This window comes from Puma concolor, chromosome D1 (assembly GCF_028749965.1).
Source record: "Puma concolor isolate L17-30 chromosome D1, mPumCon1.1.hap2, whole genome shotgun sequence".
Lineage (NCBI taxonomy): Eukaryota > Metazoa > Chordata > Mammalia > Carnivora > Felidae > Puma > Puma concolor.
The window spans coordinates 90,444,973-90,580,439 of record NC_141676.1 but is presented as its reverse complement, the minus strand read 5'-3'; the positions used below and the strand labels follow the sequence as shown (position 1 = coordinate 90,580,439).

Sequence of the window (135,467 nt, the reverse complement as noted above, 5' to 3'; positions counted from 1 at the left end):
CATATTTCATGAATCTACTGTGTCCAGCTTCTAGCCCTCAACGTTTTTGTCTATGGAATTCATGCACGCTGTGTGTCTAGTGGTTGTAATTTATCTGTAATTGCTGTGGTAGCATTTCATTGTATGGGTGTAACACCATTTATCCCCTCTCTGGCTGGTGAACATTTGGGCTGTTACCGTTATGAAGAATGCTGCTATGAACATTTGTACATACGATTTGGTATGATTGAGTATTTTCAATTCTCTTAGGTATATACTCTGTTTAAACCCCTGTTTTGAATTATTTATGGTATATATCTAGGATCTGAACTGCTGGGCCATATGGGAATGCTATGTTTAGCTCTCTGAGGAGCTGTTTTCCACAGCAGCTGTACTATTGTATATTTGCACCAGCAATGTACAAGGGTCTAATTTCTCCACCTCCCTGCCAACACTTGTTATTTTCCATTTTCTTTGATTATTGCCATCCTAGTAGGTGTGAAGTGATAACTCATGGTGGTTTTGATTTGCATTTTTCTAGTGACTGATGTTGAACATTTTCTCGTGCGCTTCTTAGCCACTTGTACATTGTCTTTAGAGAAATATCTATTAATGTCCCTTCCCTACTCTTTAACCGGGTCATTTATGTTTTTGTTGTTGTAGGAGTTCTTTTTATTCTGGATATTAAATGGATCTCACTCTTTACTTTGACTTCCTTATTTTCCCCCATCTAAATAATCCTTGAGTCTCATAGAGTGTATTTTCTGAAAACCACTTCAATCTGTCCTTGTTTCTCTCATCCCCATTACTTTGGAAGTCCACTAGCTCTCACTTGGGTTAATATAGTAACTTCTGACCTGATTTCCCTGCCTCCGGTTGAATGTTCCTGCTCTGCTGTGGTCTACACTCTGCAAACGTTGTGGGCAGGGCTATCAGAAGCACTAATGTGGTTATGTCATTCTCCTGCCATAAACCCTTCCATGCCTCATTGTTTTCAGAATAAAATGTAAATCAATAACATAGCTTAAGAGATGCTTTATGATCTGGCCCTACTTTTCTTCTCTCACTTCCTCTTAACAGTCTCCCCTCTCAACCTATGCTTCAACCACACTCAGTGCTGCAAATCCCAACAAGACACTTTGTCTTGTCCCTTGGTCTTAGATGTTTTTCCCCACGTGCCTTGCATGCTCTCCCCAATTCCTTTCTTCCCAGCTAAGTCATACTCTACCTTCAAGTCTTAGCTAAGATGACAGTTCCTCTTGAAATCCTTCCCTGATCCCTCTGGACACTGAGCTAGGTAACTCTCTCTCTCTCTTTTTTAATTTTTTAAAAATGTTTTATTTATTTTTTTAAGACAGAGAGAGAGCATGAGTGCGGATGGGACAGAGAGAGAGGGAGACACAGAATCTGAAGCAGGCTCCAGGCTCAGAGCTGTCAGCACAGAGCCTGACACAGGGCTCGAACCCACGAACTGTGAGATCACGACCCGAGCCGAAGTCGGATGCTCAACCGACTGAGCCACCCAGGCGTCCCTACGTACCTCTCTTTTGTGCTCCCATAGTTCCCAGTACATAATCTTGGGTATCAATCTGTCTCTGTTATGGGTATATTATTCTGAGGACCAGGAACGTGTACTTCTTCCAATTTTAGTATGTGTGCTGCTGAAGCGAGCACAGGAAATGTGTATTTCTTTGAACAAACATGGTGCCTGGGGCAAAGTGGGTGCTTAATGAATATCCATAGGATAGATGATCTCTATGTTCAATTTGCACACATTAGATATATCACAAAACCACAGTGCACTGCCACAATTAAGACAATGCAGCGCAATGCAAAGAAGGAAATGCTGCCATTTAAGAATGTGTTATTAAATATATTGAAATATAACAATATCCTGTCCTTAACTCAGTTATCTGATTGGCTGAACAGTCATTAGGAGCACAGCACCTCAGCCAGCTTCTTAATCACTCTCCATGGTGTCATGGTAATTTAAGCAAGTCACATGAATTGACGTTTTGTTTTGAAAATTTTGTTGAGGACAGGGGGAGTTGCTGTAGGTATGTACAAACTCGTTTTTCATGCGAGGCAACATTGATTTGCTCAGGAAGATCCATTCCAAGAAGAGAGAGGATAAGGAAATACGGGTGTTTGTTAATGAGAACATAGCAAAGTCAGCTTTGAATTTCCGGTGTATGGGGTCAGGGCTTTCCCTCCTGGCAGGAAATGTTGAGTTCTTTCTATGTCCCTTCTTTCATATTCATCTTGTTATTAATATTTTACTTTTGACATTTTTCCTCCACCAGACCTTCAACTCTCTTTCTTCAAAGAGGGTCTATAACCTGAGTTAAGGGAGACCAGGTGTCATCTATGAACTCTGAGTCCTGTCGGTGCACCCGACCCATAATTAAAATGTAAAAGTAGGTACACATTGCTGAATACACGAGAGATCTACCAACATCAGCTAATTACATCTTGAGACTAACTTGAGAGAGTGAGCCTTTCCTTATGGTTGAGGCCTCCAAACCTATGCCAGAGGAGAGCCGCATCTCCCTTACACGGTGGTATTGCGGGCACAGTCCGGGATCTTGTAACTGCATGCTCCAGCCTTTCTACTTGTACTACGTGCTTTTGTCGTATCCTCCCTTGTTAAATGCCCTTATTAAATAGAAGTAGAATTAAGTTGTATAAGACTATTTAAATTTTTTTTAACGTTTATTCATTTTTTGAGAGACAGACGGAGCGTGAGTGGGGGAGGGGCAAAGAGAGCGAGAGGAAGACACAGAATCCGAAGCAGGCTCCAGGCTCTTGAACTGACAGCACAGAGCCCGACGTGGGGCTCGAACCCACGGACTGTGAGATCACGACTTGAGCCGAAGTCGCATGCCCAACCGACTGAGCCACCCAGGCGCCCCGACAATTTAAATCTTTGATAGTGAGACTATCAGGACTAAGACTAGGGTTTAGGGCCAGCAAAGATAAAGAGTGTCTCTTGATCCGCTTCACTATTTTAGGAAAGAATAGCAACTTCTGACACTTCTGTCACAGAACTGGGGTTGAGGAGCCCCCGGAGCAGAGAACCGAACTCTGTGCGGCCGCAGAGTTACTTAAATGTCTGCACTGAACACCCATCGAATGATAGCTGCTAAATTCCACCCGAGCTTGTCCGCGCCGAGATAATGTTCGGAAACCGTGGGACCGCGATGGGCGCTGATTCATCACCTCCCTAGCGCGGGTCTTCGGTGTAGTAATTTTCTCTGCCGGTAGGGGGAGACGGGATTCCACAGCACAGACGCTGCGCTTCCTCTTCATCCAGGAGAGGGCAGTGTCAGCCACTCCGCGGCCCTTGATGGAGGCTGCTCCTTTAGAATAGTCCCCTGATTTCAGGCGCGGTGGAAAGCCAAACTTGCTTGGCCCTAAAGCTCCCTCGGATGCCTCTGGCCGGATAACTAGGAGCTGAAAAACCAGTGAGAACTCAGAGAAACCCCAACAGCGGTCTCCATTCTATGTAACTGCCAACTTAACTTTCTTGGCTCATGAAATTTCTGTTAACTTGTAACAGGTGACTGGGACTGTCTCTAGAGGATTTCTCGTGTCCTCCGAAACCCGCAGGGCACATGGAAGGGTGAAGGTTTGTATTAAACACCTGCCTTTGGGGCGCCTGGGTGGCGCAGTCGGTTAAGCGTCCGACTTCAGCCAGGTCACGATCTCGCGGTCCGTGAGTTCGAGCGTCGCATCGGGCTCTGGGCTGATGGCTTAGAGCCTGGAGCCTGTTTCCGATTCTGTGTCTCCCTCTCTCTCTGCCCCTCACCTGTTCATGCTCTGTCTCTCTCTGTCCCAAAAAATAAATAAATGTTGAAAAAAATTAAAAAAAAAATAAACACCTGACTTTGATATTTTTTGACTTTACTGTTGCCATATCAGGCATATTGGTATTCAACTTTTCTAAGTTTTATCAAGTGCTTAGTATTCTTCTTAATGCAGAGGATAAGAAAAAATACATATTCATAAAACAGAAATCCATTAAAAATGTTTTATTATTATCATTTTAAATTAATTTATTTTTGAAAGAGAGTGCGAGCCAGGGAGGGGCAGAGAGAGAAGGCAATGGAAGATCTGAAGCGGGCTGTGTGCTGAGAGCAAAGAGCCCCATGCAGGGCTCCAACCCACTAACGGGGAGACCACGACCTGAGCTGAAGTCCACGACCTGAGCCGAAATTGGATGCTCAATGAGTGAGCCGCCTAGGTGCCCCCTCTTTTTAAATATTAACTGGGATCAGTGAGGGAGTATTGTCCCATAGAAAGTATGCTGTTGGGCTCAAAAGACCTGGGTTTGAGGTCCGCCCGGGTGGGTCAGTTGGTTGAGTGTGGGATTCTTGGTTTTGGTTCAGGTCATGAACCCAGGGTCCTGAGATTAAACCCCATTGGGCTCCGCGCTGGGCATAGAGCTTGCTTAAGATTCTCTCTCTCTCTTTCTCTATCTCTAAAAAAAACAAAAACAAAAACAAAAAACACCTGGGTTTGACACTAGGATTTGCAAAGATAGCAGTGTGGGTGTAAGTAAACCACTTACCTTTGGTTTCCTTATCTGTAAAAAGGAAATGAGACATGTCCTTTTTCATTCACAGGACTGTGTGAGGTTCACGCAAAGTAACACAACTGGAAAATTTCTGTAAATGGAAGTGTTATACAAATGTAAGATGTTATTGAAGTACAGTTTATTTTTTTGAACTTAATGTAATGTTTTGGGGGGAAGATGATAAGTGTTAATTGTAAAATCGAGCAGTACTCAAAACTACAGAAAGGAAAGTAACTCCCTTGAAATTCCACTATCAAGGAATCATTGTTAATGTTTGAACAGGCCTTCAGGCACCTTTAGAGACAGAGAGAGAGTACACGCACAGGGGAGGGGCGGAGAGAGGGAGACAGAGAAACCCAAAGAACCTCACAGTGTCAGCACAGATCCTGATGTGAGGCTGGAGCGCACCAACTGGGAGATCAAGACCTGAGCCAAAATTCAGTCATTCTCTTAACCGACTGAGCCACCCAAGCGCCCTAGAATTTATTGATCCTTAACAATGTGTCAACCATTGTCTGGGGCTTTTATGTGGAATCTTTATTTAATCTCACAGGAATGGCATTGAGTGTTTTTACTGCAAAGACAGAGAACTGAGGTTCAGAGATGTGAAAGAGATTTTCCCATTCTTGCAATTTTAAGATTTTTACAATTAACACATTTGCTTCTGCTTATAGCTTTTCCCGCCTTTATTATTATCTCTTTCACATCTGTTTGTTAGACGGTAACAAAATTAAGAAGGCTGCTTGTTTAAAAATATCAGTTCTCACACCTCCAGATTCCTGTCTGGGGAAAGAGACATAGCACTCCAACCAGGTTGTTGTGTGCAGTCATGTCTGAGAACCACAACCTTGGTTTACATTCCTAGGTTGGGCTTTACTGGATTGATTCTGAATTTGAGACATAATGCCAAACTGCCTTCCAGAAATGTCATACCAGTTTATGTTCCCACAAACAGCGTGTGACTAATTTGGCCGCTTTTGTTTGGATCTCTCTGTATTCCACAATATTACCTTGTAGATTACTTCTTAGTTTGTCATCAGGACAGTAACCTACTTGTAGGCTACTGTGTGTGTGTGTGTGTGTGTGTGTGTGTGTGTGTCCATGCACGTGCGCACGCACGTGTCTATTCTAAAGTTTGAATTCAAGGTCCAGCCCTACTCTTCAAGCACGTTAATCATTTTGTGGTCCTCAGGAACGTATCTGCACATTCTGTGTTCACGATACCCAGTCTGCGCGTCTCCTCTCTTCAGCACCCTCCCTTCTGTCCCTTCCCTTTTCTGGTCTCCAAGGCAGTAAAACCTACTTTTCCAAAATTATACTAGATAGATGGAGGCAGAAACTCTGCATAATTAGTCCTTACAGATGGAAAACAAATTCTGGTTCTTTCCATAAGAAGTCAACTATAATCTACCCTCCTTTCCCTGTTTGGACTTCCTCGTTCATCCCATTCTTAGTTCCAGAGTCTTTCTGCCTAATTCTCCAAAAAGTTTTGATCCTACCAACCTCAGCCTTGGCCACATGAACATCATTCCTTCACTGGACCCCAGATTTTATTAAGCAAGATTCAGGTTGAACTTCTAAATACAACTTCAGATTAAAGTTCTAAATTCAAGTCTTTTTCTCTCTTTCAAAAATTATCTTCCTCCTACCTGGGAAATTGGATTTCTTTTAATTTCTTTGTCCTTGAAGTAAAGATTATTTTCTCTCCTAAAGGAGATAGAAAGCCTTTTGTTTGTTTATTTGTTTGTTTTTGTTTTTATTAATTCATTGACAATTAACCCTTAACAATTAAGCTATGGACATTTAACAAATTATACACAGACATCAGCCTAAGAGATCATGCACTCTGGAATATTCAGGGGGAGGGTGAGTCATCTCAGACAATATAAAGTTTACATTATTCAATTATAACAATAATTATTTCTAATTGTGGCTTTAAAAAGACTTCAAATAGATACACAGAAAACAAAGCCATATAAAACCGGACATGGGTAGGTTATCTGTACTTAATGTTGCCTGAAATGAACATAAAAGATGTTCTTCCAATGCATTTATTCAAGCAGGACCTTGCATTCTAATACAGATTTCTGAACTAAATCATTCCATAAAACGTTTCAGATCAGAGAACTTTTAGTCCGTAAGTGAGAACCGTAATGTGAAAGGAAAATGGAGTAATATGGGCAGAATGTTGGGCTGGGATCCCGAAGTGAGGTCACATGCTCATAGAAACGCTAGTAAGTTCCAGGGGGAATACACACTATTCTGTGATTTCTAGTATTGCCGCTTTTATTTTTCAACATTTAGGAAGCACCAGTCTGGCCTAGTTCTGGCATAGTCCCAACCTTGAGAACATAGAATTCAAATGAGCACAGAACTGTCTCAGAAATGTGACTAAGTCATCTTCATACCCATGACATTTTGGACAGAAATTCTGTCAGAATACCTCCCAAACATTTACTTGATAAAAATCACAACCTCCTTCAGGAACTCTGGACTGTATTCTGGTTTCAGAAGCGAAAACCAAAACCTTTTGAGCTGTATCCATTTACTGACTTCCCTGAGAAAATAATCCATTGTTCTGCCTATACAAAGGACTAATTTGACTAATTTTTTCCCCTGGCTTGGCAGAACCTTTTATCGAACTGATGGAAATGACCAGATGTTTTGGCAGCTTATGTAGACATAATCTAAGAGACTCAATAATTGACTTAAGTAAACGTATCAGGATGTAGATTGGCAATAATATCGGGGATTCTCTGTTCTGTGATGACTTCAAATCCCTTTTAAAAGGGCAGGCTGCTTGTGTAATGGCAATGCACAGAGATTGGCATCACCCCATTCATTTACTTTGGTAATTTATAGCTGATTTAGATCTGAGCACCCCTGTAACTTTTGAAAGTAAGCAAGGACCATTTTGCTTGAGCGTATCTGCCGCATTGTAATCTCTCCTGATAATAAAAACATTCACTCTAAATAGCTCACAGAGGTCAATTTTCTCTTACGAGGCTGTCTTCGTAAGAAATATTTCAAATTGGGGTTTATTTCTTCAAAAAGGAAATGGTCTACATGCTGTTCCATGCATGAAGGCCTGCATTGTAACCTAGGCCGAACCCAGGACAGAAGGGTACTAAAAATGTGAAGTTTTGGCTGGGCAACTCGGCTCCTTTTTCTTTTTTCTCCGCAGATTATGGATTTGTCTTGAATTTGTTTAGCCAACAAGATTTTCAAATGTCTCTCCTTTCCCCCTTAAAAACATTTTTTTTGATGTTTATTTATTTTTGAGAGAAAGAGAGAGAGAGAGAGAGCAGGGGAGGGGCAGAGACAGAGGGAGACACAGAACCTGAAGCAGACTCTGGGCTTTGAGCTGTCAGCACAGAGCCAGACAGAGGGGCTTGGACTCACCCAACCGTGAGATCATGACCTGAGCCAAAGTCGGACACTTAACCGACTGAGCCACCCAGGTGCCACACCTCCTTCCCCCTTTTTAAAAGTTCCTCTTTCTTACCCAGTTTTTCATCCCTCTTAAAAAAAAAAAAAAAAGGGGCGCCTGGGTGGCGCAGTCGGTTAAGCGTCCAACTTCAGCCAGGTCACGATCTCGCGGTCCGTGAGTTCCAGCCCCGCGTCAGGCTCTGGGCTGATGGCTCAGAGCCTGGAGCCTGTTTCCGATTCTGTGTCTCCCTCTCTCTCTGCCCCTTCCCCGTTCATGCTCTGTCTCTCTCTATCCCAAAAATAAATAAAAACGTTGAAAAAAAAATTTAAAAAAAAAAAAAAAAGTCTACAGACCATGAGCCTAGGCAGGCATGCACACAAAGGCACACCCTCTCTGCGTAGACCTAAGTGGGTGATTAGCACCTATGTCCATGAGTTTGTACAAGCTCCTTCTTTCTGCGGAACCTAGAACGCAGAAACCATTACATTCTCTGACTGGCACACTGCACCCGGTGTCCTTGGTAAATGTTCTTCTGTATTCGCAAACGACAATCATACCAGCAAATTTCTTTAATCATTCAAAGCTCTCATGAGTGTTGTTTTACCTTCATGCGTTCAGAAGGCCGACTGGCCCCACGAGTCTTTCCCTGCGCTGGCTGACACAAGAGCCTGCTTGTCCTCGATTACGGGCCATGTGAATGTCCCACTGCTAAGTGCCTGTTCTCTGAGATCCTGCCTTGCTGGGTTGCTGACTAGCCCTGTGTTAGGGAACATGACAAAGAGTTCATGAGAAACCCAACCTGGCCTGCTTGAGGCAAAGGAGAGAATAAAAATATTTTATGAGATGATTTGAATGGGATGTCACCCAGTGGGTGCAGGATCAGGTTTGCTTTGTTTGTTTGTTTGTTTGTTGTTTTTTGGTTTGGTTTTGTTTTCGTGTGTGTGTGTTTTTTTTTTTTTTTTTTTTTTTTTTGCAGACAAGAAAATGTAACAACTATAAATGAGTCAGTCTCTTGTGAAGTGCTCGTTAGAATGATTGACGCCTGCAGATGTGCTGAGTCTGTGACTGTAGGTGCCAGATGTTAAGTAGCACTTGGGGACTCTTGGTGGCCAGGCCATTTCCTTTTAGTGAACAACAGTCACATACTCCTCTGCTTCCTCCTTCCCCCACTTTTTATTTCTCGGTGGATCCTGGGTTTTGAACATGGAGCAAAACCCAAACCCAAACACAGCAAAATAGCAAAGGCTCTGATGCTTTTTAAAAAGCAGGTTTTTGGGGTGATGGTTTTTGGTCGCCAGTTGAACTCAGGGCAAAGGTGGTGGGAGTGCCGTGCACACGATCTTGCATGGACTCTTTCAGCAAACCTCCAGTTGGCTGCCATCGCCCACATGTTACGGTTGGAGACCAGAGGTCAGGGGAGTTACTAAGTGATTGGCCAGGATGGAACCCAGATTTGCCTGGCTCAAAGGTTTTTTCCACTTACCCCAGGGCTCTGCCCCACTGCACATTGAGATGTACCTTTTCTGTTTGTAGTTCTCTCCTTGGTGAAGGGTTATCCTGTGGAGAAAAATGATGTCGAGGCCAGGGATGCTCTAAACACTCATATTTATTTTCACCACATTATGACAAAGATAGGAGAGATCAAATTTTATTTGCCTGGCTACGTCAGTTGAGATAATCAAAGCACACAGGCCATTGGCAGCAATAGGGCTGTCTCAGGTCACGATAACACCAGTAAGAAAGGGAAAGGATTCGCAAAACTAATGATATTATTTGATTTAAAAAATGTTTTTAAAGTTTATTTATCTTGAGAGAGACAGAAATAGTACAAATGGGGGAGGTACAGAGAGAGAGAGAGAGAGAGAGGAGAGAGAGAGCCCCAAACAGGCTCTGAGCTGCCAGCACAGAGCCCTACTAGGGGCTCATACCCACAAAGCCATAAGATCATGACCTGAGCCGAAACCAAGAGTCAGACGCTCAACCGACTGAGCCATCCAGGCACCCCACAAAACAAATTATTTTAACCTGTATACCAAACTATTAAAAATTTGGAAACATTTGTACGATTAACTGCATTTCCAGTCTTCATAACATTTTAGAGCTCTGCAGATATAGTTAATTGTCTTAGGTTTTTGTGGGTTATTTTTTCAGTTTAAACTTTTCCTCCAGAAAACTGTTTTGAGAAAAGACAGAAAGACTTACTCAGACCTTCCCAAGCTCATTTGTGGATTACATTTGTGCCCTCTCTTGAAACGATGCTTTACCGTGTATGAGAGCAGTTCTTGTAAATTAATATCATCATTACAAATAAGCTAGCTTCCTTGTATACCACCTTTAACTTTTTGTTGTGCAAGGCTGCCGTGCTGGGCTCCACAGACGGCAGTGTGGGCATGGCCCTGGGGCCCAGGGGAATATTAACTTACAAGGCTTTCCCTATTTTGCTTTTACGTGTCTGAAACGATTTCAAAACTCAGCAACTGAAATACAAGTTATTAAATACACTTTACTAGAATATAAAAAGTTCTTTTGTCCCCCTTCCCTTCTTTGGAGAAAAGAGATTGGAAATGTATTTATAAGACCTTTGGTGTGGCTGCTTCTGAAGATCTACATTGACACATAGCCCAAGGTTATAAAAGGATAAACTAAAAATCAAGCTGAGTTCATCTAGGGTGAAAGCCTGCATGCAATTTCAATGCTGCCCTAGAATTTTTAAAAACCACTTTGTTTTATTAAATTTTATGAGTTCTAGTTGAGTGGAGATACCAGGTGTGAACTGAAGTAGGAAAGAGGGATTTCTTGGTGTTTGACTGTCTGAGCCTCCTAACGTTGCAAAGATGTCCTTGTCCCCTTCTTTCTGGCTGGGCTCTGTCCCCAGGAATCAGGTGCCAGATGGAACGAGGGGCTGATTTCCTGAATTTTTATCCCTTTCCATGCCTGCCCAAGCGTGGCTCACTGCAGACGGTTCTGTTCCTCTCTGTGTGTGTTCCCCTCCCTGGGCACCAGGGCAGACACTGCCTGGGTAGAGTCACAGGAGGCTGGGAAGTGTCTGTGCGTCTCCAGCAGCTGGAAAAGGTTTGAGTCTCTTTGGCAGATGTTTGCTGTTCCAGCCACTTCATTAATGTTGGAAACTAAACCCCTGACTATTCCTGACCAAAGCCCCACTTCATGATTGACAGCTGGGGTGTGCTTCCTCCCACAGAAGCCCTTTACAGTCTGAGAGAAGGAGAGAGGGAGGGAAAAGAGAAAGATGGGAGCAAAATGGGAATTGGGCTAGATGCCATTGCTAAAAAACCAAAAATATCAAGAAAAGAGAGAGGCAAAGACTCATTTGAGGAGAAAGACCAATTCAGTACAAGTTAAGATTTCAAGTCCCATTATATGCTTGGGTCTTTCACACACACGCTATGGAATCATCTCAGCTTTCGTGCATTCATTTATTCATGACACGCTTACTGAGAACCTACTATGTGCCAGGTGCCATGCTAGTATTGGTTATACAAGATGAGTAAAACACCAGGAGCTCATTGTCCAGTGAGTGAAACAAACATGTAAAAGATAATGCAGCAAAGGAACCACTACCACCTAGGTAGGAATCAACAGCCTTGGGGAGTGGGGAACCGTTTCACAGAGGAGGTGACATTTGAGATGGGTCTTGAACTAGTTTTTCAGGCAGGGATGGAGGGAGGGGGTAGGCTGTGGAGGGCGTTCCCATAAAGGGAAAAGCTTGTGTAAAGGCATGGATTATGAAAGGCCAACCTTGTGAAGTAGGTAGGTATTACGATTACCATTTATAATGAAAAAATGGAGGCTCAGCTTTGATTATAAGCGACAGACAGCTCGAGGCTCCAGACTCCCGGGATCTGGAATCTCTCTCTCCCCCCTACATCTGAGTCTTGTGCCCTCAGACCCCCTCTGCGAGGTGGAAAAAGTGGAAAATCCAAGGAGTTGAATAGAAATTCTTTAGCTATTTAAAACGCGTTAGATTTCAAATCGAAGGGCAGTGTGCGGGAAAGTGTGAGCAAATTTTGAGCCCGTGGTCCAGAGGCCAAGCGGGGAGCGGAGGTCCGGGGGTGGGGCGAGGCCAAGAGAGGCGAGGGCGATTGCCTCCCGCCAGGCGGTGAGGACTTTCTCGCTGTTCCCTCCACGCGCTGCCTGCAGCCCCCCGTGTGGCAGCGCCGCTACGCAGGGACACAGGAGCGCGGCTGCAGATCCGGGTTTGAAGAGAGGGAAGGAAGAGAGGAAGAGGAGAAGGAGCAAGGGAAGGAAGAGAAGGGGAGAAAGAAAGAGAGAAACCAGGATGGAAGATGGGGTGAAGAAGAGGAGGGTCGAAGAGAAAAGAGAAGGGAGACGTTACACAGGCGAGGAGAGGCCGAAGTGCTGGGAAGGGGGTGGGGGGGCAAAGGGATGAATGGGAAGGAAGAAGAGGAGAGGAGTTAAGGCGGTTAAAGGGGCGGAGAGAGCCAGACGGGGAGGAGGAGGGGGAATAAGTCTGGAAAAGGAGACAAGAGGTGCAAGGGAAAAAGAGCCATGCAAAGACTGGCCCGGGAAGAGTAACTCGGAATAAGCGCGTCCCCAAAGCGCCCGGCAGGACCGGACAGTCCACACGGGTAACGCTGAGTCCCTCTCCTGGGTCGCCCGGTAAAAGGAGAGGCTGTCACTCAGGTGCGGCGCCCCAGGCGCTGGAGCACTCCTGGAGGTGTGCGCTGCCGGTGGGGTCCTCCCCACGCCGCGCGCTCTCGAATCCCACCAAACACTCGGTTTCTCGGCGCCTGCCAACAGCTCCGCGCTCGCCAGGGAGAAAATATAACCCCCTACCCCAAATTGTCCTCGGCGCGAGCGCCGCGCCCCTGGGACCCGTCCATAGCTCGTGGAGCAGCTGGTCCCCGCTCCGCCCAAGCCCTGGAGAACCCCTCTGGGCTGGCATCGTGCGACGGGGCCCGAGCCGAGCCGGGAGCGGTCCTCTGCCAGGCGCCGGACAGAGGACAGGCGGCGGGGACTATTGGCCACCGGGGCCCGGGGCGCTCCTGGGCCCAGCGCGACGACCTACAGTCCCTGTGGCGGGAGGCGCGCCGCCGCCGGGACACCTAGCCGCAGTCTTCGCGGGCCCTCGAGCCGCCTGTGCGTGGAGAAGGAGAACGAACGAAAACCATTCTAAATGGAGAGGAGGGGACGAGTGGGGACGCTGGCACACGTGAACACTTCGGGAATGAAGCTCCCCAAAGTCTCCCTGCCGGCCCTGTCTGATACTAGGCTCTGATCCGGTTTATTGCTATGTTCTCTAAGTGCCTACTTATTAGTCCTCCAGGTGTGTCCCTTCCTTTCGACCTGAACCACCCGCCCAGGGGCTCGCGTCCGCTTGCTTCCGCGGCGACTCGGACTCCTAGGCGAGCAGCTCCGCAGCGAGCCCGCCGCGACTCCGGGCCGCTTGCAGGTTCCGAGCGGGATGTCCCCAGCCCCAAACTCGGTCTGGGAGAAGGCCGTCCGCGTCCGTCATTCGACATCTCCCTCTCGTGCATTTTCCTTCTGGCCCCACGCACACCAGTTCGGAGACAAAATCGTGGGAAACCGGTGCCAGCGGGCGGTTTCGGCCGGCCGCCGGGCGGGGTGCTAGGACGCAGGCAGCGGGAGCCATCCGGGGCGCGGAGACCGGGCGGGGCCCCCCTCGCCCACCAATTCCAATAGAACGCATAAGTTCCTACAGATATTGATTGGTTGGAACAGACTCGGAGGTTAGGAGCCCAGCAGGAAGAAGGCAAGCCCCCCCCAGTAAGCACGTGTCCTCGCGGCTCTCCGAACGCTCAGCGTCTCGAGGGAACAGGGAACCGAAGCCGCGCGGCTGGGAGCGGCCGGCGATGAGCCGCGGCGAGTGGGGCTGACGGCACGAGGGCCCGCAGGCACCGCGGGATCGTGCTGCGCTGGCTCTTCGGGCGGCGAAAACGGTTTAAAACCTTTTGCTAAAACTTAAAAAAAAAAAAAAAAAAAAAAAAGAACGCACGCCTTTGGGGGATTACTTTTTATTTTTACAATTCATTATTGGGATAACGGTCAGGGCAAGGGTCATTTACGGTTTGGGATCTCGTGGGGGACGGTCAGGTTTGCGGCTCCGCTTGGGGCAAGCGCGTGGAGGGAACTCGAGGGAGCGCCGAGGGTCCTTGGGAATCGGGGTAGAAGGACCCGCGGGTCGTCGGGGCGCCGGCCCTGGGGCCCGCAGCCTCGGGAGCCTCAGCAAGGACTCGACTTCTTCCTAGCGGGGGAACTAGGCGCGCCTGCCCGCCCCCCGACCCGGGTGGCCGGTGGAGAGTACCGGACCTCCAAGGAGGCGCGCGGGGTCTGGTCCCGGAGGAGCGGCCGAGGCCCGGCCCGCGGGCGGGGGCGGCGCGCGCTCCCCGCACGGCGCGCACACCCGCGCGCGCACCCTCGGCACACACACCTGGAGCTCGTCCCAGGAGGGGGGCGGGGTGGAGAGCCAAAGCGAGTGTCTTAAAATAGAGAGGCTGGCAGAGGAGCGCGAGACGCCGCGAGGCGGGAGGAGGCGAGCGAGAGAGGCGGGCTCGAGGCGTGCAGGTCCGCGGCCGGCTCGCACGGGCGGACTGGGTGGGGTGGGCGCCGACGCCCCACGGCGGCCGGCCCTCGGCGCGGCTCCGCACCAGGCCCTGCAGGAAGCGCGCGCTGATTGACAGCTGCGCTGTCCCAAAAAGGCTCGGCGAAGATGCTGATCTAGACGCGCGGCCGGCGCGCCCGGTGCCCGCTCCCCTCCGCGCGCCTCCCGAGCCCGCCGCCTCCCGGCGGCCGAGGAGCCGGGCTGAGGTCCCCGCCGGCGCGCCAGCCCCCGCGGCCCCGGCCGGCCGGCGCTCTCCCCGGCTCACCATGCACTGCCACGCGGAGCTGAGGCTGAGCTCGCCCGGCCAACTCAAAGCAGCCAGGCGGCGCTACAAGACTTTCATGATCGACGAGATCCTTTCCAAGGAGACCTGCGACTACTTTGAGAAACTTTCCCTCTACTCCGTGTGCCCGTCGCTGGTCGTGCGACCCAAGCCCCTGCATTCCTGTACCGGTAAGACGCGCCGCCGCAGAGCGGGGGTGGTGGTGGTTAGTGGGGTGCGGTAGCTTTCGCGCAGTTGTCGGGAGCTTTCCCGCCTTCGACCTCCCGCGGGAGGGCGAAAGGAAGGGTCGCGGGGATTCTTGTGTTGTGCGCCGGCCCGGGGTGGGGGGCTAAACTAGGCAGCGGCGGGCATCGCACAGGCGTCCGCGACCTGGGAAGGGCCGGGCAAGGTGTCGATCGCGAGCTTGGAAGTGGAGTGGAGGTAGCGGCCCCCTAGGAGCGGCCGCTACTGCAGCGCGGGCGATCCTGCTCGCGGGAGAAGAGCTACCCCCTTCCCAGCGCCGCTGTGGTTTTCGGCCGGAAAGTTCAAACACTTGACCCGGTTCAACGCCTGAATCGTTGTTTCAGGACGTGGTGTTGCGGCTCCCCTCGAGTTAACTTGTCCAAGCTCCTCTTGTCTCCCCTGGGAGTTTTACAAGTTAATCAGTATCCTGAGGTTCTCCACAAGATCCAGAAATCCTTGAACTTCACTTAAAAGGATCTCCCTCTGTGGCGGTAGTTCTGGAAGACGTCGCGTTGTGGTGCATGCAAGCTGAGGAGGTCACCTCTTTTTGTTTTAAGTGACTAAGAAAACAGGCATAACAATAAAAACATTCTTCACGTCTGGTTTCCTCTATCCACAAGACCTAACTCAGGCCAATAGGAAAGATAACATTTAATAAATACATTGAAAAAGTCGTAGGTTTGTGTGGAAAGTAAGTCCAGAGGCATTTTTAAAGCTTTGAGTGCATTAAGAGAAGCTCCAAGTTTCAAAGTGCACCCTGGCATTCGAAGGATTTAGGCTATCGAAAAGCAGGCATAGAAAAAAAAAAGTTGAAGCAACTTTTACAAAAAAAATAAGTTATCAGCTGTGGTTTCAACTGAAGGTAAACATTTAGTATTTCCCAACGAAAAGGAACGTTGAGTTTATGTTTGTGGCATGGGTGCCATGAGATAATTTAGTTATATTGAAAATGTAAAGCAAAGAGCTAGCAGTGTTTTTATTTAATTATTATTATTATTATTATTATTGCTGGCAGTGTTTTTAAAAGACTTTTTTTTTTTTTTTTCAACTTTCAGGCCTGAAGCTTCTAGTACGTAGTTCTTGGAATCCTTGGTTTCTTGGATTGTCCCAAATACATACAGCAAAGTTATTTCAAAACCAAGTTTTGTATTCCTACATGTATTTGGTTCTAAGATGAATACTATATTCAGTTATACCTTCGTAAAATAAATTTTATCTGTAAGGTGGGATTAGGCCTGATAGGCCATCACAAGACTTGCAATCCCGAATTTTAAGAACCAAGAAGTATATGAGACAAGAAACAACTAAGACACTTTAGGAACGAGGTAGATATCCTTGATGTGTATATTTTTACATTTATGTGTCTGCCATGTGCAAACCCTCGAATGAATAGACTACATATATATTGGGTAGGGGAGGTAGGCTGAATCTTGTAATGAGCATAAATTGTCATGTGCTATAATAACTCAGACACCTTTGAGGAAAAATAAGATTTAATCACAAATTTCAATGCACCCTGCTAAGACATTGCCCTCCTGCAGGACCCTAGGACAAAACAGAACAAATCTGAACACCTAGGTGTGACGCAGGCCCGGCACAATTTTTAGCGACTTTCTGCTGTGTGTTGTCCTGAAGGCAGTTTTCCTGGCTTTTAGCAGTCACAGAATTGGATCATAGTAATAACATGCTAAAAAAAAAAAAAAAAAAAGAATAAATTGCTCAGAAAACAGAGGTCCAGTCATTAATACGGGCTGAGTAAGTTCTGTATTTCACTAAACCTTGTATGAGAAATCAGTCGGAAGGAAGTAAGTTGATTCATATGTAGTTTTGAGACTGTTAAGGGTGAATTGTACATATATCACGAGCTGAAAGTTTTGCTTAGCCTTGTGCTTTTGAAGTTCATTGATGGTTCGTATGAAAGGGTGGTTGTTGGTAATGGTTTTCTTGCCCTGTCATTTCAGTGTTTACTTTCTTTAGATTGTTCTTTTGAAAAGGTCATGATTTTGCTCTCGTTGAGATTTAAAATATAGAAACTGGGATTTGCCAGTGGAATTAAGCCCATAAAAACTGGCTACAATAGTCCATACTTTCGGATCATAAGCCTTTAGTGGGTTTACAATTACAGTTAAAGCCTTACGTGTATTAGATCATGGGAATCCCATTAGTGACTTCTCAAGGGTTTTGCAAATACCACACTTTCAAAGCATTTTTGTTGTTTTTAACAGTTATGTTCAAGATCAAAAATCTTAGACTGGATAAACTTAATCTTTTTTTATTAATTAAAAAACTGGCAATAAGTTGCTGGCATTCATCATACAACTATATATGTAAATATACATTTGCTGGATAAAGATAATTATTTAGTACTTTTCATAGAACTGATGTATAAAAAGTTCAAATCAAGTGAAAGGCACAAATTGGAATTAAAATTACTGAACTTTCTCATCGTTTGGTTTGCTGTTCTTAAGATTTAAATAACTACCAGAAGTGAACCTTGCCTGGTAAAATAATGAAGTAAGAATAAAAAAAGTTACCACCCTGCACAATAAGTATATAAAATTGGGGTGGAACAAAAGCCACAGCATTTAAAAAGCCTCTACATAATTAAGTAGTCCTTGTTGTTTAGATTTAGTAATCCAGATGCCAATTTATGGTACTGAATCTCCTCAGGCAGAGGAACATGTATTCAAGTAAACTGAGAAATGGAAACATTTTTCATCAGGCAGATCATCACCTGACAGTCATTTATTATTAGACACTCTAACCTTGATGGAATACTCACCTCCAAAAAAATTGTTGTTTGTTTTAACAGGCCCTTTCTTATTACAAATGCAGTAATTTTAGGCTTAGGAGGCTGTCTCTAAATTTACTGAAGTTTCCCAAGAGATGTTCTACATCACAAAATAGGCAGGGAGGACTGGAATCCTATCCTTTGAGGCCAAGCTAAAGGAACATTTGTCATTAAATTTAAAATAAAATTAAAAAAAAAGAAAAAACCAACTAAGCCCAAAGAGAGCCTCCATTTGAAAAAAAAAAAAAAAGTTTGTTATTCAGACCATCTATGAGGGGTGAAATATGTTTGGAATTTATTTAGTGTGTAACGTGTTTTGTTTGTTTTGTTTTGTTTTGTTTAAATCTGGTAACAGCAATCCCCAATTAGAATGGGAATATACTGCCGTTTAGAAATCCGTTAACATTCTCTCATACGTGTTAGAACATTGACAGATTAAAAACCAAAACTGAGGTGCAGTTGAGGATGTCATAAATACTATTAACTCTTGAGTACATTATTTCACCTTTTTGGTTGTGATTAACGTTTCTTGGGGGGAAGAGTAGCTTGGAGAAATCTGGTTCCTCAGGCTGGAATCCATTGCAAAGATACTGGCAGAGTCGTTTTTGAAGGCTCTCTCTTTCAGTTTGACCTTTAGAAACAGGCGGTTTCTAAATTTGAGGATTGTTTGGAAACGATGAATAGCCTGCTTCACAAAAACAAGGATACAATTTATCCTACCGGGTTTTCATGGGGATGCCGAGAAACCAACCTACTGTGCTAATTACTTAGAGTTTTATTATAATTACTTATACTTATAACCTAGAATTGCCCTAGACTTGCACATGCACATTTTGGGGGAAAGGTGAATTGTAGATATTTGGGACATTTTCAGCCTGTGACCAGCACAGGGCTTTTTAAAATAATCCACCAAAACCTATAGGCTAATTCCTTTCTCCTTCTCCGGTGGAATGGTTCTGTTGGATTTCCCGGTGACCTTCGGTGGCCAGTCGTGTCGAGCTGACTGTTGCGGTTACAGAGCTGGAAGGGATCGCAGAGGTCACAGTTAGAATCTAATCTCCCCAGTTAGAATATAGTTTTTTTTTGTGAAGTGCTGGGGTCACATCAGTGCTTAGACACTTTCAGTCCACACTGGGCACTGCTGCCCTTCTCGTTAGGGGACTCAGAAATCGAGAAGACTTTTCCAATTTGGTTACACACCCGGGATAAATCCGTGTACTCACACCCAAGGGACAGTCAACCAGCCAATTAAAAGGGGCATTTGGGGAAGGGTGTTTATCTTAAGAGATGAGATGGCATTGAGAACATTTTATCCTTTGGTGGGTCCAAGAGAAACAAGTTCTTTCGGGTGGTGTCCTTGGGTTCATTTTGATCACAAAGATTGGGTGTCATCCCAGTGAAAAATGAAATGAGGTGGGGACATGTGTAATGACTTCTTTGGGAGTTGGACAGCCAGCTATTGCTTTGTGGAGTTGGCTCCCGTGATTCCCCAAATCTCAGCTTGGTCTGTTAGTCTAAGACCAAAACCCACAGGATCTTGGGAACCTGAGCATTGAGGACTGAAATGTTAATGGAAAAATGTAAACTGGGGTTTGGGAGAATGATCATTATCACCAAGTATTTGCATTTCTGCCAGAGGCAAATAGGCTTTTATTAGCAATTACTTATAACTGCTTCTCCTGTTCCCATTCTAAGGGTAAATAAAATGAGGGGTGCACAGGATATAGGACTCATCCAGGGTCAGAATATATTTGGAGCTGCGCTCTTCTGGGATCCTCAGCTGTTGTCTCATTTACTCCTTAAATTTTGTAACTCCTTTGTTAAACAGGGAGGCTCAGGGGACCCTTCGGAGTCAGTTTGAACTAGTGAATAGAGTTTATTAGCAGCTTCTTCTCCGGTTCTGATTTTCCTAATAACCCATGGGAGAATGTATAGTTCACATGTTAAAATGCCTCTCCAAATGTCTACAGTCTTTTGTATCATTTAATTTAATAATTTCATTCTACAGCTATTTATACTTGCTTGGTGATGGCACTGTTATTGAGTCCTTGTGTTTAAGTTTATTGTAAACCTTGACTCACAGTTGGGATACTTTAAACATTCCTCTAAACTACCTGTAGACCCACTACTGAGCCCTTCTTTGTTCTTCTCTAGAACATATGATGGGCAGTTTGGAATTGGGATAGGGGAACATTATGACAATTTAATATTTTTGCTTACCATGTAGAATTTTGTCTTTGAACTCCACCTAAAGGGTGTTATCAGCAACCGAACTATCATATTAATCCCGTGAAATACAACCAAAATGAAATGGTGTAGACGGTAACTCCTTAATGAAGCCAGTCTGCTCAAGTTCTTGTTGGTTGTACCTCTCTCGATTAAAACTGCATTGGGTACCGTGGACTGCATAAAGTTGCTAGTTTTATTTAACCTACCTAGGGAATCTAAGTGAAAAGATTGTTAGCTTGAATGTATCTATCCCAAGAATCTATAGGAAAGCAGTAAGGATTATAAAAGCTTGTTTAAATTGTAAGGAGAGATTAAAATGAAAAAAAAAAAAAAAGAAAAGGGAAGGAGTAGGGAAAAAGTAAAAGAGCGGGTTTCCCTAGAACTCCTGACGCTTCTCCATTCAGCATTGCACGAAGCCCCTGTCCTTCAGCATGACCTCCCCCCCACCCCCCAGCAGAACTCATGGGGCTTCTGAGATACCTGTCGGTGCATGGATAGTAAATGGCTAAAGTTGATTTTGCTTCCATACGTGCCGGACCCCTTAAAACGAGCCACCCGGAGTCTGGGCCCTGCCCAGCATTCAGCATTCACTGAGGGGAGACTGAAAAAATGTTAAGCCAAAAGCATTTTTAGGTGTCATTTGCATGTTGTTTTGCAGTCTGGGAGGAACAGAGATGAAAAGCTTAGGTAGGCCATGCGATCTGAGTCTCCCTCATCTGTACTAATCCTGTGAACTTTGGTGGGTGTCCCAGAACCTGCCCCGCCAGCGTGCGGGCTGCGTGAATCCAGCTCCAAATTGAAGTTAACCCAGGGCCTGTGGCCGAACCCGCTGATGAACTTTTCAGTGGAATGTGGGACCAGAGGATTGGAACAGAGGGGCTGTAGGGATTGGGTTGAGATGTACAGATTTAAACCTCCTTTGACATCGTTCTTTGGGGAATGCTGGTTTACACCACGGCTCATGGAGCTGGTGCTTTTCAGTGTGACACCAGAGATGAACCCCACGTTCACAACTGGATCAGCCTCTTCACCGAGGGCTGCCCAGAGCCTACGGGTGTTCCGAACTGTCAGGAACCACGCCTGTAAGTGGCCCACTTCCCTCGGAAGCAGCATGACAAAGTGGGAAAAAGAGAGGGACTGTGGCTATTCGGGTGAAGGCCCTTGATGCATGTGACAAGCCCTTCTCGGCTGCCTCTCTGGTGCCTGTCTCTGCGTTAGCTGCCTGTGAGATTGGAGTGGTTATTTCTTCCTCTACAGCACGGTTGACGGGATTAAAATTGACATCAGAATGTATTAATAATGGGGTTCAATTCAGAACCTTGTATAAACTTGGTGATATTAACAAAACAAACGGTTCCAGAATGAGAAGTGTTTGTTTGTTTGTTTGTTTTTAACCAGAAAACCTTTGCAAACTCTCAGGATTTAATTTATGTTTATTGCAGCTTAATAGCAGTTAGAAAAAAGTCTTGTGAAAATGAATGCTCTAAATAAAAACACAGTTAATTTTCCATTACAGTGTCTAATTACTCATCATCACCAGGGCATTTTTATATGGCAATTTAACTTCTCGAAAGTGGAAACTTGGCATACGTTTAAGGAAGAAAGCAGTGCTCCTAGATGGGTATCAGAAGATGGTCTAATTATGTTTGGGCTAGAGTTGACTCTTACACATGACTGCCCTGGAGGAGATGCGGGGGGGTGGGGGCGGGGGGCGGGTAGAGGGCCTCACTTTAGTCGCAAAAGAAAGTCTCTGGTTTCTTTAGTGCCAGTTGAAACTGAATACGGAGGGAGATAATTCTGAACGTTAGATGATGTGCAAGTACATCTGAAAAGGGACCCTGCCAGTCACCAGCTGAAGCTGATGTCAGGACTACTTGATAGGCCTGGAGAACAGCTATATATGCTTTCTGACTCCACTGGCAGAGTTCATAAAGATGAACATGGCCTTTCTCCAAGGAAAGGTCAAGATACGACTGAATAGAAGCCAATCTGGGAGGATCTTACCATGAAACTAAATACATTAAGAGTTCAAGCAGACAGGCTTACGTGATTCCTTTTTACTGCATCCTTCTAGCTTACCAACACGTCCTTAGCAGCATGTTCCTCTCGATATTGGGGATAGATAAACATTTTCACAATGTGCATTGAAAAGGATTGCCTGCTACCTCGGCGATGTCAGTGTCACTATTTAAAAAAAAAAACAACAAAACCCCTTAGGTGCGATCAGTGATATGATGATGGTCCTTTGGCTTTTCTTATTCAAGGATCGCTTATGAAGTGTGGGAAAATGGAATGGTCTTGGGCTTGGTGCAGTCTCATGAAGTCATGGCTGTATTTCCACCCCAGGAATACCTGGCGAGTTCCTGATACTGATGAACCTGCCAGCCTCCACCACCCACTTCCCTCTCCTCAGAGTTCTTTTCATTCTGTAACATAACCTTTGTTGAAATTCAGGATTATGGTCATTTCACAGACTGGAGCACAGCCGCTTGTAGACTGAAGGAAGTTCAAGGTAGATGTTTAGTTTAAGCAATATTTATAGGAAGCGACTTTGTACATTTAACTCATGGTAACTTACAAAGAACAGAGTCCTTGTTTTATCTCTTCTGTGGTGGGGAAATAGCTTGGGCACAGAGAGTTGCCCAGGCTTCTCTTCCTGAATCCTGCTTTATTTATCCCAAAGGCAACTATAAACTTGAGATATGTTAGAAATACACTGAACCTTCTTATTCACATTCATAACAGTCATAGAAAGAGTGACTGGTTTTTTTGAGTGCCTAACGTGTAATAAGCATGGGACTGAGTGCTCTATGATCAGCTTCAGATCATCTCTAAGAGGTAGGTGTTACTATTGCCACTTTACCAATGGAAAGCCGAGAAGTAATTTTCCCAAAGTCACAGGACACAGAAAGATCTCTTACAAAGCAATGAGAAAAAGGGCAGGTAGAAAAATTCGCCGTTCATAGAAATGAGTATCCAGATGGTGAAGATGAAAGGATGTTCTGCCTCACTGTTAATCAGGAGAACACACATTAAAATGAGATACCATTTCACACCCATCAGATAGGTGGAAATCAAAGAATCTGACTCTATTGATCGATGACAGCGATAGACATTCTCATACACTGGTGGTGGTGGGAATGTTTTTTCGGTACGATTCCTTCGGAGAGCAGTGTAGCAATACCCGTAAAGCTACAGATACACATGTACCTTCCAGCCCCCGCTCCCCCTCTGGGCTGATGCCTTGTATGTGTGCAGAGGGACACCTGTTTAAGACTGGTCATTTTTGTGTTGTTTGTGATAGTGACAAATCTAAAGCAAACTGCCCTTCAGAAGGAAAAAGGATAAAAGTACATGTGCTCCCTTTAAGCAGTGAAATTCTATACAACGAAAATGAATGGACCAGATCTATTTGTATGAATATGGATAAGTTTTAGAAATACAGTGTTGAGAAAAAAACAAATTGTAGATTGATACCTACAGCCTGATACCATTTATATGCTGCTTGAAAACATGCAGACTGATACATATTGTTGAGGGAGGCAAAGGTATGGGATTAGGAAGGCGACCCACAGGTTTTTATTGTCCTATGTCATAGTTTATTAAGGAAAAGAAAAGGCCTAATGTAAAATATGGCCAAACATCGAGATTTAACAAAGCTTGGTTGTGGGTATACAGATGTTCATTACATTATTCTTTTCTGTGTGTTTGAAATTTTTCGTAATATAAACATTGAAAAATGATAGTATGGGAGACCCTAGATGTCCATGAAACTCTTAATCTTGTGGACCTTTTGATGGCTTTCTTAATAGCTTTTCTGCCCTGAAACAGGGGAAGCTTTTAAATGCAGACCTTGTTGTACACAATCTCACAGTGGGGAAATAAAAACACTTTATAATTAGATACATGTGTACAACTCTCACTAAAACAACCACTGTAGCTTCTGTAATTGGCTTTTGGATCTCACTTAACCTCCCCTGGCTGGATGGGGGCACTATTATCACCAGGATAGCTGCCGTTTCCCCAAGTAATACTTTGGCATATGAGTAAGCGCTCTCTGAGCTGGGCACTCGGACTAGGAGGTGATTGCTCCAAGAAGTGTTTGTTTTAAATATACATCCATAATCGTGCAAGCAAGAGTCATTAGGTTTTTTTTTTTTCTCTTCTTAGTGATGTTTAAAATCACAATAACTTTTTTTTTTTTTTGCATCTTGCATTTGTATGTATTTGCTGATATGATATACCACCCTTGGCTTTTGAGCAAGGTTTGTCCATTGCTAGTGACAATTTAACTTTAAAAAAATTGTCTGGAGATAGCGGTGAATACCAAAGAATCTAAATTAAAATGTAGCTTATTAGAGGGAAGAATGATGTTGGTATTGCCATATGAAATGACCGAGTGCTCCTTATATTTTGGAGCTGTGATTTTATTTTTTATTTTTATTTTTTAAAGTTTATTTATTTATTTGGACAGAGAGAGAGAGAGAGCAAGTGAGCATGGGGAGGGGCAGATAAAGAGGGGAGACAGAGAATCCTAAGCAGACCCTGCACTGTCAGCACAGAGCCCAATGTGAGGCTCGAACCCATGCACCATGAGATCATGACCTGAGCCGAAATCAAAAGCTGGACGCCCAGCCAACTGAACCACCCAAGCACCCTGGACCCATGATTTGATTTTAAAACTTTGATATGTGGTATCAAGGCTTGTTAAGAAGGGATGAGAACTGTTACCATGGAAATCACATAGATAGCTGTGTGTTAGGAATAATAAATGGCCATCCTGTGGTTTGGAGAAGTTAACCTAGACCATATTACTCTACAGTGACAACTGTGGTGGCAGGTGCTTTGCTCAGCCTGTCTTAACATCCAAGACCTTTTTTCTTTTCTCTGCAAAATAGTTCCAATTTAGAAATACTGCTGTTAAGATATTTGACAAAAATGTGGCCTTTGGGGGCTTTATCTCTCTGCATCCCTCAAAGGGAAAATATTCTTCAGTGCGGCCCAAACAGGAGTTGGCCAATGCGTTTCCCCTTCTTAGACCACCCCTCTCTGCCTCAGTACAGCTGACTCTTGAACAACACGGGTTTGAACTGCACAGGTCCGCTTGCACATGGATTTTTTTTAATATATAAATACAGTACAGCCCTGTGGATGTATTTTTTCTTATGATCTTCTTAATAACATTTTCCTTCCCCCAGCTTCCTTGATTGTAGGAATACAGTACATAATACACATAACATGTAAGATATGTGTTAACTGCTTAGGTTGTGGGTAAGGCTATTAGTAATTAAGTTTTGGGGAGAATCAGAAGTTAGATGGTGATTTTCAGGCACACTGCAAACTCTTTCTTGTCCAAGAGTCAACTGTACATACAGAGAAGCAAAGAAATCTAAGTACTGTAGGGCCCACATCCCACCCGGACGATCTGTAGACAGTGCCACAGGGCTTTCTTTGGTGCTCAGCAGTGCAGCCACGGTCAGCAGCAGGAATTAATGACCACATCTAGAGGATTATGGCCAAATTGGACATGACTGAAGGGACGGTGGATCTGTCAGATTTGTTGTCCATGAACAGACTTCCACGAGTTGCAGGAACAAGTTCTGCAATTTATCTTAACCTATGTAGGCACTTGCAGTGGTCAGAGTAGATCAGACGGGCTGAAATTTTCACCGTGTCTTACTCAGTCAACCTTCTGGATCTTTTCAGTGAAATCTTACTCCTCGTAAAATGGACCAGCTGGGCTGGAGGCAGTGAATGGAGAAAACATTATCAAGAAAAAGTTCCAGAGAGCTGCCGCAGGATGCTCTAAGTAGGATAAAATGCAGAAGGACCTGTTCTTGCCACCCGTGGAAGTCTATTTGTTGGCAACAAATCCAACAGGTCCACCTTGGATCTTCTGTTTGGAACTCCTTGGGAAAAGACAGGCAAGGATTTAGAATATTTACGGTTACTTTTCAGCAAGTTTCACTGAGAGAGAGAGGTAGGAATCCTCCCAGTTCCAATCCAGCTTCCTTTTCTTCTCATGACTGAACATTTTACTGAAATAATTGGTAAGTCGCCCCAGAGGACATTGTTTTGGAGGACGTTGTTAATTGTGTTATCCCTGGATATCATGGCAACTCATTATTGCTCTTAGCACGTTAGACAGCTGTGTGTTCTGGAAGCATGTTTTCAATCCTCAGTTTAGAGTACAGTATAGAGGAGCATTCTGTGGGAGCTCCGGTTTTGTTTTTTTTCAAACTGGGACATTGAGCCTTGGAAGTTAGAACAATTAGCTGCATAAGCAGAGTGTTTCACTTGTCAGGTAACTGCAAAGTTGAAATAGAAATAATTATAAATGGTAACCGCGTGGCAGACACATTCCTGCATTGAGGCATTTACCTTAAAGGGAGACCCTCTCTGTAATAGTTGTGATCACTGCTTTTCCAGTGAGAAAGATGAGACACAGGGACACTAAGAAATAGATAGTAACAAGGTCACATGAGTAAGTGGCAGAGTTGAGATTGGAACTCAGGTCTGTTTCCTTCAGTACAAAGCTCCGTACTGTATATAATCATATGAAAATGTGTAAATTAGAAGTCACATTTGTCCCTTTCCATGGAGTCCATAGAAAGTCTGTACTTTATATAAAGCAAGGCCCAATGACTGTGAAGGAGTTTACTTTGAACGTGGTAACTCCTTTACACTTATTGCCAATCATTTAGTGTGTGTCCTCCAGTCTTTCCTTTCCTGTGATTATTTGGGTCTCTGAATGATTCTAGACAAATTCTAAGAAGCCATAAGGTCTTTGGAGTGAGATTGTGGACCTACTGCCTTCTGGCTGTGTGATTCTGAACACATCTCCTTGCCCCTGGATACTAGTGTCCTTCTCAGTATGACATTCCCAAGGCTTCTTTCCTTAAGGTGTTTCCATGAGCTATGATTCTTTGAATAAATCTTTTCTGTGGGGGTCAAAGGTGGAATTCCTATTCATTCATTCATTCATTCACTCATTCATTCATTCATTCTTGTGACCCAGAGAGAAAGAATATGTATGCTTAACCACTAAATGCCAGTCGACTGCCTTGTGAGTTAAGACTTGGAATATTTTTCATGAAATATTCACTATTAAGTTTAGTGGGGAAAAAAAATCTGGCTATTGGTTTGGCATCACTTTAAAAAGAATAAGAGACTAATTTTTTTCACATTATATCTAATTGGGCTGGGGTAGGTTCTGGGAAACTCTGTTTTCAAAAAGAGATTGTAATGATTTTAGTGAAAAGTCAAGTTTGGGAGCCATTGTAGTGTAGATACCAGCTTAAAGGTGAGATTGATAAAATTTGTACCCTATGACTCAAATATAGGAAGCCGGTTTAATGGAATGATCCTTGTGGATGGATTTTGAGTCAGATGGCACTGTTTGACCTTAGGCAAGTTATTTAAACTCTCTGACTCTCAATTTCTTCATCTATAATGGAAAGATAATATTAACTGCCTAATAGGGTTAGTCATGTAGGTTAAATGAGATAATGCATATAAAGCTTTTAGCATAGTTCCTGGAGCGTAAGTGCTCAGTAATTGATAGCTTCGATTAAAAACAATAATCTTATAATCATAACCATGTCTTGGTTGTCTGAAGCACAGTCCTTTAGAGACAGATCACTATCCTTGATGAATTAAACTCACGAAAAACGAAATATCCTTAAAAAAACCACTTCACTCTAGGGCATTCTTGTGAATTATGTCATTTCACTAACTGCCTTTTGAGGCCTCTTGCATCCTGGGTGGTCTGGGAGCCAAGTTCAGGTCTTTATGAATAGACATGTTTGATTCCCTCACCTTTCTGTTTTATGATATAAATTCAGAATTTTGTAAATTCCTAAATGAGTGGCACAAACAGGTCAACATGACATCGTCACAAACTGTGCTTTGTTATGTCATTTTTTACAAGAGTTGCTCAGGATTAATTACCTGTAGGAAACGTTTCATCATACAGCTGTGTATCTCAAGAACTGTTTTAGAAAAGTGGCAGAATTTCTCAAGTTTAAATGCTTTTGTTCTTTGAAGAGTACAGTTAGGGATAGTCTTGTACAAGAGAATATGAATATTCTTCTCTTATTTCAGAGTACTGAGAGAGAAAAATAATTCAGTTGTGACCTTTTTTGAGGTGATGTGGGAAAAGGTAGGTTGGGAGACAGTCATTGTCCTAGTATATTGGTCTGTGATTCACAGGGAGTTCCAAATAAAGCCCCTGTTCTACAGCTTTTAAATTCGTAGAGGGGCTAGTTAAAGATTGCTTTCTGAATGGTAATGGTGACTGTTGTGTGGATGGGATTGTGTGGACAAGGGTTTTACATGGACTTCTCCTGGAATTGTGTTTCTCAGCTAGCCACTGGTATCTTAGGAGATAAGTAACTGCTAATGAAATACTTTAATCAGTGAATCCCCTCCATAGTGTGAGAAAAATTCTCTTGATGAGGAGTTCTCGCCTTCCATGGTATGAAGGAAGCCCCAGTGAACAGGGTGGTACCTCTCTCCACCCATTTATCATGATGATTCCTACAAACAGTGTCTAATGACATCGTTCAGTTTCAGTGGTGGGTTGGGGGCCAAGTGGAAGCAGGTGAAATAGAATGAGTTGATACGTCATTAAGGCCACCATGGGGAGGTAGTGATTGGCATAGAGAAGACTCAGCTGGTTCCCTAAATTCCTCAGAACCAGTGTTGAAATAGGACTCAGTTGGAGATAGAGATTTTTGGCAGCTTGTTGAGAATTTTCTGGTAAAGCCATGAATTCAGAAAAGCAGTGTGTACATACGTCTATTACAGTAGTAGGGGCATAGGCAGAAATGGCTTGGGGATGAGAAGGAATGTTGGCAAGTGGAGAAAGGAAGAGTCGAGGGTCAGGAAACGGGTTATACTACTGAAGACTGAAGCATGGGTCCTTAGATGCCTGCTCAGCATGTATTATCCCCAGCAGGAAAACAGATTTAAAAATGAGAATGGAATATTTCATTTTGGAAATTGCCCTGTGAGTATGTGCTTATTACCAGAGGCGTTCCTCATCACTGACAGCTATTGATGGCTTCTGATCAGGCAGTGGCCCGCCCAGCCACTCATGTTGCCTAATTATCATATATAGTAAGGATGCATTAAAGAATTTCATCATCCTGGGTCACAAAACGATCATTATTATTACATGATAATACAGTATGCATGAAGTGCCAGGCAGGAAATTGCACGTACTTGATATAAAGAGGCCGTGTGGGAGCAGAGTTCAAAGTGGAAATCCTGTCAGAAAACCTTTCTTGGGCCCTTCACTGCCTCAGTTTCTGCTATTGATAAAGCAGACCTACTCCCCCATGTGTTGGGGAAGAGTGATAGATTAAGGAGTACTAATTTAATGCTTTGCAAAGATAAAGGTGTGGTGAACATGCACAGACTTCATGCAAGATTAGCCACGCAGTCTCAGGGTAGTAACGTACATGATTACTGTGTTTCTCTAGACCGCTAGGCCAAAGGCGAGCCAAATTTGGCTGGCCACCTGTTTTCCTACTGCTATGAGCTCAGCATGGTTTTTACAGTTGTAAATGGAAGAAGAGAAATCAAAAGAAGAAGACTTATTTTGTGACATGTGGAAATTACCTGAAGTCCCAATACCTCTGTCCATAAAGTTAGATTGGAGCAAAGCCATGCCCACTTGTTTCCATACTGTGTTGGGTGGGCTTTCATACTTCAACAGCAGAGGGAAGCAGTTTCAACAGAGACAGTATGGCCCACAAAACCCAAACTATTTACTGTCTGGCCCTTTACAGGAAAAGTTTGCAGACCCTTGAACTAGACTACTGGAAGTAGGGTTCCTCTGTTGTGTAATAACAGTTATTACTGATCCACAACATGTGATGTCATCTTAGTTATTCCAGGCCACAAAATACCTCCTTTGATTCATCACAGACCAGGGTTCTGTTGTCATCCTGTGATGTGTGAACGGCCTTGGAAGTGGGAGTTTACTGGGAAATTTTGCAGGGACGCTTTTAAATTGAGACAAGGCTCTTGGAACTAGGGTTGAGTTTCTGACCCTTTCTAGAAATAACGCAAGATTTTTCTGCACCAAGAGAGGGGTTAACAATATTTACAATAAAGTAGTCAGGATTCAGTTGAATTCTAGGGACTTTTCTTTGCTGTCCTAACCCTCAGTGGGTTTTCCCAAAGGAAATCTGAAGATGAAAACTTTTTAGAGTCTGGGAGTACCAAAATTACTGACATTTTTCAGCTTGAGGTTTGGGTGACATTTTCTTTATTTTCTTTATTTTTTAAAAATATTTTATTTTTGGGGCGCCTGGGTGGCGCAGTCGGTTAAGCGTCCGACTTCAGCCAGGTCACGATCTCGTGGTCCGTGAGTTCGAGCCCCGCGTCAGGCTCTGGGCTGATGGCTCAGAGCCTGGAGCCTGTTTCCGATTCTGTGTCTCCCTCTCTCTCTGCCCCTCCCCCGTTCATGCTCTGTCTCTCTCTGTCCCAAAAATAAATAAACGTTGAAAAAAAAAAATAAAAAAAAAAAAAATTTTATTTTTAAGTAATGTCTACACCCAAACATGGGACTCGAATGTACAAGTCCAAGAACAAGAGTCGCACAGCTCAGGGCACCTGGGTGGCTCAGTCTGTTAAGTGACCAACTCTTGGTTTCAGTGCAGGTCACGATCTCACAGTTTGTGAGTTTGAGCCCCTCATTGGTCTCTGTGCTAACAGTGCAGAGCCTGCTTGGGATCCTCTCTCTCCCTCTCTCTTTTCCCCTCCCCCACTCACATGCTCCCACCCGCTTACTCTGTCTCTCAAATAAATAAATAAACTTAAAAAAAAAAAAAAAAGTAGAAAGCTTTTCCAATAGAGCCAGCCAGGAACCCCTGGGTAAACTTTTACATACTTCTCACTTGACTTTAACTTCTTGTCTGTCCCTGGAAATAATAGCAATAATAATACAAGTTCTGCACTTACATGACCATAGCCCTCGATTGTGGTCACACATTCTGCCTTGGAAATTCACACCTTTCGGAACTTTCAATTATTCAGGGTCGGGGGCCACCAGACCTTTCAGGAAGAACAAACTATGATTCTCTTGTTGCCTCAGTGCACTCTTATTTGGTTTTAGGCACTTGGGTTAGGATGAGGCTTCTAGTGTCTGAGGCAGCCTTTGAGCTAATGGAGCCCTTTCGGAAGTGGGAGATATGAAATAAGTTTGATTCATGGTAACTTCCTACCCACTATATTTATCCAGTCACGGCGCTGAGAATCCTTCAGACATTGCCCTTACCACTAAAATGGACTTGGAAAGAGGTGTGTATACTGGAAGGTAGGTTAACTTAAGAAGAAGAAATCACCGACGTCAGTAGGCACCGTTTGACCTCAAAGAGAAGCATACACGCTACCTCTGATTTTTTTTTTAACTCCAAGTGGAGATGAACTTGATTAAGGGACAGTAATAACAATGATAAACAAAATAAATATAAACACAAAATTAAATATAACATCAAACACTTATTTAATACTATTATTTCTTGCACTCAAAAATGAGGAAACAGAGAAATAGACCTCTTCTTGGATGGGATAGTATGGCAGAGGAGAGGAAATCACATTTTAGGTGGTATAGAGATTAATTAAATTGGGAGATAATCTCTGATTTCTACACTGCTAATATAGGAAGTGGGGGGAAAAAGCCCTACTCAAAATATATGGGTGGAGAAGTAGAGGAGAAACCCCAACTTTGTCACAAATAGGGAACTCTGTTGCTTAATTTGGAGCTTCAACTCCTGAAGGATTTCTTATTTTTATTTATTTATTTATTTATTTAAATTAAACATTTTTTAAATGTCTATTTATTTTTGAGACAGAGACAGAGTGTGAGCGGGGGAGGGGCAGAGAGAGAGAGGGAGACACAGAATCCGAAACAGGCTCCAGGCTCTGAGCTGTCAGCACAGAGCTCGACACGGGGCTCAAACTCACGCACCGTGAGATCATGACCTGAGCCAAAGCTGGACGCCCAGCTGGCTGAGCCACCCAGGTGCACCCCCCGCCCCCAAATTTCTCTTTTTGAAAAGTAGTGCTGCCTGGGTACAGAGTAGATCTGCAGCAGTATTTTAAGAAAATTTCTGGGGCGCCTGGGTGGCGCAGTCGGTTAAGCGTCCGACTTCAGCCAGGTCACGATCTCGCGGACCGGGAGTTCGAGCCCCGCGTCAGGCTCTGGGCTGATGGCTCGGAGCCTGGAGCCTGTTTCCGATTCTGTGTCTCCCTCTCTCTCTGCCCCTCCCCCGTTCATGCTCTGTCTCTCTCTGTCCCAAAAATAAATAAAAAAAAAACGTTGAAAAAAAAAATTTATAAAAAAAAAAAAAAGAAAATTTCTGATTTTCTCTTATTATAACTCATTTGATTTTCCTTACCTAGTTCTTTATTTCTAGACTATAAAACTCCCCGGAATGATTAGGATATCTTTTTCCCCAAGGAATGGTGAAGTCCTGGCTGAAGTCCTAGGGAATCCATTAGTGTCCAAATTTGCCAAGTGAGTGAAGGGTGGGCGCTGTTCAGTATTTTACCCATCATGCTTTACTGCCTTAGGTACTGTTCCAGGATGGGTATAATTTAACTTACCTTATTGTTAAGGTTAAAAAAATTAAATGTGAATAGATAAAACTGTTTATACAGTATATATACGGTATAAAGAATAACAATATAGTGAACACCTGTGTGTGACTTCCACTCAGTTTAAAGAAAGGACATTTATTCTGAGGTTACCCTGTGCCTCTCCCCAACACTGCTCCATTCTTCTCCTCCATTAGAGGTAACCAGTATTTCCATTCTCTGTTCATATCCTGCTTTTCTCTGTAGTTTTACCATATGTTTGTATCTCTAAGTTACAGATTGCATGACTTTGCTCGTTTTTTAACTTCATATAAACGTAAGTATGCTGTGTGTATTTTTTGTGACTTGTGTTTGCATGTAGCACTGCATTCCCAAGATTCATCTATGTTCTGTGTGGCTGTAGCGTGTTTAGTTTTTTCCTGGCTGTATACTATCCAGCGTGTAAATACACATTTACCCATTATATTGGCGGACTTTGGGGTTGTGTCCAATTCTTATTAGCGATATCATTGTTTTGAACATTCTTGTTAAATTCCTTTTCTTAAACCAGTGATCAGGAGTATTCACTTAAATAGTGTTTCTATGAAAAGGATAGTCTTACAGTTTAATGAAAATTGTAATATGTATTTTTTAAACAAATAGGTGTTGTTTTTATTTGGATGCCTGCTGCATATTAAATGGATTTATTTTTGATTGCTTTTTTGGTTAACTTTTTTCCAGAATTGAAAATGATTTGTATGTTTTATTTTCTAATGAATTGAAGCATTTATTGGAAAAAAAAAATCCCTGGTAGAGGTTTTATATATTTTCAAAATAATTTTTAAATGTTTATTTTTCAGAGAGAGAGAGAGAGAGAGTGTGTGTGTGCAATCAAGCGGGGGAGGGGTAGAGAGAGAGAGGGAGACACAGAATCCCAAGCAGGCTCCAGGCTCTGAGATGTCAGCACAGAGCTTGATGTGGGGCTCGAACCCACGAACAGTGCAATCATCACCTGAGCTGAAGTTGGACACTTAACCGACTGAGCCACCCAGGTGGTTTTAAAATTTTTATTTTTTAATAAAACAAACAAGGTTGAAAACAAAGTAATCTTAACTAGAAGGTGAAGTACTTTCTTCTCTAAATGAAACATTAAGTAAGCTTTTTGTCATCCAGAGCAACAGAGAGCAAATACTGCATTATATAGGTAACATGGTCTTTGCTCCACCCGTTTCCTTATAGACTAGAAAAGAAATGTTTAATTTGGACATTTTTCAACCTAAAAAGATAGTCGTTAAAAACTTTCTGAAATAATCTATGGAGTTGTACAAAGGCACAGAGGTTTAAAGCAGGTAGGGATCTATACTCCACCCTGCTGTTTTTGACTGGAAAGAGACCCAAAGCCCAGAGTAATTACGTTACTTAACCAAGACCACAGAGGGGCCTGCCATGCCTTTTAAATGCAGCTTTTCTCAAAGAGCTACAGGAACCCACAGTTTCCTTTGTAAGTCATCAGCCGCTTTTCCCGGTCCTATTTTTTGCTTCAGTGCATCTTATTTATGATCATTTAAAAAATGAAATCATTAATCAAACCTATCATGACAATTTAAGGCTTGATTTTTAAAACTGCTTTTCCCCACCCTGTCAATTGTGCTGACCTTAGAGAGATTTTATTTACTTCCCGGAGCCTGGTTTCTGTCACTGACAATATTTCCATTGTCTTGCAACTCAGCGGCCGCCATCGGTGTTGGAAGACAAGCACTAAGCTTGAAGAATCCTGCTGTAGTGTCAACAAATATTGGCACAGGCATCTCTTCATCAGCTTGTCCACAAACTGTCCTGGGGCTTTCCCTCTTAAGGAAACAGCAGCTTTGCAAGAGAGAGCTTAATGAGGTCATTTGGATTAGAGGGGGGTTAGGGGGCAATGAGTTCCATGCATTTAGGGTTGGGTGTGAGGCTTTTAATGTTCTTGGAATCTCACCGGGCCCTCCCATCACACCCCCCCAGTGCCCTGTCCAGCCCTCTCCCTCTGCTCCCATCCTGAAATAGCCATGGTTCAGCGTGGAAGAAATTTGCTCCTCTAATCTTCCTGAGCTGGTGAGCTCTGCATTTGCCAGGGGAGGGGCGGGGGGGGGGGGGGTTTGACTTGGTTCCCCTTAAGAACAATCTCTGAAAGCTTAAAATCCGTTTTACGAACGGAACAGGAGCGCAAGAGAGGACTTGGAGGCACACTGTGCAGATGGAGTTGGTGACCGAATAAGCTGCTGTGTGTTTCTCCGCCTCTCCCTTATTGAGTGGGAAATAGATACATCAGTAATCAGATGTAATCAGATGTACCAGTGCGCCCGGGTTTTGCTGTAGAGATTGACTGAGCTGCGTCTCCTGAATCTTACGCGGACAAAGGAATTTACCTCTGAAATAAATATTTAAAAATAGATATATTCTCCATGTTTCCTTATTTTTTTGCATCAGAAAGTCAGAGAAGGCGTCTACAGAAAGTCGGAGGGAACGGTGATTGCGAGATGCGTGGCATGCCCCCGCACTGGGACACACCAGCTGGCCTCTTCTCCTGCCCTCCAGCAGCACCTGGCTCAGCTACTATACCGCACTGAAATTTTCTGTTTGTTTGACTGTCTCTGCTGTGGGCCTGTGAGTTTCCATCAGCCGAGCAAAGTGCCTTATTCATCTTTGTGCGGCTGGCACCTAGCATAGTTTGGCACTTAGTAGGTACTGAAAACAGTGTGGTTTTGCACCTTACCGAAACTTGCTAAACCTGCTGCGATTTGTCTCTGCCTGGTGTCGCCTTCCAGCACTTAACTTACTGTAGGCAGTGTAGTCTTTTTTCTGCTCAGCTTCTCCCTGCTTCCTCCCTACTAGGAACCTGTCTAGGAACCGGCATGCTCCTACACCTGCAGTTTTCAGATGTTGGTGCTCCTTCCTGGACCCACTTTTTTTTTTTTTTTTTGGTCTCAGAATTTATGATATATGCAGCTTGTCACACACGTGGCTAATAGACTTTATTATCTGGAATTGTCTGCTCTGGTGTGAGAATCCTTAAATTTAAGGCCTGTCATTCAATGAAAGTGTCTGGTGCTCTAAGTTCATATCGATTGTACTTCCCCATGAGGGATAATGGTTCATTTCCAGTTAATCTACAAGACTAAAGTGTAACTTACTGGGGTGGGGGAGATGGGAGCTAAATGGCAGCTGTTGAACAGTGCATAGCAACTCCTCACAACGGCTTAAACATGAAAAGGGAATTGGAGTAATAGAATATGCTGGAATTTGATGAGGACACCGTGTGCTACAGGACATGGGATTGGAACTTGCAGTTGTAGACAATGACTACGCCTCATGAGACCAGAGCCCCTGAGCCTTTAGCCCCGCAATGCCCCAGAAGAAAGCCTGGTGGAATCACCAGCAAGGTTTCAGTGTAGCTCCGGGGAGCTTTACCCTCCGTTGGCACGCAGCATCCATTCCTTGCTTCCTTACTTGAAACATCCATGTAATAGACATACAGTTCTTGCCACCTTGGTGTCATGTGAAGTTGATGATCAGAATAATTGCAAAACCTTTTAGAATTTTCAGAGATTGGTTGAAAAGCACTAAGAAACTGAAAGAATAAGTCACCTACTATATAAAACTGGTATGAAACATCTTTGCATGAAAGAACCTGGCCATTGCTGGCAGTTTTGGGAAGATGCCCTAAAATGTTCACAGCTTCACTTCCGAGTGTGACCCATTTGGAGATGAAATTATTAATGAACTCGCGTGCCTCTCTTTGTGCACAGGAAATTGTACAGACGGCTGTGATTTTATGCAAATCAGATTCTAAGCAAGTTTATCAAAACTTACAATGTCTACATTAAAAACTTTAGTGAGTTAACAATAAGATATCACCTCACACCTGTCAGAATGCCTAAATCAAAAACACAAGAAGTAGCAAGTGTTGGCGAGGATGTGGAAGAAAAGGACCCCTCATGCACTGTTGGTGGGAATGCCAAACTGACCCACCACCCACCCGCAGACTGGTGTGGCCACTGGAAAACAATATGGAGGCTCCTCAAAAAATTAAAACTAGAAGTACCCTATGATTCAGTAATTCCACGACTGGGTATTTACCCAAAGAGTATAAAAAAATACTAATTCAAAAAGATACATGCACCCCTATGTTTATTGAAGCATTATTTACAATAGCCAAATTATGGGAGCAGCCCAAGTGTCCATCAGTAGATCAGTGGATAAAGAAGATGTGGAGTGTGTGTGTGTGTGTGTGTGTGTAAAATGGAATATTACTCAGCCATAAAAAAAAACCGAAATCTTGCCATTTGCAAAAACATGGATAGAGCTAGAGCTTATAATGCCAAGCAAAATAAGTCAGCTAGAGAACGAAAAATACCATATTATTTCACTCATATGTGGAATTTAAGAAACAAAACAAATGAACAAATAAAAGAGACAAACAAACAAAAAGACTCTTAGAATACAGAGAACAAACTGGTAGTTGCCAGAGAGCAGGGGGCGGGGGGGTGGGTGAAGTAGGTGATGGGGATTAAGGGCACACGTATCATGAGGAGCACTGAGTAATGTATAGAATTGTTGAATCACTGTATTGTACCCCTGAAACTGATATGACACTGTACATTAATTATACTGGCATTAAAAAAACAGCCTTAGTGAATAAAATTTAACTCATATGATGGAGAGATCCACGTTAAACTTTCTGATTGAAACAAAGAAAAGGTAACAGCCCTTACTGTTTCAACTAGAGTTCATTAATAAAAAAACTATCAAGCACTTGTCCCCCAGGTGTTATGACAAGACTGGAGATAGGATGGTGACAAAGCATCCAGGTTTCTGCCCGCATTCTTGTGGGAGATGCACTGGAGTAAATACGAAGTCGCCAGTACAATATCAAATGGCAGATTCCATGATGGGGGTAGGTCAGTGTGCTGAGGGGCACCTAACCCAGACAAGGACATGGGGCAGCAGTTAGGGAAGGCCCAGGGAAGGCAGCCTCTAAGCTGAGGCCATCAGGATAAATAGGCAGGCTCAGAGGAATTCTAACTCATTTCTAAAATGAGTTCCTTTTCTGAATGCTATGGCAAACATGATTGAGCATGATTTTGATGGTTGAAGAACTTGTGACCTTCAGGGTCGTAATTTTTATCACCAGTCTTTATACAGTGTTGTAAATGTAGTTGTATAAAATATTAGTGGAATATTAAAGATACTACTGTCTGAAATACATCTTTGGAAGTTGTGTTTTAAACATAAACCCGTGTAAACTCAACCTAATATTTGTATAGGAGAAGGACAATGCAGAAGGAGGGTAAATTGTGTGTTGTTGAATCATGACCACTGTTGCCTCAAAAATCCCTCCTTTTTCTTTTTTTAAAATTTATTTATTTATTTTTGAGAGACAGGGAGAGAGAGCACAAGTGGGGGAGGGGTAGAGAGAGAGAGAATCCAAAGCAGGCTCTGCACTGCCAGTGTAGCGCTCAACATGGGGCTAGAACCCGTGAACCACAAGATCGTGACCTGAGTCAAAGTCGGACGCTTAACCAACTGAGCCACTCAGGTGCCCCCCAAAATCCTCCCTTTTTCATCATTACTGCCTTGTAGGGTCAGTATAGTATCCATGTCTCTTGATGAAATTAGGTCTTTGTTTTACCAGAATGGAGGCTGCTTTGATATACTGAGTTTACTTGTAATTGTGTAATGAGTTCCTAGAGTGACTTACACTCCTAGAGTAAGTTGTACTTCTTTCGAACTTTTCTTTTGAACACAGATAGCATGCTCATTGGTGGAGTACTTGGAGGTTCTTAAATACCAAATAGGAAACTTAGGAAAATGCAAACTGTAGTTATGTACATACACATTTGCCTGCTTCAAGCAGATGCTCAATAAATGTTTGCCAAAGTAAATTTAATTGAGATCTTAACCATTCCCGGTTCACTGCAAAGTGTTAGAATCCTAGTTGCAACAGGTGAATTTAAAAAAGTGTGTCCTTCCTGTTGGGATGAGCACTGGGTGTTGTATGGAAACCAATTTGACAATAAATTTCATAAAAAAAATAATAAAGTGTGTCCTCGCTGTTCCCATTGGAATTTCAGTGCTCCATGTGTATTTCAGATTCTGGTTTCTTCATCATTTGGTTGGCTGAGTTCATCCAAATCTGCATGGGAGGTCAGGAAACGTGTTGGTTCACTTCGTACAGAACACAGTTTGGCACTCTACTGGCAGAAGCTGTGTTTGATCTCAGTTCCAAATACTTGGCTTATAAAACCTTGACACAGCCAAGTGCCCATGATAGGGTTTGTGAGAGAAGGGGCCTGTGTAGTTCTGAGTCTCCTTGCCCTCAGAAGGGTTGGGATAACTGTGTCCCTTGGTGACAGGGGCTCAGCGAAAATCACGCCAGACTCCTGTACCTAGTGAAGCTACCATTTGGGGATTGTGGTTCCACTGTACGGATATTTTCAGAAAGAGAAAAAGCATAACAACTTTTGTCAGTAGCTGCTCAAGGAACATCGTGGCAGACTACCTATATGACAGTCCATGTAGTCCATGTACTTCTGTGGTCGTCCCTGGGAGCTCCTGTCTGCCCCCTAGATTAGCCCATCAGTATTGCATTTGTAACATGGTGTATCAGCATTGTAATCTCTCCAGGAGTGTAGTTAAATAATCAGTTTATCATTCAGATTACAGTGAAACCTTGGTTTGGGAGCATAATTTGTTCTGGAAACATGCTTGTAATCCAAAGCACTTGTATATCAAAGCGAATTTCAAAAACTCAGTTGTGATCATGTGATCATGTGATGTTCAGCGTCAGGTGCTACTTGTATTGCAAGACACTGCTTGTTTAGCACGGTAAAATTTATCAGAGATGTTGGCCTGTCTTGCGGAACACTCACAGAACAAGTTACTTGCAATCCAAGATTTTACTGCACTGTTCTCCTGGGAAGACCTTCAGATTGGGGCACAGTGGGAGGGCAAGTGGTCCTGGAGAGCCAAGAGAACAAATTTGACTTGAAGTCAGCTGCTGCTTCTCTTGAATCTAGGGAGATGGTCCTTTGATTAGAACCCTTGACCTTTAAAGCCAGAGGGTACTTGTGGCTGTTCATCAACTAAGCACCTTCATTTGGCACGGGAGAAACAGATTTAAGTCAGCTCAGAAAACATTCATTGAAGGCCTGCTCTTTGCCAGGTTGAGGGAACAGCTACAAAGATGAATTACCCCCTCAGAGCTTACTGAGTAGTGAAAGGATACAAATATAAGTCAATTTAAGTACTCTGGGGAGAGCACTGTGAAAGGTAAGCACAGAGGCACCGTGGGAGCACAGAGGAAGGGATTTAGCTCAGTCTGTGTAGGAGGCAGCAGGAAAAGGCTGGGGAAAGTTTTATGGATGAGAAAGCCCAAGCTGAATCTTAAAGGATGAATGAGAATTAGGCAGGGGAATGAGACTCCTGGGGGTGAAGCCGGGGGCATCCTGAGAAGAGGGAAAATGTGATCAAGGAAAATGTGGCTGAGACAACATGGTATGTGTCTGGGAACTGCAGGCAGGTCAGTATTAATAAAATGTGAAGTGGTGCTAGGAGGTGAGGTTGGAAAGGAAGGGCCCTAATGCCAATGGAGGTTTTATTCTGTAGGCCCTGGAGAATCACTGCATGGGTCCAAGCAAGGGACTAACGCTTGGGTTTGGTCTGGGGAAGAGTCATTTGGAGGATGGCTTTGCCAGGCACAAGATCAATGGCAGGAGAACCATTAGGAGGCTTTTGTCATCATGCGGGTGAAAGATGATGAACTAGGGAAGTGGTACGAATGGGCTGAGAAGGGAGCCTTGGGGAATCCCAATGGGCAGGAGAGAACTAGGAGCCTGAGCGAACCCCAGTCAGAGAGACGGAAGAAGAATCAGAAAAGAGTGTCAAGAAGAGAATTTCAAAAGGAATACGTGATCAGGGTATTAAGTGCAGCCAAGGGATCCATTTAACTCAAGACTGAGAAATGTCAGGAGCAGCACTCTCCAAATCGTGGTCCATGGGCCAGCAGCACCAGCGGTATCTGGGAGCTGGTTGGGAATGCAGACTCATGACCCACACTTCAGAGACAGGGTCTGGGTGTGGAAGTGGTTGTTGATGACCTTGACATACCATTTTCACTCAAATGGTGGGGACAGAATCAACACTGCGGTGAATCTGGGGGTGACTGTGAAATGAGAAGGTGAAGATTATATAGTCTTGCTAGAAACTTGGCGAAGATGGGAAAGGGAGAAATTGCCAGAGACGGGGATAAGTCAAGAAACCACGTTTTCAGCATGGCAGAGACCTGTGCGCCTGTGTTTTGGCTTCAAGGAAAGCAGAAAGATTGAGATTTGTGATTAGGAAGGTGGATAGAGTAAAAACAAATATGTAGGAGGCATAAATACCCTGACACAGAAGCAATCGAACAAATGCAAGGCATTGTCGTGTGTGGGATGGAGTGCTGTGACTGCTGTCCTGAATTCATGAGGCTTGCCTTTCAGTGCTGGTTCTGTGTTTCTGGGGATTCGCTGAGAGGCATCACTGTGTGTGAATAAGAACCCACAGCTTTTTAAGGAACAGACTTGGTTTGAATTCTCAGCCCAGCACCATTAAGTTTGGGCAAATTATTTTAGACACTCTGAGCATTTGTTTCCTCATCTTTAAAAAGGGCGTAATAGGGGCGCCTGGGTGGTTCAGTCAGTTGAGGGTCCGACTCTTGATTTCGTCTCAGGTCATGATCACAGGATCGTGGGATTGAGCCCCGCAAAGATTCTCTTTCTCCCTCTGCCCCTTTCCCCCGCCCATCTCAAATGATAATAATAATGATAAAAGAGTAAGGCCTTTGAGTGGAAGGAGGCCTATATTAAAAAAAAAAAAAAAGGCATAACATACCCACTAGACAGTATTGTTATGGTAATTACATGAGCAAGTGCATGTGTAAGCTCTCAGGGGTCACATACTAGGGTAGACCAGGTAAGCACCCAACAACTGTTTGAATGAATGATTGAGTTGAGTGCGTAGATGTGAAAATCAGTGCATGACTAGGCAAGCTTTTTCATGCTGGAATATTGCAATTTCCTTATCTGTGAAAAAGGGCCAATAATAGTGCCTTCTGTATACAATTTTATAACGAGAAAAATGAGCTATTTATGAAACACTGTCATGACATGTTAACACTTTTAGAAGCTAAAGGAAACGTTAAACTATGTTTGTAAATACTGAGACTGTAGTGATCTGAGCATTAGCTGGTTGGTTAACTCCTTTTGTGACAGGTTCCTAGGAGACCCTCTAACGGAGAAATTGGTCAGTTAATCAATCAGGCGACGACCTGCTAACTGAATGTCTGAAGTATGTAAGATAACATTCTAGACACCAAGGGAGATCCAAAACAGACAGACAAACAACAGTGAAAACCAGGAGGAGCGTGAAGTCTCAGAAGAGACTCAAAAGAGACTCAAAAGAGGGAAGTGGTTCAGGCCAAAGTGAGGCGCTCAAACAGTGCACGGTCAGAGGACAAAGAGAGCATTTGCAAATCACTGCTTCTTTTATTATCATTATTTTTTTAATGCTTATTTATTTAGAGAGAGAGAGAGAGAGAGCAAGAGAGGGAAGGAGAGAGAAAATCCCAAGCAGGCTCTGTGCTGACCGCGGGGCTCAAACTCACAAACCGGGAGATCGTGACCTGAGCCGAAATCAAGAGTCAGACATTCAACTGACTGAGCCCCCCGGGCGCCCTGCAAATCACTTCTTTATGCACATGTGCAGTACTTGGAGAAATTGGCACATAATAAGAGCAGCCGTGGAATGCCCACGGTGTCCCTGGAATAAAGTGTAGCAGTGCTTGAGGTGAAATGGTCTCCCCTGAAGCTCCACGGCTTTCTAGATAGAGCCCAGAGCCGCTGTGGTTCTCTGAGCCTCTTCAAGGTTTCTTAGTATTCCTGTTGGCTGTCTGGAGGGGAAGTCCCTGACGGCCGTGTACTTACAAATGGTTTCTTCCTTTCCATTTCTCCTTGCTTAGAAGCAGGGATAGCACAGCAGTGTCACAGATGTAATCTTTATCACGGAAATTGGGTGAATTTCGTGCTCCTTCGTGCTGCAAAGTGGAGTGAAATCTGGATCTGTCTCTGGGTGTTATTCCCGGTTCATCCATGAGGCTCCTGTTGGGTTTCTCCACCTTCAGCCTTCCCACGGGCAGCCTCCACTCTTGGGCCCCCATTTCCCCACGTGCCCTACTGCCTTTGGCCACAGTGCTCAGTCAGCATGAGCGTTTCCCCGGCCAGTGGTGATTGTGCAAGGCGTATCCCTCTACCTCACGTGACTGTCCACTTAACGTTTATCATACAACTGAGTGGCATTTTTTGCTGTAGATTTGGTGTCGAACTGAAGGCACCTGGACACGAAAGCAAGAACTTAAGTCCCTCCGCCTTGTTTCCAGCTGGGATGCTCCTTCATTGCTTCTGCCGCAAGTGGATTTTGGGTCAACTGGCAACTGGCACTTTCCTGAAGGCACAGAAATGTCAGCAGGGGTAAGGACAGCACCAGAACAAGGGTTAGGGTGCTGAACCAGGAACCCATCCTAAATAACGATTTGAGCACAGTTCTCTCTGAGAGCTAGTCTAGTGTCCACTTAACCCTGAAATCTCCCGGAAGGAGAAGTATTGAAACCATACGTGAAGTCGCGCATGCTGCCACACAGCCATTTTTGTTACAGTTTTGACTGGAATTGCCACATCCTGAAGTAAACCCCAGTCAGATTGGACAGGGCTTCACGGGAGGCCACAGGCTGACGTGCTGAACAATGCTCTATTCACAGGTTACAAGGGCAGGCCTGTCTCATGTGCCAACCAAAATGGTGCCGGGAATAGATGTCACTCTATAGTCTTGCTTCAGGTGATTAGACCCAATTAAGAGGGTGACACATCATGGAGACGGGGAAAGAAAACACAGAGGGTGTTGACTTTTCTCCCCCTCCCCCTCCCCCTCCCCCTCCATGGCCCAAGAGAGAAAGCAAGTGTTTGCCATCTGCTGCTTCCCGAGTCCATGTATAAACGCCGGATACCTTTCATTTGCCGGTTGGCCTTTCCTACCTCTTGTCCCCCTTGGTTCATAAAACAACAACGACACTACCTGCCCTGTGAGAGTCATGTTGTCTTAATAAACCTGATGGCAAGTGCTTTTCTCTTTGGAGAGCCTAGCTGTTATTTCACGTTGCATTCCCAGGAAAATCCAAAGCCTGTCCATTTGGTGTGAGCAGGGAAAGGAGGGTTCCAACAGGTGCCATGGCAAGCTTGCCGGTGGAGGAGCCATTCGGAGGGCAGCAGGCTTGTTTTGATCTCTGCTTAGATGGAAGGCTTTAGTGGAATACCCTCTCAGGCCGGGAAGGGGACTCTTTGATCTCCCTTTGTCTAATAGGCAGAGCCCTCTTCTCTGTTTCCTCTAAGGACAAAAATAAACAGAGAAGCTGAGTTTGTGAACAGCTGTATAAACAATGCAATTTGGAAGTATGCAAAAAATATGTGGGTTATATATACATTCATACATATATCCTCTTGATCCGTGTTTTGCTTCCTTGTGACCATCGCACGATCTGAGAGAGATTTCCATCGGATGCAGTGAAATCCAGTCCCTTAATGCTCTGAGGGGTTTGAGGCCTCAGAGCATTTGGGCAGAAGCATTTCTTTTCCCTGGACCTGAAGCAGTTCTGAGACATTCCAACAATAGTATGATAGAACAGCCCTCTTTCATATGCCAAGGCTGTTCACCCTCCAGAGGGCAGGTGACTTGAGTTAACTGTCTCGTGGAGGTGACGAATTTACGCTTGTGCTATAGAGTCTGTGAGTCTGAAACCAAATTCATCTTCCTTCCTGTGTCCCATCCTTACAGGGAGGTCTTCCTTTTGACATCTATCACGTATTTAATGGGATCACCATTTGGTCATAGGCAGCAAGCTCTGGCATGAGTCTCCCTGATTACTCCTTTACCTCCTACCTCAGACCCATGTCCATAAAGTGTGTAGGTTTTCTTATTTGCCTGTCTCTTCACTGATACTCTTAGTTCAGGCCATTATTACCCAGACCAATGTACCAGGCCCCTAACTGATAATATACATTTACATTTAAACATGATAAATAGAAAAAATAAAAATAAAAAAAAAATAAACATGGTAAATAGAAACCATTTTGGTAATGTTATAGGGTGGGCATACTTTGTTGGCTTCCAGGAGCACATCCAAAAAACACTGCCTTTCAAAAGACGACAGAGGTTAAGAGTACAGAAACTCTATTTCGCATTTGAATGCCAGTCTCTCATTCTCCTCCATGACTTTCCCCCCCACAACCTGTCCTGCATGTTTTTGTCTTTTTATCTCAGTCACGTTGTCCCTTCTGCCTAAATGCTTGCATTCCTTCCGTCTGCCGATCAAAATCCTGTTAACTCGGAGTGCACTGCCACTCCCTTCCGTGAACATTCCGGCAGAAGTTTTCACTCCCTCTACCAAGTTTCTAGAGGCCTTCTATTCTTTATTCCACATTTAATCAAATGCCTTGCTTTGTAGATATCTGTGTGTATTACTTACCTGTCTCCTTACTAGATTACAAATTCCTGACAAAAGGCTTCTTTTTTTCTTGACATGTATCTGTTGCTACAGAGCAAAGCATAGTACATTGCATAAGGTAACTCTTAAATACTTTAAAAAAATAAATGGAGCATAGTAAACCATGGCAACCACACATTCATCTAATATTCTTAGTGCCTGTTGCTTCCAGCTTTATTGAGGTATAATTGACGGATACAGGTTTCAGATTTTTCAAGTATACATGATGATTTGATATATGTATCCACAGTGAAAGGATTCCTCCCCTCCCCATGGAGTTAATTAACACATTCATCACCTCACATATTTTCCTTCCTTCCTCCCTCCCTCCATTCTGTCTCTCCCCTCCCTCCCTCTTTCCTCTCTCTCTCTCATCTCTGTTTGAGAGAACATGTAAGTTCTATTCCTTTAGCAATTTCAACTATATGATATGGCGTTATCAATTATAGTCATCATGTTCTCCATTAGATCTTCAAAACTTATTCATTTCATAATGATGGTAGCCTTTTACCAGCTTCTCTTATTTTCATCACTTTCCAGACCCTGGCAACCAACCATTTTTCTACTCTGTTTCTATGAGTTAGGCCTTTTTTTTTTTTTTTTTTAGATTTCATGTGTGAGATACCAGGCAATATTTGTCTTTCTCTTTGTGTCTGTTACTTAAAAAAAGTTGTTTAATATTTTTTATTTATTTTTGAGAGAGAGAGAGAGACAGACAGACAGAGCATGAGTGGGAGAGGGTCAGGGAGAGAGGGAGATACAGAATCTGAGGCAGGCTCCAGGCTCTGAGCCATTAGCACAGAGCCCAATGCAGGGCTCAAACCCACGAACCATGAGATCATGACCTGAGCCAAAGTTGAACACTTAACCAACTGAGCCACCCAGGCACCCCTTCTGTGTCTGTTGTTTTAAACAAATGTTTAAGGAGCCCTTCATTAATAAAACTCAGAAAAAAAATGTCATTGAACTCCCACAATAATCCTGTGGCATAATTATTACTTTTGTCCTCATTTCACAGTTTAGAAAAATGGGGCTCAAAGAGGTTAGTGAATTCCATTGGGACCACCCAACTTGGTAGTGGCAGGGTCTGAACTCAAATTTAGGTCTGACTCCAAAAACATACATTTATATTTGGGGCCATGTTGTCCATCAGGTGTCCCATGCAGATACAAGGCAAATAAAGCCCTGTTCCTGCCTCCTGGGGGCTGGCAGGCTGGTGGAGAGGTGAGTGTGCAAGCCACAGTCTCATTGCAGCAAGATGGCTGCTGGAGGAGAGGCGCCTGCCATCAGGCACTGTGGGGGGCACTGGTAAGGGCACTTCACAAGAATCAGTGGACTGTGTCAGAGGGGGGTTTGTGAAAAGGATGGACACGTGGTTTTTCTCTGGGCTGGGATAACCAGTCTCAACAGGGATTGAATGTATAACTCTTCTTTAAGGTTTTAGTTCTGGTTAGCATGCATTTTCCTGGTAAACAAAATTTACCCTCAGTTTTTGGATTTTTATGGCTTCTGAGGTAGTAGATAAGTCTATAAAATGCATAAAATAGATGAAGAGAAAGAGGTGCAGAGAGACCACTGGAGAGACTACAGGAATTTGTTTTAAAAATCAGGTAAATGGGCAAAAATAGGGGAAGGGGATTAAAAGGTACAGATTTGCAGTTATAAAATAAATAAGACATCGGTATACGATATACATATCATAGGGATTACAGTTAATAGCATGTAACTACTTTGTATGGTGATAGATGGTAGCTGGATTTATCACTTCATAATGTATATAAATGTTGAATCACTGTTGCACACCTGAAACTAATATAAAATTGTATACTAATTGCATTTCAAAAATAAATAAAACAAGTGTTTAAAGAATTTTTTTAAATCAGGTAAAAAAAAAAAAATAGAAAAAGCAACTGTGACTTTCTGTCTTTTTCATGCTGTGGAGAGAAGCCAAGGAAGCACTGCGTGGGTATCTCATGAGAAAAACCTACAGTGGTCTACCAAAGGGATATTCTAGGCAGAAGATACATCTTTCTCATGTTCAAGTGTAGACTCTCTGAGTCCTAGAGCCTGTTGAATGGGACCAGAGAGGCCACCTTGTTGACCCCCCCACGGGCTGTACGGCTTTCCTCCACAGACTGCACAGGTTGCCACAAACTCTGCTTGCACATCCAGTGGGGAGGAAGACACTTGCTGCTTCCTCGGCAGCTCCTTTCTTTGTTGGTGTTCATAAAGTTAAAGCCACCTACTCAGAATCTTCATTTAACACTCTGGAGCCATGCATTAGAAATCTCATTTTCCAGGTGAAGGCCCCACAAATATTTGTAGGCAGCTTCTTAGTCCTGCTAAGTCACATTTGCGTCAGTTTTCTACACCCTCATCTAATATATGCAGAGCATTTATTTTGTGTATTTATTGTGTATAAATATTCGTATAAATAACATGAAATACTTGCTAGGGATACAAAGATGATAAGACACAGCTTTTTGCCCCGTAGGAGCTCATAGTCTAGTTCAACTGGAAATTCCTGATGCGGTACTGTTTCCATCACACTATTCTAGAGAGGTAGGTTGCATTTAAAGGGTGGTTTCAACTATTGGACCCAACGCTCTATGCACAGTCTGTGTTTGTACTTCATTAGTGATGCCTTAGCTGGGCTCTCTTTGAACTGTGATCAACTCAAATCCCACTTTCCACCCATCTGCACTCCACAAACAACTGTTCAGTCGGATGGTTTCCAGGTTGTATTTATTTAATTCGTTTATTCATTCCGTAAACATTGAGTATCTACTGAATATTTGGGACTCTACTAGATCCTGTTTCTCAGATGCAGTTCTGGACCAAGATGTAGTTTCAGAATCAAGCTCAGTCTAGTAGGAAAGACACATAAATAAACGGATATTTACCAATATGGTGGGAAAGTGCTCTGATAGAAATGTAGGCAAGATGCTATGCAGTCACAAACGAGGGCCACTGAACCCTCTCTGGGAATGAAAGAGTGCGGGGAGAGGGCCAGAGAAGGACTCCTGGAGGATTTGGTACCTCTGTGAACTCTTGAAACACAAATAAAAGTAAACCAGGTGAAGGAGAACCAGGCAGACAGCACACACTTTGCAGGACTGTTGGGCATGAAAGAGGCCTGAGGGTATTTGGAGGTCTGGCTTGAACAATAGGCTCCCTGATGAGGGCGGAAACTGCAGAGGTGGGGAGGGCTTCTCCTGCCTTGCTAAAGAGATTGAATTTTGTCCTGAATGCCATTGAAGGATGTATTTAGTAGCTGTGATTTTAGCCCCCTCCAAGCTTCAAAAATCCTGGTTGTGTCACGCAACATTATTACTTTTCTGTGACATTAGAGGATTTGGTTAGAACCCCTTTTCTGTTTGTAGCCAAATTTTGGATAATAAAAAGGGATAATAAAATAAGGTCTGAGCACTTTAACCTGCCTTGGAAAGTAGCTGTTAAATAACACTGAACAGGATGGCCAGCAGGCAGTGCACAGGCCTTACAAAGCCCGCTGCACCCTGTCTGACCCGGCCCTTGCCTGTCCCCGTGAACTCCTATTGTGTTTCATCTACATACATCTTCTTTGCTGTTCCTGAAACACGCTAAGCTCTTCCCTGGTCCCCTGCATATGCTGTTCCACTACCTGGAAAATTTTCTGTGGCTGGTTCTGAAACCTTCAGATTTCTTCTAAAAGGTCTTAGCCTCCCCATTCCCCAAACCACGCCCATATATTCTCCATCTTTCAACCTGTTTATTTTTCTCATAGTACTTACCATGAGTTATGATTATATATTTGTTTCCTTGTTTATTATTTATTGACGTTCTGTCTCTGTCTACATTGTAAGCTCTTCGAGAGGAGGGAACACGTCTGTTTTGTCTACTATAGGAGCTCAGGTAGGCAATAGTAAATGTGAAGGTTTCTGTGTGATACCAGTTGAATATGGTTGAACATGAACCGTAAGAGAAGTGCAGTGACCTTTGCCTCCCTCAGCTAATCAAAGGGGAGTCTAATACACTATCCAGAATCCAGAGTAATGGTCACATTATATACAAGCTTGAATTGTAACAAGATTCCTTTCAAGTACATTCTTGGACAGGCTTGAAACAGGTCTCTAACACAGCAGATTTCACGGTCTTTCTGATTGTGCTCTGGTGACCCTCCCTCTGAAGCTGAGAGTCTATAAAGAAAGGCAGAGAGTAGATGTAAATGAGAATAATACAGTCACAATGCAGTTATGCTCAGTAAATAGCACTTAAATCTTTGGGGAGTTGGGCCCATATGGAAATTCTGTAACTAAATTTTGGGCTAACGGGCTAGGTGGAATCAGGAGAACCCAGTGAGAATTGGGATGAGGTTTATGTAGGGCAAAGATCACAGAGCATGGATTTATTAACCTAGGAACAGGAAGACTGGGAGGCCTCATTATAGTCCAGCAAATTTGTTGATGTCCATCAGCAAATCAACAAGAATTTGTTGAACTGTATTTTGTTATTTGGTTTTGAGTAACTCTCAACGTTGGCCACACAGTAGAATCCCCAGGCTCTACCATGGTCCAGTTAAATCAGAACCTCTGGGGGCACCTGGGTGGTTCAGTTGGTTGAGTGTCCGACTTCGGCTCAGGTCATGATCTCAGATTTCATGGGTTCAAGCCCCGCGGTGGGCTCTGTGCTGACAGCTCGGAGCCTGAAACCTGCTTCGGATTCTGTGGCTCCCTCTCTCTCTGCCTCTCCTGTTTGTGTTCTCTTTTTCTCAAAAATAAATAAATAAGCATTAAAAAAAAAAATCAGAACCTCTGGGGATGGGGCCTGGGAATTAATATTTTTTAAAAGCTCCCAGTGTCGTTTTAATTTGTAATGGGAATTGATGCTCATAGGAATGGGGTCTCTGTGGAAGACCACCAAGTACAAAATAGGACTCCTGTCGTTAAGGTGCTTGATTGGAGCCTGAAATTTAATGCTGAAATTAAAGTGATAATATAAGGTGTGCCAAATAAGTAGTTTATAAAATACAAGATAATATTCCAAGATGAGCTTGGAATAGGGAGATATTTCTGTGCTTGGGCTAGCTGGGGACTCTTAATTAAGTGCCAAGTATGTGCTCAGCCCTGAAAGAAGTTCTCAAGGAGACACAGGGGAGACTAACACACAAGAAACTTCTGTTTTAGGGGAAAACGAAAATAACAAAGACGAGATGGGAATGCAAACTGGTGCAGCCACTCTGGAAAACAGTATGGAGATTCCTCAAAAAACTAAAAATAGAACTACCCTACAACCCAGCAATTGCACTACTAGGCATTTATCCACGGGATACAGGTGTGCTGTTTTGAAGGGGCACATGCACCCCAATGTTTACAGCAGCACTATCAACAATAGCCTAAGTATGGAAAGAGCCCAAATGTCCATCGATGGATGAATGGATAAAGGTGTGATGTATATATATAATGGAGTATTAGTCGGCAATCAAAAAGAATGAAATCTTGCCATTTGCAACTACGTGGATGGAACTGGAGGGTATTACTCTAAGTGAAATTAGTCAGAGAAAGACAAAAATCATATGACTTCACTCATATGAGGACTTTAAGAGACAAAACAGATGAACATAAGGGAAGGGAAACAAAAATAATATAAAAACAGGGAGGGAGACAAAACAGAAGAGACTCATAAATATGGAGAACAAACAGAGGGTTACGGGAGGGGTTGTGGGAGGGGGGATGGGCTAAATGGGTAAGGGGCATTAAGGAATCTACTCCTGAAATCATTGTTGCACTATATGTTAACTAATTTAGATGTAAATTTAAAAAAAATTACGTTAAAAAAAAAAGATGAAGAGAAACAGAGTCATTTGCTCCTAAATTATGATTGGAAATTTAAGTGCACTAAGAATTCAAAGAGGTATCCTTAGATATATTTGGGACAAGTTTCTAGTTGTAGGTGGAATTTGAGTTTCACCTTAAAGAATTGCAAAGAATTAATTTAGTTTTATCATTTATAAAGCAAACAGCAAGGGCATACTTCTCTTCCCAGATACCATGAGAAGCACTTTACGTGGATTATCTTCTCAGTATACTTCGGAGTTACGTGTTGTTACTCTCTGTATTGCAGGTAGAAAAACCAAGGCTAATGAGGTTAAAAAAATTCATCAAAGGCCACGCAAGTTATTATGTGGTGTTGGCTCTTGAGCTGAGCTTGTGACCACCATCTGTAGGACCAGTGAGCAGAGGAGGGAGGCCAGAGTGAGCAAAGTGTGTTTTTTGTACATTGACTAAGTAGCAGGTTGGATTGAGTAGCTATATGATTCTCTGGAAAGTAACCTGGGGACCAGTTCAAGTTGTCAGGGGTTTTGATGGCCATTTCCTGGAATTTAACTTCATCTTCTGGACCCTAGGGAGTCCTTGAAGAATTTGGAGGCAGGAAGTGCAATGATGAAAAGTAGTTTTTAGGAAGATCTTTGAGCCTGAAGGCACAGACAACAGTTAAACAGATGTCTCAGTGGTCAAGGCATGAAGCGCCTAAACAAAGTCTTTACGATGGGAAAGGGTGGGAACTGTGTCAGGCACTTCAGAGAAGGAGGACTGTCCTTTCTGTGCAGAGCTGGCAAAGCATGTAGGACTGGACAATAAATACCTCAAAGGTAATTTAGGCTTGATGTTAGTTTGAATTTCCTTACATTAGTAGAGAGATTTGGGAGTTAAGAGCGCATATTTTCAAGAGACTATTTAGGGGAAGGCAAATGGTGATTTTTCTGGAATTATAGTCTATCTAAATTAGTGCTAGGTTTTGTGAGGATAGTATGACCTTTGATCTAGTTCAGTTCTGGCCATTACTTAATTTAGGCCCTGTGACTAAGCTACTTTTTATCTCTCTATTTATTTATCTATTTATTTATCTGTCAGCAGGCTTCACATCCAGCGCTGAGCTCTGTGCTGAGCTTGAACTCACCACCTTGTGATCCAGAGTCAGATGCTTAACTGACTGAGCCACCCAGGAGCCCCCTAAGCTACTTTATAAGTCTTCTCTAAGAGCTTCTGAGACAAAGGAATTACATGAAGTATGATCTTTGATCCTAATGTAGGACTCTGCTTGGCGGCTTTCTCAGCTTGCCAATCATTTCTCACTCCCCTGCTGTCTTCTCTTTAGTTTTAATTATGGCTACTAGGTACAGATCTTTCTTTTAACAACTTGAGACCTTTCTCCACTGAATGAGATGTTCTCCAAGTCTGGGATGGGAAACTTCTATAGATCCTTTCCTAGGCTTCCATAATGCTCTCTCGATACCTGAATCTTCAGTCATATGCTAGCACTACACCGGAATGCCCGCAGTAGGAAGACAGAACGAGTCCTTGTCAGCTTGTAGCTCTGTTGTGATTGTTGCCATGCACTGGCTTAAGAAAGACCTTGTGCCTTGATTACGAGTGTCCCAGGTATGTGAAAATACTACCTGAGCTAGGTGTGAGAAATTCAAGTGCATTATTACTAATGATTTTCATAAGGGCTAAAGAGTTTAGGCCAGAAATAATTAGGGTGAACAATAGAGCTGTCAACAAATCTCCCAAATAATGAGATAGCAATTAATGAATGGACTCAGTGTTCTCTTTGGCTCTAGGGCATTAAGTGTTTCGTTTTAAGTCATGATAAGTAGTACAATATTGCTCCTGTATACCTTTGTTTAAAACTGTTAGTTAATTTTAAATGGTTTTACTATTATTTATAATTTAATATTTAATCTTTTAATTTAAAAATTAGATGATTCCTCCCACCTCAACCCCTTTATACTCCTTATGAGCAAGCATGGTTTTGGTGCACTGAGTTCACTCCCTATGATAGGCCCCGTAATTAGGCTCTTAATAAATGTTTTGTTGCTATTAATGATGATGATGATGAGTTTTAAGTGTGCTACCGTTGCCTACTAAGACAGGCTCTTTGATGTTTCCCGTGACTTCATGGTGTGGGGCCAGGCTGGCCAGTTGTTCTCTTCATGGCTCTTTTCCCCTTTTAGACCCAGAAGCATCAGGAAAAGCCGTTCACCTTATTATTATTATTTATTTATTATTTTAGCAAAACCTGTAGGATGTCGTGGGAAAGTCTTTCACATAACTATTCCAGGCAGCAAGCTTTCCTTCCTCCAGCTGTCCAGAGGTTTAGATAAGCAATACTGGTCACTCTACTGAGCCCATTTTTTATAATTTGTATATTAAATGCATCAACCGTCACCTTCAGCACCTCTCTCTTTTCCTCAAGAAAGCCCAAATGTTTACAAACCATTTCCCAGATCATGGACCATTGGATCCTGGAAAGTTTTGACTCCTTCTTGTAGCTAAGTTGTTCAAAGCATCATAAGCTGAGGAATGAGCGTATCCTTCATTGCATAAGATATGTTTAGACATTTATCAAGACTTGGTTTAACAAACGCCTCTCCTCTTACCCCAGTTGTCCCTTATACCCTTCCTCCTGAAGAAAAGTGGTGACCATAGATGTTTTTGAAGTGTGGGGGTGGCTTAACGTCCCACCGATTTCCCTGTATCTCCAATGATACTGTTTCTGGAGACTTTTTAGTATGAGGTCTGACATCACCTGGGCTTTTAGCCCCCTCGTTAGGCTTTTCAGAGTCCATGTCCAGAAAGACCCATCCAGTTTCAGAGTTGTGGACTTCCTAAGAATCTCCTGCCCCTTGCTTTATCCTTTTCTTTCATGGGAAGGATTGGATTCCATGGGCTGGCTGTTCTCCACATGGGCACTTGCAAGGCTTTCCCGTGGTCTGCAGGGGTCTTCAGGGCCAGGGGTTGGTACAGGAGATAAAGCTGAATGTGCTTTTTAAATCCTCACTCCGACTCTGTGAATTCTGCCACTTCGTGGCTCCATGTTTGGGAACCAGGCCAGTGTCTTGGTCCTCGATTGTTTACCCAGCCTTGGCAGATGGGTGATGTTCAGTGGTTGTTGTGGAGAGAGTAGGGTGTGGTTAGGGTGGCGGTGGGAATGTCAGTTAAGAAAGACTAGCAAAGGTTAGTGTGTTGAGAAGTGGGAGGAGCGCTGCTGGGGAATGGAGACATTTGGCAGGACATCCTCTTTCTACAGAAACTTTCTCAGAAATGGCTCAGGAGAAACGAATTGACTCAGTGTTTCTGATGGATTATCTTTGGCTATAATGCACAAAGCATTGTGAAACTAAGGATTGTTATAGATCCTTGAAATTGTGGAGTCCATCACCTATACTTGGAGTTGGTATGTTGGGGCCGATAATTTCCCCTTGAACTGTGACCAGCCAGGAGCCTTAATCGGTAGGTGGGCGGGTTAACAAGTTGTCACCACTAGTTTATATTTAATTACTGCCTTGGAAAAGTGACGGCTTGAAACTGACTCTAATAACTTCATTATAGGCCTAAAAAACGTAAAAGATCAACTGTGGTTCTTCCTCTCCTCTGTGAGTGGATGGCTTCCATTGAGATGTTGGTATGGCATAATTTGGCTGCTGCCCAAGGCTATTTTTGGAGGCTTTTGGAGTGTCCTAGGAGTCTGTCTATCCAATAGATCTATTTATATGGTAAAAGACATTACAACACTCCCGCCTTCCACCAGTCCTTTGCTGAGTTGTGGGATAATGATGTAGACACAGCTGGATCAGAGAGATACACTGCTACGTTCTGACTCACTCTCAGCCCCATCCCCCAGGACAGGAAAGACCCTGGAGTGGCCCTCATCTCATGCTCTCAGGCTGTGTGATGGGAGAGGGAAGGCAGGGTCTGGCCTGAAAGGTCCTAAATGGGCAGCTGGATGGAGAGGGCCACTGGAAGAGAGCTAATGCCCCATTAAGGGGGCATGAGCCTGCAGGGCACATTGCATGTTTAAGCTCCTCTCTTTTTGGGGCCCAAACATTGCTTCGTCAAAAACCCTCTTTTCTATGCGGCATCTAAATAGCAGAGGTGAATACACATTGCAGATATCGGAAGGCTGAAGGCCCTTTGCAGAATCACCCTGTGTCTGTGCTGTTAGCTAAACTTGGTGTGGGAATTGGGTTCTGTAATGTTGACAGCAAGAAGGGAGATATTCTGGGAAGGACTGTGCTAGCCCAGAGGTCCCTGTCAGATGATGACAAGAGCCTACATTTGTATTGCCCCTTTCGGCTTATAATGATAGTGCATATTAAGCACCGACTGTTACATTAGCATTTCCATAATTTTCCATTTTCTGATTACATTTTAAGACCTTGTTCTGGTATCCATCTTATTTAGTAGGCTAAGGGGATCCTAAAATTTTAAATGTATACTTATTTTAAAATTCTGTGCCTGGGGGCGCCTGGGTGGCTCAGTCGGTTAAGCGTCCGACTTAAGCTCAGGTCACTATCTCGCGGTTCGTGAGTTTGAGCCCTGCGTCGGGCTCTGGGCTGATGGCTCAGAGCCTGGAACCTGCTTCCGATTCTGTGTTTCCCTCTCTCTCTGCCCCTCCCCCTTTCATGCTGTGTCTCTCTCTGTCTCAAAAATAAATAAACGTTAAAAAAAATTTTTTTTTTAAATAAAAAAAATAAAATAAAATTCTGTGCCTGGGTCACCAGGGTTGCTCAGTTGGTTAAGCATCTGACTCTTGATGTTTGGCTCTGGTCATGATCGCACAGTCGTGAGATCAAGCCCCAAGTTAGGTTCCATGCTGGGTGTGGAGCCTACTTAAGATTCTGTCTTTACCTATCCCTCTGCCCCTCCCCTTGCTCACGTTCTCTCTCTCCCTCTCTCTCAAAAAAAAAAAAAAAAAAATACTGTGCTTTGATGTAATCTTGGTACAATTCTACCCTGCAATTTTTTTACCTTATTTTTTTTCTGTTGATGGAATGACAGTTTTTTAATGTTTGTTTATTTTTGAGAGAGGGAGAGAGAGAGAGAGAGAGAGAGAGAGAGAGAGAGAGCATGCACAAGTAGGGGGGAGGAGTAGGGAGAGAGCAGGAGATGCAGAATCCAAAGCACGCTCCAGACTCTGAGCTGTCAGCACAGAGCCCGACTCGGGCTGTAACCCACAAAGTGTGAGATCATGACCTGAGCTGAAGTCAGACACTCAACAGACAGACATCCAGGCACCCCTGGAATGATAATTTTTGAGCCTAAAATTCTGAACTCAGAATCTAGTGAGGAAAGGGAACATTTGTTTTTCTCCTTACTTTTCTATAGCATTTGCTAACTTGTTAGCGGCAAAGAAAATAAATTTGACTAATTAAGTGGAACCCAAAGCAATATTGAAACAGATCTCTGGGGATAATGGTTTCAAGTTCTATGAAAAATGCCTCTCTACTTCTCACATGGTCAATGGGGAAATAGCTCATGGAAAATGAGATACCTGGGCATCTGGCTACAAATCTGAGTTCTTTGCCCTAGTGTATGGCTTGGCTTATTTCTTTGGTCTTGGTAATAGGGTCATTATTGCTATGTTAGATGGATTTCAGAATGTCATATGTTGTTTCAACCCAAGCTGTTCCCCAGGAAACACAACTATTTGTTCTCTTTTCTGGCCCGGGCTAAAACCATGGTACCATCTTTCTTCCACGCAGAGCCTCTCCAAATAGGATCTCCTTTATATTTCAGAAATCTGTGAACTTCACTGGTTTTTCTGTACGTGGGAATATACTTTTTTTGGTGTCTGTATTTCTGTAGATTTAAATTTTATACATTGAAACATGTTGCTTCCTACTGGGAAAAAATTAATGCGATTGAAGAAGAAACAAAAATATATCCTTGCTTGCCTTTTTCTTTTGGGAGTGGGGCACCATGTCATGAAAATTAGGGGGCCCTTGAGAAAGTATTGACTATTCTTATGCAATATGAGCCAACACCAATGCACAACTCATTAGTATCCCTTGGAAGAAGCAGAAGGTTTTAACTGTGTATGCATGTACATGGATTACCTGGACCCCTAGAATACCAGAAAGGAAAATCCCTGGGAAACTGTATTTTAGAATTTTGGAAGATAGTGTGATATAATTAAAAGAACATGGCCATGAATCACACATATCCATTCAGATTCCAGATATGTGCCCAAGTCATTGATGACTTTTGTTGGGACTAAGAGGTAGATACATGCAAAATCTAGCCCACAGTAGTGCTCAGTAAGCTTTCCTTTTGGCTCTTCTGTCCATTGCCTTTTAGACATGGGTAAAATTTAAGAGGCATGAGACTGATTTAGTGGCTTGTTGACCCTCTATTATTTTAGAGAGATTGATCCTTCCTGTGGCCCTTGACACAAGATGAGTTACTATTTTTTTTTCTTAGTGAGCCAGTCAGTGCCAATGTTGCCATCAAGTTGAAATATACAGATTAAAGGTCTACCTTTACATTTCTCCTCTCTTCCTAAACGTGTATTTGCCCAATTTAAGAGAAATTTCCAAGGAAAGTCTTTCAAATTGGCTTTGTAACATGTCAGATTATTAGCTGTTAATCTCTAAAACACTCAAGCTTTCTTGGGGTGCTTGGCTGGCTCAGTTGGTAGAGTATGTACCTCTTGTCCTTGGGGTTCTGAGTTCAAGCCCCATGTTGGGCATAGAGGCCTCTTTCAATGAATGAATGAATGAATGAATACATACATACATACATACATACATACACTCAAGCTTCCTTAAAAATAGGCCACATGATTACAGCCACTGTGGAAAACAGTATGGAGGTTTCTCAAGAAATGAAAAATAGGACTACCATATGATCCAGCAGTCTCACAGCTGGGTATACATCTGAAGGAAATAAAGTCATTATCTCAAAGAGAGATCTGCACTGTCGTGTTCATTGCATCATTATTCACAGTAGCAATAACATGGAAACAACCCAAATGTCTATTGACAGGTGAATGGATAAAGCAAATGTGGTGTACACATACAATGGAATATTATTCAGCCTTAAAAAAGAAGAAAATCCTACCATTTGTGACAGCATGCGTGAACCTGGAGGACATTATGCTGAGTGAAATACGTCAGAATCAGAAGGAGAAATACTGCATGATCTCACTCATATGTGTAGTCTATAAAAGTTGAACTCCTAGAAACAGAGAGTAGGAAATAGTTACAGAGAGCTGGTGGTTGGGGGCAATGGGAAGATGTTGGTCAAAGAGGACAGACTTTCATTCATGAGATGGATATGTTTTGGGTACCTAATATGCAGCATGTGATGACTACAGTTAAAAATAATGTATACTTGAAATTTGCTAAGTGTGTTCTTGCCACACACCAAAAAGCAATTATGTGAGGTGATGGCTGTGTTTATTAGCTTGGTTGTGATAATGATTTCACAATGTGTACATAAATCATGTTGCACACTTTATACATATATAATTTTTATTTCACAATCATGTTTCAGTAAAGCTGGAAAAAAAAAAAAAGGAAATTGCAAAGGCCCAGAAATTTCCAAAGTAGTATTTACCATGTCCTCTCAGATTATTAAAATCACAGTGGTTTGTAACACTAGGTTGCAGAGTGAGAGAGTTAATGATTGGAAAAAAAAAAAACAGAACACATGAAGGAAGACATGTTTGAGGCCAACCAGTACTCAGCATTTTGGTAGCTGTTGTCTAGGAAGGCAATACGGTGACATGAACAGAACATTTGTCCTTACCTCTAGGGGTGTGGCTTGGATCAGACCTCGACCTTCTGTATGACTTTGTTTTATTCCATCTGCCTCACGCATCAAAGACTAGGTTAGAAAAAGTAATCCCTGTGTTCTGTTATTCAGTGTGTCATTAGCTACAAATCACGTGGCCACAAAGTCTTCATTGTACATGGTTAGATTTTACGAAAAGATAGTCTTCTGCCTGTAGTAGTTGCAATCTGGATCACCTGTGGGAAATAGGAGATGAGTTACACAGTTGATCACTCCGCTTCCTTGTGAACTGAGAAGATTTAGTAGTGCTGGAGAGGTTTACCTGCATGCATTAATAGTCTTGTTCTCAGCGTACTTGTTTAATTCAGCTAATACTTGTTCAGTTGGTATCTTGGCAAAGTAGGGAAGTACTACATGGGAGGTAGAGATAGAAGGCAAAGACTTTACAGTCGGGTTGAGAAACCCAGAGACACACTGCCTCTGAGTATCATTAACTGCTGATAAAATGATTGCATCTTGGTACCAAAAAGGGACCTTAAAAACCATCTAACTCCTCCATTTACAAATGAGGACAATTCAGAGAAAGACCTCATTGTGCCCTGAAGACGAAGTAAGCTTAATGGCCTTGTTGAGGGTAGAGTTGGATCCTAATAGGCAGGACTTGACTCCGTGCAGGGAAGGGGAAGGCCTTCTTGCCGTACGGCACAACTCTTTGGTCCTGGTTGGCCAGTTGGGTAACCACGGTCCACATGATTCACGTTCACTGTTTTTATTCCTACTATTATCCCTTATTACTGTTATCCTTTACTGCCTACAAGAGCAAGACTCACACATGAGTAAGTATTGATGTTCTGCTGTATAATATTCTGATTACTGTTTGCTCTTAATGACTTGAGTAAGAGAAAGGGAGAGGAACTCATCCATCCTACCCAACAAGATCCTTCTACAAAATACACTGCTTCTCTTTTGTCCTCTCTTTGATAGGGTGCATCTCTCCAAAGTTTGAGTCCTTTCTGTCACACAGTTCTGTGTTTCCTGACTTCATTCACTGTATAGCCTTTAAGGATACTCCTTTATCAGCAAACAAAGGGATATCAAGGGGAGGAGACTTGACCACAGAAATGGTATGACTGCATGATCCCAAGACATCCTGATGAAAATGCCTGTATTATGCTGATCATTATGGCAAAGAGAAATATTCTGACCCCTGACTATATTTGGGGGGCCTTCCTAGACCCCAGTTGGCTTGAGAGCACTCTGGTTTAGAGACTTGCCTTGTTGTTCCAGCAGGGAACTCTTCCCACTGGCCCTACTCAGTGGAACCAGTTTCCACATTCAAATCTCTTTAGGTATTCTCTGGTAAGGCCCAAATGCCTTTTCATCCTGTGTTTTTTGTTTTTCTTAAAAAAATTCGTTTTTTCTTTTACAATAAGTGTTTGGCGAATTTGCATCCTTTTACCTATTTCTCGTCTCGGATTAGAATCTCAGCTAATCTCAACCTTACATCTCCGTTTAAACGACAGCCTTCTTGGAGCAGGCTGACCGCCTATATTTGGTTAAATCCTCTTGCTGAATGTTCTTTATAGCACCCTGCATTACTTCTTTCTTAAGTGTCTGCCATCTGGCCAGACCATAAGCTGGGCAAGGACCTGGTCTGTCTTGTGTACCGTTTTATCCCCAGTTCTTGGCACAGTGTCTACGCGAGGTATTCCATAATTTGTTAAATTGAATTGAATTTTATTCTCTTTTATCCCACTTTGCTTCTATTCTTTGCAACCAAAGGCAAGCTATGGAGAATATATTTAAGCCAGGATTAGAATGCATAGGGAGAAGGAGGAAATTAACTTGAATTTAGAAAATTACATTTTGGCATAAGATAGGTACTGAGTCTGGAAGGTGATTTTCCTTCTGGGTAATCAGGAGCTTGCCTGTGGACTTGTGGGGCCACTTGCAGAAAAGTAACCTCCTGTGGCTTTTTCTAGAAACTTCACCTGGGGCCCTGGCGTTACATACATTTTCCCAGCTTGCCTGGTGGAGATTCATATACTATGATGGTAGGTCTGTATGTGTCAGAAGGGGGGAAATTTTTAGAACTTAAGGCAATGATTTTTTAAAATAAATGTTTATTTATTTATTTTTGAGAGAGAGAGGGAGAAAGAGGTAGAGAATCCCAAGCAGGCTCTATGCTGTCAGGGCAGAGCCTGATGCAGGGCTCAAACTCATAAATAGCGAGATCATGACCTGAGCTGAAATCGGGAGTCGGACGTTTAACCAGCTGAACCACCCAGGCACCCCAGGTCAAACGATTTCCTAGTGAGTAGACTCACTGAAAGTTAGTCATTCTTACAGTTCTCTTTGGCCGTTTTCATGGAGCCTGTGCACTTCTATTGTGCTGCTTGTTTCTTAGGCAAGTTTGTCTTGTTTATTACTTCTTTTTCCTTTTCCAGCCCCATTGATAAAGACACACCTCAGGGCCCTGTCCTTGATCCTCTGTTGTTCTTAAGTGTTACTTTTTGGGAGATGGATTTGACTTTCCATCCTTCAATTCTGGTTCTCTGTACAGTCTCCATACCCACCTCCGGGCACTTCTGGGGAGTACAGTTTGCGACTAACACTGCCTATTAGGTATCATCACTTGGGTGTCTGATCGTCACCACAAACTAAATAAGCCTCTGTAAGCCTTATCTTTCCTACCAGGACATTCTCCCAGAGCAGACGTGCCACAGTTCCGGCAGGGGCCACTAGAGTCTTTGAGTCTTCCTGTGCCTTCCGTGTGTCCGCACCTGTCTCCCACCCCAGGCTAGTAGTTTTCCAGATCCTATTGGTTTTTCCTTGATGGCGCCTCTGGAATCCGTTCCTTCCTTTCTCCCCATAACCCAGCCCTTCCTCTTTCCCGAATCAGCTCTGTACGCTGTAGAACACAGCCATCTGTCCTGAATTCCTAGGGTTTTTATCCCACCCAGCATTTGCTGCATGCTTTTGTTTTCTTGTCTCCTTTTCATTTTAGTGGCTCATTTTCCCAATGAGATAATTGGCTTCTTGAGGGCAGAGGTGAGGAATCGTTTCCCTTCCTGTCTCTAGCAGTTAGTGTAGAGCTGCATAGCTGTTTGGTCAAGTTCACTGATGATAGTGACAGTGAACAAGAGGGATCTTCCTGGTTGGCTTTGTGTAGACCGCATCCATGGGGTGCCAGGACCTTAGGTAGAAATTGCAAAGCACAAGGTATGAAGCAAAGGGTTGGATTAGATTAGCACAAGGGAGCAGTGTTGGGACTTCTCATCAATAGAAGTATCTCCAAAAATACGGAACGTTAGTGCTTTTTGAGTGTTTGGAAAAATCAGTGCCTTTTTTGCTATGGTCTTCACTGTTTAAAAATATTTCTTTTCTTGCTCATTATCTAATGTTAACCTTCAGCAAGCCTGTGGAGAAGTATCATTGCCATTTTATGGAAGAGAAAACAGAAGCTTGGGAATTCGGTTTGACCGAGGCCATTAGAGCCCAAAGGTGTCAGGAGCACATCTCCAGCCCTGATTGTCTGATTCCAGGTGAAATCAGTTCAAGTAAGGCATGCAGTTAAACACTAGGAAGATGCACTTGTGATCGTGTCCTAAAGAAGTTTGCAATCTAGTGAGAAATAGATGGGTAAACAAATTAATTCTTACTCCAAGGTTTGAATTAAGTAAGGGTGAATAAGGACACAAACAAAATGCTGTGGGCGCATGAAGGTAGGAGTGATTAATTCAGTCTTTGTACTAAACAACAGCTGCTCTGGGAAGCTTTCCGTCAGTGAGTGATTATGAGGTATGGATGAAAGCAGGTGTGGGTGTATGTAGAAAACAGAATGGCCAGGGGGAGAAAGACAATGCCGTCTCCAGTGTGTTCCTTGGCAGAAGGCAACGGGGGGTAGGGGAGGCTAGAGGGTGGATGGTGACCACATTTGGGTAGTCTGACATTCTAGGCCGGAGGGGAAGGTCCCTAAACCTATCGGCCCCAACCGGCTTTATTGATTTCACTGAGCTCTCAGAGTGGCCCAGTGTTTTTGTGGGCGGCTGCAATTTTGATGACATTGCAGGTTGGCTGTGATAAGACTGAGCCTGTCTCTTTGCAAAATCAAGAATCTGAAAAGATGGAATGATGCAATCAGCCTGCCGGGGTTGCTGTGATGGCCTCTGCTTGTTTTCCCTATTTCCTACATTTCTCTAAAGCCCCCCAAATGTTTTCTCCCTGCTTCCTGTATTTTCCAACCTTTGCAAACCTTCTTAAGTTTTTATTTAGATGCTCATTCCAGAGTCTACAGCATGGCAGTCTCATGTACATTTTGGAATAAATTTATCCTATATGTTTCTTTCTTTTTTTAATGTTTGTTTATTTATTTATTTATTTAAAAAAAATTTTTTTTCAACGTTTATTTATTTTTTGGGACAGAGAGAGAGACAGAGCATGAATGGGGGAGAGGCAGAGAGAGAGGGAGACACAGAATCGGAAACAGGCTCCAGGCTCCGAGCCATCAGCCCAGAGCCTGACGCGGGGCTCGAACTCGCAGACCGCAAGATCGTGACCTGGCTGAAGTCGGACGCTTAACCGACTGCGCCACCCAGGCGCCCCTGTTTATTTATTTTTGAGAGAGAGAGCGAGAGACCGAGAGTGAGAGCTTGAGCAGGGGAGGAGCACAGAGAGAGGGAGACACAGAATCCGAAGCAGGTTCCAGGCTCTGAGCTGTCAGCACAGAGCCCGACACGGGGCTCGAGCTCACGAGTGGTGAGATCACGACCTGAGCCCGAGTTGGATGCTTAATTGACTGAGCCACCCAGGCACCCCTTATCCCATATGTTTCTAATTCATTTATACTTAACCTATCAAAGCAGTCCCCCCACCGCCTTTTTTTTAATGAAGTAGTTCATGGCTAAGACATATTTGTCAGCCTTTGAGTTGGCCTCTTAAAAAAACATTTTCTCTTTTCTTTAGTCATACAAAACCATAACCTGTAAAGGGGTGCATCTGGCCATTAGCTCTTGCTGGCCAGAAACGTGGTGGGTCACAAAGTGAAATGGCCTCTCAGAGCATCTTTATATTTGCTTTCGTCCCTCTCCCCCTTTCCCATGCTTACAGATTATCCATCTAGACACACAGCGACTGAATTTTCATGTCTGGTTACCACTTCCCCTCAGCCCAGCCTTTCTTTAGCCCTCTTTCAGCATAAGAGAAGCCAAATTCATTTTCACCACCCATATCTGCTTTCTCTGCAGTTGTTAGAGATTGACTTTGGCCCATCGTGGGTCTCCCATCTCTGACCCCATCCTTCTTAACCTTGGGAAGAGTTGTGCGTTAGGCCCCTTAAGCGTTCTGTGAATTTTTTAATACACATCTGCAAAGCCCGAGTAATGATTTCTGGAGTCTTGATAGTGTTTAGGGGATGTCCAGCCAGGTCAGCCCTCCCACCGATTTCTTTTGCTCCCTTGCTGCTGTCTGTCTCTCTACATAGCTGTAAGGGCAGTTGAAGACCTCCATTTGGCAGATTCTGGAGTTGCGGTCTTGCTTTGCATGTGAAACTGTAGATGACGAGAAGACCCACTTCCGTAGTTCACAGGGAAGTCTGCTTTCTTGGTAAGAACATTTATCTGCTTTCATTTGGCTGACTCACAGAGCATCAGGCAACTCCAGGGAAGGTAGGAAAGGAAAAGGAGGGAACAGCAATTAAATGCCCACTGGGCACTTCACATATGGTAACGCGTTTAAACCTCACAGTAATCTACATGGGTGAACTATTATTAGCCCTGCTTCATGGAAGGGGAAATTGAAACTAAGAAAGTGTTGGTAACCTGTTCAAGATCACTCCACAAGTCAATGGTAGAGACCCTAGTCTTTCCACTACCCCAGGTTACCTGCCAATTGGTAGAAATGTGAGCCTATGGGAATAATTTGATGTGGGTGATTTTATGACTTTTCCCAGGAAGCTCAGCTAGAGCTACCCAGTTGTCCCATTGAGGCTGTCAGGTTATCTGAGTATTTCTGCACCCTGTCTTTGTGTGTGTTGCTTTCGACCCTCGGAAGCTTTCAGCGGATATATAGGTCACACATTCCTGGAACATAAATCAGTCAAGCAGGCAGCTTAGAGATTCTTATCCACTCAGACCTTTGGCCCTCGCCTGTGTCAACCGGAAGCGTGGGTGTGGAAAGTCAATTTGGGGACTGGTATGTTGGAAGCGTGGAAGAGAGAAGCCCACAGGAGATGAGTAGGAACAAAAACTGTTCTTTGGAGATTCTGCTCTCAAGTTCAAGGACAGCTGTAGTTGGAGGGGACGGGCTTCTGCCATGGAAGGGGATTTCCTTTGAGGAGATGTGCCTGGAGTCAGCAGCCTGGCCCAAATGTGTTCACGTGCATGAGTTTACAGTTTTCAGAATCAGCACAACAGAAAATGTTCTGTTTAGCCTGCTGAATGTTCTGTATCATCCCCCAAATCCTGGGATGTCCCATGTCCTACCCACCACTAATGCACTCAGATTTTCTAATCCAAAAACAGATTCTAAAAGTGGCCAACCATTTGGCAGGGAATGACTTCTAGGTATACTGTACACAGTTATGTGATATCCATCCTCCCGCAAAACATTGGTTAGGGGGATTGTTGGAAGGAAAACAACTATTAGAAAATGCATTCGTTGTGGTCATGTTTACACCCCTTTTGTCAACTAAAAATGTGTTTGTTTAAACAGTGTCTTTGCTTTATTAGTCATTACTCTCTCGGTAGCAGATAACGTGCTTGAATTTCACAAGTGTATGTAAATGGTCCAGCATAGCAAGGCAGCTGTCTTCAGTCAACATTTTCACATAGTGATAATTCTCAGGGAAAGGGAAAGACATACTTAATACATAGCATTCTACATCATCTGACTTCTCAGTAACCGCAGTGCCCCCTAACGTGTGTGTTAATTTTAAATGTTTCCTTGCTATTTTTAAAACCTAAATCTGATTTTTAGCCAAAATGTAAAAATAGGGCCGATGATCCCACAGTAGTTTTGTGGGAATATGAAATGGGAGTTGCAAGTGCTTTGTGAAATTAAAGCTTGGGGCCAGTGGTGTTTTGTTGGAAATCGGGTCATATATTAAAACAAGAAGAGACAGCAAACAGCTGTGGCTCAAGTACATTGTGTCTCACTTTTCTGCTCCCTGTTGGTTTGCCTTTCAGGAGACTCCATGCTCTGGAGCACACACATTACCCACCCTGACTTCCGTTGCATCTGAGTTTGTGCTTCCCAAGTACCAAAAACTCAGCACAGTGCCTCACTGCAATTATATTATTTACAAGGGTGGTCCTGCTGAAACCCCCGAACATTTATCATCGTCACAGTGGCCTTGTCTGTGCACCTCCAACAACATAAGGTGCTCTCAGCCGGTGAATAGAGTGCAGCTTTCTTGCTGAACTTGCATTAGAACCTCGGGTCAGGATTCCTGCAGCTATAGGCTTTGGTGAAGGATGTTGCCTTAGGTCACTGTCTTTCACTGGAAGTTTTTTTGTTTTTTTTTTGTGTGTGTGTTTTATTTTTTAGGTAAGCTCTGTGCCCAACATGAGGCTTGAACTCATGACCCCAAGGATCAACAGTTACACACTCTACTGACCGAGCCAGCCAGGCGCCCCTGTTTGTTTTGTGTTTAACGAAGGTGTTTTTGTTGTTGGATTTAAGTCTTTTGGAACCAAATTACATCAATTCCCAATTAGTGTCAGGTGTACAGCATAGTGATGTGACAAGTTCATACATTAAGCTGTGCTCACCACAAGTATAGCTGCCATATGTCCCCGTACACACTATTACAGTATCATTGAGCATATTCCTTATGTTGTGCATTTTATTCCCGTGACCTATTCGTTCCCTAACTGAAAGCCTTTATCTCCCCCTCCCCTTCACCCATTTTATCTATCCCCCACCCCCTCCCCTCTGGCCATCATCAGTTTGTTCTCTGCATTAATAGGTCTGATTCTGCTTTTTGCTTATTTTTTTTTTAGATTTTACTCATGAGTGAAATCACACGGTATGTGTTTTTCTCAGTCTGATTTATTTCACTTAGCATAATCCCCTCTCCATCCACCCATGTTGTCTCAAATGGCACGATCTCATCCTTTTTGTGGCTGCATAATATTCCATTATGTATATAATATGAACACATGCACCCACACACACCACATCTTCCTTATCCATTCATCCATTGTCTATTGATGGACATCTAGGTTGTTTCTATATCTCGGCTAGTATAAATACTGCTACAGTAAACATAGGGATGCGTATATCTTTTTGAATTGATGTTTTTATTTTCTTTGGGTAAATGCCCAATAGTAGAATTACTAGATCATATGTATTTCTATTTTTAATTTTTTGAGGAACCTCCATACTATTTTCCACAGTGACTGTCTCAATTTACATTCCCATCAACAGTGTATGAGCGTTCCTCTAAAAGCCATTTTTAAGTGTTTATTTATTTTGAGAGACCAGAGAGCACGACTAGGGGAGAGGGGCTGAGGGAGAGAGAGAACATCTTAAACAGGCTCCGGGCTTAGTACAGAGCCTGATGTGGGGCTTGACCTCACGACTGCAGGGTCACAACCTGAGCCGATATCAACAGATGGATGCTTAACTGACTGAGCCACGCAGGTGCCCCTAAAAAGCCATCAACCTGCCAGAGGATAGGGTCACCCAAAGAACAGTTTTTCCCTAAATTAATCTATAAGGTTAGTGTAATTTGAACCAAATTTTTAGTGGGATGCTAAAATTCAGTGGGAAAAAGAAAATTTTGTTAAAAGAATAAAGACTTGTTCTGCCAGATAACAAAACTCCCTTAAAAAACGATGATAATTAAAGTGGAGTGGTTGGCTCATAGATTAGTTCGATAGGTTGGAAGAGTCCAGAAACAGACACATGTGTACATAATACAACCTGTTTTTAGGACCACATATGGCCCAGTGTATGTACAGAATTACATTCAAAGACAATGGAAATCTGACCACAGAAGCGTTGAACATGAAGATCTTTAGTTTTTCTCAATAGGTATATTCATGGATTATACACAGTGTATACCCTGTTTTTCAGAAATCTTCTCTAAATAGCGTTTGCTCTCTCCAAAGTTGCAGACTCATGGCAGCCTCTAGAAATTTACCCATCTCTCTGATTTCCTGCCTCTCCGCCCCGCCACCTCCCCATACTGCCTTCATGTAATACTACCACAGTTGTGTTCTCTGTTTGTGACCACCTCCCCAGAGGGCAGCCCTTGGGAAGGGTAGTGCTGCTTTTCTGGGCAGCAGGAGATTCTCAGGATTCTGGTGACCAAAATTCCCAATTTCATTTCTTTGGGAACTTAGTGTGTCTTAAAGCTGGCATTTTAAGTCACTGGACTGGTCAGTATATGGCGTTGACATTGTTGGCTACCCATTTAGAAAAAAATTAAGTGATATATTTATATTTCACAAAATAAACACTTTGTAACTACATGTCTCAATAGATGAGCCTAGGTATTACTAGATTTGGAGCATCTATCTGTATGTTTGTGCTATATACATAGGAATCGTTATGGAAGTTTCTCTCTAAGTTTTAGGTTTCATAGTAATGAGAGGAGACTTGTACTTTATATATTTCTGATTTGTTTTGAATTTCTTTTGTAACAGATTGTGTTACTTTTATAATAAAAATGAAATAGCATTTTCATTTGCTTTGGGTAAAAATACCTAGTAGTGGAATTATTGCATAATAGGGTAGTTCTATTTTTAATTTTTGAGGAGCCTCCATGCTGTTTTCTACAGTGGCTGCACCAGTTTACATTTCCATCAACAGTGCATGGGGGCTCCTTTTTCTCTACATCCTTGCCAACATTTTTTATTTCTTGACTTTTTGATTCTAGCATTTCCCTGCTGAAAGAAGATGTGTTCACACACACACACACACACACACACACTGGAGTATTACTCAGCTTTAATGGCAAGATGAGATCTTACCATTTGAGACAACATGGATGGACCTAGAGTGTATTATGCTAAGTGAAATAAGTCAGAAAGAGAAAGACAAATACCATGTAATTTCACTTATAGGTTGAATCTAAAAAAAAACTAAACAAATGAAGAAACAAACAAAAAGTAAAATCAGACCTGTAAGTATGGAGAACAAACCTTTGGTTGACAGAGGGGAGGGGTGTGGGGGGATGGGCAAAATGGGTGAATGGGAGTGGGAGATACAGGCTTCCAGTTACAGAATAAATAAGTCATGGGAATAAAAGGCACAGTATAAGGAATATAGTCAGTGGAATTGTAGTATGTATGGTGACAGATAATAGCTACACTTGTGATGAGCACAGCACAATGTATAAACTTGGCCGATCACTATGTCGTACACCTGTACACCTGAAACTAATATAACATTGTGTGTCAACTATACTGAAATAAAAAAAAAATTTAACCCTAAAAAAACAAAACAGTACCTAAAATATTTATTGACTGTTTTGGGGGCTTTAAATTTTATTTTTAATTTATATTCAGCAAAAATTCACTGTTTTAGTGTATGGTTATGAGTTTTGACAAATGCGGCAATCAAGATACAAAACAGTCCCATCACCAGAAGTAAAGTGTAGTGTAAGGTATAGAGTGGTCCGAGCACTGTGTTGTATACCTGAAACAACTGTATGTCAACTACACTTCAGTAATAATAATGATAATAAACCCAGCCCTGTCACTTCATCCCTTCACCCCCAATTATTTTGTGTTACCCCTTTATAGTCAAATTCTTCCCTCACCCTTAATCTCTGAAAACCACCAATTTCTAGATGTCTTCTCCATCTCTAGTTCTGCATTCTCCAGAATGTCATGTAAAGCAAATTCCACAGCTTTTGAGTCTGGCTTCTTTCACTTGGGATATTGCATTTGAGATTCATCCACGGTGCTGCTTGTATCAAATAATTTATTGTTCACTTTTTATTCCTGAATAGTATTCCATTATTCCACTTTATGTATGTATCACAGTTTGTTTATCCATTCCAGTTCAGGGATATTTGGATTATTTCCAATTTTTGGTAAGTAATTACTAATAATGCCACTATAAACGTTTGCATACAGGTTTTTATATTTTCACTTGGGTCAGTACCTAAAAGAGGTGGGATTACTGGGTTATATGGTAACTATCAGTTTAACTGTATAAGAAGATGCCAAAACTCTTTTCAAAGATGCTGTACCATTCTGCATCTCATCAGCAGTGTATGAGAGAGAGTTCCAGTTGCTCCACATCCTTGTCAGCACTTGATATTGTCAGTTTATAAAAATATTTAGACCATTCTAACAGATATGTAGTAGTATCTTATTGTTGTTTTAATATGCATTTCCTTAATGACTAATCATCTTTTCATGTACTTACATGCTGTCTGTGTATCCACTTTGGTGAAGGGTCCAAAACCTTTGTTCATTTTTTTTATTGGGTGATTTTTTTTAAGTTGTTGAACTTTGAGAGTTTTTTAAAATATATATTCTGGATACACCCTGTCCGGTGATTTGCAAGTATTTTTCTCCCAGTCTATAGCTTATATTTCCATTTTCTTACTATTATCTTTTGCCAAATAAAAGTTGTTAATTTTGATGGAAACCAATTTTTTGCCTTTTTATTTAATGTGTCATGCTTTGGGTGCCATAGCTAAGAATTCCCTTGCCCAACCCAAAGTCACAAAGATTTTTCTCCTATGTTTTCTTTTAAAAGTTTTATAAGACAGTGTTAACTTTTGGATCTATAATCCATTTTCAGTTGATTTTTTAAATAAGTTATGAGTTCTAGGTTAACATTTTTTTTGGCATATAGATATCTAATTGTCCCAGGACCACTTGTTAAAGACTATCACTTCTCCACACTAAATAGTTTTTATTTTAAAAGAAAGAATATGATTCTATCTAGCATGAGAACTCAAACATCTTCTATCATGAAGAGAGAAAATTCCATAGACCCATTGTCTCAGAGGTGGCTAAGAGAGAGTCCCCTTTGCTCAGAATACCACAATATTTGCTTTACTATCAGTATCATAAAACCAGAAATACTTTATACTCTATTGCTGGAGTTTCTAGTTGGTTATTGTTTGCCTAGCTCTTGAGATGTTTTAATGATTTATGGGTATGAGCACCAATACATGAAAATTCTTTTTTTGACAAATTGAACATATATTAAAACTTTCCAATGAGAACAAAACTGAAAGTTTTGTTTTTAAATTACAGAAGTAATACATGCTTATAGTAGAATGTAAATACAGTTGACCCTTGAATAGTATAGGTTTGAACCGCATGGGTACACTTCTATGCAGATTTTTTTCAACAAATGCAGTACAGTATGGTAAATGTATCTTCTTTTTCTTATTATTTTCTTAACGTGTTTCCCTAGTTTACTTTATTATAAGTATGGGTGTGTGTGTGTGTGTGTGTGCGCGCGCGCGCACGCACGTGCGTGCGTGTATAATGTAATGTACAAGATATGTATTAATCAGCTGTTTATCAGTAAGGCTTCTGATCAACGGTAGGCTATTACATTTGGGGGGAGTCATAATATTGTACACAGATTTTCAACTATGGGGTCAGTGGTTTCCTCTTTCTGTTTCCTTTCCTTGCTCCTTTGGCAGGCTTCTCATCCTTTTTATGACCTCAGATGTTGGCATACCCCAGGGCTCAATCCTTGGGTCTCTTTACTTCTTTATTCCACTCACTCTCTCGGTGATGGCATTTAATCCTGTGGTTCTAAGTGCCACATATACTGCCATGAGTCAGGGTTGTATTCTCCAACCTAACCTCTTCTCTGAACTCGCGACTGGTGTATGTAGTTGCCTTTTCAGCACATCTACCATGTATAACGGCATCTTGTCTGAAACTGAAATCTTCATTTCCCCACCTAATTCTACTCCTCACCCAGTCTTTCCTTTCTTAGTAAATGGCACCATTGTTCCTCTGGGTGCTAAGGCCAGACACCCAGATGTGTCATGGCAACTCTCTGTAGCTCAGACATGACATCCGCCCTTCCACAGGCTCTTCTGCCCCTAACTGTAAGGCACACGCGGAATTGACCACCTCTCACAACCACAGCTGCTACCTCTCTGGCCCATGCCACTGTGGTCTCTGGTCTGGAATGTGGCCTGGCCTCCTGGCTTACTCCTTTGCTTCCCCTCCACCCCTACATTCAGTCCCCGACATGGCAGCCATAGGGATCTTCAGGACACAGATCACATCATGTCCTTCTCCAGCTCGGATCTCACCAATATTTTTATCTCATTCTGAAGAAAATCCTAACTGTTTGGCCTGGGCTTGAAGACCTTATGTGATCTGACTGCAGCATATTTCTCCAAATTTTTATCTCCTGTGACTCCCCCCCCCCCCCTTTACTCACTCTGCCTTTTTTGCTTGACTTTGAACACAGACCATTCCCACTTTAGGGCTTTGCTCAAGCTGGTTCTGTGCCCCGGTGCTCTTCTCAAGATTCTCCTCTCCCCTGACTCACCTGTCTGCCAAAACTGTCACCTCTTCCTTGCCTTGCCTCCCCTCTCGGATGTATCTGCCTCCTCCTCACCTGCCCCATCTTCATAATCTGCTGTGTTTTTCTTCACAGAATTTATCACTACTTAGCATTATATGTATGCATATCTGTATGTATGTATGTATGTATATATATATAGTGGATATATATTTTTTTTAATTAAAAATTTTTTTTTACTTATTTAATTTGAGAGAGACAGAGAGAGCAGGGGAGGGGCAGAGACAAAGGGAGAGGATCCCAAGCAGGCTTTGCACCATCAGCACAGAGCCCGATGTGGGGCTCAAACCCATGAACTGTGAGATCATGACCTGAGCTGAAACCAAGAGACTAATGCCACCCAGGTGTTCCTTTAGCATTATATATTTATTTGTTTTCTGTCTACCTCCCTGACTGAAATGTAAGCTTCCTAAAGGTGGGACTTTATGTAATTCACTGCTATCCCCAACCTCTAGAACAGAGTACAGCCCATAGTAGTTGCTCAGTAACCATTTATGGCAGGATTGAATCCAGGATTAGATTAATACGTAGAGACCACTGTGCGCTATGTTCCACTCCCACTCCTTCTGTAGAGGTAATTACTGTTAATAACTTGACGACTAACTTCTTAGGCTTAAAAAAATGCATTTTTAAATACAGATACACATCTGGATTTTTTAATAGAATGCAGATTGTTCCATACCTTTATTTTCTCTCAATAATATATTTCAGAATTTTTTCACTTTATCCATCTTTCCATGTAACCTATCAATCAATGTATCTATCTGTCTATTTGTTTATATAGCTCTGTTTAGTGGTTACATCATAGTCCATACTGTAGATGTACCGCTAATCATTTTCCTGTTGATACGTGAGTTGTTTCCTTTTTTCACTATTATAAACAAGGCTGCAGTGAATACGCTTGTACATAAATCTTTGTGCTTATGGGCAAATTGGCCTCATTATAGAATTGCCTGGTCAGTAACTTGAGAGGCACTGCTTAGTTTGTCCTTTTATTAAAAATTTTTTTTAGAGAGAGAGAGCAGGGGAGAGGGAAAGAGGGAGAGAGGGAGAGAATCTTAGGCAGGTTCCATGCCCATTGTGGAGCCCGACATAGGACTCGATTCTATAACCCTGGGATCATGACCTGAGCCGAAATCAAGAGTCAGACACTTAACCAACTGAGCCACCCAGGCACCCCAGTTTGTCCTTCTAAAAGACTATACTGGTATATCACCAACAATATATGAGTGCCCATTTCCCCATATCCTTGCCAACACTAGATATTACCACACTTCCAAAATATTTTTTAATGTTAAGGAAAAAAGTTTAACTCTCTTCACCAGAGAAAGCGGAAACTCAGGTGATAAAAGCATTACTGACAGGTAGGTAACTAGGCAGTTGCCATGCTGGTAAGCTCCAGAGTATCTAGAATATAAGTTAGCCTGTTTAATAAAGACTGTTCCTTTTAAAAGAAATGTCCAAATTAAAGGAATAAAGTGATTTGAGATGAGAAATACCTCATGCCAGTAAAGAAGCTTTCAGATAATTTTTTTTCAAGAAGTGACATTTCGTAATGTATACTGGGAGATCCAAAACCAGAGGCCCAGGTGTCCTTATTTTCTTGCTATAATTCATTCCCAGATGTTTTTTTTTTTTCCTCAAAAAGAATCCACAACACAAAACCTCAAGTGTTAGCATTGGCTGGAGAGTTCATGGAAGTCATAGCCGTTGGTGATTTATTATTTAACAACTTTGTGGTTTGTACTGGGCCTTTCTAGAAGAACAAGAGAAGTTATCTGCTTTAATAACTGTGACTGGAGTCCAAAACAGAAGCATGGGAATGAATAAGAAGAGAAAAGCCAACCCAGAGGAGGGAGACAGAACACAAGCAGCCCCTGAATGTTTCTTTGAAATTGGTTCGTTTTAACCCAGAACTAGCATGAATGTTGCCTGGCTCACATGCCTGCCTTTGCCTTCGTAATGAGTTGTCAGGGCCAGGCCGAGTCCCCAAGGGCAGTCCCTATGTCTCCTCTGTATTCATCAGATATCAAAATGGGCTTGGGATGAGAGGTATTTTACTGGCATCAGTAAGTTAGAATTTGAAGAATTCTTTGAAATTATCTACTTTTACTCACTATGTGGATGGCAAGACTGAGGCCCAGAAAGATAAAATGACATATAGGTAATGATCATGACATTTGAAACATAATCCTAGTGAATAATGAAAAGGAAGAGCTCTTTTACTTGAACTTTAAAGACGTAAGATTCTTGGACAGAAAAGTACTTCTGCCTTGAAATTCCTAAGGCAGGAGTGGCACATGGCTAGCATATATACCACCTTACGCCCCCGCAGATGCCCACGGCATTTCAGCAGACGTCATCACTCAACGTCAGCTCTCTTTTCTCAGCCAAGCTCTGACCCAGCCTGGCAGTCGTCCTCAGCACAGTGCTGTAGGCAGCCGGCCGTAATGGATCCGAGTTTCCATGTGAATTAAAATCTTTCTGTTTGTCCCCCTTCCCTAAATGATGTATGCATGTGGTTCATGATGTGATAAGCGTGGACTTCAAGCCAGAAGAACTTGGTTTGACTCCTGGGCCTTCTTGCTCAAAGCTCTAATCTCTGTGATGTTAGGCACGTCACTTAGCCTTTCACTCAGCCTTGTCTCTGAAATGAAGAAGTTGAATGAAATACTCGTTTTCTTTTTAAAGTTTATTTCTTTATTTTGAGAGAGACAGTGGGGGAGGGGCAGAGAGAGAGAGGAGAGAGAGAGAATCCCAAACAGGCTCTGCAGTGGCAACACACAGAGCCCTAAGCGGGACTCAGACCCACGAAACTGTGAGATCATGACCTGAGCCGAAAACCAAGAGTTGACGTTGAGCCGACTGAGCCACCCAGGAGCCCCTGGATGAAATAATTGTTAAGCATCCTTCCAGCTCTGAAAAATGTTATGATTCAAGGTCTAAAGACCTCTCAGGAGGAATGCACAGTTTCAACTATGTATTTTTACAAAGACCAGAGGTGATTCTCAGGCAGTTTGTATATTACAAACCTATTTGTATTCTCAAGTGTGTGTTTCTAGCTTTTTCTGACAACTACTTTTCATCTGCTCAGATTATTGACCCATAGTTCTGAAACCAGAATTCAGAGGTTTAAAAAAGATGGCGGGTGCTCCTGGGTGGCTTGGTCAGTTACATATCTGACTCTAGATTTGGGCTCAGGTCACAATCTCACAGTTCATGGGATCAAGTCCTGTGTCGGGCACTGTGCTGACAGTGCAGAGCCTGCTTGGGGTTCTCTCCCTCTCTCTCTTCCTCTCTGTCCCTCTCCTCCCCCTTAAAATAAATAAATAAATTTTAAAAAGGAAAAAGAGAGAGGGGAAACGTCCACTTAACACCAGAGGAATTGCAGGACCCTCTTCCTGGCCGTGGGGACCTCTCATACCTCAGGCTGAGCACAGCTCACCCACCCACCCAGCAGTTCTAGGTCATGAGTTGCTGCTGCTTCCCCTTCTTCCATTATACCTCCTCGTGATCCAGAGGCCCCACCAGTCAGGTCTCTGCAAGTGGTCCTCCGGGGGCCTCTGGCTTACTTCCCCCGCTGGCTCCTCTTGTGACCTGCTTCCCTGTTTGTCTTCCAGGCCCTGCTTCCCTCCGGGCATACCCTCTCCTCTCAGTGATCACCCGACAGCCCGCGGTCATCTCCCACCTGGTCCCTGCCACCCCAGGAGCTGCCCAGGCATTGTCCTGCCACCCGGCCTCTGAGGCCACCTCTGCTGAGGTCCCGGGGGGCGAGGCTCTAGGCAGCAGCGAGTCAGAGACGGAGCAGCCCACGCCCCGGCAGAAGAAGCCCCGTCGGAGTCGCACTATCTTCACTGAGCTGCAGCTCATGGGCCTGGAGAAGAAATTCCAGAAGCAGAAGTACTTGTCCACCCCAGACAGGTGAGAAACCAGGGAGAGGACTGTCCGCAGGGAAGAAGACCCCTTTGGCTGTGTGTGGGGGATGGATGGCCACAAAGACTGTTTTAGAGAGGTTCCACACCACGGCAGGAGTCTCGTCCTTGGCTTCTGTAGTTCCCGCTCGTTCAACAGAACCCAGCCCACGTGCACTCCTCACACTTAAGCCCCGGAAGCCTGTGTGTTGCTGAATTTATGCTCCTTGCTGTATTTAGCTTAACTGCTCAAGTATAATAAGCAAGGTCATGTTTAGGAAATGGTTGCCCAGGTTCTGAGCTGGAAAACGGGTTTGGTTTTGAAAAGCCACTTTACATGCAGGCTCAGGTGCAGTGGGGCTAGATGTGGAATTGGGACCCGGGACCTTCTGGGGCTTCTCCCTACGCCGCGACTCCCAGCTGGCTCAGTGTGCTGGCCTGGCTCTTGCATGGAAAGGCCTGGATTAATTCGGTTGAGGAGCTGTTAGATGTCCTGATACATGTGAGAGATACTAAGTCAGAACCACGTGGCTGAGAGGAGGAGGACTTGGATGGGAGGCCCTTCTTTAAACCCTTTTGAGATCCAGATCATTGAGCTATGACCCCTGCTTTACTCAGATTCTCACCTTATTTCTTTAATTTAGTATCTAAACTGCAGACTGTGCAAGAATGTATGTCTTGTCTTGTTTCTTCAAACTCACTCTGGAGATGTGGAAGTGGCTGAGCTAATGAGCGATCTATTTTGGGGGAGGATTTTCCAGGCCCTTTCTGCTCACTTCCTGGTCCGTGCTAGGTTTGGCCCTTAGTCCTAGCAAAGAGAAAGGGAAGGAAACCCCAATGCATCTCTTAAGCTATTGGCAGCTGTTTGATACAAATTTAAGTGAGAGAGGAGTCTATAAACCACTGACCAAAGGGCACACATTCAATTAATCGGGCACCCGTCAGGGGTTTGCCGTATGCCGGGCACTGTGGCAGGGGTTAGGAGTCTAGAAAGTCCGGATCGAGGGGAAGGAAATGACAAATGACTACAACACAGTGCGTGGGTACTGGTGCCGGTGTGTTACCAAGGGCTGGAGGAGCACAGAGATATTGCTGAGTGTGTCGGGTGGGGACCGGGAAGGTTTCTCAGAGGAGGCAGCATTTACGAAGAGCTTTGATTCCAGAGGGAATGGCGCTCAGAGGCAGAGAGGCACGTCTCCCTGTTGAGGGAAATGCAAGTGGTAGGGACATCTCCAGATGAAGGTGCATGTGTGGGCGTGGCCAGAGATGAGGCCATGGGGATGGGAAGGCTCGTGGGCCTGGCCCAAGAATGCAGACTTTGTCTAGGCTGTCCATCAGCAGCCACCAAGCACTGCAAATGACATTTTAGACTCCTCACTTTGGTGGCACCGTAAGTGATTGATTTGAGAGGGAAGCGATGGAGCAGGAGAATGGGAGTCCAGGGATAGTAACTGAACACCTGAGTTAAGGTGGTGACAGTGGGAACACAGAGGGGAGAAGAGATTGGAGAACAGTTTTGAAGGTGGAATGGACAGAACTGACACTGGCATGAAGAAGAGAGGAGAGAGTGGGAATTCTGCGCTTCCAGGATCGGGCCACCGTAACTGCAGGTGTGCAAGGCAGAGGACAGACTGGGTTTGGTGGGGAAAGAGTGAGTTCTGTTTGAACTTGAGCATCTGAGGAGCCTTTGGGTGGACAGTGGAGACGTGGCTGTGAACGGGGGATTAACAGAAGGGATCTCTAGGCATCAGCAGCAATTTCGGTACCCCCGGCATGTGATGGAGAGCCTCGGGGATGTGGGCAACCAGGTGAGGTGGGCGCATTATTTACCACTTGTGTAGCGGTTTACCAGAAGGGCTTCAACAGGGTAAAACTTTAGGCTTATGTTCTAGAAGCCAGAGGATTCGTTAACAGAAATGTTAGTTCCTAACAAAGCTCCTGGGACTTCCGGATACCTGCCCAGGCACCTCTCAGGTGACCTACGTAGGATTGATTCACTTGCCTGGGGAGAAGGACACCATCTGGTTGGCATGGAAGCTGCCGCCTTAACCCGCCCTCTCCCGTGTTCCTCACCTCCCTATGTACGTGACCAGGGCCATGAGCACTCCCTCCTCCCACAGCTTTCTCCCTCTTCCCCTTTGTTTGTTTCTCCAGTTTCCTAGGTGACCCCATTTAAGCGAATATGCAGGGAAGTGAGAATTTGTAACGGTGGCAGGTAATGAGAGAAAGCTGATGACAGTGAAGCTGTTTCTGTAGCCAGAGTGAGTCAGGGGTGCATTTTTCCCAAGTGAGCTAACGCCATGTGCTAACACAACGCACAGAGCTGCGAACTGAGCCTTCCATTGACTAATGCACCTGATGGCCTCAGGTGAACCGGGCTGGAAGGCGCGGTGGGAGCCTGGGAGACCAGAAGCCTGTGGCATGGCCCCCTGGGTCCTTGGTTCTTCATGAATGACTGCCTGGGAAACAGCTCTCCGTTAGCGGGGGAGACCTAAGTGCTGTTGGCACCGGGGCTTTATTAGCTTCAGTCTGTTAATCACTTTCAATAAAACTGTTAGCTTCCAGGAGCCCTTTTCCTGGGACGGCCAGACATACATGAATGCAGATTTAAGACAGGTTCTGAAGTTCCTCGGAGAAAGACTGTGTTTAGTATTGGAGGTTTAAATTGTGCACTCTAGTCAGAGCAGGGGGGCTGGGCAGTGCACCCGGCAGTACCAGGAATTAGCACCTGGAACCTTCATTGCCGATACCCATTGGCCTTCCTGATGGTGATATGTTGCTCGTCACTCTCACGGGGAAGATAGTTGGAGCTGAGAACTCACACCCGGGAGTCCCTGAGGCTCAGGTTCTTGGCTCTGAAGGTTTGTGTGAGATAAGGGACCTTAGATCCACAAATTATGATCCTTAGAAACCTCAGAATTGTAATCCTCAGGATCCTGGGACCCTTGAAAGTGGTGACCCCTGCTCATTATATCAAGGGTGCTCATCCCAAATTAGTGCTCTAGCTGTCCATACTTCTGCAGTGACCCAGGTTGGAGCCACAGGGAGACAGCTAGGGTTGGCTCAAGGAGGTGGTCCAACCAGTTGATGCTCAGGTAGACCTGGGGTTCTTAACAAAGTAGATCAACAAAGTAGTTGTAATCTTGAGGACTGGGTTTGGAAGCCTGGTTCTTTTTCACATTTAATATGCTCCAATTGGGTTGTTTGCTACACCTTTTGATGTGGCACCCACCCCTGCATTCTTCTCTACAAAAGCTTGAGCGAGGACTTCCCTTTGACAGATCTAACTTGTACAAAAATATGGTGGGTGGAGGGGAGCCCCTACACAGGAGGAGGACTAGAAGACAGACGTAAGACGTAAGCAAGTTTGAATTCTGGCTCCACTTCTCACTCTAGGATCATCTACCAAGGGTCAGCAAAGTTTTTCTTGTACAGGGTCAGCGAGAAAATATTTTCGGTTTTGTGGGCCATATAGTCTTTGTCTCCACCATTCAACTCTCAGGCCGTAGCATGAAAGCCGCCACGGACAGTACGTAACAAAACTTTATTTACAAAAGCAGGTAGCAGACAGGATTTAGCCATGGTTAACAAGAGATTCTAGTCTCTCCAAGCTTCAAATCTCTCATCCATAAGATGGGGAATAATTATACCTACTTCACAGCACTGTGAATGAAAGAAATAAGACAGCATATGTCAGGGGCTTAGCACGGGGACCTGGGTACTCAAGAAATAGTTGCTCTGTTGTCAGAAGTAGCTCCAACCTCACACCTCCCAGGAATGGCTTTGACATTCAGGACTTTTCAGAAGGCTACAGAGAAATGCAGAACCGTGGTTAAAAGCAGAATGGGAAACAGGAGGGGCTACTGATTTAATTTCATTTGGAGTCTACCATTATAACAGTTTAGGGCAGCTACAAGGAATGAATTAATCCATCAGAAGGTATTTTTGAGCAGGAATGAATCAATACATCAGAAGGTATTTTTGAGTCCTTGGTCTGGCTTTAGAATGTGATAGGCACATTTGTGGACTCTGCCCTTGCAGTTGAGTCAGGGAGGCACAAATTATTCATGTGAAACAGTTAAAGAACACTTGAGAATGTGGAGCCACCTCGGTGAGGGCTGACAGTTGGGAAGGTACAGAGCAGATAATCCATGGGAGGTGTCATGGGTGTGGGGAGGCTCACCTGGTTGGCGGGGGGTGGGGGAGAGTGGCTTGAGCCAGATCTGGGATGATGAGCAGGATTTTGACAAGGATGATAGGTCTTAACTTTTCCTTTCCAGTATGGATTTGGGGGTCAGAGCCCTTATTTTGTGTAGGATCCCAGTAAAGACTCTGTCAGGTCAGAAAGAGGACTTTGCAGTCAAGGCTGAGAAATCCTCTTTGGGTCCAGTGTAGACAGTGAATGTTTCCAGGACGATTGCCCTAGGTATCTGTGGGTGTGGGCAACTGTTTTCTAGGTTCCAGAGTTTTATCCATGAGATTCTTGGAAAGTATAGTTTTGGGGGGAAGAACTGGTTTAATGGGGGACGTTCACGCATTGATAGCAGTGCCAGAGTTGGTCAAAGGACCCCATCTCTACTGCCCTTTCCCTCCTTCCTCATCCTTCCTCTGTATCTCATGCCTTCTAGGTTGGACTTGGCCCAGTCTCTGGGACTCACTCAACTGCAGGTGAAGACTTGGTATCAGAACCGCAGGATGAAGTGGAAGAAAATGGTAAGAAAGAAGAGAGTGAGTCTCACCGTGTGCCCATCATGATGGGAAAAATTCTTACTACAGGGCTGGTAAGGAGGCAGGAAGGACCATTTGGTGGTTTGGGTTCCAGAGAGTGTGATTCCTATCATGATGCTGTCTGTGGGGGGAGGCAGTTTGAACAGTCAGATAAGTCATTCCTCCTGACCTGGATTTCCTGACCAGAAGGATATTCTTTTTCACAGTTTCCTTAGAAATAAAAGAAAGCCCACAAGCTTCTCAGTTGCTAGTTTTAACCCCACCTGCTAGCCTTTTCAAAGAACTTCCTTCCCCCTCCCACCAGTAGCTTAGAATAGAAGTCAGTACTCTTTGTTTATAATGACATATAGGACCCATCTGTTGTTCCTGTAGCTCTGTGTCCTGTAATGCAGTGATTCTCAAACTTTAGTGGGCATCAGAGTAACCTGGGTTGCAGGCAAAAACGTAGAACTCCAGGAGCCTCCCAGCACCCTGACTGCAGAGATCTGTGACAAGGCTGGGAATGCATGTGCTAACAAGCTCCCAGCTTCCTCTGATGCACTTGATATAAGGACTACGGGGTCCCTAATACTGCTCTACCACCTAGCTAATGCCTCATTCCATCTTTGGTTTTTCAATGGACTGATGAACAGAAACATCTCTCTAAACAAACCCCCCCCCCCCCAAAAAAAATCTACATCTCTTATATTTTGAGGAACTCAACTTCCTTTAAAAAAAAAAAAAAAAAAAAACAGTTTGAAAGATGTGTTAAATCCAAACTTCCCAAGTAGTTGAGTGTTTCATTTCCAGTTTTGTAAACTGCAAGGGGAAAAGGTCAAAGCCCAGAGAACAGAGGTGAGCTGGGAAAAGAGGCTGGGAAGCAGCCTATTTTCTTTAGGGACCAGGAATACTCAGAAACCTCAGAATTGTAATCCTCAGAAACCTGGCACCTGGTCCTTTGTCAATCCTCACTGAATCCTACTGGTCCTTTCTCGTCTCGCATGGACCAGGGGGTCCAGGCCTGCTTGGTTTACATTCTAATTTGCTAACCCATCTGGTCATGCGCCATCTTCTCTGGCATTTCAAAGGCTAGAATCTGATTTTTTTTTTTTTTTATACAATCACTGGAGAATATTACCTTAGCTATTGGAGAATAGCTAAGGTAATTCTCCATCCCCTAGTTTTCAGGAAAACAGGTAAGCTGATAGATATTTTTAATAGCTAATAGATAGTGAGACATTGTCTCATTTTTTGTGTTTTTGTCCAGTAATTTTTTCTGAAAACTTTAGTTCTTGCTGTTGACTGCTAACAATGAGAAAAATAAATACGTTGTAAATTAATATTAATGGGAAACATTAAAAAAAAAAAAAGCCAACAAGGCAGCATTTATCTTCCCGGAAGGAAATTCCTAGGCAAATCTCATCATTTCCTCTGGGAAGGCCTGAGCCTGAGCGGAAGGGATGTTCATGAAGGTGGAGGCCGTGTGGCTCGCGGAGTGCTTGCGAGACGAGGCCTAGATGTCACTTGCGTGTACAAAACACACATACGCTGGGTGAATCAGCACGTGTGTTAGCCTCTCTTGTGAGCCATGCCTTGTCCTAGGCATTATGGGAAGTAACGAAATAAGATGTAAGCCTGCCTTCATGGCATTTGTGATCTAGCTGGGGAATCGAGGTCCAGGAAGCAGCCAGGGAGCACATGATGATGAGTTATAATTACTGGGCGTTGTATAAGCCCACAAGAGTTCAGAGGACAGGTATGTGAGAAGGGTGCCGGGAGAAGGTGCCGGATAAATGGGATTCAGTTAAATAGTGTTCATCGCAACACCTCGAGAATGCTAACACACACGTGAAAACGATGGCGGAAACCTCCTGGGGGACTGATCTCAGAAAGAACCAGATCTGGGAGTTAGAAACCCTGGGCCAAGTTCCCATGCCTGTCCCTCCCTGACTGATTTTGGGCAAGTCTGCCACCCACCTCCTTCCTCCGTCAATCATCATCGTCGACATCAATGTCTCCTGAGCGGCAGAGGCATTGTTGAAATCGGTTATCAGCAATCTCTTCGTGAGTCAGACGATTAATGAATTGACAGCTCGCCATCCCTGCCAGCACCGCCCGATGCCCGTGGGACGAGCGTGTGCCTTTGCCTCCGACGTCACTTGCTGGTCACCCGCCACTGTGCTACAGGCACAATGTGAGCTGGTTATCCATGTTGTATAAGGCAAGATGGAAGTAAGTGAGCAGATTGAACCTCAGCGTGCCACAGGCCCACCACATTCAGGTCCCTTTAGGAAGCAAGAGCGCCAAGCTCTCCATTCACCAGTTATTTATTGAGCATATATTGGAGCACCGGGCAATGGAGATGCAAAGGTAGGTCATGAACCCATCCGTTCCAAAATAAAATTAGAGCTAGATAGTCAAGGAGGAGGAGACCGATCTGTAAAACTAGTAATCATTCAGAGTGATCAGGGCAACAGGGGGATTTACTGGGTTCAGAATCAGGATAGAGAAGGGAGGGCTTCACGTTGGTTTTAGTGGGTGAATAGAAGTGGGACAAGCAAAGGTGGGAAAAGCGTCATGGGCAGAAATCCTTGGAGCACTTGAACTACTTCAGAATGGCCAGAGCTAAAAGGAGAGAGAGGGTCGTTGCTCAGTTTGTGGGTCTGAGTTCCGACTCCCCCAGAACAGCGAGCCATTGTTGGGGGCCTGAGCCTGATTGCCTCATGTTTTCCTGGTAAAACTCTTTCAAGGCTATCTCTTCAAGTACTGGGAGAAAAAGAAAAAGCTAATTGGGTAATAAAGATGTCTCAAGGCTAGTAACCTAATTGGAACTGGAAAAAGATTAGCACTTGATTCTGAGTTATTCACACGGCGGCCAACGATAGTGCTGCCAGAGGCCAGATAGCATCTCTGACTAGTTTTTACCGGTCAGCATTTGTAAGCTATAGCAGGTTGGGTAAATTTAATCTTGCACATTAGATGGGACGCTCACCCTCCACTCCATTTCTCTTTGGCTTTAGTTCCAGGAGGACCCAGAATGTTTTGCAACAGGCTGAAAGTGCCTCATTATTCAGTGATCTCTTTCAGCTCTAACACGCAGTTCTGTTCTGTGAGAGGATCCAAATGTATTCACCACCTTCCTGCCCCGGTCACAGAATTGGGTGGGCCACAGACCATGTACCATCATCAGCAAGTCTCCAGAATAGGCAACAATTCCACACAATGCTACCAGTTACTGTCTATGTAATCTTGAGCAGGTTACTTAACCTCTGTGCGCCTGTTTCCTCGTTAGTACAATGCCTAATATACATGTACCTTATAGGGTTGTGGTGTTGACTGAGCTAATCCCTGTAAAGCTCTTACCACCATGCCTGCTGCATAGTATGCAGCTGAGAAATTTAGCTGCCACCCTCCTCCTCCTCCTCCTCATTTACCTATCCATGCTTTCGGAGGCCAGGAGACACAAGCTGAAATTTCCAGCTGAATGTTTCTTTTGGATGACAGCGATCCTGGCTGTTTGTTCTTTCTCACTGAGCACTTGCTGGGTCGTCTCCCAGTCAGTGTCTTCGTGTTTGGGGCCCTGCTTGAGGCACCACTGGGCCTTTAGGATAGAAAGGCTGCTGAACAGAGTGCTGGGAAGAGATTCATGCTGGAGAATCTGAACTTGCCTCTCACTGCTTGGGAACACTCATCAGTTTAGCAGACTCTCACTGCTCCAGAGAGCTGCAAATGAAGACAGAGAAAAAGGAGCAAAAAGCACCCCGGTTAAGGAGTCCGTGGCCGAGGGTCTGCTGGGAGACTGCATAACTGCAGATGAATATTAGAAATAACAGGAGCACAGGGCTGCTCAGTGGTTGGCTCAGTTGGTTGGGCGTCCAACTTTGGCTCAGGTTGTGATCCCGCAATTCGTGAGGTCAAGCCCCGCATTGGGTTCGCTGCTGTCAGCGCAAAGCCCCCTTCAGTCCAGTCTTCTCTCTCTCTGCCCCTCCCCTGCTTGTGCTCTTGCTCTCTCTCAAAAATAAATAAACCTTAAAAAAAAAAAAAAGGGAAGAAAAGAAATAACAGCGGCACATTTTAGGTATCCTTCGTACATTATGCACAATGAGCGTTAGATTCAAATGGGCAGGGTTTTGTGTTCAAATCCCAGCCCTGCCCTCGGCTTGCTCTTTGACCACGACAAACCACTTCTGCCTGCTCGGTTTCCTGTCTGAGTAATGGAGGAGGTAGAGGGTTCCTCCCTGCATTGGCATTACAGCTGTGCTGTCAAACTGCCTGTCCCTGACCCAAGCGCCTCGGGAAGGGAAGAGAGGCCTGTCCTGACATCTTCAGCAACAGAACATTTGAAAAACAGTTGTAAAACTCTAGTTTTAGAGTTCTGAGGCAGACTGGCAGCAGGCACAGCTAATAGACGTAGATGGTGTGCAAGCTGTTTTTCCGAGAGGCATGTGACCTCGAGAGCAGTGGGTTGTCTGACTCTCCCAACCGAGGGAACTAAACTGGCTTTAGGAGTCATTGGGAAGGAGGGATCTGGGGATGAGGGCCACAGGGTGCATGAGAATGTGCAGCTCCTGGAGTGGGGCGGTTGTGAGATAATGGCACATCTCAGGTGTGCTGGGAGGCAGGGGGCCAGAGGTTGAGTGCGGGAAGCAGCCAAGAGGGTAGTTATCTCCTAATTACTGCTTGTGCTGGAATGTTTTATTCCATTTAGAAAATGGTCTGATTGTTTTTATTATTATTTTTTTTCATGCGGTAGGAAGACAGCCAGGTGGGGTCTATCCAAGCTGTGTGGGTGGTGTTCTCTAATTGCTGGGCTGGACTTTCTTTTGCCAATTAGGTGGCTTCCTTAGACCTGCCCTTTTATAACTTGATTACTATATGGGGCAACTTAATTTTGTATAACCTCTTTTATACCAAGTGGAGCTGCTTTCAACATGTCAATTCCATCTTGGCACATCTGGGTGCTTTCAACAGCCTACACTCAGACTGAATTAAAAATCAGATGCTGACTTATGTGAAAAGGAATATATAGGGACGCCTTCTCCCCAGAGTTGGATTCTGTCAGCATGTATCCCTTGTTAGAGGTCCCCTTTATATCTCTGTGTTTGCTGTTTGCATGGAAAGTACAGTGGCCAAGCAGATTCCTGGCTAGAAGGAGGTGTTTACTGAGAGCTAATGGGTTTCCTCGTGCCATATACAAAAAATAAAGTGAACCCCAGACCTAAATGTAAAAGCTAAGACTGTAAAACTCTTGGAAGAAAATTTAAGAGTAAGTATGCACAGCCTTGGATTTGGCAAAACCCGCTTAGCACACTAAAAGCACAAGCAACAAAAGAGAAACTGGGCTTCATCAACATTAAAAACCTTTGTGCTGTAAAGGACATCCTCAAGAAAGCAAAAAGACAATACACAGAATGGGAGAATGCATTTGCAAATCTTGTGTCTGATAATGGACCTGTATCCAGAATGTATAAAAAGCTATTACAACTCAGTAATAAAAAGACAACCAGATTTTCAAATGGGCAAAGGATTCTTCTTCTAAAGAAGACACAGAGCTGGCCCATAAGCACAGGGAAAGATGCCAAACGTCATTAGTCATCAGGGAAGTGCAACTTACACGGGAGACCACTTCCTACCCACCGGCATGGCTATAACCACAAAGATAGAATATCAAGTATTGGTGAGCATATGGAGAACTGGAACCTTCATATACTGCTGATTGGCATGGTGCCACTGCTTTAGAAAACAGGTCTGGAAGCTCGTCAAAAAAATGTAGTGACCCTATGACCAGCAATTCCATTTGTAGGTATGTACCCAAAAGAACTGAACAGATACTTCTATACCCATCTTCATGGCAGCACTGTTCACAGCAGCCAAAAGGTAGAAGCAACCCAGGTGCCGATCAGTTGACGCATGGGCAGATGGAATGTGGCATATCCATACAGTCTATATTAGTTGGCCATAAAACGGAATTGAAATATCGATATATGCTACAACATGGATGACCCTTGAAAACATTATGCTGACTGAAAAGAAGCCAGTCACAAAGGATGACATATTGTATAACCTAATTCATACGAAATGTCCAGAGTAGGCAAATTTGTGGAAACAGAATCAAGATCAGTGGTTGCCTAGGGTTGGGGAGCAGGGGCTGGGGAGAAATACAGAATGACTAACGAGTGTGGGGTTTCTTTTGGGGGGCAATGAAAATGTTCTAAAATTGGATTCTGGTGATAGTTGTACAATTCTGACTGTACTAAAAATCACAGAATTGTCAATATGAATGGATGAAGTGTATGGTATGTGAATTATATCTCAGTAAAGCTGTTTTAAAAAAAGAACCTATGGTTTATTGAATTCATTCATTCTTACAATTTGGCACTGGAGATCCTGTGCTCCTCTCAAAGGAAAGAGTAAGTATTTAGTGACTGCAGAGATGTAGTTAGAAGTTGCTTGCCTAGAGCCTGACGCAAGGGATAGATGTAGGATTCACCTTCAAGGAGCCTCTGTTCAACTACGGAAGGTAAGATTAAGCTAGTTATGTAAGCAGCAAAAATATAGTTCCCTCCTAATTATCTGTGCTAATCCAGGTACTCCTGAAGCCCTTCTCACTAGCTGCTGAGAAAATCAACAACTAAACCACACCAGAGTACAGAGCCAGTGGAAGGACTGTCTGTTATGTTCTAAAGTAACACATAAATATTTTTAGAGTTACCCCTTCGTAAGTCATGGTACCCTTGCGAACATCACACACTGGGATAATAATGTGTGAGATCAGCAAAGGCCATTTGGGATACTGTTATTTTGCTTGCTTTATATCTTTCTTCACCTCTAGGAAAAGGCTTGTTGTTCAATACCAGTTATTGAATGCCTGCTATGTGCAAGGGCTGAGTGGGTGGGACAGGCAAGTAAACATGCAGTGACAGTGGTTTATGAAAAGTGCTCGCATGGAGGGAGTGTAAGAGCTCATAGGGCACATGGTGGAGGGTGTTGGACTTCCACTTGGGAGATCACAGAAGGCTCCCAGGAGAAGCACTGTCTAACCTGAGTTAACCAGATGAGGAGGGTGGGAGGCCTATTCTGGACCGAGGAAATCTGTCATTCAGAAAAAGTTCTTGTTCTTTCCAGTACACTATCTGTTGGTCACCCTGTGAGATAAGGTATTATTATCTCTGTTTTGCAGATAAGGAAACTGAGGCTCAGAGTCTTTAAAGAACTCTGAACTCTCCCAAAGACAAAACAGAAAAGTAACAGAGTTAGCATTTAATCTAGTTATTCTGCTTTCAAAGCGAGCTAGAACTTTCTATTCTCTACTACATCCTTGAACACTATAATTCTATATTTCTTTTTTTTGTTTGTTTTTAAACACGTTTTTGAAATGTACATCCAAGTTAGTGAACATATATAATAGGGTAATAATAATTCAGGAATAGAATTTAGTGATTCATCATTTACATATAACACCCAGTGCTCATCCCAACAAGTGCCCTCCTTAAAGCCCATTGCCCATTTAGCCCATCCCCCCACCCAACACCCTTCCAGTAACCCTCAATTTGTTCTCTGTATTTAAGAGTCTCATGGGGCACCTGTGTGGCTCAGTCGGTTAAGCGTCCAACTTTGGCTCAGGTCATGATCTTGCTGCTCATGGGTTTGAGCCCTGCATTGGGCTCTGTGCTGACATCTCAGAGCCTGGAGCCTGCTATGGATTCTGCGTCTCCCTCTCTGCCCCTCCCTCTCTGCCCCTCCCCCACTCACACTCTGTCTTTCTCTCTCAAAAATGAATAAATATTAAATTTTTTTTAAAGAGTCTCTTATGGTTTGTCTCCCTCTCTGTCTTCATATTATTTTTGCTTCCCTTCCCTTATGTTCATCTGTTTTGTATCTTAAATTCCACATATGAATGAAATCATATGATATTTGTCTTTCTCTGACTGACTTTGCTTAGCATAATACATTCTAGTTCCATCCATTTGTTGCAAATGGCAAGATCTCATTCTTTTTGATCACTGAGTGATATTCCATTGTATATATATACCACATCTTCTTTATCTGTTCATTAGTCAATGGACATTTGTTGTCTTTCCACACTTTGGCTATTGTCGATAGTGCTGCTATAAACATTGGGGTGCATGTGCCCCTTTGAAACAGCGCACCTGTATCCTTTGGATAAATATCTAGTGCAATTGCTGGGCCGTAGGGTAGCTCTATTTTTAAGTTTTCGGGGAACCTCCATCCTGTTTTCCAGAGTGGCCACACCAGTTTGCATTCCCACCAGCAGTGCAAAAGGGTTCCTCTTTGTTCACATCCTCGCCAACACCTGTTGTTGCCTGATTTACTCATTTTATCCATTCTGACAGATGTGAGGTAGTATCTCATTGTGGTTTTGATATGGATTTGCCTGATGAGTGATGCTGAGCACATTTTCATGTGTCTGTTAGCCATCTGGATATCTTCTTTGGAAAAGTGTCTCTTCATGTCTTTTGCCCATTTCTTCACTGGATTATGTCTTTTGGGTGTTGAGTTTGATAAGTTCTTTATAGATACAATTCTATATTTCTTACATTTTTTTCTGATTACAGAAATATATGATCATTGTTTGAAAAAAATTAGAAAATACAAAAAAAATTTAAAAATGATTGATGATCTTGATACTGCAAACAAGGTGGTATATAGTTGTCTGTCCTCTAGTTTGGATTATGCTGGTATAACCTGTTTTCCACAAAAGTATATTAATAATATTTCCCGTATCACTAAACATTCTCCTACATAATAACTGTAATGGTTATCAAGTATTCTGTGTTTGGGATATACTATAATTATCTACCCAATCATATAGCAGAAATTTAGAGTATATTTCCCCCAGTTTTTGCTGTTAAAACCAATTCTTTGATGAACATTTTTTGCAGATCAATCTTTACATCAGTCTTTGATGACTTCCTTAGGCTTAATTACTAGAAGTGGAATTTCTATGTCAGAGTGTACACATTTTAAGACTTTTGATTTGAATTCTCAGATTGCCTTTTGAGATGGTTGTACCCTTTACACTTCCATACTGGAGTATGAGTATTTCTCTTCCTGCTTGCTATAAATACTGTCTTTTTCTTTTAACTTGTCAACTTGATAGAAATCACAGTAATATTTTAATTTTTTATTTCTTTCCTTACCGTTGAAGTTGGATTTTTTAAATGTGTTTGTGATCGTTTTATTTAATGCCAAAATATGTAATATTGACGGAAAATGAGTAATGAACATTTAACGAATGAAAATGTCTTTATACCCTAGAAGTGATGAGTTGAAAATCCTTTTTGCCAGGCCATCACTGCTGGGAATGGATGGTATAGATGCTCTTGACTGGGAAAGAGGAGGGAGGAAGTTCTTTATTAGATTTAATGACCATCCTTTTTTCCCATATAGGTTCTTAAAGGTGGACAGGAAGCACCCACAAAACCCAAAGGTCGTCCCAAGAAGAACTCCATCCCCACCTCAGAAGAGATTGAAGCTGAAGAGAAGATGAACAGCCAGGCCCAGAGCCAGGAGCGCCTTGCACCCTCCCAGAGACAGGAGGAGCTCTGTGACACACAGGAAGCAAAAGCATGCGATGTCCCCTTAGAGATGCCAGAGCCCCCAGGCCAGCCCCGAGAGTTGCCAGTAGCCTCTTCGGAACCCCCACCATCAAGCTAAAATAAAACTCTTTGGGGGGAAGGGGGAGATGGGGAGGAATGGAAAGAGAAGGCAGGGAGAATAGGGAGCCGCTTCCCAAAGCCTGGTAAACTCGGTGGGGGGAGAGGGGGAACAAGAGATCCGCGCCCCCCTCTCTCCCACGGGTCTCAGTGGTTTTCATCACAAGCATTTGATGAAGACTTGGCTTGCCTTAGGCCTTTCTGTTCCTGAAAGGCTGCTTTAGCCATGGGATGCCCTTGACGAAGGGAAACAGTGCCTTGGAACTGCCTGCCCCCACTGGGGTGGTGGCTTCGGGGCTGGGTGCAAGAGGCCTGCCCATGTTGCGAGCCCCACCTGGCGTGGTGGAGGACTGCTCTGGCTCTCTCCCTGCCAGCCTCTGGGCAGCCCGGCGTCCAAGCAGAGAGAGATGGAGAAGCTTGGGCAGCACGCCTGGCTTCCTTGCTGACTCAGCACTTAACTTCTGTAGTTTTGAAAGAGAATTTAATGGTTTTGGTTGTTTTTTTTTGGGGGGGGGGGGTGGGGCCGGTGAGGGCGGACAAAGAAAAGTTGGGGGAAGGGAGTTCTGAATTATTAGACTTGTTTCTGAATAAAGTTTGTTTGAAGACTCGTGTGCCTTTGTACCCATTACAAGATGGTCAGGTGACCTGAGAACGGATACGCCTTGTTTTTCTTGCTTTTTTGAGTTGCCATCCCTGAAGCTGCAACGCAGATATGTTAAGAAAACTTTTATTTTTTAATGAAAAATAAATCTTTCAAAAGGATTGGGTGTTTGGTTTCTTCGGGGGAGTATATTTAGCCCTTTCTGAATATGTCTTCTGGAAAGAAAGACCCAGAGAGCTAGCCCGGCTCCCTGGGCTTTAATTTCCCCCGCTGTCAAATAAAAGATTGGGCTCTGCCCACCACCCCTCCCACCGCCTTCTGCCAGAGTCGCTCAGCCATCAGCCACTTTACACTGTAGCCTTCCAACTGTAAACATTCCTTTACTTTTTTGAAGAGATGATAAATGTATTTCTTTCAAAAATCCAAAAAAAAAGACTTGCTCCCCACCTCCACCCTGCATAGGTAACCATTTTTATTGGTTTCTTGTTTATCTTTCTTTAAACATGGATGTTTAAAATTGGATCATTTGGATGATGGGCTCTCCCACTTTTAACAAAAGGAGATTTGAGAGCTCCTTGCTAGATGTGCTCTGCGATTCGAAATTTAAAATGATTCCCCAGCTTTCAGTAAGACCAGGAAAGAGGGGACTCCAGACTCGCTGAAGAACTGTGACCATCTCTTTGTCGCGCCCGCTGGCCCAGAGGCCTGACCTCACAGGGGTCCCCTTGATCTGCATTTCCCTGCACGCTCCCTGCTGATGTCCTGCTGGGCAGAGCGCCCACCCTGCACGCTGGCAGCTCACCATCCCTCAGTCACTCTGGGCTCGGGAAACGTAAACCAGCTTTTAGTCATGGCCTCCACTAGGGAGCGAAACGTGTTGCTTGTTCTGTGAAACAAATCACGTAATTCTTTTCAAAGGTACGTGGGACGGATCTGCTTGTTTTCGGTAATCCGGCTGCCTGCTTCCCTCCATTAACACCGACAACGAGAGAGACTGCGACTTTGATTTGGCGAAGCAATGCTTTCATCCCCTTCGCTATTGAGATCAGCAAAAAGAAAGCAGTCTTTTTCTTACGTCTTGTGAACAAAGGAGGTAAGGATTTGGCCTCCGAGAACCAGTTTGTGCAGACCACACCCAGCCGTGTGTGAGGTTGCTCGCCCTGTGCGTGCAGAAAGCTGCCTCCTGCACCTCTAGCCCACCCCGAGGTACAGCTTTATGATCTGCCTACCGTGCGGTGACCCAGGGAGCCGGAGGATACACGTGGGCACAGTAAGCGGGTGGGCCTGTGCCAGTCTGGTCTCACTCCTAAGGAACTGCACTGTCCTGTTCAGCCCCATCCCAGAAAACTTTTCATTTGGATGCTGTTTTCCTGTGGTGGTTTTCGGGCTCTTGTCCAGGGCTCTCATACTGTTCTTTCTTTCTTTTTTTTTTTAATGTTTATTTATTTTTGAGACAGAGACAGAGCATGAGCTGGGGAGGGTCAGAGAGAGAGGGAGACACAGAGTCCGAAGCAGGCTCCAGGCTCCGAGCTGTCAGCACAGAGCTGGACGTGGGGCTCGAACTCGCAGACCGTGAGATTGTGACCCGAGCCGAAGTCGGAAGCTCAACCGACTGAGCCACCCAGGTGCCCCTCATACTGTCCTTTTCTGACGTGTCTGGTAGTGACGGTCATCACACCAGATATGTGCACACACACACACACACACACACACACACACACACAGAGGCACTGTTTCTTTAATTTTTTTTCTTGTTTATTTTTGAGAGAGAGAGACAGAGCACGAGTGGGGAGGGTCAGAGAGAGAGGGAGACACAGACTCTAAAGCAGGCTCCAGGCTCTGAGCTGTCAGCACAGCGCTCCTGGCATGGGGCTTCAACTCATGAACCACGAGATCATGACCTGAGTCGAGGTTGGAAGCTTAACCGAGCCACCCAGATGCCCCACACAGGCACTGTTTCTGACTTGAGGCCCTTAGTCCTTGGCCTGTCATCTGTATTGTTTCTAGGGGTTGGAGGTATTTCAGTGGAGGGTTTAAGACCTCTGATGATCTTCCTGGTATTTTGGAAGCCTTGAGCCCAGTGTCACCTCCACTTGGGAGCCCTGGGTTTGTCCTCTGGCCTCAGCTCTGTGTAGTCTTGCCCTGTGACTCCAAGATGGGTCAGGGCTGGGCCTTGAGAAGAGTGGGCATTGATTCCACACCAAGTCCTGCTCTCCCTCCATCTTTCCCTTTTCCTTCTAGTCTTTTCCATATTACCTCTACTTCCCAAGATATGTGATGGTACCCAGAAACCAACTCCGTAAGTTGTCTGAGGTGTGGTGACTAGGAGGCCGTGTGGCCTTTGCTAAACGAAAGCATTCTCTCCCTTGTCTGGTGTGCAGGATGGTGACACCATGAGGGTTCAGGGTCTTATTCTAGGGTCTGGCCACCTGATGCTTTCTGAGAATTTCCAGAGGAAGGGAGAGAGCTGAGGCCAACTGCCCACACAAGGAAGCAGACCACAGAGACCTTGGCCCTTACTTCTCAGTGTCTCTGAGCATCGGAGAATGCTTTCACAAGCACTTTTAGCTGATGCCGCCCCCTCAGGCTGTGAAATGGGCTATTTCTTCCAGTTTTATAGGAAGCCTATTAACCAGAGAGAGGTTACCTTGTATCTCTGTCCCTGGGTTACAGAGCTGGTCAAGAGCCATGCTGAGAACCAGCTCAGGGGCCAGATTCCCTGCTGGGACCTTAGAGGTTAGCACTCCCTCCCAAGGCCACAAGGGGCTGTCGGGGGAGGGGGTGGGGTGGGTTTCAGCAGCAGTGTGCCCCACAAGTCAGCCTCGTCCTAGGCAGGGAGGGGCTGGGGGCTTTCCTGGCTACCTAAGGTGAGGCTGCCGGAAGCCACCGCCTCTGCTCCCAAACCCTTGCATCTTTTATGTTAGAGAGCAAGGATTCCTGGAGCAGGTTCTAGACTCTCAGTAAGTGTCCCAAGTGTGTGTACCTAACAATGGGTTGGGGTTCTGGGTCACCGTACCCTCTGATTTGCTTCTACGTAGTCTACAAAGGTTGGCTGAGACATAAGGCTCAGACCTGGCCTGACTCAAACAATAACCAAATGGGTTCCATGCTGTGAGCCTGTAGTCCTTAAATTAGTCCAAAGAGATATATCAGAAACCAGCCCTCACTAGGCTGGTTTTAAGTTTTCCTCAGAGACTAGTCCAGTCTAGAGCTGTCTTAGAGATGGGGTCTGGGGACCTCTGTGACCTCCTCTTCCCTTCCTCAGGTGGTTCAAGTTCCCTGTCCCTTTCATGACCTTTCAACTTGGTTCCACCCGGCCTTGCCCCACGCCCTGGGCTGGGCTGGGCTGGGCTGGACTTACAGGGTATGGAGCTTTTTCCTCAACAGGTTGTGCTTTGTCAGCCAGGTCACATGCTGTCCACTCAGCAGAAAATGAGCAGGGACTTTGCAGGACCGGAGTAAAGACTGTCCAAAGGGGTCCTCCCCCATCTCTCTCCTGCCTGGGCCAGCCTCTTAGGTTAGGTGACTGCCTGATCCTCCCAGCAATTTCTGTAGATGCCGCCTAAATCTTAACCCCTATCATGTCATGCCCATCTTTGAAGGGCAGGAGCTATTGGGTTAGAGGGCTGAAATTTGCCTTGTACCAAAAAAAAAAAAAAAAAAGGCAAACTTGTTCCTCAGGATTTCTGTTCACTGAATTGCTCTTATGTTTGCCTAAAGCCCTGAGGGGCTGCTGTGGCTCTTTGTCTGGGTAGGTACCCCCTTCACTCCTCTCTTCTCCGTTGCATCTTCCAGAGAGAGGCCACCCTCCTCTCTCTCTCTCTCTCTCTTTCAGTCCCACTCTGAGGGACTGTACCCAAGCTGCTCTGTGCCCAGGAGACAATGTCCTCTCTCTGACCTGCCTTGGCTCCCCTCTCCCTTACCCTTCTCAGTCATGTCTTCTTGCTCCTTATTTACCTCACCTCTTCTCCAGTCTAACCTGTTCATTCCTTTCCACCTCTTCCTCTTCATCCACCTGTTGTCATCAACACCATGGTCCATATTTCCAAAGAGGACATGGATTAGCCTAAATTCCTTGTTCTGAGTTCCTTTTCCTGTGCTGAGGGTCCCAAGGCCCGTGGGTACGTAATGAGAGGATCTGGAGGCTCCTGGTATCCTGTCGACATCTTCCTTAGATGTCCAGAGGCTTTGGGTTTTTAGTGGTCTGGTGGGCACAACTCGCTGTCACAAAGCCTTGTGGTCCCAGATCATGAAGCAACTCTCCTGGTCATTGGCCATTGTTAGAGCCACACTCATTGGCTTTAGGGCCGAGAGATGCCAGCACTTTTCCGACACAAGAGAGAAGGCAGAGGAAAAGATCTTTGGTGTCCATGGAAACATTCCCATCACCCAAGGGAAGCAATGCTTGGCCCATTTCCCCAGGACCAAAGTGGGCAAAGAATGATCAGGAGCCCATACTTGGCTCATGGTCAAAGGTCAATCTATCCCCTCCCTCCCCCATTTTGCTAATTCTTTTAGAAGAAGTATTGACAGGGCTCTGAGGAAAATACCCTCAGAAGAATTTTCCTCAAGGAGATCACAGGCAGTGTTGCAGGGGGCAGTCTGAGAGGAAGAGAATGCCTACTGAGACACTGGTCTAAAACAAAAATTAAAATCCCATCTATACCAAAATCAAATCTAGTAGCTGCTGGTGGGTTGGTGAAGTTGTTTGACCTGATGATTCATTCACAAGGTAATATGGAGAAATGGCTAAAGGAAGGTGAGTGCATCCTAAAGTATGCCTGGGAGGGCTATGGTGGGAAGGTTGCAGTGTACCCAGGGGCTCAGCTTTGAGGACTGCAGCCAAATCTAAAACTTTGGGATGGGCAGTAGCCAGAGACATCCTTTCCGCCCACAGAGGGAGAAACTGAGAAAGACAGCAGTCATTTGAGAGAGGGCCCCGAGCCAGCCGGATGGGAGGCCAGTGCTGGGGTCCTCCGCCCTCTGGAAGCAGAGTGCTCTGGGCTTCTGTCTCCTTAAGTAGCACTAGCCACAGTTCAGATGTTTGCTCAGCATCTCTCCTGTGCCTAATACCGTGCTAATGTGGGGTCAGCGGGGGACAGGGTACAAAGGAACAGGGACCTGCCCTCAAATAAGTTAAAATCCTGTTGGAGAAACTCCTACTTTACTGGGTTTGGAAAAGCAGCAGGGATTCCAAAAAGAGTTTTGAGGTATTTACACCTGCCCTTCCCTGCGAGATGGCATTCTTCCAGGGCAAGAAAGGTGATTTAGTGTCCTCACCAGGCTAGTTCCACTAAGGGTGGTGGGGGGGGGGGGGGTGTTAATATTTTAAGTAGGCCCCTTGTTCACCTGGAAGGGTGATTAACACTGGAACAACAGGTGTTTGCTAGATTCACCTGAATGTGCCTTTAATCCTGGATTGTCACCCAAATCCTGGGTGGTTTGGGGCTGGTCATTCCATCTGTAATCCGGGCGCAGATGCTGAAAGGAGGATGCTTGACTCCAGCCTGCCTTCATCTCCTTGCCTTCCACACTTGCCTCCCCAGTGGGCAGTGGATGCCAGTGGCCTTTCCTGTGTCTTCTCCCACCCACCTGGCTGTGCCCACCCGGCCGTGCCCTGGAGTGGCCTCTACCCAGGGCTCCCAGTCAGCCTCTCATATCTCCAAGTCCACGGTGGCTGGGTGGGGACGAGGCCGCCACTGACTGCTGAGGGGGTGGTGGTAAATCACTGTGACAGGCTCCTTTCATACCTGACCTCCTTTCTTTCCCAAACCCGCTTCCCTTCTGTTTATTTTTGTTGCCGATTTATTAGACACGCAGTTAAGTGCCCATTTAGCTCTGCAAACTGTCATCACGCCTGCTTTATGAATAAGATCATTCACTGACAAAACCCTTTAAGCCTTTTTTTAAAAGAAGGTGGGGAGGAATGGGGCCGAGGAAAGGAGGAGGAAATAGTGCCCCAGGTCAGTGAGGAGGCCAAGAACAACCGAAACCCAAGCCGCGGCCTCTCCTGGAGCTCAAGAATGTAACAAGGGCCCTCAGAGTTGCCTTGAGTTCACCCTGTCCGTCAAGACGTGTGTCTTCTCTCCTGCGGGACTTAGGGGTCTAGAGTTCATTCTTTGTCCCCGCTGCCCAGGAGCAGACCGCTTGGGGCGGCTGCATGGTGGCTGTGCACCTGCTCAAAATGGTTGTCAGGAACCTCCAGGCATGTTGGGCTGAGTCCCTGCCGTTTGGGGATCCTTCGACAATGTCCTTGATCCGAGCCCTCCTGGTTCTGCCAGGGTTTCTTCCCCAGCACCTGGCTCCTGAAACACGCGTAGCTTTGCTGAACGTAGCGAGACTCTGGCCTGGCGTCTTTATGCACCCTGACTATTCGCCAGGCCCTGTCACCAGGACATTTGCATCATCACATTGGATCATCTCAGTAGCCCCGTGAAGCAGGCACTATTACCAGCTCCACTTCAGAGATGGGAAAGCCGAGACAACGTGGGGAACACTTCAGGCAGCTGCCTGACACCCCTGGGAGTGTACTTCTCAGCCCTGAACCGGGCCTGCCTTACTTAGACCAAGGCTGAGTTGACTGAGCCTGATCTCAGGGCAAAGCAGGGAGGTAGGCAGACTCCTTTGTCTCCCAGCTTCCCCTACAGGTGCCTTGGCCCTGTTCTCATCCTGCTGTAACCTGGGGTATCTTTCACAGCATGGCCTCGCGTTTGGGGTGCAGACAACAGCTCTTAACCGTGAATGGTCAAGCCCTCCATCTACCCACTCACACCAGCAATAAGTCCAGCCCCCCTCCCACCTTTTCTGTTACGTATCCACAGGCTTGGGTATAGTTGTTGTACTGCATTGTCATTTGCAGTGACCTGGGAAAGGGATGCTGGCACCAGGAGGAGGCTCAGAGGAAGGGGTCACGTCTGAGGCACAATAACCGGGCAGCATCCTCACTCTGGAATGCCAAGGAGTGCTAGCTGACATTGGCTTCCAACCCAGAATGGGAGCCTTACAAGTAGAAGCTTGAAGATACTTGGTAGAAGCTGCTTAGAAGACTGAGTCCTCTGTTCTAGCTCTGAATGCGGCTGCCGCTCTTTCTCGGCAGCTCTTGGAGTGACCTCTGAGGTCAAAGCCAGCCTTGGAGCCTCGGCCATGGACCCAGATCATCACGCTCCCGCCCCTCCGAGACCCTAGAACCAGTCTTCCTTTTCCTGCTTCCTGCCACCCTCCTCTTCTTCTTCTTCTTGGTTTCTCTTTCAGCCAATTGTTTTTTAATTTGAAGTTTGTGTTCAATGTAAATCAGTTCCGTATGAGAAAGTCACTATGACCCTCTGCATAGTTACACAGATACAATGTACAATCAAAGCAGATGTTCAGCATGCAAACATGAAGAGGCGGTGTTCATTTACACATACAAAAGCTTGAGGTGTGTTGGAGCTGGTTGTTTTGTATCCCTTTCTAAGGATGGCAAACATTTCCTTTTATTATCAAGGCTGCTCTGCCTATTTGCACCCTGGAACACGTGTGTGCGGTCATGACCGTCAAAGAATTCAGTGAGTGTATCTTTCTAAAAAAGGCTTCTGCATACTGAAGGTGCTGTACAAGATTTACTTTCCAGAATCCAGCTGGTTTTACACCGGTAAGTTGTAATTATTTAAAACACAGGCTGATACATAGGGCGCCTGGGTCGCTCTGTTGAGTGGGCATCCAACTTCAGTTCAGGTCGATCTTGTGGTTTGTCGGTTCGAGCCCCGTGTTGGGCTCTGTGCTGACAGCTCAGAGCCTAGAGCCTACTTCAGATTCTGTGTCTCCCTCTATCTCTACCCTTCCCCCACTCATTCTCTCTCTCTCTCTCTCTCTCTCTCTCTCTCTCTCTCATAAACATTTACAGTATTTACAGAAATAGCATAAGAGAATTTTTGTGAGTTTAACTCACATGAGTCTCCAGTGTTCAATTTACCTTGTATTTTACATCTTTTGAAATTTATAAATATGTGCTCAAAGGGGGTCTTTAAAATTTTTACATATTATTTTACGTATGCTGGAAAAAAAAGTACTAGTTTAAAGTTATTTGGGGCCATATTCTTGGAGCTAAAAGAATCTGACTCTCTTTTGGGGAATAGGAGTATATGAAGGGAAATGCCCAGCTTTTAACCTTTTTAGCATATAAATGGGGGTCTGAGTTTAAGAGCTGGTGTGTCCCTTAAGCTCTTTTTTTGTCTGTAGATTTCTCTTCCATTTCTTTTTCCCTCACCTGCAATTTATTTGCAAATTGGATATATTGTTGCTAGGAATGTATTGACATCAGAGTGAACTCATGATGTATATTAACTTAAAAAAAAAAAAAAGTGTTTCCTAGCTGCTTTTGGAAAAGACCGAGAACAATGGTTTAGCTCAGTAGCAGTGGAAACTCCTGGCACCAAATCATGATCTCAAAATTTTATTTTCCACTAAAAGGAACTAGGAATCCCTGGAAATGACTCATTCTAGGTCTGGGGCAGAAATTGCATAAGGTTGGTTTAGAATGTCTTGTACTAGAAGGCAGTGAAGCTTTCAAACATCACTGGGTCATGTCAAAAGGATCTAGGGGGTGGGGCACCTGGGTGACACAATTGGTTAAGCGTCCAACTCTTGATCATGGCTCAGGTCATGATCTCAGGGTTCCTGAGATCCAGCCCCATGTCGGGATCTGTGCTGACAGTGCGGAGCCTGCTTGGGATTCTCTCTCCCTCTCTCTCTGTCCCTCTCCCACTTGTGCTCGCGCTCTCTCTCTAAATAAATAAATAAACATTAAAAAAGAAAAAAGATATGGGGGCTAACTTGAGACTTCCACTGACTCCAAGTGGGGCCATGCGAGTGTCAGTAAGAATAACTGCAATGGATTGAAGTACATCAGATATGTATAAATCCATGTGTTCAGAAGTTAAAAAATAAAACCACTTCATCACCTTTGAACGGCTGCCAGGAAACCAACTCATGCTTTTGAAAACTGGTAAATAGGGGCGCCTGGGTGGCTCAGTCGGTTAAGCGTCCGGCTTCGGCTCAGGTCATGATCTCATGGTTCATGAGTTCGAGCCCCGCGTCAGGCTCTGTGCTGACAGCTCAGAGCCTGGAGCCTGCTTCGGATTCTGTGTCTCCCTCTCTCTCTGCCCCTCCCCTGTTCATGCTCTGTCTCAAAAATAAATTAAAAAAAAAAAAAAAACATTAAAAAAATTAAAAAAAAAAACTGGTAAATAAAGGGAAAGCATCGAGCATTTACCCTATATGAACTGTGCCTCTAGGTAATGAAATAATTGGTGAGGGAAGTTTCTCTTTAGAGAAAATAGTAAGTAAACAAGGAATGACTGATTTCGAATGTCACCATACTCACCATATTCAGAACCCCCTGGAATGAATGAATCTGGGTGAAGTCCACCAAAGTATGCTAGTATTGCAGAATGAGACACAAGCAGATATGTGTATCCTGATAAAAGCCACTATCTACGAGGGAATCTTGCAAAAGACAAAAAAAAAAAAAAAAAAAAAAATCGAATCTGAACCCGATCGAGCTCCTACCTCAAAACATTAATTTATAGGAAATCAAGGGACAGAGAAATGATGCTCCAGTGAGGCAATCTGCAAAATCCAGAAAATTTCCCCAATAACACATCCAAATGGACTTTCTCAACTCCCCCCACCAAGCATCCTCACTGTCCTACCTCAACAGTCACATTGTGGGGCACCCGGGTGGCTCAGTAGGTTAAGCATTCAACTCTTGATTTCGGCTCACATCAGGATCTCACAGTTCATGAGTTCAAGCCCCACCTCCGGCTCTGTGAGGAGCCTTCTTGGGATTCTCTCTCTCCCTCTCTTTTTGCCCATCTCCTGTTTGTGCTCTCATGCTTGCTCTCTCTCTTTTTTTCTGTCTCTCAAAATAAATAAATAAAACTTAAAAAAAAAATCCAGTCACATCATGAACCTTGTCACCATCCCAAGCTTACCTACCTTGAAAGTGACTAATTCAAACATTTTACTCTGCACTTTCTGGTCACGACTTTCCATGCTTCCCATTCTTGTTTCGACTGTTTCCCCTACAACTGTTCTCAGATGCCAGCAGACTTCCATTCTGTAGGTTTATTTTCTCACAAACTATTAGCTTTCTTCTTTCCTCCTTTTACTCCTTATTCACCACAAGTTTCGTGCTGCATTTCCTGAATATCCTGAACCCCCTTATCTTTCTATCATCACTGTTTAGCAAAATCTGCAACCCCGTGTGATTAAGCTCTCTCTACTTCCCTGATGTCTGCATGAGAGCCTCAGATGCTGTAGGAAGAAATCCTGTGGAAGGGCAGAGGGGTGCTACTATTCACTTGTGCTGAGCAACCTCGGCGGCGCTCTCAACACTTTCCAGAACCCATTCTCCTTTTTATTAGACACACTGTGTTGCATCTGCAATGATGCAACTTTCCACTAAAAAAAGAAGCCATTTAGGGATGCCTGGGTGGCTCAGTCGGTTAAGCCTCTGACTTCATCTCAGGTCATGATGTCACTGTTCGTGGGTTCGAGCCCTATGTCAGGCTCTGTGCTGACAGCTCAGAGCCTGGAGCCTGCTTTGGATTCTGGGTCTCCCTCTCTCTCTGCCCCTCCTCCTCTCTCTCTCTCTCTCTCTCTCTCTCTGTGTGTGTGTGTCTCTCTCTCACTCAAAAATAAATAAACATTAAAAAAATTTTTTAAAAAGGCTATTAGATGGGACTCCCTCAACACCCTGCTCCCAAAGGCACAAACCTCTGTCTCTGTCCCCAGCCTCTCCTTTCTTTCTCTTGTTACTGAAGAAGTGTCCCTACCCTTATGCACAATTACTTCTTTGACCTGTGTTTCGGATGCCCACCTCACACTTCTGGAAACTTTTCCTGTAGCTTATACCTTCTCATTCTCAGCTCTTCCAACTGTGCATCTATTATTAAATAGTTTTACTGAGGCACAATTGACAAATAATAAGTTTCACATAAAGTGTATAATTTGACAAGTTTGACATATGCATATACATGTAAAACCATTAGCACAATCAAGATAGTAACCATATCCACCACCCAAAAGATTTCCACACGCCCCTTGCTAATCCTCTGCTCCTGCCCCACTTCCCCAGGCAACCACTGATCTGCCTTGTGTCACTTGAGATTAGTCTGTGTTTTCTAAAGATTTATATAGATGGTATCAACCAACAAATACTCAGATGCTTTTGTCTGGCTTTCATTCAGCATACTTATTTTGCGATTCATTCATGTCGTATATAAATAATTCATTCTTTTTAATTGCCGAGCAGTATTCCAATGTGATTCAAAACCAAAATTTGTTTATCTGTTCACTAATTGCTAGACATTTGGGTTGTTCTGAGGTTTCGGCCGTTATAAATATAGCTGAAAAGAACATTAATGTACAAGTCTTTGTGTGGATGTCTGCTCCCTTTTCTCATGAGTAAGTACCTAGGAAAGGCTCGATCGTAAGGAAGGCTTATGTTTAATTTTTTAAGAAACTGTCAGACTGTTTTCCAAAGTGGTTGTACCATTTTACATTCCCACCAGCAACGAGTGAGAGTTCCAATTCCTCCACATCCTCACCAACACTTAGGATGGTCACCGATGTGGAGAACAAAGTCAAAAGAAAAAAAAATTAAACTTCCTTATAAGTTAGCCCATTGGCAAGGACTTGGGACAGGCAGGGTGACCTTCTTCCAAGGAGCTCAGTTGCCCCCATGTTAATACTTTGTTAGAGGCAAAAGGCAACCTTAGCTTGACATTAGCCTGACCTCCAGGATCCCATAAAAATCCCTTTGGAAACTTCCTTTATCTCTACCTTTGCAAGATACATGTTAGCAATCATCCTCCGAGCATATGGACCACTGATATACATCTGAAGGATCTTGTGACTAAGGTTTTACCAGACAGTGGTGGATGACCTTTCCCCAACAACAGCTAGCCCCTCAAGGTCCTGGAAACCTTGCCTCCAAATTCTTTAGAGACTTACACTATCCCTACCCCCCCACCCCCGCTTTGAAAGTATATAATCCACCGCTCCTCGTAACCCCAATGCAGCTCTTGCTGCCCACAAGTCTTGCCCCTGTGCTCTAAAAAGTCACTCTTTTTGCACTGAAGACATCTCAAGAATTCTTTCTTGATTGTTCATTCTTATTAATTTTAGTGATTCTCTTTTTTTTTCTTTTTTGAATAGACTTCACACATAGTGTGGAGCTTGAACTCAAGATCCTGAGCAGATCAAGACCTGAGCCGAGATCAAGAGTTGGATGATTAACCCACTGAGCCACCCAGGTGCCCCCTACTTTTAGTGACTCTGATAGATGTGTTGTGGTTTTTCACGGTGGTTTTCATATGCATTTCACTAATGACTAATGATGCTGTGCATCTTTTCCTGAGCTTATCTGTGATCTGTGTATCTCCTTTTGCGGAATGTCTGTGTAAACCTTTTGCCCATTTGAATTGGGTTGTTTCCATTTTTCAATATACCATTGTCTCCAGCTCCTGACCTTTTTCCTCTTCCAGCCACACAGTTCCTGTGCTTACTCTCCCCGCCCCCCACTAGTCAGTTGACTCCAATCCGGCTTCTGTTCTCTCACTTCACTCAAGACATTTTTGGGTTTGTTTGTTTGTTTTTTAAGTTTATTTAAGTAATCTCTATGCCCAACTTGAGGCTCAAACTCACAGCCCAGAGATCAAGAACCTCACACTCTATCTACTGAACCAGCCGGGTGCCCCCAGTTTTTTAATTAAGAATAGCTAAGACTTGGGGTGCCTGATGGCTCAGTTGGCTAAGCTTCATGGTTGGTTCATGAGTTCGAGCCCTGCATCAGGCTCTGAGCTGACTGCTTGGAATTCTCTCTCTCCCTCTCTGCCCCTCCCCCCCCTCTTGCTCTCAAAAATAAATAAATAAACATAAAAAAAAGAATAGCTAAGACCTTTATGTTTCTAAAGCCAGTGAACAATTCTAAGCATTCATCTTACTTGGCCTTTCCACATATTTGACCACTCCCTCATTCTTGGATCCTCTCTCTCTGAATTTGATGACACCATGCTCTTCCACTCTCCCTCTTTTGACATGCCTTTCATGAGTTCCTTTTAGACTCATCCTCATCTATCAAAGCCATTACATTCTTGCATCTTTAGGTTCTACATAGACCCCCTATTTTCTCTGTAATCTGTATTGCCTCCTTGATCCTTAAAGAGAAGACTCTGGCTGCTTCCATTTTGACCTTAAGCTTTCTAGTTGGATTCTTCTTTCCAGGGGATCTCTTGGCTCACGTGGAAGATCCTGAGGGCACAACATCCCCTGATGGGAACCAAAATCGCCTCCTCTGACAACTGTCCTGACATGGCAAGACCTCCTGTGACTGACCCCAAGACAATGGTCGACCTGACCTTTCCCGCCCACATGCACATGCCCACCTTTGCCCCACATTTTCCTTCTATAAACCTGGAAGTACTCTTGGCACTTTGGAGGCAGTCTTTGAGACACCTGTCTGCTGTCTTCCCAGTATTGGCCTCGTTGACATAACTTCCTTTCTTATTTCCCCACCACTCCTCTCTCTGCCTTTGGATTTTGTCAGTGGTGAGCCCTGGAACTCGTCTGGGACCCCCTCCCCAGGTGCTCTGGCAACACTGTGTCCTGGCTAAAGTCCATCTCATAAAAATCCACAACTTCAAATATAATTCAGTTGTCTACTTAACATCTACACTTAGTTGCTGAAAAATGCATCGTAAACTCAACATATTAAAATTAAACTCATGGGATTCTCCCAAACTTGGTCTTCTTTTCCTTCTTGAAAAACCAAAACCAAAACAAACAAAAAAAAACAAACAAAAAAAACCAGTAAAGGGTAGATTATGCTGTGTCTCTGTGAGTGGCGTTATCATCCACCAGTCATACAGGTCAGAAACCCAGAGAGCATTCTGGAGCCTTTCTACCCCTCATGCTTCTTATTTCTTTTTTTTTTTTAATTTAAAAAAAAAAAATTTCTTTAACGTTTATTTATTTTTGAGACAGAGAGAGACAGAGCATGAATGGGGGAGGGTCAGAGAGAGGGAGACACAGAATCTGAAACAGGCTCCAGGCTCTGAGATTGTCAGCACAGAGCCCGACGCGGGGCTCGAACTCACAGACCACGAGATCATGACCTGAGCTGAAGTCGGCCGCTTAACCGACTGAGCCACCCAGGCGCCCCTCATGCTTCTTATTTCATATATTACCTCTATCCTATCAGTTTGTGGCAAACACCATTTCTTATTAGCTAATTGTACTCACCCATTACTGAGGGGGTTAATTTTGCTATCTCTCATGAGGGTGTTTGATTTGATGTGGCTTGAAAATAATATAACAACAGTACAATAAGGTATTTTCAGGGAAAGAAAGAAAACCCATTACATAACTTTTATTTCAGTATATTGGAATTATTTTTATTACTTATTGTTAATCTCTTTCTGTGCCTAATTCATAAGTTAAATTTTACCATAGGTGTTACACATAAGAAAAAACATAGTGTATATCGGATTTGGTGCTATTTGGGGTTTCAGGAAGCCACCGGAAGTTTTGAAATATATCTCCTGCAGGAAAGCGGGGACTACTGTACAGAACTCAAATTTTATTTACTTATTTATTTTTTAAAAATGTTTATTTATTTTGAGAGAGAGAGAGAGAGAGCACATGCAAATGGGGTAGAGGCAGAGAGAGAAGGAGAGAGAGAATCCAAGGAGGCTCTGCACTCTCAGGGCAGAGCCTGACACAGGGCTCGATGTTATGAACAGCCAGATCCTGACCTGAACCAAAATCAAGAGCTGGACGCTTAACTGACTGAGCCACTCAGGGGCCCCAGAACTCAAATTTTATATATTCCCGGGAAAGGGGGAAAGGGAAGGAAATAAGTAGAAGGCAAATAATTCCTTTTATTCAAGTGACACAGAAGTGGTGACATCACTTCACTTGCATTTTTCACTGGTGGGAATGTAGCCATATGGCCATTCCTAGCTGTAAGGGAGGCTGGGAACTGTGGCCACAGTCTGATAAGCTTTGTGCTCAACTAAAAGTGTATTAAATTATGGAAGAAGTGGAAAAGAGATTTTGGAAGACAGCTAACCCTCTGATATTCCTGCTACCAACCACTTTGCTCTTTACCTGTGTATACTACAGTTTCTTGACTACTCAGAGCACTGAATAACTTAAGAATCATATCTGTTGGTTGGGGGATGTGACGTACTTGCAAAAGAATCAACCCAAGCTTCTTCGGGGCATCTTCGAGAGCTAACATAATTATATTCGTCCAAAGCTTGTATGCTGTTTTGTCCAGTGTCTCAGTTTTTGTTTCAATTTGACTAGGAGGATGGCAGTTAACCTACAGGTATTTTTCCAAATGGAAATAAAGAGGGTAAAATCATAAAATGATCTTTTGAGAGGAGGTTTTATGTAACCGAAATTTCATGGAGCCATTTAAAAACATTCTAGCCGGACCCAAAGAATCTGTTCTCAAATTCATAGGGGAAGGAATATTTAAAACACGAAGAATGAAAAAAAAAAAAAAAGATGAAAGAACATTTGATATTAAACCTGGAAAAGGAAAGTCAATGGGCGGGGCTATGACAGTTGTCTTCCGTGAGTTGCCAGCTTGGAAGATTTATTGTTTTCTGTGTAACTCAGTAAGGCTTGGTGCATGGAAGGAAGAGGGATGCTAGTATGATAGGAGTGAGTTAATCAAGGGGCACCTGGATGGCTCGGTCAGTTAAGCATCTGACTCTTGGTTTCAGCTCAGGTCATGATCTCGTGGTTGTGAGTTCGAGCCCCACATTGGGCTCCGTGGGGCAGTTCAGAGCTTGCTTGGGATTCTCTCTCTGCCCCCCTCACTGCATCTCTCCTGCCTATGCTCTCTCTCTCCCTCTCTCTCTCTCTCTCTGTCAGAGTAAATAAACTTAAAAAAAAAAAGAAGTAGGTCAACTTATATAACAAACTCCTAAATTTTGATAGCTTAATTGTAAATAAAAACTGTGATTTCTTGGTATGGCAACAATTCAATGGGGTGTTCCTGGTTGGACCACCATTGTAGCCCTCGTCCAGTGGTGGTGCAGGGACCCAGGCTCCTAAGTGGACTGCATCCCTTAGGGCTCCACAGCCCTCTCCTGCATGCCCCGTGCTTGGGCAGCAAAACCAGGAAGAGGGACAGCTGCAGGAGATTGCAAGTTTAATGGACCAGCCTTGAAAATGGCGTGTATCAGTTCTAACCACATTTTATGGGCTAGAACTCAACCATAAGGCCAAAACTGATTGTAAGGAAGATGGCAGAATACAGTCTAGTTCAGTAATAAGAGGAAATATGTTTGTTCATTATTGACCCCATCTCTGCCATGGACTGCCCTTATAGTCACCAAATACTCTTTCAATTCTTCTTCCCATATACAGATTTTCTCCGATCTCCTCAAAGAAAACGACCCCAAATCTAACTCAGCTATTGCATTCTGCTCCAATCCACTGTTCCCAAATATTGCATAGATCTCTCTGGCAGGTCCAGTTGAGGTGTCTTGTGGTGTGGACATCTATGAACTAAATAGATGAGTTGTCTGCCTGCCCTCAGTCTCCAAGCATCCATGTATCCCTAACAGACTATGATGGAATGGTGACTGGGTAGCCTCAGTAAGTTACCCTATTTACAGAAGGGAGAGTAGGAGACACACAATAATCACCGATCTACAATAATGGTAAAAGCACGCTGGGGAGCCATTATGAAGTCCCCCTACTAAGGCAGGGGATTTGGAGAGGGAGAAATGTTCCTTAGGTGAGACTTGATCTACTTCGAGAGGGTCTCTTTTGTCCATTGTTTTCTATAGCCTCTGAATCCACCCCCGGTAAGGTTCTTCTGGGTCCGCTTAAGTACATCTGAAGTGGATATTTTGGAGGATGCTTCCTTGGGGCTGTACAGCCTTCATGTACATTCATTCTTGTGTAAGTTTTGAGGCTCAAGGACTGTTTTGAGTCAGAATACAGTTAAAGATTTTTTAGTATGTTTTGTGACCTCTTTGGTAATACAATAGCCTTAAAACGTTATTGGGATTCCTTTCTATTTGCTTCTAGTCAGTGCTATGTGCCAGTAACTGTACCTAAATTTCTTTCCCAAGCTTAATGCTCAACCTTGATTAGTTACTTTACATCCTCACCAAGTTTATTTGTTTCTTTGAAGCTAGCTGTGCTAATAGGCTTGGGTGAGAAGCCCCATGGCCCTCAATCTCGCCTTTACTAAAGGTCCATTTCTTTCCTGAACTTCTCTCTTTCTTACAATATTTATTGAAGGCAGCCCATAGTAGCCAATGCAGACTAACACTTGGATGGATTGTTTTGGGCCATCACCCCTGGAGCTGTGCCCTTAGAACCTACAGGCCTGCTTTCTGAGTTAGCACAGGCCAGTTTATACCAAATATTTTGCCATTGTAAATACCTTTCCCAGCCTTTATTACTAGTTCTCTTGTCACCTCACTGCTAAACCAATGTCACATATCATAGTGGTTTTTGGGGGGAGGAAATGGCAGCACTCTATTTCAAGGTACAAAGTTTTATGCAAGTTAAGTTATGCTAGTTGCTCTACAAGGCAGTCCCCAAATTTCTATTCCATAGCACAGTGAAATTCACTTCTTGCTCCGACAGTGGTCCAATGTGCATATTCCTAGTCAGGTGCTTCTCCTGGGGAGCTTTCCTCCAAACTGAGCATCAGGGACCTCATTTTAGGGGCTCTGCCATTTCTCCCTCTCTTTTTAAAAAATTTTTGCTTGGTTTTATTGTCTTATTCAAACAGATTTTTTAAAATCTTTTTTTTATTTTTTTTAACGTTTATTTTTGAGACAGAGACAGAGCTGAACGGGGGAGGTTCAGAGAGAGAGGGAGACACAGAATCTGAAACAAGCTCCAGGCTCTGAGCTGTCAGCACAGAGCCTGACACAGGGCTCGAACTCAACAGACCACGAGATCATGACCTGAGCTGAAATCAAAAGCTTAACTGACTGAGCCACCCAGGGGCCCCCAAATAGATTTTTAAAAATTTTCTTTTCATCATGATAAGCATACTCTTTAGTCCCCATCACCTATTTCACCCATCCCCCCATCCCTCCCTGCTCTGGTAACCATCAGTTTGTTGTCTATACTTCCAAGTCTATTTCTTGGTTTGTTTCTATTTTTCCTTTGCCCTTTTGTTATGTTTCTTAAATTCCACACGAGTTAAATCATGGCATTTGTCTTTCTCTGACTTATTTATTGACTGTCTTATTTCACTTAGCATTATACTCCCTACCTCTATCCATGTTGTTGCAAGTGGCAAGATTTCATTCTTTTTATGGCTGAGTAATATTCCATTATGTATATATACCACAACTTTTTGATCCATTCATCTATCAATGGACACTTGGGCCGCTTCTATAATTTAGCTATTCTAAATAATGTTGCAATAAACATAGTGGCGCATGTATTCTTTCTTTTAAAGTTTTTTTTTAATGTTTATTTATTTTTGAGACAGAGAGAGACAGAGTGCAAGTGGGGGGGGGGGTTGCAGAGAGAGAGGGAGACACAGAATCTGAAACAGGCTCCAGGCTCTGAGCTGTCAGCACAGAGCCCGATGCGGGGCTCGAACCCACAAACTGTGAGATCATGACCTGAGCCGAAGTTGGACGCTTAACCGACTGAGCCACCCAGGCGCCGCATGTATTCTTTTGAATTAGTGTTTTTATATTTTGGTGGCAAATACCCAGTAGTGCAATTACTGAATCCTAGGGGTACTTCTATTTTTAACTTTTGAGAACCTTCCATAACCATTTTCTGTAGTGGCTACACGAGTTTGCATTCGCACCAATAGTGCATGAAGGTTTCTTTTTCTCCACATCCTGGCCAACACCTGTTGTTTCTTGTGTTGTTGATTTGAGCTATTTTGACAGGTGTGAGGTGCTATCTGACTATAGTTTTGATTTGTATCTCCCTGATGATGAGTGATGTTGAGCATCTTTCCAGCTGTCTGTTGGCCCTCTGGATGTCTTCTCTGAAGAAGTGTATGCTCACGTCTCCTAGGGCTCTCCCATCTCTTAATGCCTCTCTCCATCCTCTACATCCATCTGGCAGAAGAGGGGCAGAGAACAGAATAGAGGTTTCAGTGGCCCAGACCCAGAAGTAGGATATAAGCTTCTTCCAAGAGTGGCTAGAACTTAGTCACGTTCTGCATCGCATTGAAAGAAACCCAGGATATATAGTCTTACTGTGTTCCCAGGAAGAGGAAGAAATGGGTTTTCTGCACATCTAGCTGGAATCTGCCAAATCAAGAACAATTTTCATAATTATTACAATGATCTGGAAATGAGAGCACGCTGTCGCCGACATGTCTCCGTGGCAGATAACCATCTATCTGAGAGCAGAGATAATTACGTGTTGGGAACAAGTTGGACTAGATTCTCTGGGAGGTCTCTACCAGCGTTGTGGTCAGAGAAGACTAAGAGTCAACTAATAACCACAGCAACAAAATAATTAATTAATTAATTCACATAATTAATAATTATTAATTAATATGTTCACAGGGGTGGCTCAGTTGGTTAAGTGTCCGACTTCAGCTCAGGTCATGATCTCATGGCTCCTGAGTTCGAGCCCTGCATCGGGCTGTCTGCTGTCAGTGAAGAGCCCACTTGGGATCCTCTGTCCCCCTCTCTCTCTCTGCCCCTCCCCCTCTCATGCACGCTCTCTCACTCTCTCAGAAATATATTGAGTTTTTAGCTGTGCTGAGAGTGCAGTAGGCACTGGAACTTAACATGAGTAAGATACAGTTCTTTTCTCAAGGAGCTCTTAGTCTGGTAGAGGGATATAAGCTTGGGAAAAATGTGTTGTAAATCTCTACAAAGCACAATAGGGTGTAAAACATGAAGTGATTGTTTCCAACTATGGGATCAGGAGACTGAGAACGGAGAAGTTTCATAGAAAGGATAATGGTGGAGCTGAATCACTCATCCTACCTAATTAGAACAACACCCAGGCAGGCAGATGTTATTCCCATCATTCAGATGAAAAAGCTGAGGCTCCATGTAGTCATGTAATCTGTGCAAGAAGAGTTGGGAGGTGAATCCAGGCCCCTGCTCTTTCTGCTCTGTTACACTTATGCAGACTATACATGGGTTGCTAAATTATAGACGCAGCAGTTATTGAGCCCAGTTTTTTAAAGCTCAGCTAATCACACTGATGTCTGCCTTCATTTCCCTTCTAATTGGTTTATTTGGATGGGGGGCAAGGCTAGTGAAGTTCTCTCTTGAGGAGACAAAATTCCTCTGGGCTCGAGGTTCTCATGCAGGCTGCCCCTCACCATCGCATCCTTCTCCTTCCTCCCTTCGGTTCCTTCGGCTGCGTTCCACCCTTGCTGTGAAGTCCTCCCCTGTGGCCCTGGCTTCACGGAGCCAGCTCCAGCTCCGACCTTCTCTAGCACTGATGGAAATGGACTTGAATTGTTCTTCAGTTTGATGACTCTTACCCTCTTCCTCCCCCCGCAACCCTCCCAGGCTATAGGCCCCTCAGGTAGGGACCATCCTATAATTTCCCACACCCCCCAAGTACCTGGGCAAGGGCTGAGCCCATGCTCAGGTCCCACCAGGTAATGCTTATGGGCTGACGGCTTTATTCAGGAGACATGAAAAGTGATGTGCTTTTCTCCCGATGTTTTATAATATCCTATTGAACAAAATATAAAGTCGGCAGCCTAGTCTGAGTCCTTTGTTGCGTTTGTGTGTGCGTGCACACATGCATGTGCAAATCTTGTTGGTCTGTGAAATCTAAGAGTTTAGGATCCATAGCCCTAGTGGGTGGTTCCCTAAATCTGTGGGATGTAAGGATCATTTGGGACAATAAAAAATAGATTCTTGGGCTTTGTCCCAGAACTGAGGAACTAGAAAATGAGGGCCTGGGGAATCCATGTTTTCATTTTTTAAAATTATTTTTTAAATGTTTTATTTACTTTTGAGAGAGTGTGAGCGAGTGAGGGGCGGAGAGAGAGGGGGACAGAGGATCCGAAGGGGCTCTGTGCTGACAGCAGTGAGCTTGATGTGGGGCTCAGACTCATGAATCGTGAGATCATGACCTGAGCTGAAGTTGGATGCTTAACCAACTGACCCATCCAGATGCCCCAGGGAATCCATGTTTTTTAAAAAAAGACCTGCAGGTTATTCTGATAGTAGGTGGCATTTAAATTATACCTCAAACAATTGAGAGGGTTTGGGCAGATGATGATGGAGGGAGAGGGGTATGAAACGGCCTTCAGGGCAAGAAAAGTGTGAGCAAAGGTGTGGAAGTAGAGAAGCAAGTGTTTGGAATGACAGGTGGATGAAATGGGATAAATGGCCCATAAAATGGAGTCATGGGGTTTCTGCTCAGAAAGGTAGGTGGTGGCTACATTGTGACAAACTTGAACCTTCTACTGAAAACAGAACTTTCAAGGAAGCACGGAGCAGGAAAAGGAGAATTACTGAAATCCTAATATGCAGTAATAATTGTCTTTGGGCAGAACAAATAATGTCTCACCTAAATATGTGTTATTTAGAATCGATGTGGATGCTGTTTGGATTACTAAAATATAACTTAATACACAAGATTTCCTGACTCTTACATAAGTAGCTTTTGGCTATTTTTTTTTTTTCAACGTTTATTTATTTTTGGGACAGAGAGAGACAGAGCATGAACGGGGGAGGGGCAGAGAGAGAGGGAGACACAGAATCGGAAACAGGCTCCAGGCTCCGAGCCATCAGCCCAGAGCCTGATGCGGGGCTCGAACTCACGGACCGCGAGATCGTGACCTGGCTGAAGTCGGACGCTTAACCGACTGCGCCACCCAGGCGCCCCTAGCTTTTGGCTATTTTAAGCAGATCGCACAGTACGACTTCCATGTTGTAGAAAGCTGTAAATTTTTTTTTTTTTTTTTTTTTTTACGAAAAGATTGAGAAGGGCTTATGGGAACAAGGGGAGCCCCTGGAGGTTTTTGAGAAGAGTTACAGGTGCTCAGAGTGGGTGGAGGAAGGGAGCCTTGGAAGGCAAAGAGAGCAGGGAGGAGGCTGCTCACATAGCTCCAGGGTGAGGTAATGAGGACCTGCACGGAGGTGGACAGCAGTGGGTTTGATGTCAGCACCATATTTTGTGGCCTGGCTGTGAGTCAGCTCCGTGCTCTTTTTGCCATGTGTCTGTCCTTTACAGACCCATCTGAGCCCCCATGTCTGTGCTGAGTTATATGCCCTCGAAGCAGGGGATGTGCCCCCTTTTTCGGCAGAATCCAGGCAGAGCAGCTGGTAATCAGGTTTTTGATGAATGTGTCTACTTAATGATGATCTTCCCACATAGCTCTCCTGGCTTGAAACGATCCCCCTGAACCCAGACATCTATTCCTCTGGATCAAATTATTGTCCTGAATGAACGACGACAGAGAAATGGGGCCAGAGAACAGCCTACTAATAATTCTGAGAGAGATCAGATTTAAAGAGGCGGCAATCCTTTAATCCCAGGTGATATCGCTTCCGCTGCGAACCGTGGAGTCCACATCACCATACAGAAGAACCTTGGCTGCAGTCCTCAGCCACCTGATCCCCAGAAGAGGCAGGGAACATTAGCTATTCCAAAAGTGGGCATGATGGGCTGTCTACTGGGGGGTCAGGTGGGGCTGAACACTTAATTTTAGCCACAGCCTGCCTATGTCTCTTCTGGGAGTGATTGGTGTGACCAAGATGCAGAGAACCTTAATCCTATCCTGGCACAGAGGCAACCTGACATTCGCCAAGGCTCTTCTACCCAGAAATTCTACTTTATAAATAGAGGGACCAGTACGCAAGATTGCAGCAAGGGTCACTGAAGCATGTTGCACGGTGATAGAGTGTTGGAATTTCCAGGAGGGAGGGGCATTCTTGGCACTAGATCTAGCCTTCTTGTCTTAGGCAAGATTGCGTTGTGGGCTAATTTGGCTTCTTTCTAGATCACACGAACTTCCATTTTAGTGGCAGAAAGTCCTATATGGATACAAGATCTAGATTGAGGTTTTTACTGATCCTTAAATCTCAGAGATCTCTGGGCAACTGAAATTGTGTATCTGTGTGCATTAACTCATAATTGTGCACTCTGGGTATAAATGGCTATAAATTACAATCTTGTGTAGTGAACATTAATTATTTATTTGTGGTCATCCTATAACTCTCAATTCCTTCTTACATTTTGGTAACTTACTGTATTCTGAATCCTCTCTCCCCAAGGTAGAAGCTGGAAAATTCACAACTGCAGACCTCACCCAGCTATGGTGCAATCATATGGTCTAGATTCTGGCAATCAGACACACCCTCATGAGACTTTGATTCAGAAGTAACAAATATGAGGAGAGAGCTATACATGAGTGATCAATCCTCAAGCAGCCATGGTAGCAGAAGTCTCCATATCTTCAGGAGTGGCAATGGTGGAATTTCTGGCTGTAAACTGTTGGGAGACTAAGCAGATGGACATTGTTTTTGCTGCTTACCTTCAGGATCTAGATCTCTTGACCTCCAGGAGATTTGATGAGCTACCTGGTATTCATAAAACTTTTTTTTTTAGCTTAAAGTGCCAGAATTACTTCTACTGTTTGCATTTAAAGACCCTGACAGAAAGGGCTAGTATCCAAAATCTATAAAGAGCTCACCAAACTCCACAACCAAAAAACAACCCAGTGAAGAAATGGGCAGAAAACATGAATAGACACTCCTCTAAAGAAGACATCTGGATGGCCAACAGGCACATGAAAAGATGCTCAACGTCACTCCTCATCAGGGAACTACAAATCAAAACCACACTCAGATATCACCTCATGCCAGTCAGAGTGGCCAAATGAACAAATCAGGAGACTATAGATGCTGGAGAGGATGTGGAGAAACGGGAACCCTCTTGCACTGTTGGTGGGAATGCAAATTGGTGCAGCCACTCTGGAAAACAGTGTGGAGGTTCCTCAAAAAATTAAAAATAGACCCTATGACCCAGCAATAGCACTGCTAGGAATTTACCCAAGGAATACAGGAGTACTGATGCATAGGGGCACTTGTACCCCAATGTTTATAGCAGCACTCTCAACAATAGCCAAATTATGGAAAGAGCCTAAATGTCCATCAACTGATGAATGGATAAAGAAATTGTGGTTTCTATACACAATGGAGTACTACGTGGCAATGAGAAAGAATGAAATATGGCCGTTTGTAGCAACACGGATGGAACTGGAGAGTGTTATGCTAGGTGAAATAAGCCATACAGAGAAAGACAGATACCATATGGTTTCACTCTTATGTGGATCCTGAGAAACTTAACAGAAACCCATGGGGGAGGGGAAGGGGAAAAAAAAAAGAGGTTAGAGTGGAAGAGAGCCAAAGCATAAGAGACTCTTAAAAACTGAGAACAAACTGAGGGTTGATGGGGGGGTGATGGGTATTGAGGAGGGCACCTTTTGGGATGAGCACTGGGTGTTGTATGGAAACCAGTTTGACAATAAACTTCATATATTGAAAAAAAAATAAAAATAAAAAATAAAGACCCTGACAGATGCACTGATTGGTACTTGGAATGGTTACCAGCAATAAACGTTCAAGGAAATGGGGACTTGACAGTTGGTTATCTGAAGCGGTTGGATTTGAATGTAAGGCAATGATTGTTTAGTTGGTGTTAGAGGAGGGGACTCTGGTAGCCTAGGAGGAACAGTGATGAAACAATTATGTAAACTGTCCCATAACCTACCAACCCAAGGCTTTGGTGGCCTTCATGTTGGAGGGCCTGAGAAATGTAAGTACTGTGGACTGAGCTTGATGCTTCTAACTCTGTTGGATGTTTTAAACAAAGAAAGTGTTAAAAGTGAAAAGCATATGAGACTATCCTGTAATCAGTTTCTATGCTATCTCTTGCAGCCACAGCGTTGAAATAGCTGAAAATAAAATTCACAATGGAACGCCGAATTCTAAAATAGGTTGAATTCATTGCTTTAAGCGGATTCTTATGTGGAAGTTAGGACACTGACTGGGAAAGAGTGAGGCACGAATTGGTATGGGGACATTTGAGAGCATCTCAATTCCCAAAGTTTCAGCAGCAGGAGGGACTTTTTCCCTTCTTCATTGAGTCTGTTCCTGCATGATGTTACCTTAGAGGTAACATTTTGTCTTCATGGGCTATACTAACCGCCTTGTATTGTCTTCAGATCTGTAATTAAAGTCAAATCCTTGGGTATGGCAGGGAGGCAATTACAAACTCAATCCGTGGAAGTAACAAAAATAATAACAAGATTTTGCTAATTTATATGGTTAAAAACTGGGAAATATACTTGGTAATAAATGATAAGAGCCTGCGTGGGATAGGAGTAGAAATATAATTTTAGATAAGGCCAAGCTGATTAATGTGGGTTCACTTAGTGGAGATTTTGAACTGAATATGTTAGCTCAAATAATTGAGAGTAATTTTAATGGTTTCTCATTTGGCTGGTTAAAATTTAGTCTCAGTGAGGATCGATGCCAAATAAAACTTGAGATGCTAGACATCATTAGGGGAAATATAGGAAGAAAGAACTCCCAAGACTTCAGAAAGAAAAAGAATGTTAGAGTGAATTTATCATGTGACCCACTCATAACCCTCAACTATGTCCTTGAAAGTTCCCAGAAGACAATTCATTCTCTAAGACCCTGAAATATAACACTAGTGAAGAGAGCACCAATGGATTGGTGTATGTAGATACTGCTTTCTGCAGGCTGGGGATACATGTGGAAGATGTTTCTGTTGAAATCATCTCTTTGAATGAGGATTATGGGGTAGTAAGGTAGCAGAGGCAGCAGGATTTATCCAATGAGAGGCAAGGCAAGGTTGATGTATGTATTAGTCAAGGTTCAATGGTAGATAGCAAGGACTTTGGTTGCTGGCCCAGATAAAAGAGCCAGAACCAGATTTTCCCTTCCACATGAAATATCCAAAAAAAGAGAGAGAGAGAGAGAGAGAGAGAGAGAAAATATAAAAAACAATGGTTTAAAAAATTAAAAACCAAGTAAGGGAAATTATTTCTGAGAAATGAGAAACCAATAAAAGAACTCCTATGATAGCATCAATTTACATTCTGGAGACAGTTTCTTGATAACTCTCCTTTGGTGCACAGGGAAGGAGACCCAGGCAGAATTTGGTACTGTCCCTGAATTGAGGAGACAAACCTGGGAGTGTAGAAAGAACAAAAATGATTAGCATTTGCAGAGCAAAGGACCAAGAGGAAACACTTGAATAGAGAGAGAGCTCTGCAGAGCTGCAGAAGATCCCTCTTGAGTCTAAATATGAGTAAAGATTAACGAACGCATGTGAGGAAACTCCCCAAGGCCAGGAAAGAACCACATTAAAGAATTAGGATGAAGAATGTTTAGAATTCACACAGGGCTGAGAATAGTTCCTGTTCTCACCTGTCAAGAGTACAAAACTTCATAATTCATGAAGCATCAAATAGAGTCTTGAGTAGTGGGAAAGTATTAGTCCTTAATGCTGTTCTAACACCAACACACTAAACATAAACACAAGATGTGAGAGGATCAGAGTATTTCCAAGCGATTGAACTGGATTGAAAAACAAAGCTACCAACTACTTAATAGAAATATAAAATTTTCAGAGGTACCTGCATGACTCAGTTGGTTAAATATCTGACTCTCACTCTCAGCTCAGGTCTTGATCTCAGGGTCATGAGTTCAAACCCCACGTTGTACTCCATGTTGGGCATGGAACTTACTTTAAGAAAAAAAAGAACTATAAAATATTTAGCAACCAAACATAGTAAAATATACAGTGGCTAGCATCCAATCAAAACTTATCAAACATGCAGAGAAGCAGGAAAATATAACTTGTAATGAGGGAAGCAAAATTAATGAAATGAAACTGACTCAGAAATGACACAGATGATGGAATTAGAAAACAAAGTTATCAAAACAGTTGCCCTAACAGTTATGATGTCTGAGATGAAAAATTTGCGGGACCAGATTAACAGCAGATTAGATATTACAGAAGAAAATATTAGTGAATCCTTAGACTAGAAACAAAATTTCATTTCCAAAATGAAACATTTAGAAGAAAAAGATTAAACAAACCCATTGAGCATCAGTGAGCTGTAGAGAAATTTCAAGCAGTGCAATATAAATGTAATTAGAGCCCCAGAAGGAAAGAAGGAGTGGGTGGCAGAAAAAATATTTGAAGAAATAATGACTGGACATTCTCCAAATTTGATGAAAACTTTAAGTTCACAGACCCCACAAGTTCAATAAATCTTAAACACAAAATACATGAAGGAAACTACACCAAGGCATATCATAATCACTTGCTTAAAATATGTGATAAAGGGAAAGTCTTAAAAGTAACCAGGCAAAAAAAATTATGTACCGAAGAACAAAAATAACAATGCCTGCAAATTTCTTGTTGTAAACAACACAAGCCAAAGACAGTGGAGTAACATCATTGAAATACCAAAAGGGGAAAAAAAATTCAACCTAGAAATCCATAGTCAGCAGTTTTCCACAAATGAAAGTGAAAGAGACTTTTTCAGACATTCAAAAGCTGAAAGAATTTATCACCAGGAGACCTATCTTGCAATAAATGTTAAAGAAACTCCTATAGGCAAAAGGAACATGAAACTTGTTGGAAATTAGGACCTACACAAAAGAATGAAGGACACCGGAAATGGCATCTATACGGATCAATAACAAATATTTTTGTCTATTATTTAAACCTCCTGAAAAGATCATTGACAGTGCACACAAAATGAATAACAGTGTACTATGGAGCTTAAAATATGTGTATAAATAAAAATATGGGTGAAAAATTGAATCTATACAGATGATTAAAGAGGACTGAAAATGGTAACTAGGTGGGTAAATATAAAAGACCTGATTTCTCTTTGTAAAAACCTTTTTTAAAAGTAACCGATTAAACAAAAATAATAACAGTGCATTGTGGAATTTACAACATATGTAGAGGGAAAGCATATGACAAAAATAGTACAAAGGCCAAGAGGAAAGAAAAAGAAGTATATTATAGTAAGGCTGCTATACTTCACGTAAAGTACTGTAATATTATTTGAAGATAGATTGTGATAACTTAAAGATTTATACTATAAGCCTTAAAGCAACCTTTAAAATGTTAATAAATTGTTATATATAACAATTGTTTTATATGTACATATATGAGTTATATATACACACACATATATCTATCTAGATATCTATATCTATCTACATGTTGTGTACATTAAAGAATTACATATATATCTCTATAGACAGATAGATATAAATATAGATATAGATAGATAGATAGAGATTGAGGGAGAGAGAGAGAGAGACCAGCTATGTTACTAGGTACGTGAACATATGGGACTGTCATGTCCTCTGATGAACTGACCTTTTTATCACTATGAGATGACTCTCAAATGAAATTATAAAGGTACTCAATCTAAAATTGGCATCAAAAGAGGAAAAATGAACCAAAGAACAAGTGGAACAAATAGAAAACATATAGGAAGATAAAAGACTCATTAAATGTAAATGGTCTCAGCATTCCAATTAGAAAGCAGAGATTGGGGCGCCTGGGTGGCTCAGTCAGTTGAGCATCTGACTTTGGCTCAGGTCATGATCTGGCGGTTCGTGGGTTCAAGCCCTACGTCAGGCTCTGTGCTGACAGCTCAGAGCCTGGACGCTGCTTCAGATTCTTTGTCTCGTCTCCCTCTCTCTCTGCCCCTCCCCTTCTCGTGCTCTGTCTCTCTCTCTCTCAAAAATGAATAAGTGTTAAAAAATTTTTTTTTAAGAAAGCAGAGATTGTTGGCAAGGAAGAAGTAAAACTTTCACTCTTCATAGACAACATGATATGTGGAAAACCTGAAAGACTCCACCAAAATACTGTCAGAACTGATACATGAATTTAGCAAAAGTTGCAGGATATAAAATCAATGTATAAAATCAGTTGCATTTCTATACACCAATAATGAACAACAGAAAGAGAAATCAAGGAATTGATGCCATTTACAATTGCACCAAAAACCATAAAATACCTAGGAATAAAACTAACCAAAGAAGTAAAAGATGTGTACACTGAAAACTATAGAAAGCTTATGAATGAAATTGAAGAAGATACAAAGAAATGGAAAAATATTTCATACTCATGAATTGGAAGAAAAAATATTGTTAAAATGTCGATACTACCCAAAGCAATCTACATATTCAATGCAATCCCTATCAAAATAATACCAGCATTCTTCACAAAGCTAGAACAAACAATTCTAAAATTTGTATGGAACCAGAAAAGACCCCAAATAGCCAAAGTGATGTTGAAAAAGAGAACCAAAGCTGGAGGCATCACAATTCCGGACTTCAAGCTGTGTTACAAAGCTGTAATCATCAAGACAGTATGGTACTGGCACAAGAACAGACACATAGATCAATGGAACAGAAAAGAGAACCCAGAAATGGACCCATAAATGGACCCAACTAATCTTTGACAAAGCAGGAAAGAATATCCAATGGAAAAAAGACAGTCTCTTCAGCAAATGGTGTTGGGGAAATTGGACAGCGACGTGCAAAAGACTGAATCTGGACCGCTTTCTTACACCATACACAAAAATAAATTCAAAATGGATGAAAGACTTAAATGTAAAATAGGAAACTATCAAAATCCTAGAGGAGAAAATAGGCAACAACCTCTTTGACCTCGGCCACAGCAATTTCTTACTAGACATGTCTCCTGAGGCAAGGGAAACAAAAGCAAAAATAAACTATTGGCATCTCAAGATAAAAAGCTTCTACATGGTGAAGGAAACAATCAACAAAACTATAAGGCAAACGATGGAATGGGAGAAGATATTTGCAAATGTCATATCTAATAAAGGGTTAGTATCCAAAATCTATAAAGAACTTATCAAACTCAACACCCAAAGAACAAATAATCCAGGGAAGAAATGGGCAAAAGACATGAACAGACACTTTTCTAAAGAAGACATCCAGATGGCTAACAGACACCTGAAAAGTTCAACATCATTCATCATCAGGGGAAGACAAATCAAAACCACAATGAGCTACCACCTCACACCTGTCAAAATGGCTAAAATTAACAACTCAGACAACAGCAGATGTTGGTGATGATGCAGAGAAAGGGGAACCCTTTTGCACTGCTGGTGGGAATGCAAACTGGTGCAGCCACTCTGAAAAACAGTATGGAGGTTCTCAAAAAATTAAAAATAAAACTACCCTATGACTCAGCAATTACACTACTAGGTATTTATCCAAAGGATACAGGAGTGCTATTTCAAAGGGGCACATGCATCCCAATGTTTCTAGCAGTACTATCAACAATAGCCAAAGTATGGAAAGAGCCCAAATGTCCATCCACTGATGAATGAATAAAGATGTGGTGTATATATATATATATATATATATATATATATATATATAATGGAATATTACTTGACAATCAAAAAGAATGAAATCTTGCCATTTGCCACAACATGGATGGAACTAGAATGTATTATGCTGAGTGGAATAAGTCAATCAGAGAAAGATAACCTGATTTCACTCATATGTAGAATTTAAGAAACAAAACAGATGAACATAAGAGCAGGGAAGGAAACATAAGATAAAAACAGAGAGAGGCAAACCATAAGAGACTTAAATATAGAGAACAAACTGAGAGTTCCTGGATGGCCGGCAGGAGAATGGGCCAAATGGGTGATGAGCATTAATAAGGTCACTTGTTGGGATGAGCGCTGGGTATTGTATGTACGTGATGAATCACTAAATTCTACTCCTGAAGCCGTGATTACACTATATGTTAACTAACTTGGATTTAAAGAAAAAAATAAAACAAACAAAAGAAAGCAGAGATTGTGAGACTGGATAAAATAGCAAGATCCAACTAGATGCTGACTTCAAGAAACCCACTTCAAATACAAAGACACAACTAGGTTAAAAGTAAAAAGGTGGATAAAAATATACCATTCTAACACTAGTTAAAAAAAGCGACAGTGGGTATTTTAATATCAGACAAAGCAGATGTCAGAAAAAAAGAAAGAGAAAGTATGTTCATAGTGATAAAGGAGTCATTTTATCAGAGGTTGTGACAATCCTCAAGGTTCATGCACCTAATAACATGGCTTTAAAATCTATGAAGCAGGGGCCCCTGGGTGGCTCAGTCAGTTAAGCGTCTGACTCTTGGTTTCGACTCAGGTCATGATCTCATGGTTCCTGGATTTGAGCCCCGCATTGGGCTCTGTGCTGATGGTGCAGAGACTGCCTGGGATTCTTTCTGTCTCCCTCTCTCTCTCCCCCTCCCCTGCTTGTGTGTGCACGCTCTCTCTCTTAAAATACATAAATAAACATAAAAAAAAAGTCAGATGATGCCTGCTAGATTCATACTAGCAAAACATAAATGCTCCCCCAATCCTGCCTCGTAACGACCATAAATGTAAGGATTGGATACTGGGAATCCAGCCAACCTGACAAAGAAAGACTCAATACAGCCATAACTACGCTTACTGGGCGAATCAACAGAAGCAGCAAAAACATGATTTCTACCTTCCAGATCTATGGAAAAACATCAGGTTGGTGGAGCCTAACTCACATCCAGAGTCATAGCTGCAAAGGGTCCAAGAAAGGTGACTTTCAGTTTTCCTGCCTCTGTCGTGCAAGGATGAGGGGGAAATGGATGGCCACTGTAATAACTATCGTGATTTAGCAGGGCTAAAGTGATAACTAGACTGATCATTAGCATTACTAACTGCTCATAGGTGCTCAAGGACTGAAATAGATGGTCAGTCCATTAGTGTTTTATCTGAACTCTAGAAAAGAGAAAAAAAAAATCCTAGGTCTGGTGAATGGAGATGTGTCTCTAGTAACTACAACAGAGCATCATGGGTGCTCACTAAATTCCCAGTCCTCACAGTTCGAAATCCTACAAGCAATTCTACAAGCCCAAGGAAATTACAGGGATTTGTGTAACTTTAAAGACTTAGAAGATGCAGGTGGAGTGATTCCTATCCATGTCCCCCATTTAACATTTAACTCATCTGTTTGGTGGGTGTAGAGAAGATTATCCTGGGAGCCAACATTTTTTATTATCCTACTAATGTCTTGCTAATTTTATTTATTTATTTATTTATTTATTTATTTATTTATTTAAAGTAGGCTCCATGCCCAATGCAGGGCTTGCACTCATGACCCTGAAGTCAAGACCTGAGCTAAGATGGAGACTCAGACGAAGAACCCATTGAATAACCCACAGGCACCCCTGTGGGTATAATTTTTTAGATACACGTGCTTTACTAACATCTTCTCCTATCCTGTGGCTTGATTATTCATTTTCTACATGGTATCATTTGTTGAGGGAATTTTTAAATTTTGGTGAAGTCTAATTTATCAAGTATTTCTTGGATGGTTATTCTTTGTGAACCTTGCTGAAAAAATCCTCGCCTACCTTTGGTCGTAAAAATACTCTCTTAAGTTTTCTTCTAGTAGCTTTATAGTTGGAGCTTTAAAAAAAAAAGTGTTTATTTACTTTGAGAGAGCGTGTAAGTGGGGGAGGGGCAGAGAGAGAGGGAGACACAGAATCTGAAGTAGGTTCCAGGCTCTGAGCTGTCAGCACAGATCCCAATGCAGGACTCGAACCCATGAACCACAAGATCATGACCTGAGCCGAAGTCGGCCCCTCAACCGACTGAGCCACCCAAGTGCCCCTATAGTTTGAACTTTTTATGTTTAGAACTCTAATTCATTTTGAATTAATCACTGTGTATGAAATACAGCAGTTCATTATTTCCCATATGGATAAGCAGCTGTTTGAGTATCATTTATTGAAAAGACTTTCCTTTCTCATTGGCTTGATTTAGTATCTTTTTGAGAATCAAACTGCCATATAAATACGGGTTCCAGCAGCATTCTCGATATAAGTTTATTGAGCTATTTGTTTATCCTCATACCAGTAGCATATTATCTTGATTACTATAACTTATCATATGTTCTGAAGTCAGATATTTTGTCTTTTAACTTTGTTCCTCTTTTTAAAATTTTATTTTTAGGGGCAGGTGTCTCAAGTCAGTTGAACATCAGACTTTGGCTCAGGTCATGATCTTGTGGTTTGTGAGTTCTAGCTCCACATCGGGCTACGAAGCCGGCCTCAGATCCTCTGTACCCTTTTCTCTCCACTCCTCCCTAGCTTGTGCTCCCTCAAAAATAAATAAACAACAACAAAAACAAATAAAATTTGATTTTTAACATGAACACATAGTAAAAGCCAATTTTTGAAACTGTATAGTTCCATTAATTTGAACACATAAATAAATTTATGTAACCATCATCACACTCAGAATACAGAACCCTGGCACCATTTCCCTGCTCCTAAACCCTGGCGATCACTAATCTGTTCTTTGTCATTATAGCTTTGTCTTTTAGAAAATATCATATAAATGGAATCATACAGTACGTGTACATGTTTGAGACTGGCTCTTTTCACTCAGTAAAATGCCTTTGAAATTCTACCAAGTTGTTGCATGTATCAATAACATTCCTTTTATTTGTCAAGCAATATTCCATCTTACGGATACATTGCAGTTTGTTTATCCATTCGCTCATTAAAGAACAAACATTTGGGGAAAATTATAAATATAGCTGCTAGAACAGTAAAGGTTATGGTGTGAGCACATTTTTGTTTTTCTAGGGTCATCCTTTTATAGGATTCTTTTGGATATTCTCGGTCTACTGCATTTCACATTAATTTTAGAAGCGGCTTTTCAGTTTATACAAAAGTCTGCATCAATTTTGGCTGAGATTGCATTGAAACTACAGATTAATCTAGAGAGAATTGATATTTCTTTTTTTTTTAATTTTTTAATGTTTATTTTTGAGAGAGAGAGACAGAGAGACAGAGCGTGAACAGGGGGGGAGCAGAGAGAGAGGGAGACATAGAATCTGAAGCAGGCTCCAGGCTCTGAGCTGTCAGCACAGAGCCTGATGCAGGCTCGAACCCACGAACGGTGAGATCATGACCTGAGCAGAAGTCGGGTGCTCAACCAACTGAGCCACTCAGGCACTCCGAGAATTATTTCAACAATACTAAGTCTTCCAGTTTGTAAACATGGTATATCTCTCCATTTATATGGGCCTTTTAACATTTCTCTCATCAGCACTATATAATTTTCATTAATTGGTTTTGAATACCCTTTGTTTAAATCTATTCTTAAATATTTATGATTTTTACATTATTATAAATGGTATTTTAAAAAATTAATTGCTCTAGTTTTTGCTAGTAATATATAAAAACACAACCGCTTTTTGTATATTTTTCTTGTATCCTGCAATTTTAGGAAATTCACTTACTGTTTCTAGTAGGGTTTTTTTTTTGGCTAGATTTTTTAGAATTTTCTATGTAAACAATTATGATTTGCAAATAGAGATGATTCTATTTCTTATTTTCTAATCTTATGCTTATTTTTTCTCTTATTACTACCTTGGTTAGGCTTTCCAGTACAATGTTGAATAGAAGTGATGAAAGTGGACATCCTCCCCTTGTTTGATCTTAAGGGCGAAGTGTTCAATATTTCACTATGAAGTATGATATTAGTAGTAAATCAACATCAACAAAATGAATAGGCAACTTACTAAATGGGAGAAGATATTTGCAAATCATATATCAGATAGGGGGTTAGCATCTAAAATATATAAAGAACTCCTACAACTCAATAGCAAGCAAACAAACAATCTGTTAAAAACAGGCAGAGGATCTGAATAGACATTTTCTCAAAGATATACAGGTGGCCAACAGCTATACAAAAAGGTGCTTGATATCACTAAACATCAGGGAAATGCAAATCAAAACCACAATGAGATATCACCTCACACCTGTTAGAATGGCTGTCATCAAAAAGACAAGAGCTAACAAGTGTTGTCAAGGATGTGGAGAAAAGGGAACACTTGTGTACTGTTGGTGGAAATGTAAACTGGGGCAGCCACTATGGAAAACAGTACAACAGTTCCTGAAAACATTAAAAATAGAACTACCATAGGATCCAGGAATCCCATTTTTGAGTACACATCTGAAAGAAATTAAAATAGGATATCAAAGAGATAGTTACATTCCCCATGTTTACTACAGCATTTTTACATTAGCTAAGTATCTATCAGTGGATAAATGGATAAATAAAGTGGGATATATATACAACAGAATATTATTCAGACATGAGAAAAAAGGAAATCTTCCCATTTGTGACAACATGGATGGAACTTCAGGGCATTAGGCTAAGTGAGAGAAAGACAAATATGGCATGGTATCACTTAAATGTGGAATTAAAAAAAAGTCAAACTTGTGAAACAGAGTAGAAAAGTTTACAGGGGCTGAAAGGTGGGGCAGTAGGGAGAGGTTAGTAAAAGGGAGGGTACAAACTTTCAGTGATAAGATAAATAAGGCCTGAGGATCTAATGTACACGATGTTGGCTGTAGTTAGTAACACTGTATTATTTAATTAAAATTTCTGAGAAAGTAGAACATGAAAATGTTCTCACAAAACAAAAAAAGACAAAAGATAAATATGTGAGGTGATGGATATGGGATGGTTGAAATTCTTGCATGATGCATATGCATATCGTATCACCATGATGTACGTTTTAAACGTCTTACAATTTGGGGAAGCTGGGTGGCTCAGTCAGTTAAGCGTCCAACTCTTGATTTTGGTTCAGGTCATGATCTCAAGGTTGTGAGATCAAGCCCCACATGGGGCTCTGCACTGGGCGTGGAGCCTGCTTGGGATTCTATGTCTTCCTCTCTTGCTCTTCCCCTCCCCTGCTCATTCATTCTCTCTCTCTCCCTGCCTCTTAAAAAAATTCTTATACTTTTATTTGTCAATTATACCTTAATAAAGCTCAAAAAATGGACTGTCAGAGGATATGGAGAAGGTGGCAGTGGTGACACAGTTTAGATACCTTCTAATCGCCCCCCCCCCCCCCAAAGTAGACAAAGCTATAGAACATGGATCAAAACCCCAGGGACAACACTTAACTGCAGAACTAAGTGTACATCATCCAACAAACCACAAAAATCCGGGCAGGTGAGGATAAACCACCTATAGCTGTAAGTCAAAAATACTGCAATTAGTGAATATACATTCAACACTTTATAAATCATTTTTAAAAATATGTTCACATTTGGTATTTTAGTTGTACTTTTATTGATGAGTAACTGAAACTCAGAGAAAATAGTCTCTAAATAATTGTCAATAAGAATATGTGCCAGGCACCTCACATACATTATTGCATTTAATCTTTAAAGTAATCCCATGAGAAAGAATAATAAAATAAAATAATCCCAGGAGGAAAGGGTTATTATTTTCATTTTGCAGATGAGAAAGTGAAGCTTATAGAGGTTATAACTACTTGCTAAATATTTTACATAGCTAGTAAACAGAAGAACCAGGATGCAAACATGGAATTCTCTAATCCTAAACCCTAGCCTTTTCTAAGAATTCTGGAGCAGGAGGGGAAAGAGGAAGCTGGAAGTTCTTCGCATAGATGCTATATAAGTGGTTTTTGAAATTTCAGTAAGATGTAGTCAACTAGAGAGTAAGTGGACAGTCAGCTGGGACAGTCAGTGTCAACAAAAGATCAAGACACAACAACACCTGGCTTATTTAGGGAATTGGAAAGAGAACCGAGTGGCCAGATTCTGGGGTGCAAAGGAGGTCGTATTGGGGATTAAGGCCAATAATTACATTTGGCAGGTCCTTGAAAAACATGCTCTTTGCTCTGTAAACAACAGGCAATTGTTGCTAGATTAGAAGCAAATCACTCTGGAAGCAGTGTGGATGGTGTACTGGAAGGAGAGACTGATAAGCAGGAGACGTGTAATCAATAATTCAAGCAGAAGATAATGGTGGTTCAGCTGTTCTAACAGGATGTCTTTGCTTGGCCAGGGTGGACGTGGATGCTCCTGAGAAATGAAATTAGGCCGCACCTGCCTACCCCCAAGTTCTTGACTGAATGTGCCAATGTGCATAGGACTCTTTCCCCCTCAGGACAAATCTTCCAGAGGTTTGGGGAAAGAAAGGGGAGTGTTGAGGAGAATGGTTGAATGCCCTGACAGCTGCTTGTTAGACTGGTTTAGAGACTCTGGGGAGAAAGGAGGAGAGCTAAACAATAAAGGAGCCTTTTCCACAAGGGTCTTTGTGGGACTCCAGGTACAACCTTGACCAAGTGCAGCACAGTGGCAGAGGGACTTCTCCCAGATTTGGCATAGACCCCAGCCCAGGTCAAACATGGGCATCCTATGGGAAGTATTAGTAACAGAGCTGCTGGTGGTGGGTGGTGGTGTGTGTGTAGGTATTGATGAGAAGACTGCATTGGTTATGAGCGCCCATGACAAACCTGAAGAATCCCAGACACCTGGGGAGACGCTGGGAAGGGCTGGGCTTTCTTGCAGCAGATAAGCGTTCAGATCTGAGAAGAGCAGTATGTATGCTCATGTGTTCCCACTTGCATTCACAGACCTGGGAAACCTTGGGGCAGCTCACTGGGGGAGCAAAAGTGAAGAATGGAAAGTGGGGAACGGAATCATGAAGTATTCTAAAGGTGGAACTCACAAGGCTTAGTGACCAATCAGATGCTCCTATTATACAGACAAGGCTGAAGATCTCTAGGCTGTGTCTATAGAGCACATACATGAAGTGTCTACAGTGCACACACATGAAGTGTGTTCTGTGGTTAGTGGTCATGAATGTCAGCACATCAGGCTTTTAGGCTTCTTGAGTCATCACTTCTTTTCCCCTTTTAGTCTTAAGTTGGCCTCATTTCCAGAATCAAGCCCCCTTGCTGGCTTCTGCTGTAATCCACTGATTCCACATCTGCAAACCCATCTTCCCAAAGGAGACGTACTCAAGAATCAAACCGAAGATAAATCTTTCCTTTTCAAGCCAACAGAGATAGTCTAGTCTCACTAAAATACCAAGGTCTGAAAACGTTAGAAAGAGGGAAAAATTATAACCCCAATAGTTCTGACTTTGGAAGTGTTTCTCTTTTTTGTTCATTCGTTTGTTTGTTTTAAAAATGAACTGAGGAAAGGGAATGGGATGAGCATTTAGCTATTTTGGGCCACCCATATGGCAGAGTAACCTTGGTCAAAGTTCTGTCATGCTTAGGTCTGGAAAGTTAGGGGAGGAGGGTGCAGGTCGTCATGCTCCTAGCATAACATGGGTTTGTTGTGTTCCTTCGTTCCAGCTGGAATGAAGATGACATTGGGCCTGCCAGACACCAAGTCGCCAGCCCTTAGTCTTTTTTCAGCATGTTTGATGATTTGGCCTTGACAGGATGGATGTCTCTGTGGCCCCTAAGCTCAGGGCAGCTGACAAGCCTCCCTCAGCTGATCCAAGCTTACACTGTGGGTCCCTAAGGCACCAAGAAAGATGATCCCAGCTCCCAACACTAGGGTTTTTCCTACCAGAAAAAAAATACATATATATATATCCACTAAGCCTTGCTTTTATTCTTGGCTCTAGGGTTGAAAGTGAAATGCTTCCTGCCATGGAGAGGCTTACAAGTGAGTTGGGAGTCAGACGTGGAGATGAGGCAGGTAGACACACAAAATTAAAAGATTTTATAGCTGGGAGGGAACTTGGAGGTCATCAGTCCAATCTTTCACTAAAGGAGAGGATACTGAGTCCCAAAGAGGTTGAGTGACTTGCTCAAGGTCAGAGAACCAAAAGAGACAAAATTCAGATTTAACCCTGGACTGGTCAGTACAGAATTCTTTCATTATACCGTCTACCACTTACTGAAGAAGTACCATGTGCTAAGTACTTTCTAATTACATTACTGCATTTAATCCTCATGATAGCTTACTTAGGCAGGTATGATAAATCCCATTTTAAGGAGGAGGAAATAAAGTTTAGAGAGAGGTAAGTAAATTTATCTAAGACCATCCAACAAATGAATAGCACCAGCACTTGGACCCACATGGGCCATCTGGTTCCAAGTTCATGCTTGAAATGCTCCTTTGTGCAGCCTCTCCAACATTAGATGCCTCTTTCTTTACTTCTGTCAGCGAGAACTCATAATAGATGGAGAATATAATACAAGCTGTGTAAGTTTCTGGTCCCACTGTCTTTCTTGGTGCTGGTTGTTTTGTGCCCTAACCTGAATGTCACCATGTCAGGAGTCCTTGAGAGGGCCTGCTTGGAAAAGGGGAGTGCTAGAGCACTGAGGGCCTCCATTTAAATGCTCCTTAAATGCCCAGGCTTCCAGAAAGACAGAGTCCACTGTATTTGAGCAACCTCAGGCCATAAGTGAGCACCAAGGTCCACAAGAGGACTCAACCTCTCCACTGGGCACCTGAAACTAACATAATTGATTCTAGAGTATTGAATGGGCTAGAGAAGTTAGGTAGAAAGAGCACAGAACTTTGTTTGAGTCTTGGCTTTGAATTTGTCTCTGATCCAAGCATGTACCTTTTTGTGTGTATGTATTCAGTGGTCTATAAAATACTGCAGGAAGAGGCACTACATGCATACCAGCCTAAGAGAATGCCCAATGAAGACACAGGTGTAGCAGGAATGGGGATAATTAGGAGGGCTTCCTTTAGTGGGTGAGTCTTATAAAAGACTTTGAAAGTGCTAGACCACTCTCATCCTGGAAAACACACTGATGGCAAGGTTACCCCAGAGGCAACCAAAAGTCTCGTCCTTCAGGCACCCCTCACAGAAGCTTCCACTTCATCTGGGCTCAGCCTCCTTGGCTCCCACTTTGGGCCTTTGGGGAGAGGTTGACATTAACTAACAAAGGGATTCTTTGAAAAGCCTGGGAGCCCAGAAAGAAAAGCACAGACTGGACTCTCCATCTGCCTGCTTGGTTGTTGTGTAAGAGCTGGAAGGGGAAGAGGAGTGGCTGGGGCAGGGTGGCTCACAGTGGCCGCAGTTAGTCCCCTGCTGAGGAAGAGCCAGCTCTGCTGACAGGCTGAGCCTCTCCCACAGGTTTTTCCCTGGGAACAGACAAAAGAGGAATAGAGAGCAGGAAAAGGGTGGAGGCCTCAAATAAAAATTAATTAACACTATCTATTTTTTTTTTTTTCTAAAGGTAATCTCTTAATCCTAAGAACTGGGATTCATGTGTGCCCTTTGGCCTATAACCAAAAAGGGAACAGTCAGGAGAAATCCACCTATTAGATTTCCTTTTCTCAATGGCTGTTTGTGTGGCAATCTCCTGTGAGATGAAATACACCTTCTAGGCTCTGAGTAAGATGAGGCAACCATGGCCAACGTTAGCCATCACCAGGAAAGCTTTGACGTGGAAAGATTGGGAACTGCAGGGGAAATTGGCATGTCAGAACTTGAGTTACCAAGGGAAACAGGAGGTCTACAATTGTGTCTCAACTGCCATCCAAATCACTCTTTACCCCATGAGTAGATCTTTCTCTGTATCCCATTATGCTCTGCCTTCTCTCTGTTGCCATCCAGTCACCATTTTAAGGACTAAGAAATCAGAGGTCTTGAAGTTAGAAGGTTCTTCCTGAGGTCTTGTTGTCTAGACTCTCACACAGTGAAGGTGGAAAAAGCCTTTGCTATTCTGGTCTTCATTTCTGGAAGTGGGAAGAGGGAGGAAGAAAAGAGATGACTGGGAAGGAAATATGAAGAGTAATTTAAAGCCAATTGGAAAATGGGAAGCTATTCTCATTATTCTTACCTAGGCAAATGGCACCAACATCCACCTAATTGTTCATGTCAGACACTTGGGAGACCATCACTGATTCCTTTCTTTTGTCTCCTCTACCTCCACAGCCAATGATCTAGGCCCCTATGATCTTTTGCCTCCACTATTGGAATGTTCTTAATTGATCTCTTAGTACAACACATTTTTTGTTCTTCACTCTTACTTGCAAATCACAACCAGAATTTTCTTTGCACTATACAACTTGATCATGCCTCTCTTCTGCTTCAATGGTTCCCTACTGCTTTCAGAATAATTTCCAAACTCACTAGCACAGTATTCAAGGCTCTCTTTCGTCATCAGGCCCCTGTCACATAGCCACAGCATTCAAAACTTATCCTTAACTAGTATAATAGGCTCTAACTCACCTCCTAAACTTGGTACATTCTGTCTGGATCATTCTTTTCCTCACTCTGGCTAACTCTTATCTGTCTGTCACATTTTGGGTTGGTTGTCCTGTCTTGTGGGCACCTTTCCTGACTCCTCTTATACTGGATTAGGTATTTCTGCAATGGACTCCCATGACCTTTTCCTTGCTCTATTGTGACAATTATCCCCTTTGCCCATTACCAGTCTGTCTTCCAGATTAAGCTGTAAGATCTTTAAAGGGGCTTGTAGAAATAGGGTGGAAAGAACTTCTCCATGGTTTTAATTTGCATGAACTCAACTGTATGACTATATTAAAAAGAGAGAAAGAATGAGGCAGGGAGTAAGTGACTATTATCTCAAAAGTACTCAAGCAATCCTGACTGATTTCCACTCAGCACCAAACAGCACACATAGTAAATCTTAGTGAGAGGAATTCACATGAACGTCTGTTCAAAAGTTTTGTTTGTTTGTGTTTGCTTTGTTTTGCACCACATGGCCACTAAACACAATCCACAGGCATCATCTAGTGAGGAAGCAACAATGTGTTCTGACACTGGAAAAGACACTGGTGACTTTGGACTTACTGAGACACTGGATTTCAGTCTCTAATACAGTGCATCCCTAAGCCATTTTTAAGGGTGGTCTATGCTATATTTAATTTTTGCTTTTTGTACGATTTTAGAATGAATGCTTCTGTAAAATACAACTCCACTCTAACTGGTAATCGTGTCCCTTTTCTCCTGGCAACTACATCCTTGCCCCGTTTACGTGGCTATTATAGTTGTCATGTTTTTCATCTGACCTGAGATAGGCCAATAAATCCCTTCTTCTTAAAGGTTATTAGCTTTGAGATCCACATGATTAAAGCATGTTCACTCTTGTGAGTGAAGCTGTAAGATGAAAAAGTAAGGGGCCATATTTCTCAGCACATAGCAAAAGCAGTCTGTGAAGTCTGCTGAGTCTCTAGTTTGCTAAGAGGAATAGGTGAGATGGAGAGATAGGTGACCTAAAATGGTGAAAGCTGAGTCAGCCGGTGTATGATCCTTATCACTGAAGGGTCACAAGCGAGGGATGTATGCTGGTAGTGGTGGTGGAAATGGGGAAACTATTTTTTATGTTTATTTATTTTTGAGAGAGGGAGAGAGCATGTGCACATCAGCGGGGGAGGGGCAGAGAGAGAGAGAGAGACAGAAATCCAAAGCGGGTTGTGTGCTGACAGCAGAGAGCCCAATGCAGCGCCAGAACTCACTAACCATGAGATCATGACCTGAGCCGTCAAATTCGGATGCTTAACCAACTGAGCCACCCAGGCATTCCCAGGGAGACTATTAATTGGGTATGTGCTTCCTTGGTGCTGATCTTAGGCATATGAGGAAAGATGGAAAGCCCTGGAGAGCTTTAAGCCTAAGTCTGTATGATTCTAAGGGGTAGGAGACTATGTGAGGGCCAGTCAATGTGAATAATGAGAGCTGCCTTGGGAGGGAGAAAAAGGTGAAAAGAAGAATAATGAATGAGGATGGGAGATAACTGAGTTAGTTGGAACAGGAAATGAAGTAGAGTGACTTAAGATAGAAATACTTGCCTAAGAGCTAACCTAGGCTAGACAATTAGGAAATGGAGGAGATTGTGCCTCAGAGAATTTAATGGCCCCAAAGTTATATAGCCACTAAAGTAGCAGAGCCCAGATGTAAATTGTGATCTATGTGACTCTAAGGTCCATGCTTACCAATCCCTTGGTAATCCCTTCTTATAACAGATGAAGACAATGAAACTTTGAGAGGCGAAGCAATTTGCCTAAGGACACCAAGATATTCCAGTAAAACTAATCCTAGAACTACCAAAACTCAGTTAAATTCTCCTTCCAGGTCATTCATCGCTATCATAATCAGAGAGGAAGCAGGGAGTCACTGCATCCCTACAAGGCTCTTGAAGATCTTCCTCCCTCATCTGTGCCCCTGACATCTCCTTGGTAAACTAGGGAGGATATTGACAAGGTGTCACAGGGAGTGAGACACTTGGAAAATACAAATCCCTCTATTACGGGATTCCAAGCAATTTTTTTACTTGTCAATTTAAGAGGGTAGGGCAGGATTAACTTGAGCTCAAAGGATCAGGGTGAAAATAAAGTGTAATTATTATGATAATAATGATAATCGTTTATTAATCTGTAGATTCTAGACAGATATTACTCCACCCTCAAGTAGCTTATCTGTTATAACTGGGGATAAACCAGTGGTGAAGGTATGGATTGGAAGGAGGAAGGAAACTGGCATAGTGAGGAACAGAAGGTAGACAAACAACTTAGAGAAAGAAAGCATACTGCTTTGCTAATGACGGAAGGTGGAAGATAGTCTGACAAGCAAGCAATTTTATAGTAAGTCATATTCATATCAAGGAAGATTTCTCAGTGAAGCCCAAATTTTTAATTTTCCTTGTTAGGAACAAATTATAAGAATGTTAAGTGAACTCCCTAAGACCACATAGCCTGTCAGTGACAGAACTTGGATCTTTGGTCTTTTTGTGCTTAGTTCTGTGCTAGTCCAATAAGAGCCCACGTAGGTGCTGGAGAATGCAGCAGATCGGTGAAGAGAAAGACCAGAAGAAAATATGTTGGCATATAGGATAAAGGGACTAGCTCAGTAGGATCAAATACCCATCTCTGTCTTTCATCCACACCTTCCCCACAATGCATTTCAAAAAATATAAGTGCACCCAAGTGTGAGGAGTAGGATTTAAACGTCCATATCTCTGGGGCTGCTCCACATTAAACTGGCTTATGAGAGTGGTAGGGAAATTGCTGGCTCACAATAAGATAAGGTGGCTTCACTGAAGCTTTTTTACTTTTCCAGAAGTGAGAATCCATGTAAATGAAGAAGAAAGTAAAAGACACAATGAACAAATACCTTCTAGTAACTGTGCACCTAATATTATATGCTGATTCCACACAATCTCTCATTTAAATCTCACAACAACTCCATCCATTCTACACATACTTATTTGTGACGTACTATGTGTCAAGCACTGTGTGGGGCCCTCAAGGTTTACTATTAAGCCAAATATATATA

At 43.2% G+C, this 135,467-nt stretch overlaps 1 protein-coding gene and 1 long non-coding RNA gene across 2 annotated transcripts; both read left to right on the top strand.

Moving 5' to 3' along the window:
• Positions 1-14,779: 14,779 nt before the first annotated feature.
• BARX2 (BARX homeobox 2) lies at positions 14,780-91,204 on the top strand. The gene is made up of 4 exons (XM_086678669.1): positions 14,780-15,039; positions 76,013-76,313; positions 80,932-81,016; positions 90,422-91,204. The coding sequence occupies exons 1-4, from the start codon at positions 14,853-14,855 to the stop codon at positions 90,686-90,688; spliced, it is 840 nt and encodes a 279-aa protein (XP_086534795.1). The 5' UTR covers positions 14,780-14,852; the 3' UTR covers positions 90,689-91,204.
• Positions 91,205-91,223: 19 nt separating this feature from the next.
• Positions 91,224-115,647, top strand: LOC147576860 (uncharacterized). Its single transcript, XR_015241211.1, has 3 exons — positions 91,224-92,381; positions 103,487-103,584; positions 114,547-115,647. It is a non-coding gene; the product is annotated as an uncharacterized LOC147576860 (long non-coding RNA).
• The last annotated feature ends 19,820 nt before the right edge of the window (positions 115,648-135,467 follow it).

Bases quoted from the DNA above. Each gene is read 5' to 3' on its own strand.
- BARX2 (XM_086678669.1), top strand. From the start codon at position 14,853: ATGCACTGCCACGCGGAGCTGAGGCTGAGCTCGCCCGGCCAACTCAAA. The intron at 15,040-76,012 runs GTAAGACGCGCC...TTTGTCTTCCAG, and splicing joins GCCCCTGCATTCCTGTACCG to GCCCTGCTTCCCTCCGGGCA. The intron at 76,314-80,931 runs GTGAGAAACCAG...CATGCCTTCTAG, and splicing joins TACTTGTCCACCCCAGACAG to GTTGGACTTGGCCCAGTCTC.